The sequence below is a fragment of the Ostrinia furnacalis genome, unplaced genomic scaffold (assembly GCF_004193835.3).
Source record: "Ostrinia furnacalis isolate ACB-3 unplaced genomic scaffold, ASM419383v2 OfSCF4045, whole genome shotgun sequence".
NCBI classification, from domain to species: domain Eukaryota; kingdom Metazoa; phylum Arthropoda; class Insecta; order Lepidoptera; family Crambidae; genus Ostrinia; species Ostrinia furnacalis.
Window position 1 is genome coordinate 88,414 of NW_021134284.1, and position 144,179 is coordinate 232,592.

Genomic DNA, 144,179 nt, shown 5'->3' on the forward strand with positions numbered 1-144,179 from the left:
ATTTATTTATTTATTTATTTATTTATTTATTTATTTATTTATTTATTTATTTATTTATTTATTTATTTATTTATTTATTTATTTATTTATTTATTTATTTATTTATTTATTTATTTATTTATTTATTTATTTATTTATTTATTTATTTATTTATTTATTTATTTATTTATTTATTTATTTATTTATTTATTTATTTAATTAGGACAACCAACAAGACAGACACAAATTCAAGCAAAGGGGTTTACATACATAATTTTGTCTTAGGTTAGGAAAATTCCAATAGCATTAAGTCCACCTTTTGTACTCTGTTATATAAGTGCAATAAAGTTTTACATAAATGGCTCAAAATAATCAAGTCTTTCTAAATTCACAGTGCAAAGAATAAAGAAAGCAAAGAAAGAGTTTTTAACACAAACTGAAAGAAACTTCACGGCACCAGACGGAAAGCTTCTCATAATTGTCAACTCCCAGAAACTAGCAAAAAACTTCGCGACCAACTATATTATGAAGGAATGTTAACGGACAAACTTAAGTGGTCCCAAAAGTTAGGAGATGGATATCGCGCAACTTTGTCAGGGAGTAGGTATGTGCTAACGAGCGCAGTTTGCTCTCAGTTACGTCTTCAGAGATGTTGCCATTGGCTCCTGCCTCCTGCGAGTAGGGTTGTCAGGTGTCCGATCTTAGCCGGACTTGTCCGGCCAAATATTCCCTTGTCCGGGCTGTCCGGCTTTTGTTAGGCTTTTTAAGTTGCTGCCGCACCAGTCGAATTTCGAGTCAGAGAATAATATCGAGCGCACACATGCGCGTAGATACGAAGATAACAGTCCAGCTTTTAGGGTAAAATGACAGGCCAAATTAAGCATCGAGTCCGGCTTTTGTGTTTTTAGACCTGGCAACCCTACCTGCGAGTCCTGTGTTTGCTTATGGATACGTGAGAGAGACGAATTTAAAATAGTTTTAGCGAAGACTTGCCGCGAGGATATGTGCTCGTATGTATGTACGGAGAGAAAGCCAGTGTATGGTATGTTACCCTTAAAAAGTTTATTACGTTATTTTAATCCTTCAAGCTCCGCGAATCTAGACACAATAGATAATCAATTGTTATGACATTAATTAATGCCGTCTGTGACTCAATCGGATCGCTGAATGTTTAAAGCAAATTAAACTTCTATTTGATTAAATTAAATGTCCAAGGATATTTATTATTATTTGTTAATTTTAGTAATAAAAACAAAGGAACTCTACATTCATCACATACCATACAATTTTATTTTTTATAATTTTATTTACTGTAGGCTGTATTTTACTTACAAAAAAGTAAGCAACACTAACAAGGAATGTAAACTAACAAACTCAAATCCAAAACTCACCAAACATTTTTTTTAACTTTTTTACTTTAAAAGTCTGGGTTTGCTACATGTTTGTTACTCTTTCACACAAAAACTACAGAACGGATTTTGATGAGACTTTACAGTACTATTGTTTATAACCAAAAATAACATACAGACTATAATTTATGACGATCTGTGACAAGCTAAATTTCACGCGGGTGAAGCCGCGTTCAAAAGCTAGTATGGAATATGTAGAGTTTCGGATAGTGTCGTGGTATTGGAAATGAATGAACAAAAGTTACAGACTATGTAAAAGAATTACACAACAGAATACGGATAAAATGTAACGAAATTGAGTTTGTCCTTGTTTTATCACTTCGGTCAGGTATAAATATTTTAATGAGACATCTTTACGATCGCAATTCTGTTCGTGTTTATGAGCATTTCATGAATAACACAAGTACCAAAGTAAATCAATAATTTGTTTATTTTATAATGTATATATTGTCTTGATTATCAAAAATACCTACCACAAATGTATAATGTAATAAAGTGAGGCATTTTTTAATGAACTCGTGTTCGATTAAAGTTGTTGTCACAAACGATTATGGAGCTAATGATATTGCATAGTAAGTAGCACGTAGGTAGGTATTAGTTTCCCGTTCGATATACCTCTGGGAAATAAGATTGCAACACTAAAGAACGCTTTGTCGTCGTGGATAAAGAAGCTAGCTAGGGTAACTAAATTAAGTTTAAACAAATACAATACTTTATACCTAAATATATTACCTAAGTAAGAGTGATCACTCTCTAAACGTTCTTCTTTTACAGCATTTAACATACTTTTTTGAATCCTTCAATTTAAACAGATTACGATTGGGACTCTTTTGGAGCCCTGATTACAATCAATCAAACGCAAATAAACCAATCTAATTCGATACGAATACTAAAACAGCTCGAGATTTCTAAACGACATCAATCATTCCCTATATATAGAATGGAAAAGCTTTTTGCGACGCAAATGATATTAGACGACAGCAAGAGAACGCTAAAAGAAAACTCATTAGTGAGAACGTTCAGAATAGGGTGCTTGAGTGATGTTATTAAGAAAGACAATAACAGTTGCAAGGCTTACTATGAAAATAAAGTTTTCAGCGTCGCCGTTGAGACGTCCCGGTTTATTCCTCGGAAATGCGGGGACGAGCGTGCCTACTTTACACTAAGGCTCCTAGCCCACGGTGACTTTTTGTAGCGATGCAGTAGCGATTCTATCGCGCGTTCGCATCGATACAGTCGCAATGCGGTCGCTAGCTTGTGCCCTTGCCCACACATAAACGCGCTTCTGTCGCAATGCAAACGCAATACTGTTGTCGCGATGCAAACGCGATTCAGTAACCCTCCCTCCGTCCTTTCACGATGTCGTCCGACACGGTCGCGCGTTTGCATCGATACAGTCGCGCTGCTGTAGCGCGTTAGTAGCGCGTTGGTGCTTCTGTAGTGCAAATGCTACTAACGCGCGTTAGTAACGATGCTGTCGATCGTTTACGAAACGCGCGACAGTATCACTACATAAAGTCGCCGTGGGCGAGGGCCCTAAGACGTTTCATCAAGATTATTGCCGATGGGGCAGCTTCGACGGACGCTATCAAGGAGCGAGAGACATGGTTGCTACAAATGCTGGAGCAGTTTGTTTGTAAAACAAGATTTTTACGGTAAAGAATGTTTAGTAATTAAGATTTTTTATTGCAATTTAACTGATTGGTGAAACTTTTGTCTTCAGAAGTCACAATTAGGTGTTGTGTTTAGATATTGAGATACTAAAATGAAGCTGAGATATTTTATGTATTCCTGTAAGATATTGCATTAATAGAAAAAACTTTTGGATGTAGAAATAAAACCGATTGCTTTTCATGCAATTTTAGCACAAAACCATAAGATTGACCCACTTTATGTTGCATACAAAGTCACGTTATCGTAAAGCTAATGCAAAACCACACTTCATCCATCACTATCCATCAATCCACTTACCGTGCTTGCTACAGAAAGGAGTATAGAATAATGTGAGAACCGGAGGCCTTTATTTTATGAGCTCTCGGGGTAATATTGCATTTTCTCAGTCAGGGTTAAAGGCTAAACGATATAAAAAATATAAGTTAAAGACAGAGTAAGAAATAGCTTAGAATAGATGTCTAAGCCTCTAAAATACAATTCAAAATCATACATCTTGAAATAAGTTATTTTATAATGTTTACTAAGTACCTACTCAGTTGATTCTAATAAAATAAACACATACTCACATACTTGCATTTATCGGTTACTCACCGCTGACTCATTGCAAATAATGTCATAACTGGTTTTTAATTAATGGATTGGCCTTTTTGATAAATGACGGCGAAACTCAAAACATTATTCACATCCATTAGGCTAACTAGTGCCTAATTGAATTAAAAGGGGTGTTAGAGTCCCCCACTTAACAATCGCGGAGGCTATAAACAATGCAAACTTTAGACAAGTTTGAATGTATTGTGGCCGCGATTTTGTCAACAGGAAAATGGCGGACCCCGAACGTCGCTTTCGGATATTTATGACCGCGAGTCGACAAATTTTTGCATCCTTTTATCGCCAGTGCCGTACCTAGCCGAACGCAAAGGTAAGTAGAAAATAAAAAATAAAATATTGTGTACATGGTAGATGTGGGCCAAGTTTTCATTGATTAATTTATTGTTTACCAAAGTTAATTAGTATTTTAAGCTAGATTTTCTAGATACTTCACGTTACATTACGAGAGTATTATTTACAGAATAGCTGTCGTTTAATACCGTTAAAAATATAACGTCCAAATAAATAATATGGTATTCTTCCCTCAATCATCTTTCTTATTGAAAATAAAACTGTATAAAGCTGTGAAATTCCATCCAAACATAAACAAACATTTAAAACGTTAATTAGCACTCCTAAACATGTGACTACATGTAAAAGAAGAAATCTTCTAAATGTGGGGTCACTCGTTTTTAGGGTTCCGTACCTCAAAAGGAACAAACGGACGAACGCGTGAACGTATCTAGCTGAAATTCACATGAAATACTCAGGTCTATTGTCCCTTTAAGCTGTGAAAATATCAAACTTCTAAGCCAAGCCAATCAAAAGATACAGCCGATTATGTCGATATTTTCAACAAATTTTCGACACTCGCAAAGGAATCAAAACCTACAGGATACTTCCCGTAAACTCAGAATCTTGAAATTTGGCATAAAGCATTGTCATATAATGCAAATATAGGAAAAATTGCGAAAATTACATTTTTTTTAGTTATATAATATAATAAAAATATTTTAATAAAATGAAACTTACTACCTTATTTCTCACGAACGAATAAAGGTATCAAATTGAAATTTATACCAAATACCTAGATCTATTGGCCCTTTAAGAAGTAAAAAAATCAAACTTCTAAGTTAACGCGATCAAAAGATACAGCAGTTTATACCGACACCTTAGACGAATTTCCGTCACACGCTAGGGAATCAAAACCTACAAGGTACTTCCTGTGAACTCAGAATCTTGAAATTCGGCACGAAGCAACGTTATATAGTACAGATAAAGGAAAAATTGCGAAAATGATAAATTTGAAGTTATATAAAATTTAAAATATTATTTTTGCTTACATGACATAAAATATTTTTTTAATAATTATAAACTTACTACCTACCCTTTTTCACATGAACGCGTAGAGATATTAAAGTTGAAATTCATATCAAACACTTCTTAAATCTAATTGCCTCTAAACTGTGAGAAATTCTAAATCAACGCAAAAATTCAAAACGCTGAGGTAGGTACCTACCTATAATGCAAATATAGGAAAAATAAATAAATAAAAAATAATCATACCGCATATTTTGAAATTCGCCACTACTAGCAACGGAATCAAGTAAGTAATTTGATTTAATACGTCATAAATTGTAAACAGCTACGTTTGTACGGCGGAACCCTCGGTGTGCGAGCCCGACTCGCACTTGGCCGGTTTTTTTTAGTTCTCTTGACTTAGTACACCCCAACCTGAAACTGGAACGAACATAAAATACAGGTGGTACCCAAGCCAAACTCAGGAACTTGGCTCAAGCTCTGCCGTGCGATACCTATCCCAAATGAACGCGACACACCGCGCCATAATTCATTGGATAGTAGTTTTAACCGGATAGGTACCGTTCGCGTTCCAGCCGGGTAACCGTGCAATATCTTTTCGATTTGAATTACCACCCTTATGCGCATGCTTTCAATGCTTTAATGAAGTATTCATGCCTACAGCTCGCTCATTCGTGAGCAAATTAAGTAGATTGTATAAGTGGCGCCTTTAGCGTGATTTACTGTTAGGACTCGTACTTAATTCATGACAAAAATTAAAGCTCTTACGGTTAGAGTTTAGTTCAATAATTCCAAATAAGAGTCGAGTCACAGAGTACTTGATTATATTTTTGCAGGTAACATCTGTGGTCAAAACCCTGGTACCAAACCGTAAAACATAAATATTTTATTGATTCAAACATAATGTAAAGAACAATTACCTACTCATTTTTTCAGGCACTTGTCAAAGATCTCGTTGTAAAATTCGTTCTTAAGAGTAGAACCCTTCCTGAAAATTTGGATCCTGGTCAAAAGTTGTTTCTAATCGTTGATAACCTTAAGTTGAGTGAGCACCAAATCCGTGCCTGTGGTAGGTGCTCGCGGTGACCTGCCCGAGCGCGCCATTAGGCGGGCAATTGCCAGGAATAGCTCCTTTATTTCGTATCGCCCGCTAAAGTGTGCTAAACCTTTTATTTACTAAGCTACGTGCAAAATTATTTCATAATCGGATAAAAAATAATAAAAATATTTTACAAATAAATGGAGCGGCTGTCATTGTTTTTATTTTCTCTACATGTTTTTTATTATTATTTATTTATTATGTATAACATCTAATCGTTGATAACCTTACGTCAAGTCCGTATCTGTGGTAGGTGCTCGGGGTGACCTGCCCGAGCGCGCCATTAGGCGGGCAATTGCCAGGAATAGCTCCTTTATTTCGTATCGCCCGCTAAACTGTGCTAAACCTTTGATTTACTAAGCTACGGGCAAAATGATTTCATAAATATCGGAAAAAATATACATATTTTATAAATAAATGGCTGTCATCGATTTTTTATTTCCTCCACATGTATAACATCTATATAATCGTTGATAACCTTACGTCAAGTCCGTATCTGTGGTAGGTGCTCGGGGTGACCTGCCCGAGCGCGCCATTAGGCGGGCAATTGCCAGGAATAGCTCCTTTATTTCGTATCGCCCGCTAAACTGTGCTAAACCTTTGATTTACTAAGCTACGGGCAAAATGATTTTATAAATATCGGAAAAAATATACATATTTTATAAATAAATGGCTGTCATTGATTTTTTATTTCCTACAACCAATCCTAATACATGTGTAATATCTATTTCGTTGATACCTTAGGTCAAGTCCGTATCTGTGGTAGGTGCTTGAGAGGACCTGCCTGAGCGCGCCATTAGGCAATGCTAAACTGTGCTAAACATTTGATTTACTAAGCTACAGGCAAAATGATTTCATAAATATTTTATAAATAAATAGCTGTCATTGATTTTTTATTTCCTCGTAATAATCGTTGATAACCTTACGTCAAGTCCATATCTGTGGGGTAACCTGCCCGAGCGTGCCATTAGGCGTGCAATTGCCAGGAATAGCTCCTTTATTTCGTATCGCCCGCTAAACTATGCTAAACCTTTGATTTACTATCCCGGCTGAAATCTAGATTGTGCTTTGTCTCAAACTGAACTTAGTTGTTTCATGAAGTAATAAATTCTATGTAGTACAGTAAGGACAATCAAGACAATGGAACTAACTTACATAGTTTATTATTGACTTTATTCCCTCACTTCAGTCACTTCAACTTAGTAACTGAGAGATAAAAGGAATGAGAGCAACAACATAAATACATCATTACAACGATATATTTATGCATATAACATCAGAGCACGTCCCGATTGCCTTCATTTAGGCGCCGAACGAGTAAACTAGTCAGGGAGAAGTGCTCTGAACTGCATAAAACTACAAAGACAAGGCAAACGTTCTAGTGCAGGGGTCGCATTATCAATGCTTATGGCACGTAGGTTGGGTCTAGGATTTCACTTAGAGGAGATAAAAGATACGTCGCGTTTGTCATATAAAATGGGAAGAGGCTAGAGATGGGTTATACTAGGTAAATTTGATACTAGGTGCACCTATTCCAAGTTTTATTAATACGTGATCCAAATACCTGTTCCACTTAGTAGTAGTAATTTACCATACTTGACGCGACTAGTGCGGAGTGCGGACTAATCCACGTATTATGACTTTAAAATACAATTTTCTTTGAAAAGATACAACCGTAGTATTAATAATGCAATTTGAAATTGAATAACTTGTAGAATGTTTCTTCTATAAAAAATAAACACTTCAAAAATCGGACGTGTGACGGCTCATGTCAAACTGAGAGTGTTCCATTTCAACATTTTTTCACATCGCTCACAAAACGCTTACAGATTAAAAAAATATCACAGATATCGCTAAATTTATCAACGTTGATGTCAAAAATAGCAAATCTCCATACATGTAAAGGAACACGCCCAAATTGACAAAGAAACACAGACAAAAAATCTTGGTGACAAAACTCCCCATGGGTCATCTACTATAGTTCCAAAATACTGGACTGTCCTGTCGATGACATTGACAGTGGGGCGCCACCGTCAATACCGGATCGCTGGTTCAGATTTTTGCCATGTTGGAAACCATATAGTTGAACGATGGTAGCGCCCCCCTGTCATTGAGTTTGGCGGGACAGTTCAGCGTGGGTCATCTATACCAAAAATTTCTGGGAACTTTTGTCACCACCGGTATTTTAGCGGGTAACTTCTCAGAAACAGGAGTTAAATTCTATCTAATCAACACTCGAAAACTATTCCAATTTAATCTAATTATCAAATTACTATTTCAATACAAATTATGCAATTATCACGGACGCGTGACAACAAACCAAAACAAACCTGTCGGAAGAATAAAAACTGGTTTTTTACCGGCTAGTCAACAAGGAGTGAGCTGGATGAGAGAGAACAAAAATTAAAATATTCAAAACCTTACCTGTGTACAAATAGAGTTTAAATTACGTAATACATCAAACACCTATTCCTATCTCACACCTGCCTGCGCTCAAATTTGTTTGTCAGACAGAGACGGAGTGAATCTCTACGTTCGCACATAAGCTTAGCGAGAAATACGCGGTGCACGTAATACACGACTACGGATTATGCAATAATAACCTCTATTACTTTGATGGTAGGGTCGGAAATCGTGTAATTTAAAAAATACTTAGCGAGAAATACGCGGTGCGTGTAATACACGACTACGTATTATGCAATAATAACCTCTATTACTTTGATGGTAGGGTCGGAAATCGTGTAATTTAAAAAATACTAGGTGGATCAAGTATTTTAAAAATTGGAATAGGTGCCACTTAGTACTGTAAAATACCTAGTGTGTGGATCTGTTCTAGTAAATACGTCTCATCTCTAGAAGAGGCGTCTCGCTCTACGTCTACAGTGAGGGAGAAGTTGAGTTGAACAATAAGTTGCATATTATCCTAGGCTCCGAACTTTTCTTATTTGTTTTCCTTTTCTCTCAATGTACAGAGACATCGCATCAACCAACCTCTAAATGACTTTCCCAATTCATTTTTAACTTATAAATTAATTAAGGTAAATACAATGTTGTAGGTTAATGAGCGATTGATGACAGTTTAGCAGTGCGACTTACAGTTAGTTAAGTAAAATCATATTAATTTTTGGGTAGTAGTACCTACCTGATAAAATATTAACAACCTGTATATTGTAAAGTACGATATCCGTTGCTAGGTTTCCTAGTGAGTATTTCCTACTTGGTGCCTGAATTATTTACTGAAATTCGAAGCTAATTGAACGTCTACATCTCTTCTTCACTACATAAAGCCATTTGCCTTGATCTTACTCTTTAAAATATGTTCCAGAAGGCTCTATTAGTTCACCTATTTCCCATTACGCAGAACTGACAAGATCTGTCACTTTGAGTGCTATTAGAGTTGGAAATTCAACCCTAGGTGCTTCTAGTTGGGGCTATATTTGGGAATTGGACCGTGTCTCGGCTCGATTATCAAAGTCTACTGAACCGTGGGATTGTTTTCGAATGCCCGTCTTCTGTGGAATGCTAAATTGTGTTCTACTTGATGACTAATTTGGAAAAGTTTATTTATTAGGTATTCTTTATTTCTTACTGACTAAATGCAACGTACACTTGCAAAATACAGTCATGACTCTTAATACACAAGCGTGTTCATCAGTTCTATCAATGTTCTGAATAATCTGAAAAGAAAACGGTTGAATAAAATGGAAAAGCAAAAATCTGATAGCCAACCTAAAGTCTAGATTAGTATGATAAAGCCCTATTGTATAAATGTATTTCAAATTTCCTTTTACACCTACAAAAAATCCCCCGGGCTGCCTTAGAAAAACCAATTAAGTACAAGTAGTTAAAAGTTACAAAACTCTATTAAAGAATGAAGTAAAAACTATAATAATGTTTTAAAACTGAAGCTTACTTAATTAATATTTTTAAGGTTGGGTTGCACCATCTTATTTTAACTTTAACAGACATCAAATATCTGTCAAACTCTATCTATACAAAAAACATCGGTTATCGTCAAAGCTACGGTCAAATTAGGTGGTGCAACTCGGCTTAAATAATCTATACTTATAATAAATCTGTAGAGAGGTCAATTCTGTACATGAAATATATTTTCAAAATAACTATCAGGGGGTGATTAGTGATCGATACTGATGCCAAAAATGCAATTAGTAAAATTTTTGTCTGTCTGTCTTTCTGTCTGTCTGTCTGTCTGTCTGTCTGTCTGTATGTTCCTTATAGAAACAGAAACTACTCGACGGATTTTAACGAAACTTGGTACAATTATTCTTCATACTCCTGGGCAGGTTATAGGATACTTAAGAATTCCCACGGGAACGGGAATTAGCGGGAAAATCCTTTTGTATGAAAAATCTAAACCGCTTAAGTTAGACGCTTGAAATTTGGCATGCAGGTACCTTAGTAAGCTTAGAGCTTAGTTACAACAGGATATTGCTAAATTCCCACGGGAACGGAAGTTAGCAGGAAAAAACATTTGTATGAAAAATCTAAACCGCTTAAGTTAGACGCTTGAAATTTGGCATGCAGGTACCTTAGTAAACTTAAAGCTTAGTTACAACAGGATATTGCAAAATTCCCACGGGAACGGGAGTTAGTGGGAAAAAATATTTGAATGAAAAAATCTAAACCGCGTAAGATAGATGAAGGGGGTAAAACGGGATCCACGCGTACGAAGTCGCGGGCGGCCGCTAGTGTTAAATATAGAAACTTTCCAAAGCTCACAAACATAATTAGGCCGTTAAAACAACATTGTTGTATGAACAAAGTTCTAATCGATAGGCTATTGGATTATAGACGACCCGAACTAATAAGTAAACTAACTTTTCCATTTAAAATATTAGTAGGCATTACAAAGCTTTTAGTCCTTACAAATGAATATTAGATGGAAATTCGCAGATGACTGAAGTTTGTCACTTTCCCACCGTGGGGAAATAGGGACGTATGAATTTGTGTAACGGACTAGCGGCCGAATACTGAAACGCCATTTAAATATTTGACGGCTTCTCAAATAGTTAAGCAGCTCCTAAACTTACATTTCGCATACTCAAAACAATATCTGAGCAGTTCTCAATTTTTAAGCACCTCTCAAATTAAGTTGCACTCAAACGCCACTTAAATGAATTTTCGCATACTGAAACGCCATTCAACGCTAAGCATTACTCAAACAACTGTCAAATCGTCTTAAGCAGCTGTTAAATTTGAGAGTGCTTGCGCGGTATCTTAAATCCTATTCTTATACCTAAATCGACCTAAATAGTGGTAAATAATGTGTGTCATCGTTATCATTTCTTTCGAGCCTCGAGGAAATACCTAGATCTAATCGCAGGAACGCAATAAGGCTGAACGCTATTGAAAAATATTATTATAATGACATGCAATTCCGAGCGAGGTTCCGCGTCTCTAAAGAAACGGTGTTGTTTCTGGATTCATAATTTGGAAGCTCTTTGAAACCCCTCACCAAATGCCATACAACCAGTGGACCAAATACTTATTATAACCCTACTGTTCTACGCAACGGGAAGTTATGAACGTGTACTAGGTGATATCTTCCACATCTAACAGCCAACTGTGCATCGTATAGTGCACGAAGTAACAACCAAAATAGCTGCTATGAAATCGCTTTACATAAACATGCCTATTTCTGAGGATTAAGGGGACATCGCATAGCAGCATTTCCAAGAGTTGTTGATTTGTCAATTTGATGCTCTGTCAGTCAACAATGATAAATGTCAATTGTGGTTACGTTTCGGTCCACGATCGCCACTTAATAGATTTCAACAATAAAAAGTATCATATTTAAAATTATTTTTTTAATTAAATAAAAATGCAAGCATTATTATTTTTATATGATAAAACGAGATTTATATATAATAGAAATTAAAAATAAACTGTTCTATGTTAAGTTGATTGAGTATATTTCCATAAAAGACAATACATAACCAAACGATGCTGCGTGTAATGGATAAAAGACGTAAATTTATCATTTGTGTAAATGAAAACATACTTTTTTTGGTAAATGTTGCCATTAAGTAAACATTTGAGAGCTGCTTAGCTGATCACGGCTTCAAATCCGTTGAGTAGCGTTTGAGAATACCATTTAAAATTGAAGGATACTTAAATTTAGGAGCCCGTCAGCTGAGTGACAGATTTGAGTAGTGTTTCAGTATTCGGCCGTTAGTCACGGGTTTCCCAATCTTTTTCATCCTGCGGTGCAGTTGTTATTTTGTCACGGCACTCTACCCTTTGAAAAAGATACAATGGAAAGAAATAGGCACCTCTAATTAATTATGGTTGATAGTAGTTGGGTTGGAAGTCACTCGGGCGATGATGGAACGCTGCGAAGGTTTTAATGGGTATACCCCGTCCTTTTCAGGACGGAACAGCGCCCTTCTCAGGGCGTCGGGAGGCCCACACATCACCTTGTCCCCCGGCAGTGGTGACGGTGCGCAAAACATTTCCTCAGCGACAAAAAAAAAGTAGATAGGTTCGGCGAGTGCGAGAAAGGTACGTAACGTAGGTATATACTTTATCGATGCGAGCCCTCAAATAAGGTACCCAAAAATATTAGTGGTTTCAAATATGATTAGAGGATTGACTCACTGCCGTAGAAAGTAAAGAGGGGTCTTTCTCGGCGCACCAGGGCGCACACTTTGGGAACCACTGGACTAGGTTTTGAGAAGGGGATAATCGGGAATACGGGGGAGCAAAATGTGATTTATTACGCTCATATGAATAATACATTACCTATGAGGTCTGGATATATCCATCACGCAATGCTTTTGTTGCGTGAAAGTAAATTAGGCCTCCTCCGCGCGGTATAATTTGGGCTTGCGAAATCATTATTTTTCAACGGCAGCGATGTATTTCAAGTTCAACACGGTCTACAAAATCTTTTTACATTGATTTTTCGCATGAATTTCAGTGATCTTAGTTTATTGGCCTTTCGTTTAAAGCAAATGTTTGGCTGTCTGTATTTATCTAAAAGACTCTGGTATGTAAGGTTTATTGGAATATCTAATGGGGCACACTGAAAACCAGCGCCGCCGTGGCCTTCGTCACTCAGTTTACAGTTTACTCTTGTATTTTGTGCCACTAGTGTATATGTAATTGCCTGTATTTGTGTGATGTCCATTGTATTAAATGTATCTTTATTTCTTTTATAATGAGCCAATAGACATAGAATAAAAAATTGTCTATCCACGAACCTAGAGCAGTTTACTAAAGAAGGTACGTTGTTTGAACCACAGGTTGAACTTAACAACGACCGGCCTTTTGGGTTAATTAATTGTCTTGAAAACCACAACGACTTTAATCAGGAGAAAATGGGGCGAAAACATCTCCCAAGGGCTCCGACGCTTATGTAGAGGCAGTCAGGCACAGCTTAGGATACGGTTTACGACTCATTGAGCAAAAAAAGGATACCATTTGGTTGAAAGTTTTTGATACTCTTGCGTTTCAGCTAAGTAGGTAGTCACTTTACTTTTAAAATATTCTGTTTTGGATATTTTTTGAATTAGTTGATAAATCGTTGTACCATCGGCAACAGTGTTAACTATCCATTGCCTGTCATGTCGTCTCGTTCTATCGCAAAGAATCATTACATGAGAGCGAGAGCAAAAACGGAAATGGAAAGTGTGGCCGTGTGTACTCTTGATACAAATTAATAAAAGGTGCGTACTTACTTACCTACTACTTAGATGAATTAAAAAAAATTGTTATTTCTAGCATCATCTAATCTTTTAACGTGTAAAATAAAAACTCAATCCATAATTTTATTTCATCAATCTCGACATAGTAATGCACGTGAGTAGGAGTATCCTATCTAATAACCTTCAATCTTAAAAAATTGCCGCTTTCGGTTACGGACTACGGACTACAAAGTACCTACCTTTAGGTATCCTTTTTTAGTCCACAAAAAAATGAACTAACTGAAAAAACGGTAATCGTTCCAAAGTCCAAGAGACTCGCAAAATTAGAAGTGCAGCTGTAATGAATGGGCGCGCACGTGCGCCCGGAGCCGGACCATTGGTTCCCGTATCGCCGCCGGTGTAAATCTACCGCGGGCCGCGCCCTAAATCTAACCCGTAATTGGCCTTTGTACAAAACACTGCAATTATTGTGAAATGCGATTTCGCTACACCTACGCGAGCTTAGACGTGGCTCGTATTTCCACTGCCTTTGCAATAACATAAACAATTTGTTCGCGGTAACGCACGCGGGTGTGCGAGGGAGTGAGAAATGTATTCTCTAGATATGTACCTACTTTATTGAGAAATCGATTCTCGTACTCATTAGCATTACGGCTGAACCATTTAAGAACCTAGTAAGGGACACTTCTGCAGATTTTCGTTTTTTGTCATAAATCACCTTAGAATTAAGGTCTCCACAGGATGTGAAGACAGAAATCGCTCTATTACACTTAACACCGGAGAAACGCGTTGCTAAAAACCTAGTAAGTCCAATTCAAATCTGCAAAAACCATTATCAAAACCTAGCAAGTTACAATGACCATTTAAAACCTAGTAAGTGCATGGACTTACTAGGTTTCAAAATGGTCAATGTGACTTACTAGTAGGGTTTCTGATTTCTCGACATATTTTTTTTCTCGAGTTTCGGGAATTCTCGAGGCCAAAGTCTCGAGTTTTCTCGGGTCTCGAGTCTTTTAATTAAAACTGTTGAAATCGGTTGAAATTTAATAAAAACACAGGTTTTTTAATCTAATATACCTACTTTTATATCAACAATCAATATTAGAATTTAGTACCACTTATTTTGGTAAGAAAAGAATCAAAAAATAAAATCTTTCATAATTAATATTAACTAAAAATCATAACTTAGTTATTAGCTAAAGGAGCAAAAGTCATAAAGTCGCGTGTATTTTAAGGATATTATCAATAAAAATTATTTTGCTATTTGGACTTGTTTTCCAAAGAACACACAATTGCGATAAATAGTTTTTTTTATATAAACAAAACAATTTTTTTTAATAAATTTTTAATGACAACGACTTAAATAAACGTATTTACGAGGAGGCACGAGTATCTAACCTAACAGACAGTTAACAAATTTTTCAGTTTTTTTTTAATTTCAAAAAATCAGTCCGCGTTAAACATACAGCGTTAAACATATAGCATACTCGTAGGTGAACATTATTACTTAGTTTCGATTGAGATTATTACTTGCAAATTAAATAAGTTAAAAAAGGGAAGACTAGGCCAGTCTAAAAGCAACGTTAACCTATTAAATAAGTTATTAAAACTTACTTTTGTCTAAGAAAAATAGTCTTTCAAGAATATTAAAGCTTCAAAATCGAAACTCGAGAATTCTCGAGCTCCGGTAATTTTTTTCTCGTCTCGAATGAAGCCAAATTTCTCGAGTTTTCTCGAGTTCGAGAAAGCTCGAGCAGAAACCCTACTTACTAGAGGTAAAATGCTACTGTAATTTAAATATTATTTCGAGTTCTGTTGGCTGACACTCGATAACCATATCAAAATCTGGGCTCTACATGAGTACTGATTCATATTCGATTTTGATTTTGATTTTTAGGAGGCACTTTTGTCAAAAAAATAATTTTTAGTGTTAGTAAAGAGCATAAAACTTGCAATTTTTAACTAAATATATTCTTTTATTCCATAAAGTATACTTTAGTAACTAATCTTTAAGGCGATTACATGGCCNTATAAACATCGGAAGTTATCCAAATCTTTAAGCATCTTAGCAGGGCAAATGAAAATGCGTTTTTTCGCTCTCCTGTAAAATTTGCTCCGCTGCACTTACTAGGTTCTTAAATGGTTCAGCCGATTAAGTCGAGCGTATGCAAGTGTTATTAAAATTTTGCAATGCTAGTTAGATTAAACGAAGCTGAAAATTATTCTTTTAGGCTGAGGTGCACCATCTTATTTTGACTTTAACAAAAGTCAAAAATTTGACAAATTCCATACAAAAAGCACCGGTTATTATTAAAGTTACGGTCAAAGTAAGTTGGTGCAACTCAGCCTGAGTTTAGAAAAAATATTTTAGTGAAGATTCCAGAATTGGATTTAAAATATGGCTGATTGCTCTAATTAATATCCCTAAATAGAGTTGTAGTAACTGAAAACTACAACTTATTTTCTAAAGAGCCAAGTAAGTAATTGTGCCAAATTATGCAGGTAGTTCGCAAACAGTCAAATTCGTGAATATCTGCGGTTCCACACAGTCGACTTGTCTCAAAGCCGAGCAATTGTCACCGTCTCAAAGGGTATGAATACTAGACAACTATTTGACTAGGGCACTCAAACTGACGTTAATGGAAGTGTCTCCTCACCTGCTTGTATGCTTCAGACAATCTTACATAGTTACATATATTGTCTCTATTAGGAAAAAATCTAGCGACATGGTCACGACGAAATCTAATCTATGTACATATATGTATAGCGACTGTAGCTTTGTCTAAGCCTAGGCGCAGACCACCGACTTTTAGTTGGCCGATAATTGGATCGGGCTGAAATGAAAGTGCTCACATTATACACCGATTTGATATCAGCCGATTTTTAATACAATTAAAATCGGGTCCAACTATCGGCCGACTAGTCGGTGGTCTGCGCCTAGGCTAAATGCTCTGGTAATACTTAAATGTGTAGTTATTATGTAGCACACAGCTTAGGTTAGACAGAAATATGTAAAATTATTTGTAACATGTACGGATGATGACACATCAAGTGAAATACGTGCGTGAAATAGCAATTTAAGTAATTAATTGAGTAATAGTTACAATTTGCAACAAAATTGTGTAATCTCTTGAGTATGGTCGACTCTACATAAGAATTACTGATTGTTTCTACTTAGTTCAGAATCTTTCAGTTTGGAACTCAAAGATTAATATCGGTTAGGAAGTTGGGTTGTACGAGTGAACACGTAACTTGGCGGAACCTCGCGGGGAACAATAAAATCACGGCTCGCGGCGCGGGCGCGACAATAAATCTCATCGGGTCTCTTTGATATCCCACACGATTTAACATTTTCCATAAGTACAAAAGTATCTGTGGGAAAGACTGTCTACACTAAGCACTTTTCAAAACTTCAAAGAAAAATAAAATGGATAAAGAATAGAGATAGGGTATCTCTACCAAAGAAAAAATAAATTCAGTATAAAGTAGTGATAAAGCTAGAGATGTTCGTATCCAAAAAATATCGTTACATTTTATTTGCGATCTAAGAGAATGACAGTGCCATCTTTTGGAATTACGGCGATATTCTCTCACATTTTATTAGCATGTCAATATAGACGCTCGTCAAACTTAAAGCTCTATGTCTAAGCACTAAGCTCGGAAATCAATCGTTAGACCGAAGAGTGGACAATAATGCAATAACAATATCGTTCTGCATAAGGAAAAGTTCAGCCATAAACGAACGAACAACAAAGCTATTTACGACTAACTCAGGAATAAGCATTCGTACGTGTAAACAGTGTAAAGTTTGTGCGAAATCACAGTGGAAACAATAAAATTCACGGTTGAACACCGCAAAAGACGCGCTTGCTTCGGCCAATAAATCTGATCGGAACTCGAACGCGACGATACTCGAGCTTTGGTAAACCTTTGCTCTTAGCTTTACTATTATTAGTATTATTTGTGTCTATCAACCCAACAGCAAAGTTAATTTGCAACATTGAAGCCGGATTTCTAAACTTGCATTCATTCTGGTAATTTTATTGGGAGCATAAAGAGTTACAAAAATTATTTCGAAAGAAAAGCTTGGGAAACGAAATACGTGGTAATAATATCGCCAAAAATCGAACAGTTTCCCCATCAAGCTATGGGAAATATATCAAATATACATCTACATCTGAGCGCGTGCTTAAACAATGGTCCATGATATATCGACACATTGCAACGGTCGTCATTTCGCGTTCGCACAAATGAATGAATTCTACGGCGTCGCGGCACAATGAACAATGGAGCGTGCCGAGGAGAGCTATGGAGATGGTCGTTAAAAGAGTGATTGTTCTCTTCGAACACTATTGCGGCTATTTATTTATCAAACCAAGGATATATCGCGCGGTCTTTCGACTGGGATTAAAAAAGGTCGCTCTGTTGTTGTTTGTAGGTACTCAGCTGTTTGAAATAGGATTGTTTTGATGCAGCAAAAGGTCATTGTAACATTTTTTTATCATCTAGAAGCAGTTAGTATTCAGTGAATGTCAAAAGAACTTACAAATGGCACAATCGCGTACTTAAATTTTCAAACTGCTCTTCTGTTTAGCATACAAGCCAAACTTTAGTAAAAAAAACATGAACAATAGTTCCTCTTTTGTATTTGAAATGAGTATCTGCCCTAAAAGCTTTACCCCAATAAAGGCCTTTCAAACTTCAAATTAACGGATTCCCAACATAAATCTGTTAAGTTAAAACATAGGCTTCCATCGCATGGGTAGCAAGTGGAGCGCTCATCGTAAATTGACCTTGTAGCTCGCGCCATCCCAGTAATTGGTCCTTTGTAGCCGAATCAATCCAATAACAAGACAGAGCTAACCATTTTACGTTCGTCCCCATTCGAACCGAACACCTATTCACCAATATGCTAATGTTTGGAGAACTTTAGCGTAGGAACAACAATGACATTTTAAATGTTTCGGTTCCGTAGAATTGAAACAGCGGTAACTTTTATCACTTATGCTAATCTCAATTTAGGCTTAAAGCAACATAAATAAAAATATAATATTATCACTTTATGTACTCTAAAGTGCAACAATTTAACAATTAATGTTAAGCGACTAATTAGAAACATTATAACGATGATAATGAATTGTTTATTATCCAATAATTTGTACTTGTAATGATCATAAAACAGCATAGACTTAGACATGTTCGCGTATTTTATTACAGTCATAAAAGTCACATAGAGAACTCTAGACCATACCATATCTTACGGGCTCAAAAAATCGTAAACATTCAAATTGTTTTCCCGATATTTACGTATCAATTTCCAGTTTCCATTACGCAGTTCCGCGGTATCTCTAGATATGATGCCGAAACATCTCGTGATTTATGCGAAGTTAGGAAGTCATTAATCATGCGTTGTCAATTGGAAAGCGACCCATTTTAGCGGTGGGGGCATTTGTTTGGTTTTCTTCTCACAATTTACTGAGAGCCGATGACTGCACAGTTTTTTGGGTAATATTTCACAACGGTGAAATCGCTCTTATTTATTCAACTAGGCTGATATTTATTTATGGACCGGGCATGGAGTGGACCGTGTATTTTGTTTCAATTTCGGGATATTAAACGGCTTGTGTCAGCTATTGGAATATATACTCATACGGGCCTTTTACATATTGAATGAATTAGGTACTAACTATTGACTATTTTGTGGTGATTCGAAGTTTCATAAAGGTTCAAGTCGCCATAAAAATTTCGGTAAAATCTACAATCTACATACAAGAATGATATACGCTTACAGTGTATTCCTACTAGTAAATAGGGATCAAAGTTGCTGTCGTTGTTGCGTGTGGCAAATAGATTTTGTACGGAATTTGGTTTTAGCAAAATGAAGCTGGGATTGAAATACATTACTGAGGGAATTTGGTCCACCGCAGAGCGTCCATAGTTTGCGTACAAATGGAGCCAATTTCGGAATGCTAATGCAGCCATAATGAACTATAGCTATGTCGTATTGCTGATACGATATCGATTCATTGGTATGAATCGATAATAATTGCATAAGAATAAGATAATGAATATAGAGTTGGTAACTAATTAGGTATGTATTCAGGTAGCTAGATAATGGATAGTTTAAGGCAGGCCTTTTTAAATCCAGAGTGAATATGCACTGACAGGGCAGATAATGTACCATCCTAGACTGCATCTCACTTAACACCAGGTGCGATTGCGATCAAATACCTGCCTTGTCATGAATAAAAAAGTAGAGTGATGATACTTGGTGAAATCAAAGAAGTCTTCAATTCGATTCCTGGTTATTAAACTGACTTAAAAGCTCTAATTGGGTGTGTAGAAAAAACCCACGCTAAATACAGTATGTAGGACGTCGTTACACAAGAACGTAGTTCCTTTTAAAACCGTGACTATCTGACGCATTTATTTTAATACAATTTTGAATTTACCAAGATGTTGATTTTATCGCAAACTTGCTTTTCAAGACTCCGCACGCGTTGATTTAGATTCGACACAGCCAGACTTTACTTAGTTGTTTAATATAATTTAAGCAGACTATGTATTTTAAAATAGCGAAATTTCATAACATTATCCTAAACATCAGTCCGTATTCGACAATATTTTTATGAGAAAGTAAATGCAATAGAGTTCAATCACAATAGGTAATTTGTTAACTATACTTACCTGATTCTTAAAATAATTTAAGTACCTACCAATTTCATTACAGTAACGTCTCTATTAACTATAACGACTGATAACAAGTTATTTAAAGTTAATAAGTATAATGAACTATTCAAATCAATTTGCGGCAGTTATGCGAACAAACGTCAATATACCTAGTTGTTCGAACGTGATCGGTCGCCGCCGCGGCCTCTTTCAATTATTCACCGGCTACGTGATTAATCCCTTAATTAGAACCGCAGTAATGACCAGACGACTGCATTGTCAATTAGCGAACAACATTATTTTTACATCCACAAAGCTGGTGTTAATAAAAAATATATTAAGATATATGTAACATCATGATAGTGCGTGTGTAACATAATTATGTATAGCAAATGTGCAAGTTGACGTGCGTGTCTTCTTTACACGCACTTATAACATGTTCTTAAGCGATAGCTTCTAGCTTTGAATTGCCAATTTATAGGAAGTAAGTAAGCGACGGATATCCCGACGGAATAGCAAGCTGAAGTGGCAATGGGCAGGTCACATAGTACGCAGAACTGACGGCCGATGGGGTAGCAAGGTTTTGGAGTGGAGGCCGCGTATCGGAACACGCAGCGTGTGAGGTCCACCCACAAGGTGGACCGACGACATCATGAAGGTAACAGGAAGGCGCTGGACGCAGGCCCCTACCAGCAACATAGAAATCATTGGGGGAGGCCTATGTTCAGCAGTGGACGTCCTATGGTTGAGATGATGATGATGTAGTAAGCGACGATCTTTATGCACTTATTTAAGTAAGCAATAACTATGTTTGATTTCAGGATATGACGGTATCGAACTAATCTTTGCTGAATACCAGCTTCATGAAATACACGACACCAACTTCCACATAAGAAATGATACAGAAGTTGGATTTTGTGTTTGCAAGTGGTTCCTACAAAATACAACAGTTCCGTAAGTCCTATACATACTTCAGTCTACACTCAAAGCATGTACATAGTTGGCATTGAGATGATATCGCTACACTACGTTTCGTGACTAAGATTAATCACTAAAATTCCGTCTTAACCGAGCACATAACTGTTCCGTGGTATTGCACAGGTATTTAAATCTTTAAGCTCACATTCCATGGTGTTTACATTATTGGCATATTCATGTTGCAAATATCCAGTGGGGTCGCGATGTATCACGATGTCATCACTTTTCATAATTGAAGGATTTATAACATATGCGAAATTTTAATGACGACAGGAGCGCACTGCAATTAACAAGGGATTATTTCGTTCATTTACATCACTGTAGCCACAATGTCTGTTTACGCCAGGATTTATCGGAAAACGCTGTGTATAACATTTATTTATTGACTCAATAAAGTAAGACATCATAAAAAAGTATGGTATTATAGAAAATACATACATATATTGAAAATTTGACATGTAATGAACATTATGAATTCTTATTCTTATTCTTATTCAGTTAAGCCTCTACACCACTAAATTTTTATCACCGAAAAAATTTTAACAGGTTATGTAGAAACGTGTGGAATATTGAAAGCAAAAGAAAAAGAAATGGTTTTCATGAAGTTAATTTTTTTATTAAATTTTCGTTAGTCCGTATTTTACGCGTCACAGCTGGGTCACTCCGCTGCTCGCTAGAGTAGTCGTACGCGCTCGCACGTTGCATCGATCTGTCTGTCTCGCTCACGCCTCGACCACGCTTCCAGTGTTATTATTACATACTTAGCTAACTTAGACCATTTTTAATTCTAAAAAGTGTTACATTATCGTACTTAAATAGTGCTAGCGACGCGTGTGTCAATAAATTACCAATTTTAGGAGGATATTTTGAGTCACTTTATTTTACTCTTTTTTTTGCACAAATGGGATCAGTATCAATAACTCATTACCCAGAATTTTTTTTTTTCGGTGATTAATATTTAGTGGTGTATAACTGTCTCAAATCAATCAATTATTGCATTATGCTTTGCAATTTAACTAACTGCAGTGCATTTATGTAGATTAATATTGGAATAGTATTTATTACATTTTATATGCATGTTAAAAATTACTTAATCACATTAAGCCGGATATAAGCACTTTGACTTTGTATAGAATAAATTAAAACTGGTCCGACTTTAAATACTTAAACTCAAACTAGTATTTATACGAACTCTAGTTTATAACTGTGACAAACCCAGTCGTATAATACGACAATAGCATTTGCGGAAAAATTCTCGAGAAGGAAAAATGAAAAGTAGCGGCATTACACCGAAAATATTGTACGTCTGAATCAGTTAGCCCAGAGCCAAAACTTGGTAAAATATTTCAAGCATTCTCCATTTTAAATCAGGTCAAAAGGCAGAGGCGGTCTGACCCAAATTTTATGTAGGCAACTGTTACATAAAGTTATGTGTGTGTAGTAGTTTTTCTGCAACCTGACGTAACATGATGTGCACAGCAGATACCGATGCTGCGGGCCACGAGGTCGCGACAGGTCAATTACTAATCAAGCCATGGAATGATCTTTTCAACCGAGTAATTACCAATTGTACCGTTTAACTCTTGACCACGAATTTTCTAACCCTTTTGTGCGGTGTAATTAAAACACACAATTATACAGAGAGAGCGCCTCGCGAGACTGCGAGTGCTTTAATCAAACAAGCGCAATAAAAGTCTGATGAGAAACATAATTCAATAGAACCAAATTCTATTATCTAGCGCCAATTAACCACAAGCAAGCCAGATAGCGAAATAGAAGAAGGTTTTTATCGACTCTACCGAGTATAACTTCCAATGTAATGAAAGTATTTAGATAATAATTAATTAAGTCATAAGTTTGATAATTACTTATAAAACGTATTAACCTCTAAACTACAAATCCTTTTCCCAGCAGTGGGAGATTTAAATGTTATTTCCTTCCACTTAATCTCTGAATTACTATGTGAAATTGCAAATGTTGCTTGAGTGTCTAGTATGATTGCAAGTTAACAACTCCCTGATGAGCGCGGGCTTCATTGAGAATTCAGAGTGGGAGCATTATTCGCAGCAAACGCAATAAGAGCGTAACTGTTTTCACTATCAAATTAAAGGCGTTGCCGACTCTAACTACATTTGAAATGCTTTGCTTAAATTAAAAAGTAATTTAGAGTGTCATCAGCGTCGACGTAAACACAGCGACGCGAAATTGTGCAAAAGACTTACCTTTCCATGTTTAGAGAGCTTTTTATTAAGAGACAAGGGTAGACATAATCTAATTATTTTCGCCGGAAAATTCTATTGAACGACTTGGCTCTTTATTGAGCACTAATTAGTCGGACGAAATCTGCTTTATTAAGGTCTGAGACAAAAGATATCGGCTGGCCTAGACTCTCATAGACAATGTTGTCTCCGCCGCTGAGACTTGACACCATCGTGACATCGTGGCTCGGCCATTACCGTGGCCCACATCGCTAAGTACACTTTTCCCTTAACACAACAACACACTAACTACATTGCAGATTTTTAACGGCGTCCGTCTTCCTTGTGACTCTAGGAATGTTTAGCCGAGTATTCATAATATAGGCTAATTACCCGGCGGCATCTAGGTTGAATAGGTTTCTCTAACTATCTACCTAGTTTTAAACTAATCTTTTGGATTTATGAATACGTAAACTTAAAGCTCACACAGTGAAAAATATTTTGACTTTATGTTTGAAGAAACTTGTTTGCCTTTCAATTGAAAAGTTCTCTAAATGAAACGTCAAATCAACATTCCGGACAGACCCTAAGAAAACATTCCAAAGATTTTTAACCTCAGTGAGTCATACAATTAACATAAACTCGTTTTTTGGTTTCTGCTTTGAAAGGTAGAGTGGAATCAATGAATTTATCTTACGCTTCTTACACTTACGCACTGCACCACCCAAGGCGCAGTTTGAATGGCTTCGTGTGCAATTTAGATAGAAGGTTGACAATAGCACCCACTATAATCATCATTCACCACAACGTGGAGGAACTCGCAAAGCAAACCAGTCGTAAACCTGAGAGTCGCTCTCCAGTCACGCGCCGGGCATTGAGTGAGGTGCGCGTGCGACGCCGCGCCGCACACTTTCAATTCGACATTTTCTAAAGTGAAACAAAAGTGTTGTGCTTCAGTGATACTCGTATCGATACATTATCGTTACCCATCAGTACACAATACGTGAAGTGATGTGCGGTGACATGTGAATACCGTGCGTTACCTTTGCCAAATAGAGATTGCATTTTTATGGTGAGAATGTTTTTATTATTTTCTAACTTAACCAAGCTGTTATTTTAGCTGTACTTTCTTGACACGAATAAGTGTGTTATTTGTACTTACGTATATAAATAATATTTTGTTTATAACACAAACTTTTAATCTTTCACTTATAAAAGTAGACACCGTAATTCTTACACAAAGCAAAAATAACACGTGTTACGCAGTTGTTCATGTTTTGTAGCAGTTTTTCTATTACAATTATAAAAATAACTAAGTAATCCATTATAAGCTTTTCAAATTTAACATCTAAAGCAGAAACTAGAACCAAAAGTTTAAGATGCCGGAAAAAAACATTAAACGAACAAGTTTCTATAAGTTGGTCCAAAGAGTTTGTCTCGGCGCTGAGTCGTTTCACCTCTAACATAATAACGCTGTTCTCAATGCATATTAATGCAAACCGCATAACAACTCCTTACGAAGCAAGGAATGTAACAATGTGGTTGCGACACTTCCTGGTACGAGAAACAACATCACTAGCTTCGCCATACTGAAACTAAAACATTGTGAAATACTCAACAAATCGTCTATGTCAAATCGATTTCACAAATAAACAAATTAATGTAGATAACCCGGAATCGATCATATTATGAAAACAATATTTGCTAAGTCGATTATACAGTTCAATTAATGATTAATATGGCTAGATAACGATATTAATTTACGCTTTTATTACATAAGATATCAATATCGAGCAACCTGTGCACTACAAGGGCACATATGTTTCCAGACATCACGTTGGCTGCGTCATACCTACTTCACGTTATAATTCCATTAATATTCAACTTGCGGCATGGCCATGCTAATCTAATATTTACATTTGACACAGTAATATCAATTCATTAAAAGTTTATCTTTAAAATACACAATAATGTCTAAATATATGAAATCAACTTATGAATACACCAAAAAACGAAAGAACTTTGGAAGGCAACCATTATTTCAATCAGTGCCAGCGCAAATGCTGGATTCAATATTCCCAGATATTAAGGAGCAAAAGCTTTACACGCTTCGAAATCCAGTAAACCGTCACGTTCAAGCCACTTTGCCTCAGTCGGAAAACGATGCAAATACAAAGCAACTGGTGACTCACGAGCAAGGCATAAATCATACGGAAGGTGGTTGGCCCCGCGAAGTCCATGTGTATAACGAGGACCATGTTGCACGCCACCGCCGGCGCATAATGCATGACGAGAACTACGTGCACACAGTTATGAACCTGGCCCCCGTAATACAACACTACGTTGATCAAAACAATGCTATCGATATGTACCAAACGTACTTCGCTGAAATGAATAATCAAGAACCAGTAGAAAAATATAACGTCCGGGTCGCTAACGTATTTCGCGATCCTTTCCATCGACCGGTCTCAAGCATTGTTTGGACAAATGAAAAGAAATCTAAACTGGCTGTCGCCTACTGTGACAGATCTTGCGCGCCAGAGTTGATGATAAACAAAATCAACACGTGCTACTTATGGGATATTTGCGTGCAGAATGAACCAGCTCACACTTTGGAACCTGATTGTCCTTGTTGGCAAATGGCTTGCTCCCCTAAAGATCCCGAAATCCTTATTGGCGGTCTTGAGAATGGTACAGTATGTGTTTTTGATATAAGGGAGGGATCTAAAGCCATATCTTATAGTTCAGTTTACAATTCACATCGTAATCCTATTACTTCGCTACTTTATATTCATTCAAGAAGCCAAACTGAATTTTTCACTGGCTCTCCCGATGGGCAATGTCTTTGGTGGGACTTGCGAAAACTTTCCGAACCGATAGATCAATTGTCCATGTCTATAAAAATAGGGCCCGGACAAAAACCCGATCTAAGTAACGCTGAGGGTGTAAGTACCTTGCAATTTGATCATGGACTGCCCACGAAATTTTTGTGTGGAACAGAATCAGGATACGTAATCAATGTCAACCGTATGGGAAGAGAACATTCAGAGGTATTAGCTTCTTATTGGGATGCTCATGTAGGACCAGTAAGATCAGTACACCGGAGTCCATGCACATTGAGAATGTTCTTAACTTGTGGTGATTATTCTGTTCGTATCTGGAGCGAAGAAGTTCGTACTGCGCCTATTATAGTTACGAAACCGTATCATCATGAAGTCGCCGATGCAGAGTGGGCCCCATTGAGATATTCTTGTTACATGTCTATTTGTGCCGGAGGAATATTCTACTACTGGGATTTGCTCCGAAAATATAAAGAGCCTGTAGCGACTCTGAAAGTGTCTAAGCATGAATTAACAAAATTAGCAGCACACGTGGATGGTCATTTTGTTGCAATTGGGGACAATAAGGGTACTACGTTCTTAGTCAGCCTGTCTGAAAATATGGCCCTACCTGGAAGTCGTGACAAGCAACTGGTACACCAAGTATACGATAGAGAAACTAAACGTGAGCATATTTTGGATAATCGCGTCAAAGAGATTCACTTAAAGCAACGTGCAGAAGAAGAAGCGGCTAAAGCTAAAGAAGCAGTTGCTGATGATAGCCCTGATGAAGATGAAATGGTTCAAGCGGCAGAAGATGAATACTTTAAAGTAGTACAAGAAGAATTGCGAAATATAGAAGGAAGTCTAGCTAGTATTCATTTCTCAAAGTAGGTAGCTTAAATTAGCATTTATGAATTTAATTTACTTATTATACATTTATTCATATAAAATCTCTATCCCAAACAATATTTTATTTACCAATGCTCTAAAAAAGATTGATAAAATCCTTCGTAAGTAGTACGAGTGTTTTAGCCATGATATTTCCATAGTCTGTGACCTAGGATAGTGAAAGGCGTTATCGATATAGCTGAGTATAGGTACCATGAGAATAACGCAGACGCTAACTCACATTTATACGTAAATATAACCAATCAATCCTTTGCAAGTATAAGTATAACATAACATTTTCATTTCGCATAACTCGTGCCGTTATTATTAATTTCAATTAACGTGAAATTATATCGTCGAACGTACTAATTAGTGAAGCTGTCAATTTACTGATATCCAGTTTAACATTATGAAAACCTTAGAAGGGTTATTGAACTAGTTATTTGAAACTATATTGAATAAAACTGGCTATAACTTAGGTATTCATTTGAAATTAGCTCTATAAACACGTTTCTAGGCGTTTTACTTTGAGTAAACAAAGAAAAGTCATTAGTTGAATTCCAAACTTTACTTTTCGGAACTGGTGTTTGCTTATAATAGGGTTCCATAAAGTCAAACAGACCCGTCCCGGATGTTTCGTGCGGCCGAGCAGCCCGCATGTTACCCCAGGCAGATCCGGCAACGGGGGCCATGACCGACGATTTATCTCACAACAGCAACCAAAACATGACCTCTAACGTTTCATTAAAATTCCCCTCTCCCCCACACGGTGCAAATGAACGGGAAGAGCGAAGGGGCTCTCATTAGAGTGGTAGCGTAAATTACTCGTACCCGTGAGTTGCGTGAATACAATAGTGCGTCACCGGCAACTTTCACCGCAACTCGATCCAGGCACCGTCGCATGCGCATGGACTATGAGATAGCTAACAACGAGGTTTCAAGTATCTACCGGCTTACTTAACATTAACTGTTATTAGGTACTTATTTTCGGTTACGACGCAACTAGGAAAACGTCCAAGCATTCGTTTTCAATTTTAGCTACCTACTAGCCTAATCGTAACCAAGCGAGAACTAATGAGTGGCTATTTTCTTTTAAATGGAACACAATTTAGCAATTGTATTTTTAATTACAACTCTTAATATAAATTAATAAACAAATTTTATTTCTCATTAAATTATAACTACATAGTAACTTTATTAGTATTATATTAAATTACGTCTACAATACCTAGCTTATTTATTACTTACTGCGAATTCAGTAAGCAATGTATCGTAACCGGTGAATACATATTTTTGTATAAAATTATATTATTTAACAAAATAAGTAGAGCACAGCTTATTTACCTACGTTATTAATGTTTTTCCTATTTTAAAAGTACTTTAATATCATGAGTTAAAAGATGTAAGGGAGTAACGAAATCGTCAGAACATTAGGACTTTCCAATTATCCAAGAACTCAATTTTATTATTCTACGTCCAGTAGAAAGAAGGGTTAAAAACACATCGCAGGATCTCCATCATTTATCAAAAAAATCTACTGTACAAACAGTAAAAATATAAAAAGATTTTCAATAACTCTATGGACTTCTACAAAATCAAGGTGGCTCTACCAACCCCGTTACCTATTGAGAGATCAAACCGAAAAACCCCCTAATCGCCATGATCTTAAATATATTAATTTGTTTGTTTTTAAGTAGTAATAAATAAATACAAACACCACCTAGTACGGTAAATAAACGCTACGATCACCCACGATGTAGGTTAAGTTGAACTGCATAGTAAAGCACTTACGCAGCATAAAGTACCACATAACACTTGCGTTGTAAAAACAATTAAACCGGAACATAGTGCAATAATAGAATCGTGGGAAAATAATACATTCACACATACCTGTACATGTATTTCTCGCCAAAAATAATACTATTATAGTGTCTGAGATTTTCATGAGAATGTACCGATACCCAAATATTTACAGTACTTTTTAGTATGTGACCTGTGATCTTTGGAATTAATGTAAGTTTAAGTATTGTATGTCATACTAAATGAAATTTAAAAAATAAATTATTTAACCCTACAGTGGTCGCGTGGATTACACCCGTAATCCACTCGTGCAAATTGTCGAATATTTTGAAATCGGTCAACGCGATCGTTTTGATACTTCGTGTACTTTAAGTTGCATAGTCGAAGATCACACTTAATGACATGTGAGCGCCAGGTCGCTTGTGGATGTGTCGCAGGAGTCCCGTAAATGCCGATGGTCTACACGTGTAATCCGCGCGACCAATTACGTAAGTATTTTTTAAGTTACCTTTTTTACTTAATGTGTTTGTTTTTGCATTATTAGAGTAAATTAATGCTTTATAATAAATAATTACGGCATATGTATGTATTTACATTTGTGTTTTCAATAAAATCATTGTATTTCAGATAAAAATCATGAACAATATACAAAAAGCACAAATTGCAGAATGGCTAGATGTAATTGACAATCAAAGCGTATCTTCTGGCGAGACTTCGGTTTCTGATGAAGAAGTGCACATTCTTCCACAAGAGAACAAGTTTCTCAGACCAGTGATTAGCTATCTAATTCAGAACCATCACAGCGGAGTTTTTTAGGTCGCTACTTTTACTGCGGAAGAAAGCGAAATCAAAGTACTGGAAATACTTGTAATTCGTGCAACAAATTTATTTGTCCTTATCATTCCATGATGGCCTGTATCTCCTGTTCAAAATATAAATAATAAATAAGTGCAATTAGTACTGGATGATTTCTAAACTNTATAAATAAAATTTTAACTTATTACTTTATTACTAAAGAACCTCGTTCAAAAGTCTGTTTAAACTTTCGAGACGGCGCTTCCTACCGCCCGCACCACCCCCGCGTACCCCGCTACACCATCGAGCACATGCGGCCGCCACCCCGAGAGAGCGGGGGGACTGACCGATAGCTCGTCCGCAAAATAATATCTACCATTTTCCTGGTTTGATTTTTTCATGATTTTTTTTGGCATCAGTGTCGTGTATACTACCACCTCTGAGATGAGCGTTGTTTTACAAAACCACACCCTGAAGAATGGAAAAAGGGGTTAAAGTAACTGCTTTATTTTTAAAATTGGTAATTCATTATTATTACGTACTTGCTTTTTCTCNTGTTTCTTTGTTTGATTATTTCATTAACTAATACATAACAATAAATATAAAAAATAAAGAAACATGTTTTTATAAAGATATGTCTTCTTTTTTTACTCCATAAAATGGCTTACGCATGTAATCCACGCGACCATTAACGTAATATTTTAGAGCGCGACCACCGTAGGGTTAATCAACCCGCTTTATCCTGTTTACTAATTGCTGTCCTAAGATGATAATTGAACACAAAGAAGATAGGCAATTCGTGGTTAATTTTATACATACTGTAATAATATTATTAAAGTAAAGTTTAGGTTTGTCCAAAAATAGAAGTAGGTACTAAATTACTAAATTATTAGTAGAGTCAAGAAGAGTGTAGTTGATTTTGCTTAGGCACTTATATTTCATTATGTTAGCTTCTTTGCTTAAATCAAGAATATTAATACAGCGTTGGGACTTAGGATACCTTATGAAGGCAATTTATTGGCAATTTAATGTGACCCAGATAGACTCGCTAACTGAGATTCGTTACGAATCATTAGTGTCCTTTGAACGGCAACTCAATAAGTACCAACTCCATAAATTACTTAGTTAAAATTTGTACAACATGACTTGCCTAAATACGTACTTATTTTAGCGTTAATTTATCTTCAAGAAAACAGGATAAAAGGAGGATGATCCAATTTGAAGTCATAATAGGTAGTAAGTAGCACCTATGTGTCCAAACACCAAAATAATAGCCAAACCATACTTTCAAAGTACCTAAATGCGATAATATACCCAGTAGCGGCGTAAGGGTGGGGCGGTGGGGGCGGTCCGCCCCGGGTGCCAAGCATCAGGGGGTGACACAAGTCGCGCAGATGCACTCACTTGCCATGCAGACTCACTGGCGCATCTGCATGGCAAGTTTGCGGTCTATATCATGATACGGGGGGAAAGGGGTGCGATTGTCTTGGGGTTCCTTTCGTTACGCTGGCCGCAAGGTTATAAGATAAATATAAAAAGCGTAACGCTTTGACACGGATCAAACGCATCGACACTTAGGTAGGGGTCATTATAACTTTTTTACTTGCTAGAAACGTGTGCGACCACAACTAAATAGATAAGTGGTACCTGCTCTATCAACATTTGTCTTTAAAGATTTGTTTTATATGTGAACTGTAACAGAGATTTTCGACATTATTGGTTCTTGGTTATGCATTTTAGAAGAACGTTAATATAATATAGTATCAATAACAAAAAGAAGAGTCAAGTGACCAAGAAAAGGTTAAGTAAAATCAGTTTTATAGTTAACCTATCACTTCAGGTCAAGCTGATACTAAAATATTATCGTAGTGTAGGTACGAGTACTAGAATTTCTGGAATTTAGAGCTGCAGATAGCAGGTTCGCTACGCACAAATAAAATCAACAATGTATTTCGCACCGATAAAGTCCATGTTTACAACTGCAACGTAGGTCGCCTGTGTGGGTGCGAAAACCTCGGTGGCTCGCTCATCGAATGCCAATGTCAACTAATTTGCAAACCCGTCGTACTGTTATGTTGGGCTGGAGACCGCTGGACGCGCTGATCTGACCCACATCGGCGCGAATGTGATAATTGCGACGTGAAAACTCTGAGCGATGTCGACGTTAGCTGACCGGGTCGGACGCTCAGACGTTATTAACTTTTTTATTTTGCAAGTCTTATTAACGGCGCAGGTAACGTTATTTTTAGCACTGATATAATCAGGCACACGACATCATTAAACTTAAAGGTCAGTTCCAACTTGTTAGCTGCCTCACTAAAATCTCAAGATAAACAAACAGAATGGTAAACATTTTCGATTACATGGGTACCCGGCCTAGTGACTCGTTTACCGGAGTACATTATACCTTGACCTGCTTGGAAGCAGAAGAAACACCGCAGCACGTACTGCTCATGGAGTGCAGAAGCGTAGCAGAACAACGGGCTCAAATTCTCCAATCACCAGCGTCGCTGCAGGAGGCATGTAGCGGCCTAAACAGAATGCTTGCCTGAGGAAGCTGGGGTGGTTGGAGTAGGAACATAGACCACATATCGCACACAATGGCCCAATCATGAGGCTAAGTGCGGCATTCGATTGCCCTGAAAACTAACTAACTAACTATACCTTGACCTTCATCTAGGTGATCATCCAATCATCAAGAATTTTAATGTAGCCAGAAAAAAGTTATTTTTTTTTTATCCACAACGAGGAAGCTATTGGCCTGTATCTCACCTGATATCATCATCATCAACAGCCGTTTACAGTCCACTGCTGGGCTATGAGCCTCCTCCACTATAGTGGAGGGTTTTGCCATAATCCCCTCGTTTGGCAGGCGGGTTGGAGATCGCAGTTTAAAAGATTGATGTTTTTCAGAGAGGGCTGTTGCCCGTTCTCTGTTAGGTGTGTAGTCCCTAAGTTCCCTCTTACGACACCAATGTATTCTACTCTGCCGTCACCACACGGCCTATTACACATTATTAATTTAAAATCTTTTTCTTTGGTTGCAGTAGCGTCACGATGGGCAGCGCGGTGCGATGACACGCGCGGCGCTGGTGGCTCTCGTGCTGGTGGTGACGGCGTGCGGTGCGCGCGCGCAGCTGAGGCCGGCCGACGCGCCGCCCGCTGTCAACGACACACGTGAGTGAGTCACAGATACTGTTCGCTTGCGGGGCTCCAATAGGTTAGGGATGTTTCCTGGGTAAAAAGCAAGAGTTCGAATTAGTCCGTCAGTTATCATCATCATCATCCAGCCACTGCTGAACAAAGGCCTCCCCCAATGCTTTCCATGTTGCCCGGTTGGTAGCGGCCTGCGTCCAGCGCCAGTTAACCTATCAAAAACTACATACACTTTTTCAAACGAATGATTTAAAGAGATAATTACTTATATGATTTAAGAGTGACATCAACAATTGCTTAGAAGTGTAGCACTTAGTAGCGTCACGCTGAACTTCAACGCATCATAACTTCGTATTTACTTGTTTGATTGACAAATATTAAAATACGTGTCCAATATTTTTTGATAATAGAATTGAAAAATGCCTATAAAGCATGGTGCTCGTAGCTCAAGTAGGGCCAGCTTGGTGGAAAGGCGATCCTCCGTCATCCTACCAACAGCTGCCTGAAGGAGCCCGCGAAGGTTAGTACGTCAAGTTGGCGCTAGCGGCTAATTCCCATTCGTCAAGGAGTCCCACAATAGCTGCAGCCCCTCGATACAAGTAATGCTTAAGTAATGCTGTTCCTAATCTACACTAAAAAGTTCCGGTGCATGGTAGTCGCAGCATGTTAGTCCTCCTTGCATCTATCAGGAAACATGTGTAGCAGTGGCGTAATCATAGGGTATTTTGCCAGGGCTGGCAAAATGCCATGGGCCCCCGACCTGAGGGGGCACAAGGCCCTAATCGCACGCGATGGTGCCGGGCCCCCTCTGGAAAATAACCCTAAATACGCCAAGGGCCCCATGCACAGAATTTGCCACGGGCCTCGGATGGTATAGTTACGTAGTTACGCTTCATGGTGGCTAGCTTCGATCATGGTGGTTCCTTATGTCGATTAGTCATAATAAACGTTAAAATGCAGCAGCGGCTGACCAGTGGCACTAAGCTACAACTACGGATGCGTGTCGTACGCAACCTGCTGAAATAAGTGAGAGGCAAGGTCTAAATTACAATGATTAAATTCTTGTCAAATTATATCCTTCTGCTACTGGTTATTTGCATGTTACACAATGCTAGTTAAGTACGAATATTAGGTATGCAAAGTAATAACTACTCGTAAAACGTGGTTAACACAGTGGTTTTACTTTTATAACTTTATTAAATATTATTGTTCTGGATCGTAATGTTTTCGATTGTATAAATGAAACACTTGTTTAAACATTTTCTTATTGTTCCCACAAAAATGTTAAGCCAATCATCATACGTAGTGACTTTTCAATGTCCTTGCTTTAAAAACATTTCAAAAGAATAATTACTTACACAATAAACACTTTCAAGGACTACGAAATGTTCCATATCACCTACTTACATAAAGAACAGATACAGACTCTATCAAAAAGTCTCTATGTTCTCTACATCTGTATAAGATAAGAAAAGGCAGAGATATACGAGTAAAAAGAAAAATTATACCTATGGTCACAAAGCATTGACTCTACGAGATGTCAGCTGAATGCTAAATAAATTCTTGAATAATATTGGGTCAGTGACTCAATAACTGCCAATGGCTCCAACGGCAAATGTAAACTGACTGCAATATAGGAAAATGAGCATAGAGCAGTCGTTGGCATCGATTTGTCTCTTTCCGGAGTTTCATTTCTACATCCAACAAAACATTGTATCATTCACCACATTCACTTACGTAATAAAATCGATGCGAACTTTTTATACGGTCTACTTTGAGTGCTCATGCGTGCGCGCTAAACGTCTCTCTAATTCGTAATTCGTAACCTCTTTTTGTATAGTTCGAAAAACCTGCTCGATACGACAGTTAGGCTTGTTTTGTTGGTGCACGTTAAATAAGACGCTCGAATTTGTAATCGTCAATGTGATCATCTATTCAATAAAACAATCATATTGTTATAAGCTGCAACATATCCGCTCCATGATGAATAATTTACTAACCAGTGTTTCAAAGTGTAAGTAAATGTATTTTCTGTTTTGAGGAATAATAAATGTCTTAAACCGTAAAACAAATAAAATACCCTTTTAAGACCGAATGTTTGATTAACATCAAACTTTACAGTTTACGTCAGTAAGTCCAATTTCATTATCTTCAACTTTCATTTTCACACGTGCTTAAAGTATTTCGCCAAACACACAGCATTACCGTTGAACATTTTCAAATGTTGAAAGTACATACATTATCTCCTTAAATGCTCTGTGGAAATCTCTCAAAGAATATAAAGCGTCCACTTACGTAAGGTAAAATTAGGTAGGCCATTCAATTGGTCAGTCCCGTTAATTGAGTGGCGGCTCTGTAATCGCATATTGCTCGCGCTTTCCCTTTGGAAAGTAACGAAGCATTGCAGTAAATCAACAGTAAATAATAATAATAATAATAATAATAATAATACGTTTATTATCAGACCATTATGATCCATACATTGTGTTAGTAACAATCTTATACTTAAAAACTAGGTTAGTAGTAACATAAATCAGTCAAAAAACCGGTTCCTGGATCAAGCATATTACACTTCAATTTCAAAGCAATGACGACCGTAAATCAATTTCTATTAACTTCAATGGAAAATAAAAATAATTCCCATCATTCTTTAAAATTTCCAATAACATCGAAGTTTAATATCTTTTATGTGCGCATCTACAAGCATAATGTGAACTTTTACAACAATAAACATTCATTTTCACTTGTCCAATCCAATCCGACACAAATTATAGGAATGCTTAATCAACTGACAGTGAACCATTAAATTAAAAGAAATGAAAGTCGTCTCTAACATCTGGTTGAACAGTAATAAGTTGTAATAGTAATAATTTGTAGGATAACTCAAACGAATAAACTGCCTGTATGTCTACCCAGGGAAAGCGCAGCTTGCGGTAGTAGTAGAAATTTATAGTGATTGCTAAGCAATTAAGAAGTTTCTATAAGTGCTGCGCTGAGCAGTTCGACTCCTCTAGTTGGCTGATTTTATTACCTTTTTACGATAACGTTGAGCTCAGCTCTTCGAAATGTCTATTTCGATAGTTTCGCATGACAGACACGTCGTGTCTATTGTCCTAATTCCCATATCATGGATATATCGTATTTAATAGTCACCGAACGGAATATCGATGTAAATCACTCACATAATGGCTTTGTATGTCACGAGTGCGTGGGTGTGGTGAAATTTTACATTTACCATACCACTGGCAACATTATTTGTCGCCAGGTGTAATCGAATGAACTCACGCCGATGTGTGCATGCATTACGCCTAAACAGTACATTAGCATAGAAATTCCTATGTGGGTATCGAATTACCAACGTAACTGGTACTTGATTGAAGGCGTGTATCAATTTAAAATAATGTCCACGCACGCACGTGAAGTGATTATTAATAATATTACCTCCTTAATTACGCGTTTACAGGCATTCCTGGCATAATAATTTTGCCTTTCTGACTGAATTCCAAGCAGCTATTATAATAATTTACGTCTTGCAAGGAGACGATATTCGTCATTTTAAGGTGTCTTGTAAAATTTTTGAAATTATCGAAATTCTAGTAAAATAACTTATTATTACTGGTGTTGTCATGATGAAATGATGGAAAATGATGATCGCTGAATATAGTCATCATAACCTTCTATTAATACTATAATTCTGTGGGGTTTGACTCTCTCTAATTTACCAGGGGCACATGTAGGATTTGACCTACACGCCAGCTGGGTCTTTTACGAGATTCGCGGGAATTGTGGGAGTGGTCTTATTCCACTCCGTCGAAACCACACGTCTTCTGGTAGGTACAGTAAATTTCATTTATTCTTATAGTAAAACCTCAATTTTCTCTTAGGATGTGGTGCGGAATGCGTGCGATGCGCGGCAGACGGCTGCGTGAAGTGCGCTCGCCTGCTCGTCTGGCCCGGAGGCACCTGCGCCCAAGACTGCCCTTCTGGGACCCGGGAGTCCTGGGCCCATGACGACCATCTCATGGGCCGGGTCTGCTATCCCGCTCACACTTATAATGAGGTAAGCGAGACAGCTACACGACGAATGCTTTCATTTCGGTATGATTCCATTGTGGACTTAAAAAAAACCTTGGTATAGACACAGATACAATGACTTCGAAGACCAATTTAATACGCCATTTAATAGGCGTGAAACTAACTCTACACGATAAGGTTGTTGCTGCTCTTAAAAGTACCTCTAGAGTGTAAGTAATTTTATTTGCTACGCTACGCTTTACATCTGACAGAACCCCATCTTAATGAGCCCTTCAAAGCACAAAATGATGTTTCTTATCGAACAATCAAATCAATTCAAAACTACAATGTCGTAACCAAACTGCGGGATGCACGATTAAAAGTGATTTCTTCACAACCTTGTGTAATAATATTATATGGATCAAAATATTGTAAATAACATTCACTATGCATATTTCACTCTAGATAAGTTTATAAACACAGATGCATAATTAGTGATCGTTAATGACGTGATTGCTTTAATTAGTAAAATGTTTTTATAATAAATTAATCATAATGTAGAGATTGTTGTGGTACAAATTAACAGCACAGAAGACTTAATTTTTTTGTTGCAAACCCGCACCTAATACAACTAAGTTTTAAGGTGCCACAGTGTTTATTGTTGTGCTGTCGTTTTACATAAATCCTACTTAACGTAAACAGCGTCTACAAGATAACAAAACCGATTGAAGTATAGTTACGTGTTAGTTAAATGGGTCAGGACATCAATCGGTAAACAAACCACGGCGTTTAAATTAAGTGTGAATAGGGCTTCCAAATATCCGGCCAAGTCGGGATGTCCTTTTTATTCACACACGAGACCACAAAGCAGCCAAATCCTACGTCTATTGTCATATAAGTGAGATGAGTCATTTGATTGTAGACTAGCGGCCGCCGGAGACTGACAGCTTTTTATTGGATTCCGCAAAATCTTACCATCTTTGTTAAACCCACTAGATTATCAAATCAGGATTCACCATTTTCAATTATTTTCATAAACAGTAGGTAGATTATTAAAAAAAAAGCCGATTACTTCAATTTAATAAAGCAGTTTACTTTTTCTGATTTTTTATCATCTTTAACTACTTACTGCATACATTCAATATCCCACTGCCGATTTTTCATGACGTTATCTAAACAAATATCGAAATTATTACCATGTGTGACAACATTACCTGTTTTTCACTTGAAATTTAAGTTTTCCGATGGTCCTAATGTTTCAAAAAGTATCAGACAAGAATAAGTTTGGTAGCCCTAAACGTGATGCAACACTTGATGCGCGCTACAACCCAGATGAGGCAACCGTTGAGTCATTAAAAATCGTTAATCTAAAGAATGTGCATAGAAAGATTACATAAAGCTTTGTAATCAGATGATATGAAATATTTTTACAAATCATGTTTTTCTTTTCTTACATCACAGACTGTTTATGTTGTAGCAATAACACGTCAGCGCACAGATGCTATTAATGATAATGACCGCATGATGCATATTCGTAACTCACGCCCGTATTCACAAACGATGCTCGCTTAAGTGAAGCAGCAAATCGAACGCACAGCGTTGAATAGAGCTCTGTGATTGGTTCGTCTGTCACCCCTGTGATCATAGTAATGTTTGTGAATACGGGCGTCAATGTAGCATGGACCCACTACTGGCCATCAGTGTTTAATACATAAATTCAATCTCGCTTAACAACGGTTAATGAAAGAACTAGGGCTGTTCAGGCCAAAGTTGTTTTAAGGAACTATCCGAGGACTCATCCATCAGGAAACTTTGTTCGTGTAGCTATTTATAATGGACTAGAAACAAATGAATACACGCCCAGTAAATGAAGACCTTTAGAAATATAAATGGTCAATATTTTTCATGTATAATGTATTAAATCTTTATATTAAAGTTGGGCCTAGCCGCCAGCTAGTAAGTTAGTAGTACATCTGCATAAAATTTCATTTTTAACATGAAGCACAAGTTAAAACTGTATAATCTAAGCGCGTAGGGCCTTTTAAATAATAATTTATTCCACACTAATATTAGAGGTCTACAGATAAAAATGTATTTTTCATTATTATATTCAAGGCAGTTTTGTGTTTTACGTGCTACTTTTTCAAATCAAAATCCTTTGATGTTTAAAATTTGTTCAGCAGATGAGAGAATTCTCTGACTGGTGGTCATTGTGAGTAGAAAATAAAAACGTGACGTGCAGAGGCGAAGTATGCACTTGATTAAACAATGTGTTACGTAGGTACGTTTGATGCGCCTATACAATATCAATTCAGCAAAGTGAGTTAAAAAGCAACGCCTAAGCTGTCGTAGCAATTATCGCTTTCGTAGCAGTCAACCGTAGCAGCACTAGAGGGTGTCTTTAGACCTCAATTTCTGCAATGACTTCGAATATAATTTGCGTGTATGATGCAGCACACTGCATCGCTGCAACGCAGTGTGCTTACTCATATACACGCAATGCATTCACACGCGATCAACATTGTTAGTTCGTTCGTCATCTTTTCAGCCAAATGACGCCCACTGCTGGACAAAGGCCTCCCCCAAGGATTTCCATAACGACCGGTCCTGCATTGCCTGCACCCAGGCTCTTCCCGCGACCTTCACCAGATCGTCGGTCCACCTGGGAGGCCTGCTATGGCTTCCCATGGCCACTTTTTCTGCCCCAACGGCCATCGTCTCTACGAGCTATGTGCCCCGACCACTGATTTTAGCAATTCTGCGGGATATGCTCGGAGTTTCACTGCATGATCGAATCAGAAATGAGGAGATATGCAGGAGAACCAAAGTGACCAACATCACTACAGGAGAAATTCATTTAGGCTTGGTTATTTTCAGGTATTAGTAGGCAGCGCGTGCGGTGCTGTGGCGTGTATCGCGCTCGTAGCAGCCGGCGCTGCGTATGCTCGGTGCCGGACGAATGCTCGCGCGCGCGCGCAGCCGCTGCCGCAGCGGCCGGGGCAAGACGACGACACGCGGCTCAGGGAGTTCCATAAACAATTGGATTGTTTGCGAGTAAGTAAATTAATTTTGAAGTTTAATACACACAAAATAACTAAAATGTAAGCTGGAATTAAGTAACATTTCTAATGTAGTAGAGCAATACATAATTATACATAATACATACTCGTTTAGGTACCCCCTTATTAATAATAAGTTACACCCTGTTGAACACTGTTTTAAAGAGACATTTCCATACAAACATCAATTTAAAACAGTGTTCAACTATGGTGTAACTTTTCATTAATAAGGGTCTATCCGAGTATGCTTCAAGATGTTATAAAGTTATTAGGCACTCCCAATTTTGTTTCATTACATCTTTTACTCTTTTTACATTATTCTTCGTGCCCAGGCCGTATTTTACTTATTAAATAAACATTTCAGCCTCACGCATACACTTTATTGGCGATCCTGAACCACACTCGTAATCAAGTCCGAGAGCTCTACCAACTGGGGAACAACGATGCTGCAATGGCTTACAGGTATGATTAAGTAAAAACTTATATTCGCTATGAATCTTTCATGAATTGCTAGAGACTGTTTGAAAACCGTAACTGCAAAATGCTTTATACATTTTGCATTTACATTAAAAATACGAGTTTTATACTTACCTACCTATAGTGGAAAATTTACATTATCAAGCGAGCAAGAAAGTTAGTCACTTTCTGCTACTGTCCTAATTTAAATAAGAGTTAAATTCTCTGAAACAAATGCCTATTTCAGAACGTGACAGGCGTTTGTTTCAAAGAGTTATATACGAGCAAGCAACCTACTTTAAAGAGCACATGACAAAGAAATCTGGCTTGACAAAGAATGACGTATTTATCAATACATTCACATCTCGACGTGAATTCGCTTCGCTTCATTCCGCGTTCGGCGTAATCACACCAGGCCGGCTCCGAATGCTTTTCAATTTGCAATCAATAAATTAGCCATCAGACAGAGATCTCCATTTTAATCTCTGTGCTTGCAATGGCATAATGCGGCAGAAACACTTTCAATACATTTGCATTTATGAAACTGTGAAAACATTTGTAGCGGGAATGGGGATGTTGCCTGGGTCAAAAATCAAGAGTTTTAATTAGTCCGTCAGTTAACTTATCAAAAAATACTCTACTCGTATTTTTCACTTTTTCAAACTAATTAAAATTTAAAGAGATAAAGCGCCCCAAAGTTCATAAGAAGAGGCCCGTGACGTCAACGCTTGCTTAAAAATGCCGCACGTTGTGACGTCGTGCGCAACTTCAACGCACCATAACTATGTAATTATTTGTTAGATTGACAAATAAAATTATACGTGTCCAATATTTTTTGATATTATTAAACATTATAAATTTTTTTAGGCAACTAGCCTATTGTTGATACAATTTCAAAGCTCAACCTTGTTCACTGTAGAGTTTCAGTAGCAGTTTGAGACATTATTGAATATCGCGCATACTTTGAGCACTTGAGAAGTGTACCAAGAGGTATGCATAATTGCATAGCCAATATCGTGATGTAGACTATTGTGGACGTGAAATTTAATATAATTATCGATGGTATCAACTGAATTTGTATTTGTATACGAAAAAACATTCACTGACTAAAGTAGTATTTTCAGGTTCGGCTATGAAATTAAAGAAGGCATTCGATTGAAGACAGAAATAGTAGGTACAGTCGGAATAAAAACAAGCTATAAGCACCCTTAGTAGTACATCAACATGAAAGTTAACAAAAGCCGTTAAACCCATTAAACATTTCATCGCATCCGTCTATTAACAAAGGCACTGCATGTGCACATTGTTTATTGACTTTGACTCTACTTTTATAGCCTCTGTTCTAATTTTAGACGTGTTGCAGCATTTGCTGTGCAAGATTTTGTTAACTCTATTAGGATGAAGGAACACCATACTTTGTAATTACAATTTTTCTATAGTTGTCGTCGCGGTTTTGAACTACATAATGTAGGTACATGACTCCGACAAAAACTGCAAAAGCTCTTCAAACTGTCGAAAGTTTATTACAAAAATAAAACCAAATTCCAACGTCCTACTTTTTATCATTTCAGTTGCGTACTCAGTGATCTGGCGAAGCTGCTCATACTCCTAAATAAGCAACATGTACCAGTGGTCCCGGAGGAGTGGCCGCGACTGGCCAGTTGGGCAGAGAGGTAATTTTGAAAAGTCTTTTTTTTGTATTCAACTCTGTGCTTATAATAAAATCGAAACGTGTAGTTAGGTAGGTCTTCCCTAAACCTATTATTCAAACTTTTTACCTATGACTCACTGAAATAAAACTCGCTATTAGTTGGGTACCTATTTTTTCGCATTTACCTAATGTGCTTATGTTTGATTCGAGTTTCTGAAGCAACATATTGAAAACGGCAAAATTAATGAGCATTGGTACATAAAATACGGACCAGTTTTGCTTATCAAGAATTTAAATATGCTTTTTGCATAAGGCTTATCGACCTCGTTATTTAATTTCGTAAATAACTTAATCTCAACAAACTTAAAGCTTTTTAAAATCACGTTTCCTCTGGCTTTTTACTGCTTTCTTAATTCCTAAATGGCTGATTTTTATCTCAAACTCGTGCTTACTTAATGAAATTAGTTCGAAGATTTTTGTTTAAAAGTAGTAACTTTCTACGTGCGACTCATAAATTAATCCCAAATCAGGTAACCTACCTTCCTACCTAGAGAGCGCACATGCCGCCGGGACTGCGAGATACGAAGCCGCGGGCGGAAAGCTAGTAGAAAATAATTTTAAACTTTTATTTTTTAGACTTGAACCTGTAACCATTCACTTGTTAGATGATTGCACCTATAGTACAAAGAGAGCTAACCTTTTTAGGGATTATCCTTATCTTCAACACTGGATTGCATTTGTTATCTTTGCTAAGACTAAAGTATTAACGACTTTTTGTTTTTCTTGTTGCAGGATTCTAAAGCGGTACAACAGATCAGGTGTGAGTCAACCGCCACAGGAGGAGCAGCTCGTTAACATCCAGCCTGCATCACCAAGCCAAGGTTCCGACTCGGAAACCACTCAGCAGTCTTTCTCCACGTTCAAGCCGCCTTCATATTCCCCTACGTCATATGACAGCAACATTGAGAAAGAGCTAGAGAGCCAGTGCGAGTGGAGTGACGTTGGTCGACCTCCCAGTTATACCCAAATCGAGAGAGAACGGGAGAGAAACAGAGAAACCATCGTTCTCTCCGATCCTTGGGAGAGAAGGCCTATCGTGAGGCGAGAGAGTGTCTGGCTTGAAGACGAACTCTTCGAAATGACGAGACGACCGCAAGACGAACTTACTACCGAACTATAAATGCAATATTCTGATAGTAAAACCCACCACACTTAATACCCCATAAAATGAGCTGAACACGAACTTTAATAGCTTTTTACGATGTTCCGCAATGTACAGTCGCGGAATGAAAAGGTTCGTCACCTTAGTGTCGGTTTTCGCTTGCACTAGGTACTTATAGTTCCAAAATACTGGACTGTCCTGTCGATGACATTGACAGTGGGGCGCCACCGTCAATACCGGATCGCTGGTTCAGATTTTTGCCATGTTGGAAACCATATAGTTGAGCGATGGTAGCGCCCCCCTGTCATTGAGTTTGGTGGGACAGTTCAGCGTGGGTCAGCTATACTGTAAGAGTCAAACCTGCCAACATAACAGTGCAAGAAAACAGTGCTGCTAACATTTAAATAAATATGACGTTTGCTAACGAATAAGGTTTTGCTTGTTTATTTTTCTATCCCATCAGTGCAATGCAATGATGACATTGACCAATTGACAATAGATTTTTATTTAATAGAAATAATAATGGCAGGTTGAACCAACAAGAAGGTTTTAGTTTATCAATCATAATAATCTTCTTGACAAGTTAAATCGTCAAACAACTTTGATCTGAATAATTTTGAACTTTACTGACGAACAGTTAAGGATTATTTTTTCTAACTCGAGATTATTCTGTAACATAGTTTCAAAAGGTAATATGTGCTCGCGATTCGTTGAAGGAATCAATTTGAAAACTGACGAACCTTTTCATTCCGTGACTGTACATTAATAAGTTTGCTTAGATGCTATTTCTTAGTTCTTGATACCATCAATTTAATATATTGCAAATCTGAGGAGTACAAAATACGATAATTCAAATAAAGTATCTTATTTTAATAAATGAATGTAAGTATTTGCAATGGTGCTTAACTAACAGAGAAATGGTTGATTGATAGTGTTAATTCTATTGTAATGTAATTAGATAAATAATGAATTTGAATACCATTCAGTACCTGTAGCAGTAGATGAAATAAGTTCGTAGGTATTTGTTTGACCTACCCCTTAAAATCTACAAACTCTACCTGTGAGTTTTCGCATCTGAAAACAATAATTTTACAATTTATTTTTGGCCCAAGTTGAGAAAAAATAACAACTGATATTTGGAGCCATGCTCTGCAATATAACATGTTAAGTTATTGTAAAAAAAAACTATAGATACTGTAGGTTGTTAAGTAATTTAAACCAAAGTAGGTAGTTAATAAATTTAGACATCTAGTCTCACCCTGTTAAAACGAAGTTATACCTTCTTATAAGTGGGTAAAATATTTTTATTTTTAGACGGTATTTTGTCGTAACTTTTTCTTAACTTACGATATCTCACTTTTACGTATAAAAAAGATTGCTACTTTTAGTATGTGTAATATTAAAAAAAAAACTAAGGAGCAACTGTCGTATTTATTTCTGTTAACGTTACCACAATAAAAGTTGTTTACATTGAAAGACCAACGTTAAATCAATACTACTTTTATTCTTACTTAGATTTTGTAACTTTTATGTGAAGTGCACTCAACTTTATATTTTATGTGTTTGGTTCCCTTTACCTTTACAACGATGTTTAAATACATTTTTTTTTATGTGTATGTGTGTGTTGTAATGTATCAATGCAGTTGACTACTAGTTCTCTTTGTAATTTTATACCTTCTAGTTAAATAAATAATAAATTAATTTAAGAACTTAATATTAATTAAGTTTATTCCAATCTAGCTTAGCGTTGCACATGTTAATTCCCTTACAACGAATTGATAATAAATTACTTATCTACTGAAAATTAAAGAGATTGTTAATAAAAGATGTTATTAAGTACCAATTTGTTTCGTTCGTCGTACCTATCCTTTGTTTATCCCATAAGTAAGTAACTGATTGCATTAGAAAATTCTAGCGGTAGGTACACCACACCTTTCCATCTCTTGCTCGAAAGCGACAGTCTAGTCATAGTAGTGCGGTATAGCAATAGTTCTGGACCCAAGAATTCCTAAAGTAAAAAAAGATGTTTATAGAACACGATAATTTTCATCACTATTGAAAAAAAATACCGTAAGCCAAGGTTGATATTCTTAAAGTTCGTTGATTGATTTTTTGTTCTGGGTCTTATTCCGGGGTAATGTTTCTTTCGTTCGTTTCAACCAATTGACGTCCATTGCTGGACAAAGACTTCCTCTAAGGATTTCCACAACGATCGGCCCAGCACTACGCTGTCCACGTGCAGATAAACCTACCTACTTTCCGCGACCTTCACCAGATCGTCACGTAGGTCTACCTAGTGGGCTAGGCAGACCTACACTACGTCTTCCGGCCTGTGGTCGCCAGTAGAGAACTTTTTTGCCCCAACTGCCATCAGCTCTACGAGCCCATTACCACGTTTGGCTATTTATTCTGTAAGCTAAGTATGTCAGTTTGGTTTTCCTGCTGATCTCCTCGTTTCTGATTCGATCACATAGGTCGTAGAGTATTAGCTCCATCGCGCATCGCCCTTTGGGTAATTACAAATTGGTACCTTTGAAACTAGCCATAAGTAAGTAACGAAGACAGGTAAATGAGTAGGTAAGTACACACTGGGGTAACTATAAAGATTGTGGCTGTGATATTTTCGTAAATACAAGTGAAATCACCCTTTTCTGTAAAGCTATCGTATTCGATAAAAGTTTCATATTTTATTTACTTTTGTACAACTTACAAAAAAAATTAAAAAGCTGTATATTATATTATATCATTGCTTGCTTCGTGACTTTTAAAATCCTAAAATTGTCATTATCAGCTGTCAATGTCACTAGTGTCATTCGGAAGAAGTCGAGGAATTTTGCTAAAGTTCATCTCAATTTAAAAATAAATTAATATTTATTTTAGCAAGTGGCGAAATCGTCAGTGATATAAATAAAGCGATACCAAAAACAAATGTAGATCTCTCTCTGTTTAAGTTATTGTCAAAATAATTGTGTAAAAGTTATGCGCTGAAAAACCACAATATGTATTTGATATACATTCTAACGGTACATTCTTCATAATATCTTCTTGCAATGCATTGTTGTGATGTACTAAGAATATGACCTTTAGAATTTTCACAATATCCATGTAGCTGCTACTGACACATGCGAAAGAATCGATCGTAAATTGAGCTTTCAAAACAGTGTTCATGTTGATTGAACCCAGATCAAACAGGCTTTGTTCTGCATGCGGCGGTGCTTATCAGTTATGGAAATAATCATCCATTTTTAGTGATACTACCGATCGGCACAGTGTCTTAATTTGGCGAAATTTCCCGTTAACAGTAACTGATACTAAACCAAATGGTAAGCACATTCAAAAGTTATGTTTTATGTTAACTAGTACAGTGATAAGGTACGTTTTTGTCTTAAGGCTTTAAAATGGCACTATTACTATGTAGAATTAATCCTTAATTTTTATTTTTTAAATAATAATTGAATAAATAAATAGAAAAGTTAGTTACTATAACAAAATATCTTATTTCCAGCTTTCAAGTACAATTGAAGGAGGCATATCAATTAAAAGTACTATAATAAATACTGATCATCATGAAGCACCTTGCAGCATGGTAAGTTATTTCCTGTTTCATTTTTTCTTATAAGACAAGTATCATACATTACCACCTCTGTAACATTATGGATGCATTAAATAATTGAGTATTGAAGTCCTGTTTCAATGTTACTGAAAAAACCTATTAGTAATTTGTTTGTCAGATAACTTCGATTTCAGTGTCATGTAACTGTCTAAAACTTGGCCGGGAACCCGTGAAAATGACCATAAAATTTACAAGCCATGGCATGCTTCTACTAATATTATTAAGTTGTCCATCTAGTAAATAAAGTAATTTGTATAGAGACTTTAGTGGAAATATGATTAAAATAGAAACTAAGAAAATTTATAAAATCAGTCCTATTGTACAGTTTTGAAATGACAAATTAATTATGTTGATATACTTGTCATACTGAGAATTTTTGAAATATCTTATCACAGTAAATCTGCAAATGTGATTCATAACAATGATATAGTCTCTCAAAATATTAAATATTTTTAAATAGGTACCAAAAGAAAATCAGCTCTTACGACAAGGAGGAATGGGAGACGATGGTAGAACAACTGTTGATGCGCGGCACCTACCGGCGGCGCATCGTCGACTTCTCAAGCCACGCACGTTCTTACCTGATAGACGTCGATTTAGTTAGAGGTACGAACTTAATAACCTTTATCTTAACAAATCTACTATACTTAATCTCAATTACAGGCTTATCAAGTGTATGATTCAACAAGCTGGTTTGCTTTCAACAATATCAAATTAATTAGAAATACAATTAGGTAATACAGGTGTCTGATTGCTACATTTAGTTTTGTAAAGGCATTATTTATTGTCATAAAATGTAAGGCTGGACTGAACATTGATGTCAGTTAGTTATGGCCCAACTTATGCTATTTTGTTTCACTCTGTACTTTTACTAGTCCTTGAAAATTTTAAATGAGTATTTCGATTTCACATATTTATTGTATGTAGGTATAATTAAAATTAAACAGTTGATAAATTTAATTTACGCCTTGTAAACCAAACCATCATTAAATCATTGATGTAATTACTAAATCTTAATTAACCTTTTTTAAATTTCTCCTTTCACAGGCTCGTCATTTCCTAAAGCGAAGCCTACTCTGGGCATGCGCAGAGTAGTATGGTTCGCTCTAGTAAGGCTGGTATTCTTCCCTGCTCTATACCAATGGTGGGCTCAGCAAACGTCATCGGCTTGCGCGAAGTTCCTACTCGGTTTGTGGCTGATGCAAGTGCTTAATATGTCGCTGTATTTCATGACACCAGCTACATTGGATATAGATGTGAGTTTACTAAAAGATCTGTTATTACCAATAATACTGTGTAAATGTTCTGACTCTAGTGACTGAGAAATACAGTTAGGTACGAGTACACTAATGATCATCTTTGAAGTAGAAGTGTGTTTTAGTAATAAGGAAAATATATGCCTTTGCATGGTCTGCCACTATCTGTTATAATTATTTGTGTTAATGAAAGCATACTAATTATTTCATTTATTTATTGTTATGAAAATTTATTGCACACAATATCAAGCTATTTGTTATTAAAACAATAATGTTTAAAGTCTTCCAAACAAATTGCGTTCTTTACTTATGTTTTCATTTAAGCTAATAGCTAGTGTTATGTTATCTGTGCTAATCCTACTTCCTATTAGTATTATAAATGCGAAAGTTTGCATAGATGTTTAGATGTCTGTTAACAAGTTTGTTAATATTTCACGTAAAAACTACTGGACGGATTTTGATGAAACTATACAGTATTATTCTTTGTAACCCAGAATAAAATATAGGCTATCATTTATGACGATCTGCGACAAACTAAATTACACGCGGTCACGCGGGTGAAACCGCGGGCCAAAGCTAGTAATAACATACCTAATTGTTTCGTTTAACCATGTTTCAGGCGGACTGCTGGCTAGTGCCCCTCGGCCTGATGTTGGTGCTAAGTGTGGTCCATTCACAGATTGTTAGCACCACCGAAATGGAGCTCGCGAGAGTGCGGCCTCGATCCACTTACAGACGAAAACTGCCGCGATATTTTCGGTAAGATACAGTGATAAAACATGCGCCAATGAGTCATCAATTCACATCATCATCATCATCATCATCATTTCAGCCACAGGACGTCCACTGCTGAACATAGGCCTCCCCCAATGACTTCCACAATTCACATCGCCGCGAAAATATTAAAGTTTTTATAAGAATTTCAAACGAGATAACTAGGTATTCCTTTTCTTAAACTATACAATAACATTATAGTAATGGTTTACACAGTTTGTCCACATCTGGCATCAAACCCGAAACCATTGCGCTCAATATTTTTTTGTTACATTGGTCTATTAACCTTTCTCCCTTTGAAGTATGTAAAGAATAACGTTCACCTTTGCCATAAGATCACAACGTAATTTATTAGTAGTTTCTATCATAAAAGCTATGGTTTACATAGCTCAGGATTTATAATCTTTCATAGCACGTCCTTGCAAAACGATCAAAGTGTGCTAATGTCATATTTTACACGCAAATAAACGTGACACGTCACTTCAACATCCAGTGCATGATTTTTAGTATACGCACTTTAGGTTTAAAGGACATTTATTTCTCATTAAAAACCTTACAGTCACTTACATGAGAAATTAATTAGGTAGGTAATTTACAAGTTGTCCAATAGCCAGTACAAGCAGATGTACTTCTGGGGGAACCGTCCTAACAAACACATAGTACTTACGGGAACTTTGTTGTACATACGTATAAAAACTTAGTTTTCTAGGTTGACATTTCATCGGTATCTTATGTACTTGGTTGAAATAGGTGTTAGTAATTATAAAAAGATGAATTAATTTCTTCTTAGACGGTCCCGTTCCGAATGTGACGGTGGTAGCGCCGGTGGCTCCGGCGAGAGTGGCGCCACCTCTAGCCAGAGCAAGGGCCCCTCCACCAAGCCGGCCAAGTTCAGACACAGACCGACCCGCACCGAGGTGACAGAAACCGGACTGAGGTTAGCATCCACCAAGCGACGTGAAGGTTGGAACTAGTTTCGTTCTTAATCACTTACTTCAGACCAAACACCTTTGTATCTTTGTTCCATTTACAGAAAACGCAAGAAGGAAACATTAACGAAAGACAATATAATCAAAAGTTTGGAACCGCAAATTAAAAATAAAGCACTATTCAAAGTGAATAAAGCTAAAGACTCTGATGATGAAGACTATATGGCTTGGAAAAAGCCTCATGTGGTAGCTCCTATAGTTACATTCACTCCACCGTCTGATAACGCTACGCCCGGCTCGTCTATTAATTTCAAATCTAATATACTCACAAAGAAACATCTAGAAACATTTAACGTGAGGCAACACCAACAAATTAACGTCGCGAGAGCGATATTTGCCGACGGCGATGACGGTTTTGAAAGTCTCAACGGGTACAATTCGAATGGAAGCGATGGAGACAATCGCATCAAAGAAAATGACGCCAAAACTGCACCCAAAATTGTCGAAGGGGAAATTAAACGAGAATCATCAGACCCTATACCAATACCAGAAGTTATTAAAGTAGTTGATAATGAAAGTACACCAAATGAAAAAGTTCCTAAAGAAATTAAGAATGAAGACGATGAAAAGTCTTTAGATGCTGAGTCCGATGGTGGTGCGCCTACTAGCAGCCCTAGTGCTCCTAAACGAGTAGGTGTCAGATTTAGAAGTTCTTGGGTAAAAGAAACCATACCTAGAGAATCTAGTGACGACGATTTTGCGTCACTTAAAAAGAAACAAAAGGTAAATATATGTATATTTATTCAAATACCTATTTTTTATGTCTACATATTATTACTATTATAAAATATGCACTTGAAATACATTCTCGATACACAACTAACTTATTAATTTTTATAATATTAGGTGATAGACGGAACGAAATTTCAGCACAGCAAGACAGGTAGATATAGGCCATATCGTTTGAAATGACAAATCATATGCTATACTTAACACAGACATTGCTTGATACTCTTTGATTATTCGAATATTTTGTTACATTTGTCAACAAATGTTTCATTTCAAAATTGTGACGCAACCAAGTCAATAAACTTACATTTTATTCGTAAAGGAGTTGCAAAAAAGAACATACAACTCATTTTAGCATGAAAGGGTAAAAACTGAAATTTTTTTTCAAATGGAGCCATTCAGGATTACTGCTCAGAATGAAGATTTGTATGGTTAACAATCACATAAAGTTGGGAGGTTAATTTAATATGTTAGGTAAACATATCGCCATAAGGTTTTTATTCATTAGACACTATCAAAGAACTAGATACATTTGTGACTGAAGACCAAAGAACTAGAATACCAACTTGAGCCCTTAAAAAGTTGCTAATTTTATATAAGTGTTCATCGAATCAGTATACTGTACTAGCTAATGTATTCAATTTGTGTAGAAATTAGACAATTACCAGTCGTCGTCATCCGACGGTGAGTGCTCGGCTTCGGCGCCATCTATCGCTCTCCCATCGCACCATACCATGTCTGACTGGGTTGGGCAAACCACTAACAGTAAGAACATTTTTGTATTAACACTATCATTGCGGTACGCGGCTATTTGTTAGGCATATTTCTAAGAAATAAAAACCGTTTCCTTATCAAATTATTTTACGCCCGTATTCACAAACGATGCTTGTTTAAGTGAAGCAGCAAATCGACCGCACAGCGTTAAATAGACCTCTGTGATTGGTCCATGTGTCACCCTGTGCGTCCACCCACACGGACTGTGAGACCACATAGTAATATTTGTGAATACCGGCGTTCGCGTGCATGTCTTGTATTCCATGCTTTCTAGAGCAGACATTTTGCTTACAGCCATAAGAAATAAAAGCTGTAATTTTGCAATGTCAACTCGAGCTTATTTCAGATTATTTTTTCATACACCATCTTAAAATGGCTTTTCTAGTTATGCCAAAACAAATGCTGCGTACTGCCAGCCATAAGATTTTGTCACAAATGTGTTCCATAGCTTGAGTATCAGTTGATTCATCCCACCTGGTTGTTCGCTCATCAGAACATGTCTTGACAGGCGAAGAGAGCAGTTACTGCTCCCAGTCAGAAGGAGGCCATTCGGACGTGGAATTCCATTACACAGCTGATAGTTCTTGGGACCCGTTCGCGCTTCTGGACCCTACTAGTGATACAGGTAAGATGTGTTAAAATTACCTATGTATTAGGCCAGGAACGCACTATGCCGCAGTCAAAAATGTGTATTGAAAATTAGTTTTAATGCGCACTACCATGCGGCTGTTTCAATACATATTTTTAACCGGACGGTTGACCGCATTCCGGCTGGCCGCATAGTGCGTTCCAGGCCTTACCGTTTACCAGATGTTTTGATATAATAAACTGGTAGAATTGAGTATTCAAGGTGAAGTATATTCAAAGCTGCATTGTGTTCGACACGTGTTTCTCTTTGTGGGTTAACCTCATTATTATCTGGTCGTTGAATATTAATGACAGATACTGTAGAAATAAAGGTCAAAACATTTCCTTTGTACGCATGTACGCAAGACTTCACAAATAAATATTTCGATTTTTATGCACAACTAGCTGACCCGGCGGACTTTGTTCCGCCTTAATGGCAATAAATATGCAGACTTTTTTTTTAATTTCGAACGGGATAAAAAGTATCCTATGTCCTTCTCCTGGCTCTAAACTACCTCCCTGACAATTTTCAGCTAAATCGGTTCAGCCGTTCTTGAGTTATAAGTGGAGTAACTAACACGACTTTCTTTTATATATATAGATGTGTGTTAATATCAAGTTCATAGCCTCTCTAATTTATCAGAGGCCTACAATTCCCACGCTGACTCGACGGGTTGGGGAGGATACGGAATCTACATTTATCTTATCTCTCTATTATACAGGGTGTTACTTTGCATTCTTGCCATATTTACAGAGGTTACTATATTACTGATACTGAACACAAATCCGTAAAAAAATAATGCCCGAATTTTTTTTTTTTAATCTTGAGTATTTTATTTTATCGACAATCTGTTAAACACATCACTAATTATCGCAACGCATGCACATCACTTGTTGGCGATGGCGATGAAGACTTTTTTACTTTTTATTGTATTTTTATAAATATCTATTGTCTTTAAAATGTCTTTTTGACACTTGTAAAAAACTGAGAAATCCATCAATCAAGTGTATTCAAACAACGAATAATTTAATCAAAATGGTGCTTGGAGTGTCTGCAAGACGTCTTAGACGAAATGCTTGATGACGTACCCTTAGCGTTACACCAAATGCTCTACTACCAGCAAGATGGTGCTCCCCCACAATAAGGACGTCAAGTGCGCGAATAATTACGTTTGGTGAACAGTGGATTGGACGAGTGGTCCAGTAGCTTGGCCACCACGATCCTCGGACCTGACACCAATGGATTTTTGGAGTGACTTGAAACGACTGGTATGCGCAGAAGAGATAAACAGTGTAAACGCTACATTATTACATGAAAGGATTGTTTTAGTGAAACTGTGAGACAAAACGTTTATGTGTTGCGAAAACTAAAGCGAAAAACCTACGCTTCGCCGTGCTAGACTGTGCCTTCATCAGAAAGGAGGACACTTTGAACACTTGCTTCGCAGTACGTAAACTTTGTAAGTAGGAACTTATAAATAAATAATTAATTGTGAATAAGGTGATTTCATTTCATACTTAATTTATTAATTTGTAAAAATAGGGTACAATGTTAAAATTAATTAAAACCCTAATAATTATTACGTATTTTTGATGGTCCTATGCCCGTAAAGTAGAAAGGAAAATCTGAAATCAACTGAAGAGTATTTTAAAATAATTAAGTATTATGACTGGATAAAAAGGCTGGTACCCAGAGCCATAAAATTAAGAACTAGGCCACGCCCACTAGGTTTATTCCACTTGCACCTGTAGAACGTGCGAGACAAAATGGGTTTATTCCAATTTGTACTGAAAAACCAAATTTACTAAAATCTTAGTGTACTTTCTTTATGGGAGTCTCTTGTTTATCTTAAATAATAGGTATTGTTCCCTACTTTTATCTCTGTGAATATGGCAAGAATGCAAAGTAACACGGTGTATAAAAGAAAGTCGTGTTAGTTACTCCACTTATAACTCAAGAACGGCTGAATCGATTTAGCTGAAAATTGTCAGGGAGGTAGTTTAGAGCCAGGAGAAGGACATACTAGGATACTTTTTATCCCGTTCGAAATATTTATTGCCATTAAGGCGGAACAAAGTTCGCCGGGTCAGCTAGTAAAAGCTAAAGGTCACTGATTGCCTGACTCACTCATCACGAAATCTCAGAAACTGCAAGTGCTACGAGTCTCAAATTTTACATGGGGGTTCCTTTTAGAACGTAGGTGCTCACTAAGAACGGATTGTACGAAACTCCACCCCTACGAGGGTAAAACGGGATCCACGCATACTAAGTCGCGGGCGGCCGCTAATTACTGAACATATTTTGTACCTGAGTTGCCTTTTGTTTTACGACCTCAGGAGGTTCCATTGTAATCTGTCTGAACTTCGTCTTAATAACAATAAAATTAAATATACTTTTATAGTAAAATGCACGATGTGGGAGCGCGGCTCGACGCTTCGCGCAGAACTATCAGCGGTGGACATCAGCTGGTACGTGGTGGCGCGCGCCGAGCGGGCCATGGCGGCCGACGGCGGGCTGTGGGCCGGCCTGGCCATGGCTGCGGTGGTCGGGCTCTTGACGCCCATCACTAGGCTTGTGCAGGTAACTAGGGCAGTAGACACTACTTAGTAAAGTGAAGGTGGGAGCTATCTGCGGTGGACAGTAGCTGGTACGTGGTGGCGCGCGCCGAGCGAGCCATGGCGGCCGACGTCGGACTGTGGGCCGGCCTGGCCATGGCCGCGGTGGTCGGGCTCTTGACGCCCATCACCAGGCTTGTGCAGGTAATTAGGACAGTACACGCTACTTAGTAAAGTGTAGGTGGGAGCTATCTACAGTAGACACCAGCTGGTACGTGGTGGCGCGCGCCGAGCGGGCCATGGCGGCCGACGGCGGGCTGTGGGCCGGCCTGGCCATGGCTGCGGTGGTCGGACTGTTGACGCCCATCACCAGGCTTGTGCAGGTAACGAAGACAGTAGACGCTACTTAGTAAAGTGTAGGTGGGAGCTATCTACAGTAGACTTCAGCTGGTACATGGTGGCGCGCCGAGGGGCCATGGCGGCCGACGCCGGGCTGTGGGCCGGCCTGGCCATGGCCGCGGTGGTCGGACTCTTGACGCCCATTACCAGGCTTGTGCAGGTAACTAGGACAGTAGACGCTACTTAGGAATGTGTAGGTGGGAGCTATCTGCGGTGGACAGTAGCTGGTACGTCGTGGCGCGCGCCGAGCGGGCCATGGCGGCCGACGGCGGACTGTTTGCCGGCCTGGCCATGGCCGCGGTGGTCGGGCTCTTGACTCCCATCACTAGACTTGTGCAGGTAACTAGGACAGTAATCGCTACTTAGTAAAGTGTAGGTGAGAGCTATCCACAGTAGACATCAGCTGGTACGTGGTGGCGCGCTCCGAACGGGCCATAGTGACCGACGGCGGACTGTTTGCCGGCCTGGTCATGGCCGCGGTGGTCGGGCTCTTGACTCCCATCACTAGACTTGTGCAGGTAACTAGGACAGTAATCGCTACTTAGTAAAGTGTAGGTGAGAGCTATCCACAGTAGACATCAGCTGGTACGTGGTGGCGCGCTCCGAACGGGCCATAGTGACCGACGGCGGACTGTGGGCCGGCCTGGCCATGGCCGCGGTGGTCGGACTCTTGACGCCCATCACTAGGCTTGTGCAGGTAACTAGGGCAGTACGGGACAATACCCAACTCTCGTTCCCACTGCTGCAACTCCTGTATAGCCAGGATCTACAGCTTGACCGCCAATAAAAGCCCAACCAGTGATGGTCAAGTTTGTCCCGGGAAAAATTTAAACTGTCATTAGACCCGCAACGAAATTAATCAGAAGAACATAGGAGGAGTTCGAAGTTAAGGTTCGACTTCCTTTACTGAGGTAGTAGACACTACTTAATAAAGTACACGATGTAGGAGTTAATCGCAGTAGATATCAGCTGGTACGTGGTGGATCGCGCCGAGCAGGCCTAAAAAATACTTAGTAAAAATTACCACTCACTATTATTTTTGTTTTAGGTGGCAATAGATCAAGACACGAGGACAGAAGAAGAACTACAGGCGGTGTCAATAATAACTTACATTCCTTCTCTTGTGATCAGCTATACTCAAGGCTCTTTGTTATGCATGCTAAGTGGGGCTTTTGGTGATAATATTTGGTAAGTCTAACTGATTTAACTAAATTATTATTATTTCAGTTTTCAAAGGGAAAACACTTCTAAGCTAGACTAGTATTTCACCTGTGAATAAAAAAGCTAGTCCGCTTCTAAAAGTGGCCCAGTATCTTCACTCGGGATTTTCAGTAGTGGCTTATATTTCGGTCTGCAACTAGTGTAGTTTTTTGCGAAAGAGATTTAATAACCTAATTTAAGGCTTTTTCATTCAATGTCTCGTACTTAATGCTACCATTTATGTAACTGTAATATGTATGTTACAGGGAAATATCAACAAATATCCTGTCGTGCGTTCTTCGTTTCGCAATGAGTGCGCTAGTATTTTTCCTGCTAGCGGTGGCGGAGCGAGCGTTCAAACAGCGTTTTTTGTACGCGAAGCTTTTCACGCATCTGACGTCAGCGCGACGCGCGAGAAAGTCCGAACTGCCGCACTTTAGGCTCAACACTGTAAGGAATATCAAGACATGGCTCTCTACGCGCTCTTACTTACGGGTAAGTTTTTTGTTTTTTATTGTATTTATTTTAAAAGCATTTTGTTGTCATAATAATAAAACATTTTAGGGTCCTCGCCCACGGCGACTCTTTGTCGCGCGTTTCGTAAACGAGTGACAGCATCGCTACTAACGCGCGTTAGGCCCAGAACAGACGGTGAAACGCAACTGCAACGAAACTGCCACTGCTAGTTACTTTTGAGTTGCATCTAAGTTTCTGCCATAGCATCCGTTGAGAGACCACACATGACGCGACCAGTTTGAAACTTTCAGTTTCAGTTTCATTCATCAGAATCATCACAAAGTTGCAGTTTCGTTGCAGTTGCGTTTCACCGTCTGTTCTGGGCCTTAGTCGCATTTGCAACGCACTACAGATTAGTGATGCCAACGCGCTACAGCAGCGCGACTGCATCGCTACAAAAAGTCGCCGTGTGCGAGGGCCCTTAGTCATTTGCATTCACTATAGGGCTGATTTTTCAATTATCGGATAACTTTTAACTGAAGAATAAGTTTGGCACATTGACAGTTTCAGTATGGGAAATATGTCAACATGTCAATTTTATTCTTCAGATAAAAGTGATTCGACGGTTAAAAATCAGCCCTTAAACCAACATTTATTTTCTAAAGACTAATATGAATCTACTTTCATTTTTCTTCTATTCTCGCTAGATTCTAGCCAATTTCTTTTAAATATTTAAGTTCAACTAATTACAGTTTTGAAACTGTCTGAAAGATGGCAAATAAAATTTGTCTAAATTAATATTGAACTCTTTGCAGCGTCGCGGGCCGCAGCGTTCGGTCGACGTGATCGTTTCGTCCGCCTTTATGCTGACGCTCATTCTCCTGGCGTGCGTCAGCGCACAGCTGCTTAGGGTATGTTGTTACGTAGTGTAGATACTTCAAAGTTATGCACTATCACTATCGGGGTCACCAATTTGTGCCAACTTCGTCGGGTTCACCAATTTGTGTCATCTTCGTTTGGTTCATCTTTCTTCGTCGGGGTCACCAATTTGTGCCATGTTGGGGGACCGTATAAATGAGACACGGGTTGTAGTTAGTCTCTGCTATATGTCTGTTTATTAACGCGGACTACACGTGTATTTATACGATATAGATTATAGATAAATGACGTCACAGCATCAGCACTATACGTGATAAATGTGCTGACACTGTGAACGTGATCAAGATAAGATATGCAGAGATTAAGTATTGTGCATACCGGCACACATGGCTTACATTTAGACATGGATCTGGTTCTGAGGACTTAAGTTTTTTTTTTTTTTTTTTTTTTTTTTTTTTTTTTTTTTTTCTTTCTTGTTTTGTTTTAGGTAATTAAATTTTTTTTTTTTTTTTTTTTTTTTTTTTTTTTTTTTTTTTTCCTGTGGCAACACTACCGCTAACAGCTGATTTGAACTTGTCCCAATTTATTTACTAATTTTTATTTAATTTAATATCATAAAAGGTCTCTAAACTCATCACTGTTACTGTTTTATGTAATTATAAGTGAAATAACGTTTAAATCTGTGTATTGCATTGTGTTTATGGTGCAAATTGTGGAAATACTTAGGACCGATTTGACAGTGCAATTACGAAAATATTACGTTGGATTTTGTTAACATTGTTCTATCTTTCGAAACAGGTACCTATTTGTTTTATATTTACAACAGTAGTGCATATTTTAGAAACGAAATACTATTATTGTGACCTTATACTGTCACCCGCGTAAGAGGTTATATTTACCTACATTTTTGTTAACCTCCAATTATTGATCAATTGATCCTTTGGCATTTACATTTTAATACTTTTTTATTTACCAAAAGAAACAATGCTTACACGTAAAGCCTTCGCTCGCCGGGAGGAGTCCCAACTCCAACTGGCTTTGAGAGATTTGAAGGCAGCCAAAGACTTGATTGAGCAATTAAATAGGGAAAGAGAGGACAATGAGAGGGAGCTGATGGATGTGTGGGATAAAAACAAGCATTTAAAGAAAGAGATGGCTGAGCTGCACACCAACTATGAGACAATTGTAGAGGAACGGAATAGGCTACAATTAATCATTGACGGGTTTGGTGAGTGCAATGAAGAGTACGTACACAACCTCAGACGTATGACCATCATGAAACAAGACCTTTATGATGCTCACAGCCATATCGAATTAATGGAAGCTGAAAGAGAAGCCTGCACAGCCACCAAAACCCAAATCATGTTTGACGAGTTAGTCGGTAGTGCGCCCAGCCTGACCCAAACTGCATCTGACAAACAATTAATTACCATAGACCTAACTTGTGATAATACTTTAAACAATACTCCTGTATGTGGTAAGATTGTCAGATGCAGTAAAAATAAATTTAAAAAGTATGTAAAAATTAGTAATTAGTATGTCCGTAAACATATACATTTATTTACTAAGAAAAGTGACGTCCACTCATTTAACACGAGACATAAGAATAAACTTGCTGTTCCATCATTTAGGTTGCATAAGATAGGTAATTCATTCTTGGGGAAATGTATTACCATATTTAACAAAATACCACACAACCTTGTCGAATTGCCAATAAACAAATTTAAGATACATATAAAAAATACCCTTATGTCCAAAGGGTACTACAAGGTTCGAGACTATATTGATGACAAGGATGCGTGGTCAGTTCAGTCTGCACATATTTGATGTACTTAAATTTGACTATTCTTACCGTTAGATAATTCCTGGCAATAAGTGGTGACTGAGTTTGTTCCGGCGTTTCTTCTCAGCACTTGCCATATGTTTGTCTCGAAGCGCTGGTAGGGCCCAAAAGATAAGGAGACATGTAAAGTGCCCCATAAGGGCTACCTTTTTCTTTTTTTATTATTTTCTATTGACGTTCATAAGTGCCACTTGTGGTCTAAACTGAATAAATATTTTTTGATTTTGATTTTTTTGATTTTAAGACTAGGCGCAGACCATCGATTTTTAGTTGGCCGATAGTTGTGTCCGATTTTAAATTGTATGAAGAATCGGCCAAATCAAATCGGTGTAATGTGCGCACTTCCATATGATACATGCCCATACTGATCAACTGCCCGACTAAACTATCGGCCGACGACAAATCGATGGTCTGCGCCTAGGCTTAGTGTGAGTTTATATCAAACGTCGTCACTAGCGAGCGCGTAATAAAATATACGAAGATTTTACATAGTTTTTGAAAGTATCCGCTAGAGGCGCTGTAAAACCCGTCATACATTGAATGTCACTTTTTTACGCAGTCGACATCGTATGCGTTTGACGTAAACTCACACTACGCCCCTTTGATATTATTTTGAACTGTATTCCCTTGTCTTAAGGTCCAAAAATAATGAAAGATTTATACCCGTTTTCACCATCAATCCCTAATTTTTAAGTGACCCCTATGCAAAAAAAATCTGTTATTTTTCACCATAGGGGTCACTTAAAAATTAGGGATTGATGGTGAAAGCGGGCATTAGACTCGTGTCGACTACTTACTAAAGCCGTTAAAACTGGTTTTCACAGGACTCAATAACCCTCGAGCGCGGCTGGCTACTCGAAGCAGTCGTCTGGTGCTGCTGTCTTGGCATATACCTGCTGCGTCTGCTGACCCTCGGCAGCGACGTGAACCGCAAGTACCGCGGCTGCCTGTCCTCCATCCTGACAGAGCAGATCAACCTTCACCTTGCGATGGAACAGCGGCCCGAGAGCAAGGAGCAGCTCACTGTGGCCAACAACGTGCTAAAACTTGCTGCGGATTTGCTAAAGGTATTTTTGAACCGCCTTCTTTTTATATAGAATGGGCCTGTGGCCTAATTCACGTAACAAAACTTCAACGACATGCAAGCGATTTGATCGCTGGTGTCACTTTTCGTATTCACGTCCGTCCAATTTTGATTCGATTCGTATTCGATCGTTACCTCCGCGGTATTCACATTTACCTATTTTGAAGTTTGGTTTTGGATGACAGTGGGTTAAACGTCAAATGATAAATCGCTAAGTTGCGATCCTATTGAGTAATCCTTCTATCGAAATAACACGTGAATACGAATTTAGTGGGTCTAGACAAAGTGTAAAATAAAATCGCAAACCAGTCGATAAGTGGTCGAAAAGCCCCTTTTTTGTATGGAGTTTTGACGGATTCGATTTTCGATTCGATCAAAAAGTGCGTTTTGTCTAGGCGGGTAGGACTGTTTTTCAGTAGGATGAGTTCTAAACGTCAACGACATTTTGATTACAAAATACGTGAATTAGGCCACTGTTTTGCCAGTTCCTGAGCAAGAGCTCTGTTCAGTCTGACTTATAAAGTTGTTTTTAAAAAAGTTTTTGGTGGCTCTTGACTTTATCTACGAGATATTTCTATCCGTTACCCGTAACCAAACCCGTAGTTTGGCTAACAGGTAAATTGTCACAATATGTAACGGTAATAGCTCTAATAAATCTAACGTTCTTTCCAGGAACTGGACGCGCCATTCAAGATATCAGGAATATGCGCCAATCACTACTTATACACGATCACTAAAGTAGTGATCCTCTCGGCCTTATCTGGGGTGCTCTCAGAGATGTTAGGTTTTAAATTAAAACTTCATAAAATCAAAATCAAATAAAATTGATCTGTCGTCACACTATCGAATGTAATACCTCCAGTTTATTGGAGAAGCTGTATTAGCACGTTTTGAAACAACCCCATCTTCAGTAGAAGCAAAATTTATTAGATGTAAGTTAAAACTTAGGGCAACTGTTGCGTTGAGTTTGTAAAAAAAAACTTTTGTTCTAAATATCTTATAACATACTTACATAGTTTTGAACGTCATCATTTCATACACGTGCCACTTATGCTAGGTTTATATGGCATTAGTTCGCCACGGACATAACAAAATCAAATGAAAATTGTCGTGTGAAAACCTAGTTTCACGCATAAGAACGTGAAAAGAGCGAACTGTATCGCCGTCTGAACGCGACTTATGTAATAGTAAAGCGTGTCGAATTCGAATGCTTTATTTCAATGGAATTAAATATTTTTTTTACTATGGAAACTCGCTCAACGCAACAAGCCTAAAAACCTTCGTCCTTTTCAAATCTACTTAATTAAGTCACAAAACAATAATATACATAATATAAATTATGATATAAAATAATAATTAATATGATTCTATATTAATTATCATCATAAAGAATTATTAGGCAAATTATATTGAAAAAATATGTTTAATTCTCCAACAGTTTCAGCTCCATAATTAATCCATATTAAGTTCGGTATTGCGTCGAAGTTGCAATGTTTCATTTCAAAAATAATTAATATAATTTAAAAATCTTATTTGTAGTTGAAATAAGACATGAAGGTGAAGTAACAACTACTTACAAAAATAAAGACTATTTTTTTTTATTTTAGCATTATATTTTTTATATTTAGATAAGTAGGTGTATTTATTAGGAATCGAATTTATAGTGTTATGATGATCTGATGTATTAGTTATGTACAACTGTAGATACAAATTTTATATCAAAGTGAGTTATTCTGACTTTCAAATCAATCTAAATTCTATCTTGAATAGGTACTTAAAATAAACGAATACGACATAGTTTCAATAGTTTTTTGCACTATTTACTTTATGTACATAATATTTTAGTTAACATGTCTTTTCTACGAAAAAGGTCCCTCATACTGTATTTTTAGAGTATTAAGTAGATATTTCACTGACAATCAATACATTAACACTTAGTTCCTTATGTAGCTAAGGGACTTATTTCTTGAAAGGAACTACTATTTTTCTGATCTCATTTTTTCATAAGAAATCAAATAAACAAAATACCTACTTACTCTGGACATTCAACATTAAGCCTAGGCGCAGACCACCGATTTTTCGTCGGCCGATAGTTTAGTCGGGCAGTTGATCAGTATGGACATGTTGGAAGTGCGCACATGACACCGATTGATTTTTCATACAAATTAGAATCGGGCCCAACTATCGGCCGACTAAAAATCGGTGGTCTGCGCCTAGGCTAATAATATACGTATTGAATACTTTATGTAGGTACGTACTTTGTACTAATATCATAATAGTAATCGGAAATCAGAGCCACTTGCTCTTTATTATAAAATATATACGTTTCTATATTTGTGCCAAATATGAACAAACGCAATATTCATTTTGAAATGTAAAATCGAAAAATAAATATTTTTTTATTTGGATAAATTATAAAATATTAACGATATTTTAATTGATAGTAAATTCGTTCATGCCACGAAATTACTATATGTGCAATAAATGTTATTGTTTATGTATTTTATACAGTGTGGAATCAGTCTCGTGAAACAAACAATTTTTGAGCATCTTGAACGTAATGATAATGTGAAGTATCCATATTATGTACTTCAATGCATTGCCATTCGTTGTTTATAATGTTTGTTACATTGTGATAATAATTATGTTACATAAATTATCCTGGTAGCCAGTATACCGTCGGGTATAGAAAACACTTTATGTAGGATGTATTAGAAGTTAGGACAGAAGTCGATATTTACCATATTAGATCCTTCACATAATGCCATATTATCAGTTAGATTTTTTTACTGTTAATAGAAAATGTTCCTATTTTCTCATTTTTTCTTCTATGCTTGGTTTTGTTAAAGGACAATGGGCAAAATGGTACCCGGCTCCAATAGATATGTGTCTAGTATCGTTTGAAAGGTCTTACCAAGATGAACAACTTTTACTATGACCACCAGCCTCAGATCTGAGGTGGAATTGTGTAAAGCAATCGTAATCATTTGACTGTTCATAACGTACGATAAAGTCAGTTATACAAAGCGTTTGACAGAATAATCGTACGTTATGAACTGTCAAATTATAACGATTGCTTTACACAATTCCACCTCTGGTTGTGTACGAAGAAATACATACTTTTTTGCAGAATGGTACCCGGCTCCAATAGTTATGTTTGTAGTGTCATTTGAAAGGTCTTACCAAGACGAACAACATTTACTATGGCCACCATCCTCAGATCTGGTTGCGTTCGAAGATAAAGATACTTTTTGTGTAACCTAAGTATCATACAGTATGAAGGGGGACGCGCTAGGGGCAGGGCACCGACGAGATGGTCGGACGCAGTGAGGAAGACGGTGGGCGGGAGTTTGCATCGTGCGGTCCACACAGCTTATGACCGCAGTCTTTGGAGGAACACTATCTGTGGTCGCGATCCTCATCAGTGAGGGACCGAGGATAAAGAAGAAGAAGTATCATACGTGTCCATCGTATGGTACTTAGGTTATGCGAGGCGGGAAGGGTTTACTGCTCCAGCATCCTTCCTTAACTCTATAATTATTGATGGGGACAATTGTGAAATAAATATTTTTATTCAAAGAAGTTACTCCCTTATTAATAAAAAGTTACACCTAGGAAGAACCTTGGATTAAAATGACATTTCCATACCAAATGACAATTTAAGCCAGAGTTCAACTAGGGTGTAACTTTTATTAATAAAGGGGTTAAAGTTTTATTTCTTCTTAAGGGTTTTATTATGGGTTGCTAAAGCGAATAAATCCACAAGACCCAATAAGTCCACCTACAAGATGGACCGACGACCTCATAAAGGTAGCGGGAAGGCGCTGGATGCAGGCCGCCACCAACCGGCCATTGTGGAAATCATTGGGGGAGGCCTATATTCAACTGGACGTCCTATGGCTAAAATGATGAAAGCGAATAAAGGGCTAATAGCTAGGGTAGTTCATCGTAGGTATAATCCTTTCCTTTTCAATGCTTCTTTTAGTTATATTAATAGATTGTAGTCATAATACATACTCGTATACATGGATGATTGTGTTATACATTCAATATAATACTTAGTGGAATTACTGCTTTCAAAACGTGAATTAGAACTGGCCCCATAGCAGACATTTTCCTACATCTAAAGGCCTTTTAAAATATATATTGGTTATGGCTATTGGAGCGGGTACCACTTTCCATACATTTTTGCCCATCATCCTTTAAAAAGTGTACCTATAATGTAGATAAGGTGAATAAAGAGATTAATATGGTTTTACACATTTACTAGTAATTCGTGGATTTTTTATAGGATGAGGAAGCGTCTTTAGCTAATATTGGTCAGTGACAAAATAAGTTTTAGGAATACCTACTTCGGTATGTTGTATTTTTGTCCCATGCACAGTGTGTTATGGGACTGTATAAACGGACATTCTCATTGATTTGATGAAACGTATAGAGCTCAGTTATACAAACATGATAGTAAAACTCCCGTTTGAAAAATCCACGTAGTTTTCGCGGTATCAAAATTCAAAGTTACCTATTTTTTTACTTCAAAATTATGCAAAAATATTCTCACTCGTTAACTAATAACATTTAATTCAGAATTGTTATAATACTTCATAGAGCTCTTAAAACTACACGTAATAAGCGTATTAAGTGCTTCGTAAACGCATTCAGTTAATTAGGAAAAATGATTATAGTGATTTTGGTTTTTATTTTTTTTCTCAATTATACCTTAATATATGCAAACATTTTTAATTGCAAGATATAGTCTGATATTTAATCTAATTGTATTAATAAAATCAGCTTTAAACTCCGTGATATATTTGAGAAAAAACATAAAACGTCTTAATAAAATTTTTACGAGTCTAGGGTCGACAATTTTGGAAGGAATAATTCATGTCTAAAAAGTTTCAAATCCCGCCTGTTATGTGCATAGTGTTGAAGGTTCTAAAAAGTCACATTCACATTGTTTTTAACCGACTTCAAAAAAAGGAGGAGGTTCTCAAGTCGAGTCTTTTTTCTTTTTTAACACTCTTATATTAACTTAAGTTGTATGTAAGTAACTAACTAAAAAAGTATGTAAACAAATCTAGGAAGTCGAATTTATCCTACCTTTAATAATTTTCTCATCGATTTGAAACCTATGTAAATCGAATGTCAATACAATAATTTGGTACAATCGAGCTGATGATATTTAAACATCCAAAAGAAATATTGCTATTAAAAAGTGATGGGAAATTTACAATTCTATATGGCGCATATTTTCAATTTGATTTTCCTCAAATATATCACGGAATTTAAAGCTGATTTTTTTTATTCAATTAGATTAAATATCAGACTATATCTTGCAATTAAAAATGTTTGCATATATTAAGGTATAATTGAGAAAAAAAATAAAAACAAAAATCACTAAAATCATTTTTCCTAATTAACTGAATGCGTTTACGAAGCACTTAATACGCTTATTACGTGTAGTTTTAAGAGCTCTATGAAGTATTATAACAATTCTGAATTAAATGTTATTAGTTAACGAGTGAGAATATTTTTGCATAATTTTGAAGTAAAAAAATAGGTAACTTTGAATTTTGATACCGCGAAAACTACGTGGAATTTTCAAACGGGAGTTTTACTATCATGTTTGTATAACTGAGCTCTATACGTTTCATCAAATCAATGAGAATGTCCGTTTATACAGTCCCATAACACACTGTGCCATGGTATAAATATCGCCACTACCTATTAATTATATTCAGATAAAAACTACTTTACCCGTCTTTCATATCTCAACAAGCTTTTATGGTTTAGCTGGTGTTTATTATGGTGTATTAATTCCATTATTTCTCTTGCACATTTCACACTACTATTGGTGCTTAGATTAAGATGAAAAAAGACAACTTACTGTTACTGAATATGTGAACAGTTTGATAGAAAATGTGTACAGATAAAGCATGAAATGCAAAATAAATGAAATTAGTAACATAATCATCTGTTTTGTTTTAAAATAATTATATTTCCCCTTAATAATCTAAGATTCAAATTACATAGTTTTAAAATAGATACTGATACAAAAGAATTCTATACAGTGTGTTTGGGATAGGGCTAGCGATAATTAATTTAAGGCGATGTTATTATGTCTATTTTATCGACAAAAATGCCCCCATATGTGGGCTATATAAAAATAAATTTAAAAAATTAACCCCCCCCCCCATTTCAAGAGGGGGGGGGGGTTAATTTTTTAAATTTATTTTTATATAGCCTATGTTATTCTGGGTTATAAATAATAATACTGTACTTTCATCAAAATCCGTTCAGTACTTTTTGCGTGAAAGAGTAACAAACATCCATCCAGACATCCAAACTTTCGCATTTATAAGTTTCGTTAGTAGGCAGTAGGATAATTTAAAATACTAATTATTTATGTACGAATTTTATTTACGAAATTATTGCGATTTGAGGTTACTGAAAGCTTTCCTCTGAAAGTCAAATTTATCTAACGCCGTTGACTCCGGGATTGGGACCGCTGACTCCAGGACCGGGGCCACTGGCTTGATGGCTGCGAAGCCGGCTTGACGGAGGGGGTGAAGAGTGGAGGAGGCCATGAAAAATCAAGGGCCGCTGGTGCAGCCCCCTCTTCCTCGAGAAACGCCCGTACCGCGCGGGATCGGCAGCGCGTCCTCGTCCCCCTCCTCCGAAGAATCTTCTTCGCTTCCTAATAAAATTAAAATAACGAAATTAGCGATACTTAGATGGAAGGTGGCGAGCTGTTAGATTTGGTGAAAACTGTATGATTAACTTACCATAGAACAGGTGTTCCATGATTTCGTGGTCATGTAGCGGTCGGTGGAGTGAGCCTCGCCCGTGGCGTCGTCGGCCCACGAGGAGTGGTTGCGCCGCTTCCACCGCACTCCAAATATCTATTAAAGAAATTATAGATTTTATTACTACAATCAAATAAAAAAAAAAGTTTGGTTGGTTAAAAAACTCTATAAGGTCACCTCCAAAAGACAGACGAGATTTATGGGACAAATAAATAAAACATCATAAATTCTTTTGTTTTAGATAATACAACCATATTTTTAGAATGCTAGTTTTCGAGATTTTTTGATGTTATGTCGAGTGAACTCAAAGTGCCAAGTGCGGTCCGGAGGCATGGCATCGATTGTGCCAGTGTATCCGTGTACAAGTACGTCACGTATGTAAATAATGTGAAAATGACAGAGGGCCGATAAACAGGATGCTCTTGAAAATATTACATTTAGTTTGTTAGGAAAAGTAAAAACAGAAACTTTTTTTTTGGTTTTAATGCCAGGATCCAATTTTTCTAATATAATTAGATGCCCTATTAAAATTTCGTCTGTCTTTTGGAGGTGACCTTATACTTACAACGCCGGTGACAGGGCCTGGTATTCGTCGAGCTCGGGTTAGGGTGTGGGGTCCGCGTTAAATAAACATTGTTGCCGATGGCAAGATTCTTTGTTTTTTAGGAGCGTGGAGCGAACTGTTAAATTTACGAGTATTTCATGACTAAAGTCTGTTCGCCGAGAGTTGATAAATATTATGAAATGTCTTGCAATAGCGACTGTCGCTTAATTATCGCATTCTGTATGGCGGGCGTCGTTTGTCACAACGCGCACTGAGTACCATGGTACGAGCCACGCAGCTGTCGTCAAGCGCCCCGGCCGGCGGGCGGCGGCGGCCACAGCGTGACCACTTTTAGTAGATTTCTACTTTTTTGGTAGATTTGAGGCAAAGAGAACGATGATTTAGTAGTGCGAAATCGTTTAGTAGATTTTGGTATTTTTAGAACATTCTTATAAATGGTAGTCCAAAATTAAATTGTAACCGAGCCGAGAATCCAGGCCAAAAAAAAAGGCCAGGCCAAATAATCTACCAACTTTTTAATTATATCGACAAAAATAATTAGCGGGCCGTAATTTATAATGAGTTTAGAACCTCTGATATTTATTTTTTTTATCAACTCTCGGCGAACAGACTATATGTAGAGATATTCGTATTCGCCGAACCTATATATATTTAATATTCGTATATTCGTAAAAGTAGTATTAATTTGTTGCATCACTTACCATTATTAGTGGGTCAAACTCGCCAGGTAATCCGATTAGTATGATTTCTGCTATCTCTTCATCATCTATCACACAAACAATTTCAGCAAGTTGTTGTGATGCATCAATTAATTTTGTAATGTATTTCTCCAATGAAGGAAATGTCTCACATTGAATCTTGTATAGACCCTTTTTAGGGCCAGTCGACGACTTATGCCTTTGTTTTCATACGCCCTCTCTAAACTTTTCCATACATCTTTGGCGGTTTTAGCGTTCTTAACATATGGATAAACACTGCTTTGCAGGTTAAGGCAAATTTTGGCGATAGCTCGTTCGTCATCCCCAAACAGCACAGATTCTCCTGGCTCTATACAGTGCCACAACCCGGCGTCTATCAGCACCATTTTCATTTGTAACTTCCAATTACAGTAGTTTTTGGTGCCTTCTAATTTCTCAATAGAAATGGTATTGGTACCTTGGTTGCCCCTTTGTGATGCAGCAGGATGTGCAGGAACACAGTTGCCGACATTACCACGTGCATCATCCTCGATGCAAGTTTCATTATCTTTGTGATTTTTCGACATGATGATTCAAAATATTATGCAGAATATTATAGGCCAAATATTAGTAAAACATACGGAAAGAGCACAGGCCAGAGAGAAAAAGCATAGACATCAGTGGTGCCAGTCGGGTCTTGTCAGAAATTACCAGAAATCAGTGTTGCCAGTCGGGTCTAGTCAGAAGTTACCAGAAATATAAAAAAAAGTAATCTTTTTGAATAAAAAGTAACCTTCATACGGGGGGGGGGGGTGCGGAGCGATGATTGTGTAAGGTTGTTCATGGATGGAAAATGAATACAATAATTGTAAGTTTTCGCGAATGTTTTTCGATAATAAATTTTTATACGAAAAACGTTTCATGGATTTGCGTTTTATTATCGAAAAACATTCGCGAAAACTCATTTTTTTTAACAAAAATAAATCAAATTCAAGTTTGAATGCACTTTATGACATCATTTTTAAACTGTCACTATTAATATTTTTTACTGAATAACCTGTAAAAGTCAATTCTACAATTTCTGAAAAATCACCTAAAAGTAACCTTTTCATTAGTGTAACCTAAAAGTAACCACTGCAGTTCAAAAGTAACCTAAAAGGTTACAAAAGTAACCTTCTGGCAACACTGCCAGAAATATAAAAAAATGTAACCTTTTTGAATAAAAAGTAACCTTCATAAAAGTAACCTTCATACGGGGGGGGGGTGCGGAGCGATTGTGTAAGGTTGTTCATGTTTATAGTTCCAAAATACTGAACTGTCCTATGCATGACATTGACAGTGGGGCGCCACCGTCAATACCGGATCGCTAGTTCCGATTTTTGCCATGTTGGAAACCATATAGTTGAACGATGGTAGCGCCCCCCTGTCATTGAGTTTCGCGGGACAGTTCAGCGTGGGTCATCTATACCTAAATTCGAAATTTTGACCATTCCATTCCGAAAAGTGACCGGTCGTATAAAACCGTTTCATGGATTTGCGTTTTATTATCAAAAAAACATGCAAAAACTCATTGTCTTTAACAAATAATAAATCAAATTCATGTTTAAATGCAGTTTATGACATAATTTTTAAATTGTCACTATTAATATTTTTACTGAATAACATGTAAAAGTTAATTCTACAATTTCTGAAAAATCACCTAAAAGTAACCTTTTCATTAGTGTAACCTAAAAGTAACCAATGCAGTTCAAAAGTAACCTTCTGGCAACACTGATAGACATCTTTTTAATCTTTTTTACATTGACAATAAACGTTCAGAATATAACAAAAATAATTTTATAATATCGTTTATGGTATTCGTTCAAATACTGTGTTTGAGCATTATTTAAATAAATCTCTAAAAAAAGTATTTTTTTTAATTCACGTTACTAAAAATTAAAAGTCGATGTAAATTTTCCTTGAAAATTGCTAACAAACCTTACAAAGTAGTGAAATAATTGCAGGTTACTTACCGTTTAATGATTTCTTAAAATTGTGGAATTTTGCGCCGACACTCTGCTGAACTCTGCTCGGTATTCGCAAAGAAGAAAGGGCAAGAAGAAGAGAAACTGTGAAGCAGTGAAGAGAAACAATAAAATAAATAGACTAATTTTATTTAAAAAAAATACTTTGATGACAGATTACTTTTTATTTTCCAGCTGCTTTTACATTGCGCGGAAATTAGCCAAGTCAAGTCAAAAAAACAGTGGGGTGGGGATGAAAAATTAATGAATTTCATCCCCACTCCTCTGTTTTTTTTACTTGACTCGGCTAATTTCCGCATAGTGTAAATCCAGCATAGCCTAAATAGTTCGTTGATGCAGTGTAGAATAACTGTAAGCTTGATGCCATCGAAAACTAACTGATCGAGCTGTGCCGCGAAATTTAAACCCATGTTTTGTTATGATTAGCGGCCGGCCGCCCGCGACTTCGTATGCGTGGATTCAGTCACCTTTGAGTTAACTACATAATATTTATATTTTAGATGGAGCATGCTCCAGCCCACAGATGAGAAATACGAAATTTTTGGACAAACAGATGGTTTTCACAGTTTTATTATTAATATAGATTGTCCACAGAATAAACAAGTTATGCTACCTACTTTATTTTATTCAACAGGAAAACTTAAAAATCTATTCATTATTCTACGACGAACACTTTCTGGTAACGGTAATTTTAATATATTGTAATAAAACATGTATCTCCATGATTCTACTTTGTATAACTCCTTAGGGTGCTCATCAGTTAACGCTTTTACAAAGGTTTCTATAATAATTTCATCTTTCAATGAATCGAAACTTGTTTCGCATGAAACTGCTGCTAAATAGTTATTGAGGGCTGTGATTCGTTTGCCGTAGAATGCCTTTTGTTCTTCGTCTAAGTTTTCTAGCATGCTGCTTCCATAATCTGCTTGTTTCGATAACAGGCTGCTGGCACCAACGAAGCCTCCTGAAACAAAAAGAATATAAGTAAGTAAACAACGAATTAATCAGAAGAACATAAGTAGGAGGAGTTTGAAGTTAATGTAGGTAGGTACAATAGGGAACGCTAGGTAGGTATTTATAGGGTTTGTTGAGGTCCAGTGGTTGGACCAAAGCGCTCAGGATCAGCGTCCTGCACCGAAAGAGGTAGAGTAGAGGGAGCGAGCGAAGAGAGTTAGCCATTTTTTTTCGACCGGAAAATGGATGAATCTGAGCCGATGGGTTATGTGGGGCTCTCCTTGCCAGAAGGGCGAGGCCTACCCACTAAAAACCAGTCGGGTCCCTCAGGTCGCGCTTAGTGAGCAGCATACGAGTCGGTGAATCGTTCGCATGCCTGCGCCACGCAACGGCCGCAGCCTCGCTCTTCAGGGGTCCCCTCTCCAAAGCACGTGGGGAATCCGCGTGTTAAGGAGGCGGATGCCCTTGCGTCCACCATCTCGATCCATCTACAGGTAATCTATTAGGTATAATGTATTACGTAGGTTAGTCATCATCATCATCATCATCTCAGCCATAGGACGTCCACTGCTAAACATAGGGCTCCCACAATGCTTTCCATGTTGCCCGGTTGGTAGCGGCCTGCGTCCAGCGCCTTCCTGCTACCTTTATGATGTCGTCGGTCCACCTTGTGGGTGGAGGTCCCACGCTGCGTTTTCCGATACGCGGCCTCCACTCTAGAACCTTGCTGCCTCATCGACCGTCAGTTCTGCGTACTATGTGCCCTGCCCATTACCACTTCAGCTTGCAATCCGTCGGGCTTTAGTCAGCGTCAGCGACTTTAGTTCGTTTACGGATCTCATCATTTCTGATTCGATCTCGTAGCTTAGTACCGGGTATGAAAGCGACTGCAGTCAAGTCATGAGGCGCGTGTTCCAGTCGCAACGATTGCGTCCACGCCAACAGTCCGGCCTTACTGGCGCTATATGCCCCGAAGCCCGCTAGTGGTTGTAATCCGCAGTGGCTGGCTACGTTGATAACGCGCGGCTGTGCCCCCTGAAACTGCAAAACCTGCATTTAATTCACAAATTTTAACTAAGTCTTACTTAATGTCTATAGTCCACAACTAGAGATGGGTAGTGGGTAAAAACCCATTTCACCCGATTGGGTTTAAACTGGGTGATTTGGGTAAAAACCCGGTTTTTACCCATTATCACCCATTCTGGTGGGTGAAAACAAAAATAGCGTTTTTTTAAAGTGAGAAGTGGTATTTGTTGCTAAGGGGGCGTTCTAGTGTTACGTAATGCAATCTGGGGGGAGAGGAGGTCTTGAAAAACGTTACAATGCGTTACAGTGGCGGAAGGGCGGTCGATTTCAAGTTTTCAAGCAGAAGTACTTTGTAGTTGGTGTTGTTATTTGTAACGTTATACCGTAATGTCATCAAAGAGAGAGTTTGGCATCTTTGGCATCCCCCCCTCCATGTCCTTGCCATGATCACAAATTATTGTGTTCCTACTAAATTTCTTTTAAATCGGTTCAACGATTCTTGAAATAACACCATTTTATAAAATAATTGGTCACAACATCATAACGTGATCAATTTTACGATTTGGCCACGATATAAATGCATATTAGTGTTAAATTTGACTTATTACTTATTAATCAATAAACTTAAATGAGAAAAATTCAATAAAAATAAAGAAAAGATACCAATTGAAATAATTATAAAATTATTTGTTTTCACCCGGTGTAAACACCCACGGGTGGAATGAAACGGGTTTTTATTGGGTTTTTACCCTCATGTGGGTTTTTACCCGGGTGGAAACCCATCTCTATCCACAACTGCGTAAGTGCGTACGCGTAGTAATCAATAACAACAACAAGGTAGAGCGTTAATATGCAAAAGCGAACATTCTACGGAGACTTCTCTTCTGACTTAAGACTTCTTATCGAAATTGTGTTATTAAGAATAACGTGAAAATTCTTTGTAAGTAGAGGTTCCCACTTTACCTACTTACTCATTTCCTTAAATTGTCCTCCGACACAAAAGCAGGTTCTATTACAAAAATAAAACTTTTCAATCAGTCAAGCTCACTGATTTAGGTACTTACTTATTTCGTGTTTTTCTCATTTTACCAGAAGTTTGTTTTCCTGTTATTAGCTGATGTTATTGCTATGTAAAGCATGCAACTTGAAACGAGAAATTCCGCCAATTACATTATTTAGGTAAGGAAGCTACCAGAATAGAATTCTGTGGATTATAAGTTACCTAGCTAGGTACTTAATTATGAACTAATGTATTATTAAGACTTCGTAACACGCAAGGGCTTTGCTTTAGTATACAGGGTGGAATTTTATAATGTAATCAATGTTTTCTCAAAGAAAACATTCCTTTATTTTTGAAAAGAAAGAGACCTGCATTAAGAGTACGTAAGTACTTTCCCTTCAGGTCGCATTATGAAATGCCACCCATTAAGTCGTGAAATTGTGACACCCATTTAGAACTGATATGAAAATGGAGTGCATGTTACGCACAAAAAAAAAACCAGATCAATATTCAATAATAAAGGTAGGTCCGTAGTTAAGCCATATTTACTACTACTTTTTACCTAAGATAAAATAAGAGGAATCGTAATAATTTAATTTGTTTTTGTAAGTTACCTTTTTAACGATTTTTCCTGCTCTGCCGACTAAATTTAAGTTAAGGAAATGGGAATCCTAATTCGGCAAGAATTAGTTTAATTACATTTTTACCACTTCGAAAAAACCTTCTGGCTCGAAGTATCGGCGGAGTTAATTTTCTTTATCCTCTTGCTTCGTGTTTTCTACAGAATTTCTTTATCAAAAAGGCAGTACCTACCTATAAGTATTATATTAAATTAATTTCGTTATAAGCAGTGTGCACTTAGCGTAGATAAGTATCGGTTTTTCCTAATAGAAAGGGTTTTTTTTCCAGAATTGGATTAACCAACTTTAAACTAGATAATTATGACATACCTACTTAAAAGTAGATTTTTGCCATTGTGTAGGTACTCAGGCTGAGTTGCACCACCTAACTTTAACGGTAACTAGGACGATAACTATTGACAGATTTTTGACGTTAGCCAAAGTTAAAGTAAGATGGTACAACCCAACCTTAGATTGTGAAAGCTCTACCTGTAGCGCTGTTCTCCTAAGGTCTGGTAGAAACGCTGACACCACTCTCATGGCCCCTAATAAGTTTACATTTATGGTAGCCTCTATCATACTCGGCCTCTGCCACTCGTAGTCGCCGATCGTCATCACTCCAGCATTGTTCACAATCGCATATAGCTCTATAAAAGATGAGAAAATTCAAAATTGTTAATTTATTTTAAAGTAATTTATTTCTCAAAATTCGTCAAAAATGGCGCCTCACGCTTTTAAAATGTAACAATTGTAGGTGTTGATCATGTCCGAAATAATAGTAAAGAGATTGGAAATCAATCAAATGATGAAAATTAAAACCTATCATTAGATTTTCTTAATATTATTATAAATAAAAATGCGATCCTTCGTCTTATGTTCCATAAGATTGTCTTGTACTTAATTTAATTTAGAAAGAAGCTCTTAGGACTCAATAAATTTACTACTGTAGGAGAATATGTAAGGCGGAGAATCAATTGAATTTAATACTGGAGTAGGGAAGTACCCATGTCATCCTGATAGAAAATTAAATAAAACAATAATTAAAGAAGGAAGTGTTATCACGTGACATAAAAAACAATTGAATTACTTCATACCTAATGATACTTACTATAGTTTGGGTTATCTTTTAGCAGCTTGTCGACGTATTCTTTGAAATCTGACACGCTATTATTATCAGTGACGTCTAATTGGCACGGGTGAGCGCTGAGTTTCTTCAGCGCTTGGCCGGCTGGAGTATCAGCACCTTGAAAAAAAAACAAGAATATTGAAAATTATCCACTAAACCCTTGAGGTAAGATAAGTAATAGGTAAGTTACCAGCCCTCCTAGACAAAGTTACTATACCTACCTGGTTACCTACAAACGTGACCGTCGTAATTCTGAAATGTAATTAAGTAGATAAGTTACTGCACTCCGTAAGCGATTTAGAAATTAAAACTGTCACGAATATTAGTTTGTCTACCATCAAAGGTTGAATGTTTCTCATAGTATGGGATAATTATTTGTTTATTTAATTTTTAGTTCATTGAACATTGGTAGGTACACGAATAACGCTCTAGAAACTAAAAGAAATAGAAACTAAACTAGAAATTATGCCTAATTATCTACCTTTCAGCATCCCTGCAACAGTGACCAGGCCTTCCCGGGCAGCCCGGGCTGCGATGGCCCATCCGAGCCCGCTGTCACAGCCCGTGATGGCCACTACTCGTGTGGATGACATGATGTGCTGCCGAGTTATTATCAATTTATTTAACATTTATGTCTCTATTAGGTACGAATTAACATTATTTAAATACAAAACAACAAGATGTTTATAATATTGTTTGTTATTAACAGATAAATAGAACAACTGATTGATAATTAATATTTACGTACCTGTGTTTCCAACTCGTGAAAAGACCACAGCAACACCAAAGTTTCTGAAGACTTTTAACTTTAAAAACGGTCAGCCCGTGCAAATATCAGCAAAGTCGGCAAGAAACTGACCGCTGTAAATAAGATCCTCGGCGGACTTGTTGCATATGAAACGGGTTTCGGATTTCGTTGCATATTTACAACGAATTTCATGTTTCTTTTTAACACGGTTTACGGTCATGAACGGTTGTTCTAATGTTATTCCCCTCCCGATACTAAAACAACTTTGAAGCGATAACTACCTGGATTTGGGAAGAGCCGAGGGTGCGCCATAAAAATTGAGAGTGCTCGCCGAATAAGCTGTTACGTATTTATTGTATGAGCAGGTAATATCTCCCTACTTTGTTGTCTGGAATGAATGAAACACCGCTAAAAAGTTGTTTCAGATTCATCATATTTTACTATGACAGTTGTCCCAGTTTCGTGAGGTTAAAAGAACAAAGGGCTATTGTATGATCCGAGTATTGTTTTCGCCACAGTCAACTTTGTCTTATCCACGAAGTTTCGTCAAACATTAAAATTGGCGGGCTGGGGCCACGATGAAAATGTCGAATACTTCGACAAAGAGACGCCAATAAAAGAGGATCGTTTCAGCACGAATACCCATCTGAGAGATTAGACCTATTGGACGGAAACAATCTTGTATTTCTGGTTGACTTAATTCAGGATCCGATCTGCGGGGCTAAAAGTGTTTTGGGAGATACAACCACAAATAACATGAGGCCCTTTCCCGACGCCTGTTCCGTACCCATAGAAAGCGTGATTAAAATATGTAATTTAAATTCCGACCGATACACCACCGCAAATTGGGCAAATATTTTCATAACACGAAAAGGGGTCGCCGACACTCATAATGGAACAAATTTTATCAAAATAATGGTCTCTGATTCCGTGTTTACCGGCTAAATATGGATAAATTTGAATAAAATCATGTTACCAGTCCAAGCTGAACGCGAAATCCTTTCATTAAAATGGGACTCCAATTATTGGCATGAAAAAGTTTTCCAATTACGTATAAATTGCTCGCTGAATATGGCGGTGACTTGTGAAGGTGTTACAAACAAAATTGACAATCCCTGGCTTTGGTGGACATTAGTTTTATTTCGAGGTAGATATAGTTTTGTCTACCCTTTTGATATAAGTCTACTACCTACTACTAAACTGTGAAATAATTTATTTTAGTGGTTTATTCGAGAGTTAAATTCGAACTCTTGATCGGCAGTCCTGGGTTCGATCTCCTGTTATTCGTATTACACACTTACAGTTTGCTTAGGAATAGGATGTGTATGGCACACGTTAGAAGACGATGTTTCTTATCAATTTTATATTTATCTGCTTTTCTTTTTCAGTCATATTCCTAATTAAAATTCAATCCTTTAAGTGAGAATAGTTTCTCCCGTTTACTTTCATTTAAAAATGATATTTTTTCAACTTCGTACACTCGTATCAAAATATGTCAAGTTTTTAAGCGGCCGGGGACGCAAAAAGATTGGCAAATAACAAAATTGTGTCGCTTCCCAACGGGGCCGGCGCTAATTGTGACGTCGCGTGGATATTTACCGTCGCATCGTTCTTTATTTGTTGCATTGATTTTACATTTTCCGACCCGGTGGGAGCGCAGATTGTGAATGGCGCGATATTGGGTTTCAGGGATCAGTGACGAAGCGCTGACAAATTATATTCCTTTCTGGAGCACCGGGACTCGGTCCCCAGCGCCTCGTGTACCGCCGATAATGTAATTATGTCTAAAATATCTTTTTGATTACGCACTCTTCCCTTATTTGCCGATCCAATATTTTTTTTGCTTCACTCATTTTGCAGGCGGATTCGACGCCTTTTTGCGAGTTCTCTCATGTGGTGATTATTTCTTCTGATTTCAAGAACAGACATATTGGATTTTGTGATTCGGGGTAAAATAAATCGAAGTCATATTTGCTTTTATTTATTTAAATCTGAAAGGAAATTTTCGCGAGTGAAGGCGATGGTTTTATGATTGAAGTGTTTGAAAGCAAAAGACATACTTACTACCTTGTAAAATATTCATTGGTTTCAATGAGCAAATTAAGAAAAGTTGTAAGTAAAGTCTAGTAGCTAATTTCAATGTAAAGTTGAATAAAAATCTTAGTTTCTACTTATTTTACGGCCTTTTCACAAAAGCTACGACAGCAGACGCAGACTGTTTTGTAGTTTCGTAGCATATTGCAGAAGATAAGATGATTTACAGACTCTATTCGCTGGGTGCGAAGTACTAGGTGGGGGGACATAATCTATCGCAGCGCTCATGGTGGTCAAAAGTAGAAATAATGTAAGCTCTGTCATCAGATGTATCTGTCAATGGCAAAGCGATTCTACATAATACATTTTAATATCATTAATTAATCGCATGAAAAGGGTCCTACTGGGAACTTAAATAAAAGAGTGGACTGTATTTCGATAGGGCTGTTTTAATAGCCGTTTACAATTTGGAAATAACTAAACTATACAACGTGGTAGTACAAAAATGAGTCACAGTAGTTGTTGTGCACAGATGTTTGCCTTATGATGAGAGCGTGAATTATTGAACTCTGCCCTTGTTTTGTTCTTAATTCTTCTACATCTCGGACTTGTCCAGCCAATACCAACAACTTTCCTTTAAATACGGTTTGTGGTTGGAATTTGATATTGTAACTCTCACAAACCCGGTCTTCAAAACGATACTCATTTCGATCTGAAAACGATATTTAATTTATTACTAGCGATACAGAAACATTTAAATATATTTACTGTTATATAATGAAACCGTTAAAGTAGCTTTTTCTTTTTGTTTTACTGTAAAACTACAACTATAAATGAAGTAAACAAACCCTGACACAATCAAAATTAAACACACTTTTTGGACTTACCTCATTTGATTTGAATGACCAAAATGATTTCAAAACCTTTTTTCCACCCAAATCGTGGTATCACAACAATTTATTAGTTGAAAATATTTGTTATTTTTTCATTTCGATATTTTTTCACAAATATACGACCTAAATGTCAATGTGACAGAACCCACAAAGTTGTGGAATCTATAGATGACCCACGCTGAACTGTCCCACCAAACTCAATGACAGGGGGGCGCTACCATCGTTCAACTATATGGTTTCCAACATGGCAAAAATCTGAACCAGCGATCCGGTATTGACGGTGGCGCCCCACTGTCAATGACATCGACAGGACAGTCCAGTATTTTGGAACTATAGTTGGCGCTGTAATCGTGCACGGAGCCAATACCGTAAGAATTCATATTGCGTTGGCCGTCACCCGCACGTTTTGTCTTTCCTGTCACATCTTTTTAAGGAAAAATCCGTTCACAGTTCGTGCTGGGAATAGCGGTCATTCGGCCGACACTTTTAAGGAGAAGGGCACTCTGGGGAAATCTGCACACCCTCTCTGATAATAGTGTTTGCTCATTTGAGTGTTCTCCTGCCGGATTGTGTTCCGTGGTTAATGGTGCGGGGGAGAACTTACTCTTAAGACGAGTGCAGGAGAACGCTTTTCTGGCTGAGATTTTGTGTCAATCTTTAATGCCTGAAATTTTTTTCTGATAAATCTGTTTCTCTCGTTCATGATTTCTTTCGAGGAGATCAAGAGAAACAGTACCTAATTTAAAGAAATTTGCAGTACGTTCTGCAGAGTCATAAGAAATTTTTTTAGTAAACTTTGAAAGAATTTCTGAAGCAGATGTGGCATTCATCGGTCGCCTTCAGGTTTAACTAAACTGCTCTACGGGCCAACATTGCGGACATAATCGTCCTAGGGGCTCAGCGCTCGAAAACGTTGATGATGGAAGTTCAACTTATTTAACTTACAAGTGCTAAGCTTTAGAATAGAGTTCAATTATCTTGTGTGTGATTATTAAAATAAAATTATTTTATATGAACGTATTTATTTGTCTTTTAGCGAAGGTAGAGTTAAAGGGTTTCTTCCCAACAAACGATAATCCTGATTAATGGATGAAGTATTTTGAATTTATTAATTAAATAGAACACTTGAATTAATTCATTAAATATAACAGTTTACTATATCGAGTTAAAGACATAAAACCCGAGCGTACCGCTCGTGTAGAAGCCCCCTTATTAATGTTACCCTGTTGCCGGGTGCCGGTCTATCGTTTTAGCCTATCAATAACACATTTGTGATTGGTTGTTGGTAATTGATACAGTAATTATTACTAAAACAATTTGTTGGTGGATTTCTTGGTATAGAAACGAGTTACTTATCCAATTTAGTCGATGTTATATTTAGCGTTAACTGCTTGTTTGTGCCTGGAAACAATTCAGTTTGCTTATTCAAAGCAATGTTTGATACTCTAACAGAATCTTTATTTAGGATAACTACAATTAATATGATCCGGGGGATAGAGAGCGACGTTTTTTAAAACCATAATAAACTGAATAAGAAAATCAAATCAAACATTGATCATTTTTCTTTAGCTAACGAATGAGTTTCAACGATTAGCTAATTGGTAGGTACTTTAGTTTTTATACTTAGTCTATTTTATATGTAAAAGCAGCACAACAATTAAGTAAACAATTGGAGAGTTAGCTCAATTTCCAAACACTGAAAATGTAAAAAATCTTTGTCAATGTGCATACGATTGGTTTAATACAGTTTAAACGCTGCAGTCGTCGGCTGCGTCAATGATACCGCAACATCGCTGCGGCGCGCGATAGGGCCACAATAAAACACCTTATTTTTGCTCCAATAAGTTTCGCCTTATTGAAATTCCAACATTGATCTGAAAAAGTAATTAGTGTGACTTGACGTTTAAGGTTTGAAATTCCTCACGATTCTCCAAAATCGTGTTTAAGTATGTAAGTTACAGGAAATGTAGAGACGAATAATTTAACGGCTGCTTTTCTCAGATTTGTTTTCAGACGAGAAAACCGAACATTCGTTTATTTTATTGTAGTTAGAAAATAAGAATTAAATAAATTAATGTATGTGGAATTGGGATAGTTTAAAAGTAACAGAATTGTTTGGTAAAATAGTCATTTATTCATAAGACTAGATTTATATCATTAAATGAATTTTCATCTAATTAAGTAGATTAGCAGTAAGAAATATCTTAATTAAAATTCAAACGAGCAAAATGAAACTTATAGGATTGTCTTCATTAAGCTTCAATATCAATAGTTTATTTACCTACAAACGTTGCGTCGTTATTAATAAAATATTTATAACTAATTACATTAATTCAATACACTTTGAAATTTTACAACTAGTGATTAGAAATAGGCAAAGTTTACAAACTTGAGAAAAAAGTTAATGTTAAGATTTACATTACAAGTCAGTAATAGAAAAGAGGATACGCGACAGGATGAACTTAGTGCGTATTATTAATAGTAAGTCTACTATCGGCAACAGTGTTAACTGCCCATTGCCGGTCATGTCGTCTCGTTCTATCGCAAAGAATCACCATTTGATGAGAGCGAGAGCAAAAATGGAAATGGATAGTTAACACTGTGGACGTGTGTACATAACCTTCGAAAAAGTTGTAGAGTTATATAACGTACTTAATATCCTTACCGTAAGGACCTTACGTTATTATAGGAGTATTAATTATTAATGCAATTATTTGGTATTTGCAAAAGCTCGTCCAATCACATGATCAAACTTAGAAAGCTTAATTATGTCCAAATAACTAACTAGATTGCTTTTAGCACGATGAATTTATTAATTGACTCACTTGACTTCATACTCATTTGTTGTGGGCTAGAATATTCTAAATTCATTTGTTTTTGCCTAACTTCAATTAAATTATTCAGTACATCACTTCTGCATCATACTTCTAATCCAGGGCAGATACTGGTAGACATTGGTATACAAAGAAGGTACGGAGGTCCCGCAAGGCGCGTCTGCCCTCTTCCCGCTGACCACCCCTGATACGAAATACCTCCCTGCGTACATCATCATTAGCGGCCCTCCGGAGTCGCCTTTGCATGTGTCCTCCCCGGTGTACCCGGCTGCGCAGACCTGCATCCTCGTTAGGCCCGGGTAAGCGCTCCTGGAATAAGGATGGGTAGATGTCGATTTATCGATAAACGTATTACCTACCTACAATTGGACCCATTTATGCAAACGGGAACCAACCCACAGTTTGAGTGAAATTGAGTTAAGTACATAGATGGCGCTCAAATAACGCATTCTATCTTGTAAAAAAATTTGGTTCATTTACAACGACTAACAACAGAGATACAGCACTGTCACTTGCGGAACCAACCCGCTTTGGCCAACTTTTAAAAAACTATAAAGAACTAAACAGCATGGTCCCTAAACACTTAATTAAACTAATTATGCAAACCAGAACCAATGTTGGTTGGTTCCATTTAGCAAAAATAGTTACAATTTTTTTATAAATAAACAGAACCAAAGAGTTTTGTTCTTGTTTGAATAATGCAAATTAGGTTAGTCTTGAAGGAACCATATAGCATAGTTCTTATTCTCGCAAAGGATGATGGGCATATTGGGCGTTGAACCAACAGAAACAAAAAGTATACTAAATTAAAGCTTAATACTAGTACTTCATTTCATAGTATGACAACAATCCTGAAATACGCGGGGATACGGCGATAGAGGTCGTTGAATATGCAAAGTTTCCATAGTATTTCACATCACATTAGGGTAATAAAAATAGTATTAGGTCAATTAGATTGCTTTTATCGATCATATTGAGAGTATTGTATCATATCTTACTATCGATTCTATCGATTTAGTAAGTATGTATACCGAATAAATCATAATCGATTATTCGATTGCAATAATCGATTATATTGCTGAAAATAAGGAATTGAATTAACAATCAAATGATAGTAATGATGGTAATCAATAAAATCGATTAATCGAATTGTTAATCGATAAATCGTTATTTGGCAATATCGATTAGTAATCGATCCGTGATCGATTATGCGACAACTTTACAACTTAACTGGTAGAAATCCCATTGAAACATGACTGTGTTCATGTCATTCCTCTAAATGGTACCTAGGTATGGTCCTACGCTTATAATGTAGAGCATGGTTTAAATATACCATTTGTTGGCCCCACTCCTGAACTGTTGGACATGATAATAGATAAATAACTTAATGTATTTAAAATGTAAGTAGATAAAGTATATTAATTAATAATATTTTTTGTTTGAGCAATAAAGCACCTATTACTATTACACATTATGTCAATTTCCAAGCAAACCCGGGAGTTTTTGGTAGTTATTTATATGAAAATATATTTCTGATATTAAGTCCTAACAAATAATAGTAGTTACATTTCTGTTGGTTTTACGCCCAGATTCCATAGAAAAGTGCCCATCATCCTTTCCGCAGTATTTACACGAAAATAAAAGATCCATGTAGCATAGTTCTTAATAGTGTTAAAATTAAGCTTTATTTAAAAATAAAAAATCCGTTCTTATCGTTGCGTTGGTACCTTTAACATAAATGATTTGAATAATAAATTTATGCATTTTAAAACTCTACTCAAGAAAAAATAAAGAGATGAGACGAGGCAGTATGATCGACGACGACTAATAACGACGTTGACAGATCATGAATGAGACGATTCGTGATGACTCTCGAAAAAAGCTTGTAGACATGGCTTAGAAGTGAGATGGGTCTATAATCCTTCAAAAAAGTTTTTTCGCCTTTTTTGAAGATGAGTATCACCATACTTCTGTGCCATGCCGTAGGCGTTTTTCCCTCGAGGATGACGGAATAAAACAGCTTCTGAAGAGCCTTTAGTACCGGCGTTCCTTTCAGAAGCTCAGCCGTGATTCCATCATCAGTCATCACCCTGTGCCTTGTTGTTTTTCAGCTGTTTGAGAGCCATTCTAATCTCGTACAGCCGGGATATCTTCGGTATAGTGTCGGGTCAATCTAGCTCTTGGGTCTTCGGCTAGATTTGTGACAGGTGTACGTACAACTTCCGTACGTTCCGTATAACTTCTCAACCTCTTCCAATAACTCAGATCCCAACGAGATGTCTCTGCCATCCTCGGTCTTCACCTTGGTTTGTAGGCTTTGGCCAACAGGCAGATCTCTTGCGAATACTTTAGAGCTCTTGTTACGCTCAATCGCTTCTTTTATACGGTCTGTATTAAATTGGCGTCGGTCGCGAGTCAAAGATTTGGAAATCTGTCTGTTAAGACGCCGATACTGAGCAGCATCTTCAGAGGACTGCAGAACCAAGTTTCGTCTCTCTTCCATAAGTTTATTGGTGAGGTCAGAGATCTTTTTGGTTCCTTTTTAACGACGGGTTTCAAAGAACTTAGACCAAATAATTGTCCACACTACTGGTCGTTTGGACAATTTCTACAAACCTGTCATTGAATTCGTCCACATTTTCGCAGTCTCCTAGGCATTCAAAACGATTTTGCAACTCGAGCTGAAAGCTTTCGGGTTTTAGTTGGAAGGGCGCTGGGCGGAGCGTAGACTTCATCAGTCTTGGGTCTGATATTCAATGTGCCTCTTACCATTCGGTGATCACTTCCTGTTTTGACCGAGTTGATCACAGAGACATTATTGAATATATGCTTCTTCGTCAACAAGATGAAGTCGATCTCATTTTTTATAGCGCCATTAGGATGCAGCCATGTCAACTTTGTCTGCTTTGGCTTCCTGAGAAAGGAGTTCATCATAAAGAGGCTCTCCCACTCCATAAAGCCAGCCAGCAGTCGGCCACCTGCGTTTCTCTCTCCGTACCCAAATAGCTCCACTTTCAGCTCATTATCGGTTCGTTTACCCAGCTTCGCGTTGAAGTCCCCCACCATAACGGTAAAATGGGACCGGGAGTATGTATGGCTCTGAAAAGATCCTCATATGTACATATTCTTCTCCACTTCGTTGTCGGGCTGTTCCGTGGTCGGTGCGTATACCTGTATGACCTTCAGCCAATACCGTTTGGTGATTCTGAGTATAAGGTACGCTATCCTCGCCGAAACACTTTCGATCAGGACCACGTTGTTGACAAGGGACTTGTGGACGATAAACCCGACACCACCCTAGGACTGCTGGTCGCCCTCCCGGAAATAGAGCAGATTTGAGGATTATGGTGTCCTCCCCCTCTCTTCGGACTTCACATAATCCTACGATATCCCACCGCAACCTGCTCAGTTCTCCCTTGAGTTGGGCGAGCCTCATGTCAGTCCACAGTGTGCTAGTGTTAAAGATTGGCCAGAGGTCGTCGGATTTGGTAGCCTGGCATTATCCGGTGTTTTTAGCACCCGGGGACTAGGGGCCGTGTCTGTTCCCAACCATATAGGGGGGGGGGTTTGCCTTAATAGCCACGCTTGGCAGGCGGGTTGGCGATCGCAGTGTTTTTGTAAGGTTTCGCACGCAGACGCTGCTGCCCGTCTGGCGCTGCAGGGCTTTTTGTCACGACTCCTGTTGGCTGACTTACTTTAGCCTACAGGAAAAGCTATATCTGAGGCTAAACTAACCGAATGTTAAAATTATTCTGCATTTTATACCAAAACGACACACACGATTTCCACAAAACCATGAAAAGTAGCAACATAGAAGACGAAGTCGACGGTTTTACCGGGCCTATCGATTTTGAGGTAGAAGGCGATAATAATAGTGATTTTAGTTTTAAGGGTTCGTGATTCCATCGTATAATTTTCGTATTAAATGAAAGATAATGATTCACTATTCTAATAAATGGCATTAAAAGCTATATTTTATATAGAATGACTTTAATTTTTAGAAATATCACAACAAGAAATCTTACATCCGTTTTGCAAGAAGGAACTAAGCAACAAAATATGTTTTTGCAAGAAAGAACCAACCGGTTTTTAACGATTTACTTTATATTATAACTTTATAAAATTTATAAATCTGATATTCCTAGATAGGCTGCAGTATCCCACATAAGACTAACAAGTAATCATTCATTAATATATTATGTACGCATTTTGCAACATTTGTTTACAAAAGTCTCGTTTTCTCGAAACCACCCTGCTGTGGGTTGGTTCTTGTTTGCATAAATGGGTCCAATTATATAAAAATGAGCGATATCAAACGCGAAGCTCAAGACCGAACGCGATGGAGGACTGTTGTGGACGCTCTCTGCCCCATCTAGGGGACATAGGACCTTAAGTCAAAGTAAGTAATTACATAAAAATTAAAAAAATATGTGCAGAAAGAAATAAGAGTAGAGTCAACAGCACATCATATTGCATTTTTGTTGCACCTTTTCCAATTAGGTACATAATATGAGTAAGATAAAGTAACTTAATAACATAAGTAACACTGTGGTGTTACATTTGATGTGCTGTTGTCTGTACTTTTTCTTATCAAACATTTTTTAGCCTGTTTTAATTGATTCTGTAATCTGTACTAAATTAATTGTTATGTTAAGAATATTAAATATGACATGAAAATAAGAATAAGTAACAAAAGACTTTAACGACTTTTCCCCCAGAGAAATTAGTGAGAGCAGAAAAGTAATTTTACTGACACAAATTAAAAACGATTTGAATTAAAAATTAAAATTAAAGAAGTTTATGTTAATAAGAATTCCACTATGAAAATCTATATAAAGTCGAATAGATATTTCATCAATTATATCGAACTAATCGATATCGATGTTTCCACCGGCATCCATACCTGCAGTCGCTTTGAGGCACCAAGTTGACGACGGTGGATTGTTTGATGTTCGACTTGTACTGCCCGTTGCGTCCCCAGCCGGCGACCGCGAGACGCAAGTTGGACAGCTCTGGGCTGTCTACGTTGATGGGCGGCAGGCAGATTGGGCGGATGTAGTCTGAAAATAAATAATAATACAATAATAATCGTTAATTATATCTAATTACACTGCGTAATGAAGAAGAATGCTGCTGGATGCAGGTCGTTCCCAATCGGCTAAAAGGATCATTAGAGGGACCTATGATCATCGATGGCCGTCCTATGGTTGAATACTTAAGCATCGTGCACGATAAAGACTTTCTGTTACGAAACGAAAATCACACAGGTGAAGCCACAGGCATGTAAAAACTATCAACAAACACTTTTCTTTCATGTGATATTTTTAAGTTCAGGTATAAATGCGTTTAACTATGTAACATATTATGTACAAGTATGTTTTCTTTTTCGATCTATCGAATTTCGTTTGCTAGTATACCTTGGAAAGCTTGAAGCATTCCATAAAGCTGCCACAACCTTAAACCGTATTTCAATTATTGCCTAACATATCAGGAAATCTCAAGAGGTAAATGGAGCATTACAAAGTTGTGTAACGTAGGTACATACTGTTCTAAATTTTACATTACGATTATCGGGATAATCCCGGGAATGCTATTGGCTCGGGGATGCTTAGCAAAAGCCGCGGAACAGGCCACAAATCCAGTTAAACACACGCTTTGAGTAAGCCACTTAGCGTTGCACTAATTGGCTTTCTTCTGCTAACTTTGGAACGCTCTCAAGTTCCCGCTGGTATGCTAATTTTAACAACAATGCTTAGAACGTGAGGTAAAACAATTAGAAAAGCAATTGAATCAATGGTAACTTTACGGTAGCAGGGTGTGTTGGTATTTTAGTACTTAATGTACCTATCCAAATTTTATTGTCTGTGAAACTTTTTTGTCATAAGAAAGATTTGGTTGGTATATACAGGGTGGAAACGATAAGTGATCTCACTCGATTATTTCTAAACTATTCAATAATGACATATAATAAATATTCAATGTTACTCATTCTTATTAAATTATTAACACTATAGTAGTTGACCCGTAACATGTATCATTGAAGTTCAAAATCGGGCCCAAAAAGCTCTTTATTTTTACGTTATTATACCAATCTCTACATAGTTATAAACTACGCGGGACTTTTTTACAGCTGCTAGAAAATCATACTTAATTAGATAATATTATAAAATAGGTTCATGCTAACATTTGTCTATATCGGGATTCGAATCCACACAACCGTAGCTGTCATAGAAGTCATAAGTAGGTAGAGCTACTACTTAGATCAGGGATAGTCATTGTGATAATGCACCATTGATAAACAATTTAGGTACGCTAGTAACATCTCAGTTGCAAAACCGGACATATCAACACAAAGCTCTACATTTTCAGTGATTAGTAAAGAAATCATAGAAAACACGGACTTACCGGTATAAGGCGCATTGCCACGAAGTCTTATCAATGCGATGTCATTGTGAAGCCTGTTGTCGTCATACTCAGGGTGTAAGTGGAGATTTTCCGCGTGCATCACTATGTTTTCCACACACACTTGTCCTTTCCCCAGTACATTCTTACAGTCCTTAGGGAAGGTCCGCTTGTCGTACTCCGCTAGGTATATCTCGACGCTGAAACATCATATTAATTTGATAATACTAATAAGTCGCCAGTAACTACGATATGTCATCATAAGCTATGCATTGCATTAAGCTTGGCCCAGCTGGGGCTGTAAAGTTTTGACTTTGAATAATTATTATAGTACGTAAATATGTAGACGGACTGCCCATAAATTACGCAAAGCATTACCCTTGGTAAAAAAATCTAGATTGATCTTGAATGTAAATTTTTACCGAGAAAATATTTTAGCATATTTTTTCGGCACCAAGAATAGGCTCCGACTAAAGTGTGACCTAAAAACGTTATCATGTAAATTCCACTTTTCCCTAAAGTTGAAAGATTTGGAATTTTGGATTAAGCTTCGGCCCCGGGAGAAATTCCTGGAGCATTAGGGCTAGAACAAGAAAATAGAGTCAGTCGTTTGGGACGCCCTGTTGTCAAGCCCCAGATAATAATGTTTGTCGAGAGATGGAAGGAATTTGAGTATCTTTAGGCAACGTTTTAGTTCTGTGTTTGAGACCTTTTGAAGTAAGTAGGTACCTATGTATTTTTTATACAATCTAGCTCTACATAATATTATGCGGAGTGCTATTTAGGAGTATTGAATCACTTTTTTTTTATATTAAAAAGAAGTATAAGGATATTTTGTGAGCTGGTATTTACAATATTTAAATTTTTAAGTTCGTTTTATTCGGTTTTGTCCGAGTTTTGATACACGGAAAATTCCATAACTTGAAGGTATTAAGTGTAACATAGATTTATGCTTATTTATTGTATTATGGTCTTGATTTTTTTTACATTTTAAACTATGATTGATAGCATTAGGCCTAGTTCAGACACAGTGATAATCGCGGGTTTGCTGGGCGGTTTTCGTATATTTGCATCAAACCGTAACTGCATGGTGACCACCTCAGTACCTCGCCAAGAAACCTCCCAGAAACCGCGCGGTTATCGCGCGTGTCTTACCAGTCTTAAAGGTTTTATAAACTTGTAAATAAAGGTGTAGGATTGGACTTAACGGAATTGTAGGAAAAAATTACTTACTCTTTAACGGTGCCCTTGCTATCAACAATACAGTGTCCAGCTGTGAGCACGTAGCGAGAGCTGATGAGGGAGCCGCCACAGGAGAAAGCAACCTCCTTGTCGGGGTACACGAATATGGTCTTCAGCAGAACGGTCCATGGAAACTGTTCGAGCTCTGTTTCTTTGCCACCTTTAAACAAAAATAGTAGGATTTAGTTCTAACAAAATGCAAAGGTTTTATTACAAAAACCTACATTATTAGTCCCTTTTTAAGTCAAATAAGCTGTAGAACTTATAACATATCAAGCAGTTTAATTGTGGGTAGGAATAACAAAGTAATGTAAATTAATGAAGCCTCCTTAACCATTCTGGCCACCGTGGGGAGTGTAAGCCAAGACCTCCATTTGCCTTGGTAAAATAAAAAGGGTTGTGCTCCTATAGTGGAGATAAAAAAGTAAGTTTTTTCTTGTGTGAGAAGTTGATATCTACAGATAACTTTGGACATGATTCCAACGAGGAAATGAAAAAGCAGTCTAAGTATTTTTGCAAGTTGTTTACTGGTAATTTCATTAGAATAAAAATAAACAAGCAACATCAAAGTGTCAACCGAAAGCCGAAAATTCTGCCGAATCCAAAGCGAATCTTATTACAAGTCCCGACTTAGAAGTAATATGTTAATATCGGGGCCCTTTTCTGTCGTTTAGTGTTCGAGAAATTGGAACGAACATTTTCTATATTTTTATTGGGATAAGTTCAAACAGATTATAGCCGAAGATATTTGAAACATTTCAGTTAAATCCACACGAAAATATAGTCCTATTTTTGGAGATACTCATCTTAATCCACTTTATAAGATACTTACGTTAATATACTTAATGTAAAATGACCTAAGGACTGAGCATATTACAGGCAATAAGGCAAAAAGTATCTTATTTTGATGAAAGTCAGTAGGTAATTTATGATGCAAAGAAAAAAACCTACCTAAAAACTATATTATTATCTAAATGTAATTCATGCCAGACTTATTTTGTAGTCAATCTTCAATTCAAATATTGAACTAATTAGTAATTAAGTCAATCAATTACCAATTTATTTCATTACCTATGTACAACCTATACTCATTGTACAATTTTCTCTTTGACAAATTAATTTAGTTAGAGATTTTCAAACACAAACCTTGGCCATGAAAGCGTACAATTATGGAACCACTCGTAATTTACCTGCAATACGATTGTCCAATGTAATGTTGACATCTTCCCTTTTGACTCTATCAGACTGCGGCCAGAGAGGCCGAGACCCCCGGCTTGGCTGGTTCCTGTGAGGCGCCCAGTTTGATTGTGGGTACCCATTTGCCGAAGCTGTAGAAAATAATAGAATTAGAAAACTCTACTAATAATATCAACATTAGGTAAGACGGTAAGACTAATATCATACCAATAAGCCCTATAAGAAAATTTTATATAAAAGCTTCATGATTTATTGACTTGAGCTTAAAAATGATGAAGCCAGGTTTTATGATCGTAACTTACTACTTATAAAAGGAGTAAGTATTGCTAATTTGAAGAGTAAGTAACTAAATACCCAGCTTCGAATTTAATTTCTACTTAAAAGGATGGCTGCCTCTAAGTGAGTTAGTAAATTATTGTGCATCAACTTAAGAGCGTTGTAGCAAAAAGTTGGCGTTCGAATTTTAGGTTTTTATTGCTTGACGTCGCGTAGTGAGTGCGCAAACTGCATTTATCTGTACAATTTCAACGCTGCGTCGACTAAACGATCTTAATCCGTAGTTGTATCGTACCTAAGACAGTACATCATACATAATAATAAAGGAATAATGTATAATTTACCTATTTGATTTTTTCTCAGATCAGACTTTTAGCAAAATTAAGTTACGTAATTAATGTATTTTTTACACTAGTAAATCCCGCGACAAGTTTTTAATCTTTAAATTGAGTAAAGTAATAAGTTGATGGGTTTGAAAGAATTTATGTTTTATTTTATTCTTTTTACAGCATCAAAAGCTTGTTTATGAAAAATATTTACTATTTAAATTTTACTTTTGACTTTAGCTTTTATGATGCGGGATGGAAAAATTAAACTTTTTCTGATTTTGTGACGTTTCCGCACATAAATATGGATAGGTTAAATAAACAGAATGAAATGTATGAAAACGAGCGTGCCATTTTTTAAACGTTATCTATAATATCTGTGTCGATCAAAGAGCTCGTAACTAAACATCGTAAGCACCATTCACATTATTATCTAAAAGTTAATAATAAATATTTAGTTTTTGTAAATCTAAACAAGTCAGGAAATCAAAGAGGTAAATACTGATATCATTGTGATTTTATAGAATTTATTATTATAAACCACGGTCGTATAATGCTAAAAAATCAGAGGTAACTTTAAGATTTTTATCCATAGAGCAAAATTTATCTAATCGTGTTTTTAAACAGTTATCCCATTAGGTACACATGCGTTCTGTAATACAAACCCATCAAAAACAATACTTGTCAAAAAACCAAGTCTCACTACTCAGTTGTTCTACGGTAACTTCGCGTCCACGTATATCGAGTACGAACGTTTTGTTTGTCCTGCTTATTACCTTATATGGCCCTTCGTAGGGCTGTTGCAGAGGAGCTTTAACAGCGTCATTCCTTACAAATACATGACTGGACGACAGCAAATCTTTGAAACAGAAAGTACTCTTAATGCCATGGCGCGTGCCGTCGATTGGCGATCCATGTAATACCAAGTCCAGTCCAGGAAATCATTAACGTTTTACATAAATATATTGACTTGGCCATCGCATGAAAACACGTGTAAATTAAATTATTTAGTGCGAAATGAAACGAAATTTTGCATGCCTGTGTAGACATGCAAAATTTCAGCTCAATGGGAAAACGGGAAGTAAGTAAATTTTAAGTTGCAAGATTTTACAACTCCAGATGTCAAAGAAAATAAAAGCTTGTAGATAGCTTTACAAAGAAAAGAAAGATTTATGAAGAAAATAAAAAGTACTGTCTACGATACATTTGTTAGGCCGTGTTGCACCGTCTTACTTTAACATTGACATCAAAATTTTGGATGTCAAAAATCTGTCTAACATAAAACACCGGTTATTGTCAGTTAGGGTCAAAGTTAGGTGGTGCATCTCAGCCTTAGTGTATTTTAATTAAATTTAATACAAATAAGGATGACGAAAATAATCGATAAGTGATCTCACTCGAATATTTCTTATAGTAGGTATACAAGATGTCGAACAAATGGTTACTTACTGAAAAAGTGCTTCATGAGACCTAGCAAACGGCATCAATAATATGTTTAAGAACGAACTGAATCTATTCAAAAAACCTATATTTCCAGCTTTCATACATTTAATACAGTTACAAACAAACACGAAATCAATGGTTTCTGAGAATTCTGAGTGCCTTAATGCCGTCCCCTTTATCTGTTTATTTAGTATTTATTAATTAGTATCTCTTGATGATATTGTAGCAAGTTAAACCTAAAATCATGTTTTCCGTAAATAATTTAAATAAGAATGCAATTTACGAGTTTGTTGTTTGATTATTATATATTACTCAATTAAAAATTTAAATTTAAAAAATTAACACTTCTAATATGGTAGGTATGGCTGGCGGCATACATTTAGTATGAAATTCGGAAACATTGAATTTTCGCATAGATCCAGTTTATTCTTTGACCTATTTATTGTTATTGTTTTAAAGAGCTCATGAAGCACTTACAGGAACAGTAAACAGTTTCTCGATATCTTGTATAATTAAAAATCAAGTGAAATCACTTATCGTTTCCACCCTGTACCTATACTTTTAAAAATAAACTCATTTTATACGTTCATTTGTATAAGTATCTACAATACAAATACCTAACCAACTTAGTTGACGTTTTATAAAACTATTTGTCTAAGTGTCATCGAGCGACCGCTGGTGGATTTGCCATTTACCTGACCTACCCCTTTATTACTAAACGTTTAATATCAGATGAATAGTTACGCACCAATTTCTTTCATTCAGTCGTCAGTAATTGAACTTTCGGAAAAACATGACGAAGCGTTGTGTGACCATACAGACGCTATTCAACTTTTATTAGTAAGGAAGAGTATATTTTATGTTGGTAGAAACACAATAGCATAGACTAATGTTTTGACACCCTGTTAAAATTTTTATTAGTCATTTATTTTTTCCTGACCAAACAGATACCATAATAATATCTTTTATCTATTCTACCCATATTCTGTAAGTAAAATAATAAAAAGTTTGAAAAGAAAGAAATTACAAGTCCGATTTACCTAAACAAATAAATTAAAAATACTTGCGGATCAAAAGTACTCAATCATACTACAATTTACGAAAAAATCACGCGTGACGCATATACGTCAGTGGGCAGTCAACTGACATAGACCCGGCGTCTACGAGTGCCAAAGCACGACTGATTTATGCCATTTGATGCACCCGATTTTATAGTATTTTCAAATTAATTTTTCATTTGAAGATTGAAGATAGATATTTTTTCTTTTTCACACAATAATAGTACTATGTTTCTTCTTAAGTATAAAGTAGTTTATGTTGCCAAATGACTTTTAGATTATGAGATGTGACCTGTTTTCTTGCAGTAATTTTCTCGAATTTTGACTATCTTAGACATGATAAAAATGCATTTTAATGAATTAAACATCAAAATTTTCTCAATACACTTTCTTCTTCAGGGTATGCTTATTTTAATGAATACATTCTATCTTCTTACTTAGAAATAAATTTGTTGTAATATTAGTTCAAAGTTGTGCCTTCGCGAGTTACCTGGAAATCGGGCTTTCGAAATTCGCTGTTTTCGTAGGCAAAAATCCAATTTGAACGACATTTTGTCAATAGACATTCCGTAAAAACGTATGATAATTACGATGATATAAGTCAAGAGAAGCTATAACAATAAATTATATGACTAAAATCATTTCGAAATCTGCCAAATTCTCGATTTCTGCATGAAAAATGTGACAACGCTCTTAAAACACTTATTTAAATTAATTGAGGGGAGCGCAGAGATCCCTTTGATGCGTAAGCAGAGCGGCACAAATAAAGTCCCGACGAATGAGTTATTTAAATTCCAAAATTAGGACTATATGGGGTGACATCCGGTTATATTAAATTTAAGAGTGAGGTATCGGTACGGCTAGCACGAAAAACTTTCGAGTTCGAATCGTTTTGGTATTCGAATCGCCATCAAAAGATTTAGTACCCACGAAAACTGCAACAGCGCCCTTGTGAACGTGTCGTAAAGTGAACTTAGTATGAGAAATGGTTGTACGAAACTTATTTTGAGAACCAAAATTGTCACGTTATCGTTTAATTCAAAGGCCGAGTATCGAATTTTGTCGAATACGCAAACGATTTGAAGACGAAAGTTGTTCATGCTAGAGGTACGGGACTCACCGGCGTCGCTGTCAGGGTCCGTCGCCTCCCGCCCGCAACATCCCGAGTCGGGATCCGGCGGGAAGCTCGTTACGGGACACTGTCCACCTAAGTTTGTTCCCGTAAGAGAATTATCCTTCCTGTTCGCCGGCAGAAAGTACGGATTCTGCGCGTTCGCGTTATTGTCAGGACCCTTCCCGCGGCGCATTTCGAATCCGTTATCGTAAGGGTTACCGTTTTGGTTACCTAACTGATTACCAGCACTGTTCCCATTGCCAAAACCTTGCTGGCCGCCCAAATTGCCAGCGTTCAAACCACCATGCTCATTGTCATTCTCATAAACTTGGTAGCCGTTTCCATTAGGCCCTGGATTGTCGAACTGGTTGCCAGTCAATCTTTGGTTACCAAATTGGGGTAATGGGGTATTGGTGTACTGGCCACCAGTATTTGGGTACTGGCCACCAGTATTTGGGTACTGGGCACCAGAATTTGGGTACTGGGCGCCAGAATTTGGGTACTGGGCACCAGTATTTGGGTACTGGGCACCAGTATTGGGGTACTGGCCACCAGTATTGGGGTACTGGCCACCAGTATTGGGGTAGCCTTGGAAACCAGGATTAAACTGGTTACCAGTAAAACCGTTTGGATAACCAGGATAAATCGGTGAATTGAAGTTCGGTTGGTTAAGGAAACTATTTTTTTCCATTTTCACTGGCTGTTCTGTTGTACTTGTACTGGAGATTTGTTTGGGTCGCTCGGTAGAAGAAGGCTGTGGTGATGGGTTCTCCACTTGCCACACATTTTCGGGACAGCATACCTGTAATAAATTAAATGTTTGGTTGTATTGATAAATCTGAATTTGTTATCTAAAGGTTGTCTAATATACATTTTGTGTACCTACGTATATTATACAGGCGGAAAACGAAACCAGTTTACAAATAAAATATTGATAAAGTTGAAGTAATTTTAGATTTTTCAACCTAACATCTATTCGGTACAATTTGTTAGCGATTGCAGTGTAATATTTAATTTTATAAATACCGGATCATTCAGATATAAACCTGTAAGTTTGACCTTTATTTTACGACGGATTACATCTGAGCATAAATAATTATAATTTTTTAACGACGACTTATTAAAAGTAAGGAATTTGAAATTGTATGTATAGAATGGGGAAACCTTGAAAAACACGACTACGATGCACTCCGCACCCGCAGTTTTTAACATTACTATTTGTATGTTGCCTGAAAACAATTTCAGTTTGTTAAATTAATAATATTTCGTACTTAACGCGATTATTAAGTGGCGAGTCCCGTTCGTACGAAATGTTTATTTATTAAACCCGTTTATCATTTGGTATTTCGGCAGAACGATGTATAAATGACACGTTCATTTTGTGATAAATCGCGGGAATGGTACGAAATTGCAGTTTTAATACAAAAGTGAACAAATTTAAACAGTGTTTAAAAGCAATTTACATTGCAAACAGGAATTAATGAAACGGCGAAGTTGGGTAGTGTTTTAGTGCGGTTTCACCTCAAAGTGTTTCGCTGAAAGCGATACGCTTTAGGAATTTGGACAGAATTAGATACTAAAGGTCATAAAACTCATTTATTTTATAAAAATAGGCTTTTAAAAAATTTAACTCTTCGATTGCTTCGAGACAATTAATCGGCCAGTGCTGAAACTCAGTCATTTTACTTTAGGCAGTCACTTTTGTCAGCCGCTGTTTGAGTGTCTAACAATAAAATTATAACTTTGAATGATATTGTAGTATCGCTAGCGTTTAATTGAATAAAGGTATCATATTTAGAATTCTAACACCCGGCTGGAGCGAGCGGCAAACAAAAGCTTGATAATGTTGACAACTCATTCACTTCTGCGGCGCGGGACCATTCAATATTACAGCGCTTTTGGTGGGTTTAGTTGTCATTTAATTTTGAAACTAATAGCCTGAAATTTAGGGCTATGAAGTGTTAATTCAGTAATTTGTATTTATAATTTTATATGAATTTTTTGTCTATTTACTGTAAACATCCACTACTAGCTACTTAGATAAGAATCTACTGAAAAATTACACAAATCATTCATGTGTTAACATTAACATTTGCGCCTAGCGGGATTCGAACCGGCAACTGAACTGGTATCGTTAACCACTAATGCAGATGACAGTCACAACTATCATAATTTTTAAATTAATTACTCAGGCATTTAAAATAAAATTATACAAACCAGATCTCCTTTAGCTGATGAGGAAAATCCATAGATAGGTTTGGTATTACTAGAAGCGTCTTCACAGTCATATCTCTCCCGCCAGTTGGCTTGGTCCGCCTCAGAAAGGTTCTTGAAGAACGGACAGTTGTCCATTGGTTCACACGTTTCACATGATTCTGAAACAAAAGTTTAGGCTTGGTACAGCAAAACATAGAACATTTTGTTGAAGTCAAATTACGATTCAGAACAAGTCTGGATTATTATTTACAGGAATTGACATATTATTATAGTAATTTGTGCGATTTCGTATTATGCATTTAATAAAGTATGAATCTTAAACTAAAATGTTCGAATCGACTCGTACATTAGTACCGACTGCATTTAAGTGCCTTTAAAAAAAAACTAACCAAACTTATAATTTTTTAATAAATATTTTTTCATACACAATCACGTAGTAGGTAGAGATTTAAGTATTTATTTCAGTACCTACTACGATTTCTTTTGAAAATAAGTACATATATTTAGCATTTACAGCTAAACTGAAAGGATCATTACAAGCGAATAGCAACTAGCAGGGTTGTTTTGACATTGAAAATTTCAAATATCACAAACATTTTCAAAGCTTCTCATTCTGAAAATTATGCAAATAGCGTGTTTTCATTAGTATTCGTAAGCAGTTTCCAATTAATTTGTATTATTCGATAGTGCCTATCTATACAAACAGACAGGCTTCTAATTTTGAACGTGACCTACTAAGGTTAGGCTGTTTGCCAATTAAGTTTATTAATTAATATTTTGTTTATAGCTAAAACACCGAAGTTTGAATTAAATTACTATTTTCGTATGGTTTCAATATCGAAAATCATTCTAAAATATTTGGGTATCAGTTATTAATTGTAAATGTTTGATTATAAGTTCTAAAAGGGTAAAGGCTCAGTTTCAGTTCTAAAAAGGTAACAAACTGAAATTGAAACACTTGAAATTGTCGACACTATCACAAAATGGACAAAAAATATCAACAAGCTACTCCAGTGCTTTTGTGCCAGTTGAAGTTTATGCTTTTTTGTGTCCAATAAAAAAACTGAATCATTTATTTTATTATAGGCAGACAGTAAATGTACAGTTTTTTAAACTTAACAGATGTTTAATGTGTTTAATCTTTAACTAAGGTTACTTTAATCAAATTAAAGACTTTTAAATGACTTTATCGTTTGTAATTAAGATTTACTTGCCGCATTTCAAAATTATATTGGACATTAATAAATGGTTTCTAATATCACGTGCCAGATTGAGGTAGGTAAGTTTAAGAAAGTCTTTCTAAGCGAGATTTGGATATTTTGATTTTTGATCCAGTTTTGCGAAATTTTTGAAAAAATACCTAGAAGGAGAATAAAAAGATATGAATAAAAATCAATAGGAGTCTGATAGATAAGTAACATATCAAAATACATATAATTTCAGGCTAAAATTATCCAATATTATAAAAATAAAAATGTGTAATAATAGATTCCTATCTATTATAAAATACCTTTATTAGCTGCCTGTGTACCCCACGAAAACAAAAGAACACAAATAAACACACAACACTTCATACTGATTGTCGACCCGATTGAGCCGTCACGGACCACTGCGCTGTCATCGGCCGAGACAAACATTAATGACTACGCAGTCATTATTATAATACCTACCTACCTAATTGTCAAGATGGAGGAAATCTGGTTGTGGGTATTTGCCACTAATTACCTGTTGATTGGACTACCCGTTTAGATGGGGTAATTAGAAATTGAACGTTCGTAGAACAGAAGAAAAGCATGAGTCAATGAAACTTTGCTTGAGGAAACGTTACTGAAAATGTTACGTAATAATTTTCAGCGTTATGTCATAGAATAGATAAATTTTTTTTTTTTGTCGTTTACAAATTATTATTGTCGGCACAAATCACATTTACTTACTACTCGTATAAGTATAATGTCATGATGTGAAACAGGTTTTCACTTTTGTGGTACATAAATTAATAAATTGACAATTAACATAATCAGTTGATAAATAACTGTTTTAAACATAATACCTATAATTTGATTCATTGTCTAGTAATTTTCTGCACCCAGTGTCGTCATAATCTCAGATTGGTTGTGTTTACATTTGAATTTTATATTTTAGATTGTTTTAAGTTCCCCGGGGGGATTTTAGGATTAAGACACCCTGAGGTCTTCTATAAATTTAATCCAAAATGGACAGTTTTGGTCAGGGTCAATAATTATTTTATAAGTGCCATTGACACGAAAAGAGATGTGGAATGGAAAGCTATTCCATGAAATATTTTTACACTAGAATGTATGATCTTTGGTTACTGCACCAAATTAGAAAAACACAAGATAGGTACCTACCTACTAGTGTTATAGAATGATTTATTTATAATATGCTATCGTAGTTATGACGTTAGGTATTAGGTAATTACTTAGGTATTTTGTTATTAGAAGAAGTTTCCTGGAAAAGAATTTAATTTTATATTTAACAAGGATGAGTAGATGGTGAAAGTGATTTGCATCTTTATGCCTGTTCGCAAGTTAAATGAGTTTTCCTGTCTATTTTCCAAACTTCGTAAGAGGGTAACTCACCTGGTTCATATTTATGTGTGTTGTCAAGCGATTTTCTGAACGTATTTTAGTAAGCAGATTATGTTTGAGATTTTAATTTAAGTTGTACTTTACATTTATTATAACGCTCGAGTTTGTTTTGCCCTTTAGAACTGAAAATTGCGTAGGGAATATGAAAACAACGATGTTTTTATTTACGACTCTGTCTGACATTTTAACTTTTTTTTTGGGATAGAAATAAATTCAGTTAGGAATATGAAAGTTTAATCGTAACATTATTGGCGACTAATAGTCTACTTAAAGTAAAGTAATGTTACCGTAATGCTCGTAACAGTTGATTTAAGGGACGTCATCGCATAACAGTAGTACACAAAGATCATTTAGAGAGTAATGATATTTATACCAATTACTTAAATAATCTCGCTTGATAACGAGCAAATACGTTTCAAAATGCGAAATGACCATCATAGGTCCGGATGCAGTAGTTGGGCTAAACAAGGTCCGTGTTTTCGGCTCTAATTTGTCTCTCTCTCTCTCTCTAACCATGATGCTGCCATAAGCGAAAGTGACAGATAGTGCTGAAATACAGAAATCGGGTGACAGACCAGGCCCACTGTCTCGCACTTAATTATGTAGTCACAAAAACGAGCCCCAAACACGGACCTGTGGGGGGCTACTCCGATAAACGTTATCGGAAGTTTCCAATGTTTCCATCTCTCTTACACTAAGCGACATGCCAGCACTAGCGGCGGAGACAGCTGATATACTCGAAATTACGTAAACAGCGTTTTGGTGTAGCCCTGCTGGACGGACGTTTGAACGATGGAATTTTGGAAATTCGCAAAGTGAATTGAATAGCGGCGGTAATTGGCCAGTCGGACGCGAAAACGAAAACGGTTGCGCGAGCCGTGACGATTCTGAAATTCAATTAGCGCCCCGCATTCATGTATTAGTGGAATTACATTTACAAAACTAACCCGCGTGAAGCTTTGATTGCATTTAGTCTACGCGTTTGAACGCTCACACACGTTTCAATGAAATGCAATTTCAGCTTATTTGTTAATTAGAACTAATTCTCTAATAAGGGTATACCTACATTTTCCTGTAGTGTTTGCTAGGATAACGTAAACGGAGGAAGTTAATATCTACCCTAGCTGTTCTGAAACTGCCAGAAGATTTTTGGCCGCAATTTCACGAGTAAATGTCAAAAAGTAAAGCCCACGTACGTGCATACGGGCATTTGAGCTAATTTGCACGTTTCTTCAAGTCAGACAATGCAATACTTAGCACTTTTTAATTAGTTCACGTTTCATAATACGGGTGTATCTGGAAGCGCGCCAGGCGTTTTAAAAGTAAATTAAATTGGCTCCAGGTCCTGCGGGAACAATAGGGAGGGTGGCCAGGGCCCTGCACTCCGAATTTATAAGTCTCACTGCAGTGTTATGCAATGCTGCAAGCTCCCTTACTGATTGATGTTCATGGCGATCCAAAGGGAATTCAATTTTTTATCACACTTGCTATAATGGTAGGTAATCTATCTATGTCTATAAAAGCGAAAGGTCACTGACTCAATCACTCACTCATCACGAAATCTTTGAAACTACAAGTGCTAGGAGTCTCAAATTTTGCATGGGGGTTCCTTTTGGAACGTAGGTGCTTACTAAGACAGGATTTTGCAAAATTCAACCCCTAAGGGGGTGAAACGGGATCCACGCATACAAAGTCGCGGGCGGCCGTTAGTCATGCATAAAAGCAACGTAGCATTAAATATTCTGCAGTTATCATTAAGTACTTTCCATCAGCTGAAATGCAGACCAAGAGCATTGTGGATATTAGGTTTGGCAAAGCAATCTAAACATACAAGAGCGATTTAGATTTCATCTAAGCTGAAGTAAAGCCTGAAAAAGGTTCCTAAGCACAGAGGCTGGTAGGAACATTAACTCCTTGATAAAAGCAAAGTGCTAACAAGATATCCCAAATAATGCTCGTCGTTCGAAGGTGAAAAGGTGATGGCGGAATAAGAGCTTTATAGCATTACTGTTCGTGTGAACGGATATAATCAGCGAAATTAGATTTGCTGTCTGCAGAGATGTAGTAGATAATTCAATTGTATGACTGAATGACTATGCAATTCATTATTGATTTATTAAATTGTGATTTTATTGTTAGGGTCCACACAATATTGACGTAAAAAGATTTAAGGTGAATTAACTTGTAGTCACCGAATTTAATTAGGTAAGTGCCAACGTCAATTTTTGAAAGACCTAAAATCGATGGGGATTTTGAGGTCATTAACTGCATAATGTGATTACTTTTATAAAATACCTCATTTGATGAGATATTGGGTAAGTCTAATGTACCTACTCACGGCCACACTGTTAACTATCAATTTCCGTTTTTACTCTCGCTCTCATCAAATGGCGATTCTTTGCGACATAACAAGACGATATGACATGGATAGTTAACACTGTTGCCGATGGTAGGTACGTCGATTAAACCTATATCACAGTAAAAAAGAAATGATGTAGGTAACTTATCTGTGTTGACGCAAGGTAACTTTATCAGCAATTGGACAACCTCTGACTTCATTATTTCTAAAATTTACCCAGCACCCCGCAAATTATTACATAATAAACCAGTCTCCTCTTAATTTTGCTGACTGGCAACATTCGCTGCGTAGTGCGAACCCATAACATAAAGTCGGCGGCGCAACGATAAAACGAATTCATGTGGACGGACGAGTGACACCGCGACTAGGGTTACCAGATGAAAAAACCAAAAGTCCGGAGAAAAGGCCTAATTTTTATTGAAAAATCCTGAGATTTTGTTGCAGTTTGAGAAGTTTCTATAAAACGTACTGAACTTTTTTTAAAAGTCGCATTAGTATTGTTTTTATACTGAGGATTTCAGGGGACCATGCTCACGCGTAGCCACTTGGATAAATGTGTTAATTTTAATTATGCAATTTTATTACTCAAGTTACGAAGACATTTTTTTATTTAACTTTATATTAAAGAAATCTTTAAAATTTACTGTAACCTATTTCATTAAAAATTCTAAAAATCCTGTCGCAATCCTAAGAACAGTCCAAAAATCCTGAAACCTCAGGACATTTCCCGAAGACTACAATCCGGGCCTTTTCAAGGCAAGAGTGAATAGGCACTTACAGGGCAGATACCATCCTAGACTGCATCCCACTCAACACCAGGTGCGATTGTGGTCAAATACCTGCCTTGTTATGCATAAAAAAAATCCTGAGATATGGTAACCCTAACCGCGACTATCAGCCATCTCGATTCATGCTGGGAGATTTACGGCCAATACCGTGTCACCGTGCCTTTGGGATGTTTTGCATAGATCTGGGGCAGCCATCCTTGCCCGAGTGAAATTCCAGTTATGGGTTCACCCTAAAAACGTTGTGACGTTTTTTATATGGTGTGCGTTTTTCATGGCTTATCTGTTTAGCCTTTTCCTTGAAAAAGTAAAAAATGTGCCTATGTCATGAAAATACGCTCAAAACTTGAGTCAAACTCAAGCGTAGATTTGATCCTGAGATTGCTTGAAATTCTATTCAGACATTCTGATCCTACTTATCTAGTCAAGTCAATATCTAAGTATTCACTCTTGAATATCCCAAATAACAAATTGTTATTGGGATAGACATCAGCATTAACAAAACTGGAAATAGGTACCTACTAGAAATTCATGACATAGTAGGTGAGGTACTTTTACTTGTTACAAATTACAGCATTTTCATGACTAACACTATCAAAACATAATATTATTGAACACCTAATTGGGTTTGTGTGTTTACATCATCGATGAATTTTTAACCTGTTTTGCAAGTGATAAAATTATACCTAATGAATAAATTAAAACGAATGACACATTTTTGTTTGGGAATTTTGGATCAACAACACAAGTTTTTAAAAATAAATAACAAAAACATTAGGTTGTTAAACCTGATGTGCAATCAAACCGGAATCTAAAGTTCACTGTAATCGATTTCTCGTACGATTCCGATTATCACAAATCGGAATAGGATCTCGATTCAAAGCGAGAGATGCTTTTTAAATGCACTAATGGCGCATCCCAGAGCTAGAAATCTGTTTTGTAACTGAATCAAACCCAATGCGCTTAAAGTCGTTTCAAAAAGGATTTCTCGCAACTTTTGCTGAAAACACAAAGCCATTTGGAAATTAAAGTCTTGTGTACCTACCTAACTACTTTATGGTCAAATATACAGGGTGACTTTGTTATCCGTATCCAAATTTATTAAATAACCTCTTTAGAACAATTTAACAATACAATTTTATCGTAATTATTTTTAATCGTGGTATTTTTCGCAAAAAAAAATATTGAAAGTCTAATTCGCGGGTGCCCATATCTTAAGTTTTAAAGGTTATTGCTTATTTTCGCTCACCATTATGTCTATTAAGCTTTGCAATTAAATGTGTGTACGTATTTTTCCATGAACGAAGCAAATTTTCCACGTGAGTCAATTTGGAAACCGCGCGCAGCGGATGAAGATAATTAAATATAGAGAAAAAAGTTTTGTTTTCTTTACGTAAATCAATTAAGTTACTGATTCTGAGTCGAACCTGAAAATTTGGATACTGATACAAAAACCACCCTGTATTTTGAAGGTAACTAAATTGAATAAAAATCGTTTAATAATGTTTGGCTAAAAAGGCCTTCTGAAGATGAAAAAGAAATTATCGAATAAAGATAAAATAAGAAAAAGGTTGACATTATTTACCTGATATAAATGCTTCCTTATTTTTCGATCTTTCTTCATACTTTAGTTTTACTTTGGCTTCTGATTCTCCCTTTGCTGCCAATGGATGTCGTCGTGATGTCGTGTTGAAACTCTAGAGATTATTTTTTACTGCATTTCACTGAAAACTTTCCATAACGTATGAATTCTTGCTTAGAAGCCAATAAAATTGATATTTGCGGTGTGAACATAATAACTTGTGAAAGCGGAAAAATCTATGTTAATTAAGTACCTATACTCGTATGTATAAAACTCCATAGGTACTGATTTTTTTTCCTCTAAGAGTCCCTAAACCTTCAATACAACGTTTGAATTCTCACTTTTGCAGGAAGCAATCGATAAAGTTTGTAGTGTGTTCATAAGAACAGATAGAAGCGGACGACTGACTGAATAATTTTATTAGGCAGAAACATCAATAGCGAAATGAGGAGGCATACCTATGTGATACATATAGTGACCGATTGAAATAATATTAATTATATCTTTTATGATTAAGTATCATAAAAGATAGAATTTAGACTGTCATTGATAGGTACTTAATTAGCGTGCTCGTAAGGCGTCGTATGGACTTTAACATTTATTCACACACCTGTCTGTATCTGATAAACTACTATTTATTTTCTACTTTCTTACTAGACCTCTATACAGCTACTATGTATTTACAACTAGACATACTGTTTATTATCAACAATAGGTTCACCGCGTGACACTCATGCCATACTATGCTGGTGGATCTGAACAGTTTTCCAGAAGTTTTTGGCTTAAAATTAGTTACAGAAGCACGTTCCGTGTTTTCCGCTAGGTAGTAGAATTTCAAAAAATCGCTTTCCGCTCCCGCTTCCGCTTGCTTCTGTCTACAAAACAGTGCATCCAGCGTCCGCGTCCCCTAGTAATCAAGCTTCTGTATGATAGATGTTTCGACATGTGCACTGGGGTTTGTTCGCATCGTTTATTAACTTTTGCCCGTCGAGAAATCGTATTTTTGTGTAGACACATCTCATACGACCATTAATAACTTTATTAAGTAATCAATCGTATACGACGTTGTTATTTACCGATGTTATGTCAATAAATTCTTCACGGGCAATTAAATTGTAACTTTTTTACATTAAAAGGTCTACATTTATATGCCAATCATCATCATTTATGTAATAACCATGTTCATGAATATCTTCCCCCTGGCAGTAGGTATCTTACTTAAATATACAGCGAGGTGCGGTAATTAGTACAGATGTGCAAATATGGTGTTTTATAGACGCGTTTGTTTTAATTTTGTAGAGTCCGCCTAACTTGAAATAAAACTATTCCCGCCACTGGCACTGGTATTAAGCTAAGGTTGGGTTGCACATCTTACTTTAACTTTAATAAACGTCAAAAGTCCGTCAAAGTCCACCCAAAAACACCGGTTATGGTTAAAGTTACGGTTAAAATGAGATGGTGCAACACAGCCTAAGGGTTGCATCTTAAATCAGTTTCAACAACTCAACCGCTCGTCAATGGTCAAACAAAGGTTTAGTCTATTGATAACTTCGATTGGTTTTGAGGAATCTGGGGTAACTCAAGTGCGTCAAGTGCGTGAGACAACTTATCTGGATTGTTATCTTTAATCGAATTTACTGTAAAACAAACACCTATCCAAGTACTCTACCCTACCTTTACAAACAATCTTAAAGCTGAGGTGACACTGGTGAATAAATAGTTTAATAACTAGTCACAACGCCAACTTGCGAATCTTGGGAAGGAAAAATAATAATTTTATACTATATCTAAGTATAATGTATAACTCAAAGGTGACTGACTGACTGACTGACATAGTGATCTATCAACGCACAGCCCAAACCACTGGACAGATCGGGCTGAAATTTGGCATGCAGGTAGATGTTAAGATGTAGGCATGCACTAGGAAAGGATTTTACGAAACTCCACCCCTAAGGGGGTAAAACGGGATCTACGCGTACGAAGTCGCGGGCGGTCGCTAGTGTAATAATATTATTATTCGTTATCCCGTCGTCACATTCAAGCTCTGCACAAAGCTTGTGCTCTGTTTTTCTTTTATCGTAATATCCCTTGATGGCTTTAATACTCTGTGGCATCACCTGGCGAGTTTCGTAGCTGATTTGCAGCGGGGATTCCCCCTTAACCGTCTCCCCATCCGTCGAAACACACCCTTAGGAGCCCATTACACCTAAGTGGCACTTGTCGATTGGACGCAACCTGAACTTAATTGAGACAAAATTGAAACCAGATATCGCAGGAAGCTGTCAAAGTTCGCTAAAAAGGAGAGCTACAAAGCTGCAGCTGAAAGCCGTTTCAATATCAATTGTCTCTGAACTTCTGTAGTTGCTTCAATATTGTTTTGTAACAGGAAATGGACTGAAAATAGCCTGTTTGAAACCGTATTTATTTTACGAATCTCTACTTGTTAGGACGAAGATATTATTTGGTAATCTTAGTAGGGCGAATCTTAATGAATATTATTGTTAGGAAGAAAATTTGAAGATTGTTGTTACGAGAAACATTGATGTAAACGGGAATCGTCTCTCCAAACACTTCAAGTAAGATATTGTTTTAAACTTCGTCAAATTAATAGGCAATGAAGAACGATGTTACTCAAAGGAGAGTCGTGTAGAAAATATGACGAAGAAAATTAAGGGAATTCTCAAGAATTCGCGAAGTCAAGGCGAAGAGCATCCAACCGCAAAATTTAGTTCATGATGGAAACATTTTTTTCATAAGGTGCGCGTACACGGGCATTGATGGTTTGGCAATAAACTAATAATATAAAATTGCTTTATTCAGAGCTTTATTTTATTACGATGAATTTAGAATTTATTACTGCAGGCCACCTCTTCTTGCGAAAGAAAGTAAGGTAGGTATAGGTAATTTCAAGAAAGAATACAATATACTAGAAAGAATTGAGCCTACTTCCAGCTATTGACTATTGAAAATCAGTAATTGCAGAAATAATGGTATCTATAAATACATTTTTGGCTTTGGTATTAATGACCAGGTAGATTAAGTACTTAATAATTGTTACTAAGCAAATATTGTGGGCCCAAAAACTGTCTGTGTAAGAACACCTTTAGGTTTGAGCAGACAATTTTTCCGCTTCTTAGAACATTTAGATACGAATATTTGGCAAAGTGAATGTACGCGACCTTTGGGCGGTCTTCTTTAATACCTATCTCTTAGTACGTTAAAAAGTGAACTTATTTAGACTTGTGTTTTACTAATATTCTCCCTCCCTATCTAATAGACTGCTACGTAGTTTGTACTTGGAAAACGTCTAGAGGTCTTCTAAAAGCATTTATAAGTTAGTATCTTGAAATCAAAAAGAAAAAATAAGCATGAAAGATTTCATTATTAATATTGAATTGGACATCGCAACAAATAAATTACAAACAAATTCAATTTGTTGATTCAATACATAAAGATTGACTAAGTAAAATGCTACAATGTTTAGTAGTAGGTAGTAGCTTAACATACCATCAGGTAAATTATATGTGCTATGGTGCTCTTTGTACTAAGAGTGACGTCAAAACTCACAAATAAGCTACTTCTTCTTGATGCTAGTTTTCCATCACAAGATATATTTCAGAAAATTATGTTAGTTCTTCAATATGGTTATTACTACAGTAAATTGAAACTAACAAGTTGTTTGTGAGCACAGGTATAGCAAACACACTTAGGAAGTTTCTGTGATTAAAAACGTCGTTTGAAACGCTGAACGTGCGTTTCAAACGTCGTTTCTGACGAGCATTGCTTATAAAAAGCATACAGGAGGTCTCACAGCGCGTTTCAAAGGCACCCCTCGGCAGGGTCGGACTGGGCCGGAAGGGCCCGGGTGGCTGATCGCAATCCCGAGGCCCGAGACTAGATCATGGTGATGGGATACTATCGAAAAATACTGAGATACACAAATTGAGATGAACAAACTATAAAAAAAATATTACAATACTAAAATATAGTAAAATAATAAGTAGGTATTTACTAATAACAAATAATAATATAAAGCTAGCCAATCAACATTTTTTTTAAAAGAGGAGAACTTTCAGCTGAGCAGTTAATGACTCGATCGTAAAAGCTGCTGTTTTCGTCATCCTTGATTAGATCCGATTCTGTATTTAATACGTGTGAGTCACGTTAAAGTGTACACATGAAAATATATGAAACTAGACACCTATTTTTATCGACAAAAAAGAGGACAAAAAATTTCAAACGATCATTGCAAACGTTGTGATAGGGATAGAGACATGCGATTTTTGGTTTTACGAAGGTAATACGATAGAGAATAATACAAAGTAATAAAAACATACGGTTATAGGGGCATTTTTTGGAGAAATTTATCAAATAACCAAAAAAACACGAATTTAAAAGCTGTTTTTTTTTCAAAAAGTATAATTTTTTATTATTTGTTGGCCTTTTTTGTATTTTTAATGTATTTTTTTAGTATCACCTGTTATTTAGCATTATTATTCTTTTTATTTTATCAGGATATACCGCTTAGTTTAAAAGTTATTACGTTATCTTTACAATAAGTAATTGGAAAAAAAAATTTATATAATATTTTTTTAAAAAATCTCAAAAATTTTTTGACCTTTTTTTTGCCGATAAAAATAGGTCTAATTTCATCTATTTTCATATGTACACTTTAACGTGACTCACACTGTATAATTAACGAATTTTTTGACCTTTTTTTTGTCGATAAAAATAGGTCTAATTTCATCTATTTTCATATGTACACTTTAACTTGACACACACTGTATAATTAACGAATCTAACAGTTCTTGCCCCAGTCACAACCCCAGTAAAGAACGAAGTCTCGTTTTAATGCGCTTTAATGCTGAAAATCGTCTCTCACAAGTCACTTGCGTGAATGAAATTGTAGTGTACGTACGTGCTGATATGCATGTTATCTATACTTATAATAAATCTTACATGAAATATATTTTCAAAATAACTATCAGGGGGTGATTGATTAGTGATCGATACTGATGCCAAAAATGCAATCAGTAAAATTTTTGTCTGTCTGTCTGTATGTTCCTTCCTCATAGAAACAAAAACTACTCGACGGATTTTAACGAAACTTGGTACAATTATTCTTCATACTCATGGACAGGTTATAGTATACTTAGGAATTCCCACGGGAACGGGAATTAGCGGGAAAATCATTTTGTATGAAAAATCTAAACCGCTTAAGTTAGACGCTTGAAATTTGGCATGCAGGTACCTTAGTAAACTTAAAGCTTAGTTACAACAGAATATTGCAAAATTCCCACGTGAACGGGAATTAGCGGGAAAATCCTTTTGTATGAAAAATCTAAACCGCTTAAGTTAGTCGCTTGAAATTTGGCATGCAGGTACCTTAGTAAACTTAAAGCTTAGTTACAACAAAATATTGCAAAATTCCCGCGGGAACAGGAGTTAGCGGGAAAAAACATTTGTATGAAAAAATATAAACCGCGTAATATAGATGAAGCGGGTAAAACGGGATCCACGCGTACGAAGTCGCGGGCGGCCGCTAGTACTGTGATAAAAGTTTACATGCACATGGTATGCAACTTTGACAGACGTCCAAACCAATTCCGGAAAAACACATGGCGTCCTTTGCTGCCTGGTCTAAGTCTAAAACATCTTCGTCGCTTTGTGAATATGAATCTTGCTTATGCTGCCTAGAAGAAATGTGCTCATCCCATAGAGTTTTAGACAGTTCCTTAAAATTATTTGCAAAAGATTCCAGTTCTTTTGACAGCAACTCTCGATCAATATTTGCAATTGATGCGATAGACTTCAGTGCGTCATTAGGAATCCCATTTTCTTTGATTCTATTGAAGTTTTTCGGGTCCAAACAAGCGGCATCTTTCATTAAATCTTCGTTGCAGATGAATTTTTCGTTTATTTTAACTAAAGCTGTATTAATAATGACTTTGTAGACAGAAATAGAATAAAATCTCTTTGGGTCTGTAGCCAATAATGTTACTTCATCTTCACATAACTGGTCATGTTTCTTCGGTTTTTTAGAAATTCTTCGTAACGGTAAGTAACGTGGTTTGTATGTCGAGATCAATGTTTTCAGCGTGCATCAATAATAATAATAAATAATAATAAAAAACGTTTATTTGGCACAACACAATACAAATTAAAACTTAAACTTAAAATAAAATTGTACCAAACAGGTCCTCGCTCAGCATAAGCCGAGGCACGTAGTACCTCGACGCTGATATTCTGCGAGCACCGTTTATAGGTAGAAGTCATCAAGTCTTGAACATCGGATGCAAATAAACTTGCAGCTTTGAAAACATCATCAAAAGTATCTAAATATCTTCGTAAATCCATATCTAAGCATTTGATGAATCCCCAAGCTTTAAGATAATCCAATGTAGGGGTTTGGAGATATTGGCTTACTGGGGTTGATAGGTCAAACATTTTCTTGAACGTGAAGGCTGACAGGATTGTTTCGAATTTCAAAAAAGAATCCATCAAAGCCTTTGCTTGGAACGAAACCTTTGGCTCGAACTCCGTGCTCGATGATTGGCACTTAAAGTTTTTATCAACGCCACATATCGAGTTTTCTCCATAACAGTGGTCAAGGCTTTATCTTTAGCCCACCATCTTGTTTTTCCGATATTCTGTAATCGTCTCAATTTGTCTTGTCCAGCTGTTAATTCTGAAATTTTCTCCACCCATAGAGATGTGCGCTTAAATGTTTCATGAATAAATACACTGGTAGACTCCAAGAGCCCAAACAAATTCTTGGCTTCAGAGCAGCTTAACGTAGCGCCTCCCAGCACTAAGTTTAAAAAAAATAATATTCACGGATCTGACGTGAAGAATGTTTCTTCCAGGAATCAGCCGCGTATGCTTGGTGCCGTGTTAGCTAGATCCAGAAAACCGCGTAAATTGCGAATTTTACGCGTTTTTTCCGCGACCTTACCTCAGCAAAAAAGTCCCAGTCCTTCGAAATCATGACAGATTCCTGTAGGGTTTCTTGCTTTAGTTTATTTAATAAACGGCGGAATAAACACTATTATTATTAATAATAATAATAACCACTGTAATACATAAAAAAGCAAAATAAAACTCCCATCATTTTCCGGCAATTTTCCGAGTATTGCATTTATTAGAGGACGCAATTTTATTTTTGGGACATGTGTGGGTCTATGTGGTCAATAGAAGATTACCCTCAAGTTTTTGGGGTCGCCACCCTTGTCCCCCAACCGCCACCTTGAAAACACTTTTTATTGCGTCTTACAAAAAATTCGTTATGTCATAATTTGTAGAAAATTGTTTTGCCTACAAATATGTTTACATAACTTTTTGTCTTAGAGAAGTTATAAGCAAAAAATGAAAAAGTTTTTTTTATTTTTTGCTTATAACTTCTTTAATCTTTAATTTAGGGCAAAAAGTTATAAATATTTGTAGGCAAAGCAATTTTCTACAAATTATGACTGTACAATTTTTTTGTACGACGCTTAGTTTACGAGACATGCACGCGGGCAACCGTAGCACAGGGGCCACGCTGCGCGGGCCCCCTGTGCTACGGTTGCCGCATGCCCCGCAACCCAGGCCCTTTGGGGGCCCGCGCAGGCTGGGGCCCGGCTGGCAAATGCCACCCCGACTGTATGGCCAGTCCGACGCTGGGGCACCCGCCCGCTGTATTTAGCGACTACTAGTGATGTTATTTATTACCTATTCAAATTGTCAATTTTTCAATAGCTTGTTGCAAACTTGAAAACATCGAACTCTTGTTTTATTTAGTCTAATTTTCAAAATGATTAGAATTTTTAAGCTCGCTGCAATCTTTGTAAGTAATAAAATTAAATAAGTATAACTTATCATACGTTGTAAGGCTCTACTATATTATTTTATACTAAAAATCTTTAGCCCTAAACTCAGCTTTTTATTTATTTCTTTCATGAAAATAACAATAAATGAAGTATTTTATTTTAACCAATTACATTTTCATTTGTAGGTATCACCTGTTAAATGAATTAATGATGAAAAGTTCCAAAATAATTTTAAAAGCACAAGTTTTAGTGAATATTAATAAACAACAACAGAAACATTTATAAGTAGGTACTTAAAAGCAAGAAATAATCTCACCACGATTGAGGAAAGCCGTCTTCAGTCCCTAAAGCCGAAAATTAGCAGTCACTTCTGCACATCACTAGCTCAGACTAAACCAATTTGTCTCAATTCGGAAGCAGCCCAATATTCATTTCCGTGGTTAACTCCGTTTTCTCTCTAAATTTGAGCGATGGCTCGTTTACTTCCAAGTCGTAGGATTACGCTGGTACTCAGACCCATCCAAATGAAAAAATAATCGTAACGACATTAAAATTAAGACCGTTTATCCGACCGTCATGTTTAAAAAATAACACTAACCGAATTGAGAACGCCTCCTTTTTGAGGTCGGTTAAAATTTTAATAAACGTACCTTATGAAAATTTAAGATTTTGATTTTTACGCGTTATGAGGCTACGAGTTGACGTGTGAACTTTCAGTGTTGCCAATTACTTATAATTAGCCAATAGCGACGTAAATATTGTATTACAAGATTGCTAAAGTGTTAACCGTGCGGCCGATATCTATCAATATTAAGCGCTGTTACTTAAACAACCTCGTATAATTTATGAATGGGTCGAAGTGGGATGCGAATTTGAATGTTATAATGAAATCAAATCGGATCCTTTTATGCGCATATTTATGCGTGGAGAATTTAAAACATGCTTGCCAGCTGCGTACGTGTCGGGCGCACGTTGTGTCCAGTGTAAGAGCAAAAAATTGTTGCCCCTGTTTTTTAAATGGCAACTTTTATTCGGAATTTCGCCGTCCCGAAAGCTCGCGGTGTTGACAGCGAAACGGATATAAGCTTATCGTTAGCTTTGTAGGAGGCTTGCACTAATGAAGTGTCGGTGCTAGGAGCTTGCTCGTTTTTGTCATAATATTAATACAGTTTCAGATTTTAGTTTTTTGAGAATTTTGAGTAATACCTTTTAGGTATTAATAATTACAGTTTGTTGAGAATAAACAATTTTGCAGACATTATAAATCTCTTGAAAATGGTTTTGACGAAAGATTTTATGGCAAACATGATAAAACAATAATGAAATATTCAGGTAATGTTAATGACGTGATATTTAGTCAAATTCTCAACCTATGTGCCAAATTAATAGTGTCTCTTGCGCTATGCACATATTTTTATGTCCATTACCTAATAAACTATCTTCAATAGTTCACACCTAAAAATAGATAAATCTTTAAATTACTAGTCAATTTAAACGAACTTTTAGTACACAGATGACACAAAACGCAATAACATCCCTCAGAAAAGCGCACCATTTCACGAGATGAACGTAGTTTCCGAATACCGGGTTATGACGTGCTATGAAATGTGTCCGTGTGTCACATGTACAATTTAATAAGCGAAAGCTCTCAACCGGCTGAACGTGTAATTTGAAACACTGCACTATTCAGCTAGTTTTCAATGGGACCAGCTACGAGTAGACCGTGTATTGCCATTTTTACGCCGTCTCGCACGTTTTAGAGTCCCGTATTCTAACAACACATAACGTGTTTCTCTCAAAGGCTTTTATGATTTTTTAGCACAATTTTTAACAGCGATAGTAGGTAAGGTATACCGTAGTTCGCGAATCTGCTGCGTGGCTTTTGAGATTTGTTGAAAATTTTTAACAAACCTATGCTTATCTGTCATTCAGATACGTATTTATGATATTTAGGTGCTTGCAGTTGGCGCTACAGCACTGAAGGATGCTTTAAATAATACAGGGTGTCTCATGAACAATGGATGATAACCTTGTAACTGTCGGTATGCTATGATCTCTCTAATATTAAATTTTGACCAGGTAAAAATCACGGATTTCGAGATTCTTAAGTTTTTTGTATTTTTAGAAAATTGACATGCGATTGCGACGCGAGATTATGAATTCAATTTTCGTTTTCTTCTTTTTCGTGTTTTTATTTTAATACTGTGGGACTAGTTTTCTAAAAATAAAAATGAAAATCTATAAATCTGTGACATTTTTACTAAGGTCAAAGTTTTGATATTATAGAGATCTTGAGGAGGCTAATCGATAGTTGTAAGGTTATCCATTGTTTTTGGGACACCCTGTATTGGGATAATATGTATAATTCAGTTTTTGTTTTTTCTACAGAACCACTGTCACAAAGTTCAGTTTAGTAGTCACTTTTTTTCATTTCGAGGCTGTTTGCGACAATCGCAGCTCCAACAATGATCTTTTGACTGGCGCCGGTGGGCGACGACTTGAAACTATGCTTTCACGAGGGTCGCTTTACACCCCGCGAAATTACATGTCAAGCTGCGCTAGACTGAATGAAAAGTTGAAAGTGCCGAGTGTGAAATTATGTAGCGGAAAATATGGGTTTTGAAATATTTTTGGGGTTTAGCGGGCTTATTAAATCAAACTGTTGGCGAATGCACTTTTGAATTTTGGGTATTGAAATGCTTTTGATATGAAATAGCGTTGGAAAAATAGGATTTGTGTTACAGCCAACAGGGCATTGTTTTTTAAAACAGAGCGCATTTTATATCCAAAAAGCCAGCCAAAACAAAGATATTATTTTCAACCTTTTTGAAAAAGTCTGCATGTATCGTCTAGCTTGGATTGGATTATCTCTGCCACATATTGCTGAGAATTTGCATTTCGTCATGGTTTTTCGTTATGGTTAGAGTGGACTTCTTTTTTCCTAAGATGAGGAACAAAAAAGGCAATATTTATTGGATACCAGCCTGCAATTTGTTACGAAGCAGGCAGTAAATTATTATTAGATGGATACTTGACGTTTAATTTCACACAGATTTGCATGCGAAAATTGTTAATCCCATATTTTATTATTCAAGGGTATTTTATGCCCAATGAATCAGTCTCGCCAGCAGCACCCTCATTAGATTTACGGCCAAAATCCTGTATTAATATTTTTGTTTTTCCCTCAGCAATCCGTTTTACTTTCGTTCTCTTCAGTAAATAAGGGAGATTACTTTCTTTTCGCGGTTATAAAACGGGTATAATAAAACATTATACGTCCCTACGTTATTTGTGGTTGCACTTCAGATGGGGTGCGGTGAGGCAATAAGGCGGGTGTACACTGGAGGAGTAATAATGTTGCTGGGAGTTACGATGTGGCGGATGCTTTACGCGTGCGGTCGCCAAGTGACGTCACACCTCCGCCGGGTTGCTCGCTAACTCGATGGCCGCGGGCGGTGTGCTCACCTCTTTATAACTCGCGACTCCCTCTTAGCTATGATATTTGCAAATCTTTAATAATAAATGCGCCATGGGCGAGGGATGACGCGCAACTTCGCTATCTGTGTTTCACAGTTTGTTTGCCAAGTACAATATTTGAGGATGTACTTACAGCATGCTTATCGCGGAATTTTGTCCGCACTTTTGTAAGCTGATGCATGTGTGTTGCACTAATGGTGTTTCCGTTCCGTCTGTGTTTACTTGAACAGGATTACGGATGATTTATGTTTAGATGAAAAACCAGATAAACTGCTACATACCTCTAGGCTTTTTTTATATTTTTGCATTAATATTATATCAGTTTTATGATCTCTACAGATTAAATACCACCACTCAAATACTTGCACTTACAAGAGTCATAAAGTGTTAAGCCTATTAACTGCTTGGGGTGCAGTAAAAAGAATCCTCCATAAAAAGTAGAGTAGGAGTGATTGCTTAGACGGCTTTAACAAAACCTTCTGTGACGTCATAATTTCATGGTGTAAACATTATGGTATCTACACTCCCTATACTACGAGTTAACCTTAGAGTTAACATACATTTTCATCTGCATACCTACATATTGCTTTAAAAAATTGCCGCTACATATTTTATGCATCTCAAGCCTCTCAAGACTTGAGACTTCAAGTTGGAAGCAGAAAGTTGGTGTGAGGTCGAGTTAAACCTGAAGAAGTTATCTTTAAACACGCAGCATTGCATGATAAATTATTTTTACATTGATCTTATAGGGAACGTAGAAAAAAGATAGCTTAGTAAGTAGCTAAATTATATTTGGATTAATTGAAAACTGAGGGTATTCTCAAGGCATCTAACCTCAGATCATAGCATCTAGCAGTAGGTAATCACACAGGCGAAAGCAATACTAAGTAAATAGGTATACTTAAACCTACGAGTATCTTCAGAGTAGCCTACATTCTACATTACCAGTGAAACTGTTTGGACAAGAACGATAAAGGATTATATTAACAACCCTTAGGCTGCCATAAAAAGTAGGCCCATAAAAAGCTGCGCACCATCGCGGAGTGATTGCATTAAGAAGGCTCTAATTACTACGGAACCCTGGAACTGGGGTTACGACGGTCTACCGCAATCAAAATGTTTCCACAGTTGATGACAACGATGTAAAATCTATTAGTATGACTATATAGTTTCACCGTTTGTAAATAAGGCACTTCTCTACAGCAAAATTCTAATTCTAACGCGACGCCCGTATTCACAAACATTACTATGAGGTCTCACAGTACCCGTAGACGCACAGGGTGACGAACCGACCACAAAGCTCTATTCAACGCTGCAGTGCGTTCGATTTGATGCTTCGAGATCACTTCAGCAAGCATCGTTTGTGAATACGAGCGTAAGTCTGATATGTGCTTAAAAATATTTATTTTGGCGTTACCGCATCTATTTATACTAGTAGATGCTTTGTACATAGCTTAAACAAACAATGAAAGAACAGTTGATATCTCAAAATAGTTTTTTCAATGAAAGATTCATGAAAGACTTACACCTTGAATAATGTAAGAAATTCTGATAAGTAGTGGCAATAGGTTAAGATTTTTTTAGAGCATTAGAGGGTGAAAATGATTATTTTGCATTTTCCATGCCTAATCTAATCAAATTAACTGTTCCAAGGAATTAATTCTAGCTGAACAACATCATTAAGTGCATGCTTGTCTTTGTTGGTTTTGCACTTTGACACGACACGTGTTTTGCAGCTTGGTCGTGGCATCCTCAGTGTTTGTTATTTGCTTACATTAGCTTCTAACTTGGCTGTTACATCTGCTTAGTGCGTTTGTGCATTAGTGCACTTAATTTACGTTTGAGTTTTGCCTTTGACCTGAAGTAATACGATTAATGAAATTTCATTAGACCTTTCGTTAATTGGGGCTGCTTTTAGAAGAGGGGAGATGTAATTTCTAAATTTAAGATTTTTTTTCATTTTTTTGCGTATTTATAAGTATGCACGTCAAGGCTTAGAAGAAGAAAATAATTATAATTTAGTAGGTAGTAATAATGTTTTTACTTCTTCTCAGTCGTCATACACTCACTAATTTGGCTTTAGTGGTCGTCATGAGTTGTGATTTGTTGTAGGCGGATGTTTCTCATCTTACGACATCTCACCATCTTTCCCTGTATGTTCCCATAATTTTTTTTTTTACATAGGTACTAAATTATGGTAAGTATGTTTTTAACACTAACAGCATCACTTTTGCAATAAATAAATTTAAACCACGGATGAAGCACAAAATCATTTCGAAAAAGCGTCTGAGTAATCTCAAAAATATATCAGCAAGCATTTTAATATTAATTTTGAACTCTCTATAAAATTAACTGCCGTTTCCAGTCAAAACTTAGATCTGTGCATCGAAAACGATTTCACTAGTAAGTTTACAGAGATGGATGGATCCATTCCCAAGTACACGGCTAATTGCGAGTTTGGGAAGTCATGACAGCCGGAAGGGCCGTGTGTTATTGAAACTTGCAAGAACTAAATTGCATTAATTTGTTTGTGTGCTGGGAAACTAGTGGATCAAATTATCTACCTACTTAGTGGTTTTAGTTAATTAATATACATAACTAAGTAATTGAAACTTATTAGACCACTTATGTGTTTTATGAAAAGTCTTTCTTTATTATACAGGGTGTTGTGGGCATATAAATGGTATGGTGAAGTCAGAAATTTGATATCATCATTTATTTATTTTTTAATTTTCATACAAAATAAATTTTATAAAATCCGATTTGTATGAAAAATAAAATAATTAAAATGAAGATATCAGTTTTCTGACTTCACCATACCATTTATATGACCATGTTAACATGGGTTAGTGTTGGCTCATATACCTATTTACCTAACACCCTGTATACAATACTCGTAAATTAGAATGTGCGAATGCGATGCATTGAAAATTTTATGGAGGCTCCCATGAACCACCATATTCTTATTTTTTTCTTAATATTAGCTGCATACCTATCACATATTTGTAGATACCACAATACAAATCAATTATATCATTACTAAAATTGGTCCCATAAAAAAATTAATTCGCTAGCAATCTCTATAAAAGGCGACTTCAATTGGTCAAACCCGCTCATACTAATGTATATTTTTCCAGCCTCTTCAGAGTTTCGGTTCCCATTAAGCGCCACGGACACTTGCCCCACGCACACAAGCAGACGTGAAGGTGGCCTTTTCACCCACATTTGTCTTCATAGTCGGCTGTTTTGGAAATACGTCTGAGGGCCCTCGCCAGCGTGGTCGTCACGATTTATGTCCTGACCCCGCCATAAACCCACGCCCAAGCGGAATCTTCGTGCTTTACTAAGACGTACCCTTTACGGTCTCGAAGTCAAGTCTGATTGTTGGGAAGTTTGTAATTACGCCGATATAGGGCAGAATTTTGCGGGGTTTCGACAATCGAGGAGCAGGATTCACGGAAACGGAATTCCAAAGTTCCAACTTCCAAGGTTCCAACGTTGTGCCAATCAAATAATGATTATTTTTTGCTTGAGAAAACTTTTGATGGATCCAATTTGGCTCCATCTACATAAGGAATATTTATAGACAGATTTTACCTGTAAGAAAATTATAATTAATTATTTAGCAGCAGGCATTTAAAAGTGAATGGGAAAGATCTTTTCAGCTGTAAATGGCAAAAACAATTGATAAATAGAGTGCTCTATAAAATCAAATTATAGAAAACAAAATAATTTTACGATTTCTTTTTTATTTCACGTAAAAATACTTCAACATTACAAGACTTTTCTGATAGCCTGGAAGACAAATTTTAAATAAACGTTGAAGCCTGCAAAACCGATGGCTGGCGGCTGTTACGCCAGACGCGGGAAACATTTTTCACACATTTTCAAATATCTGAACCAACGTTGGAAGTTACACGTGACAGCCAACTAACATTTGTTTTCAAATCTCGCGAGGGTTCGCCGACTTTTTGCATATTTTGTGAGATAAGTCAACGCTTTTGCATTGAATTTGTTTTACGGTTTGTGAAACTCGAAGGTAAACAATATTACAAATAACCACTACTCAATAATTGAATTACTTTTTATAAGCTGTCTTCATAACTAATAATAAGTAAACATTATAATACGTTGTGATAGTGCGTAGCGCCTGTTACACGCTCAAGATACGGCAACACAACATTAACATGTTGGTGATTAACAACAATGCTGTTATTAATTTTGTTGCAAATTTTCAATACATGAATATGAATTTACATCGTGGAAATCATTTTCCAGATCATCACGTCACAACCTTATTTTAAATGGATTTATTTATTTATCAATGAAACCCATTTCCAATATCAAAATCCAAAATATTAATTCCTTAACCAAAATCCAATCGATCTTTAATTTGCATACTCAACCGAGCAATCTAAACACGCTGTAAGCCATCGGCAAAGTTGTCTTTGACTGAAGTTAGCTCCATCTGTTCCGATCAGTTTGATGCTATCCAAAGCTGTATACAGCTGGGAATACTGGGATTTATCCCAATATTATACAGGGTGTTGATTTCAATCCTCGCCATATTTAGGGAGTTCATTACGTAGCTTATTCTAATAAAGAATCAGTAAATCGAAAAAAATATAATAATTTACACTAGGTAGGTACCTACTTTACGTAGCTTTCTTCAGTAGACTATTCGACATGATAAGCGAGCGATCCGCGTAGCTCGATGGTGCCGCAGTGTAAACGTATTGCAGTATTGCGAGCCACAGTACAGTGATGTCGTACGGAAAATATTCGCTAAGAATTCCACTTTCATTTGTTAATTTTTTTTTGGTGGAAAATGCGTTTTTGTATGTCATAGATCACCTAAATAAATATGGCGAGGATTGAAATCAACACCTGTATTTTTGTCTCAATGAAATACTTGGGAATAAAGGTACCTACTTGGAAATTGTTATAGCAGTCTAGCCGAGACAGACGGTTCGAATTTCACATTAATTTTGTCTCTGTAGTAATTAACAGATTGAAACTCAATAGTTGCCGTAGTCAAAGCAAGAATTTCAATAATATCAATCTTTCGCGTGAAAACACTGTTCTCTACTCCACTGTTTTTTTACACCCGTTTGACTAATTTTATTAGCAATGATTTAGTTGCTTTAACAATTAATAAAATTCGCTTCGATGTCTCTTAAATTTCTATATTAAGAACTAAACTGATTAAGTTTACTCTCGATATGTACAGCCTAACAGATGAGAATTGGACTTTTTCAAACAGGAAAATCTTCCAGACTATGAACCCAGCCAGCATGGCGTGCATTTATCATTACGGGCCATTCGTCGGAGATGTGACGTAACGAAGCTACAACCCCATCTGTTCTCATCACTTACTCCTAACTATTCTGACCAGCACGCAGAATAGTATCAATCGCCTTTACCATCAAGTAGCGCTTCAACCACAGCACGGATAGGACCAGTAAGAGCTACGAGTAAAAATCACTGATGCTAATTAATCACTGCCTAGCTTTTTATCTACTAAATACAATAAATTATAATTTGCCTTACCTAATAAACAATAGTTACATAGAACAAATATTTTTGCATCATTTTACAAGTATTTTTGTACTCATATCGGAGAAGCTCTTGGCCACCATTTCACCTGATGGAAAGTGATGATCAGGCCGAAGGTGGAAGCTACCTTAACTCGGAATCCTCGACCACAGAGGAACAGGCTATATTATCTCTTATCTATACATCCTACATGAATATAATTTGACAGTAAGGCCCAGAACAGACGGTGAAACGCAACTGCAACGAAACTGCAACTTTTTGATGATTCTGATGAATGAAACTGAAACTGAAAGTTTCAAACTGGTCGCGTCATGTGTGGTCTCTCAACGGACGCTATGGCAGAAACCTAGATGCAACTCAAAAGTAACTAGCTGTTGCAGTTTCGTTGCACTTGCTTTTCACCGTCTGTTCTGGGCCTAAGGATAAACATAACGGTTCTTTGGTATTTTTAGAATTTTATAGCGCGAGTACCTATCTACTACATTCATTGTTTAGGAGCGAACATACTGCGCCTTATTACATTGTGACTGCAGTGCGGTATTTGATAAATGGTCACGCTGATTTGAAGCGGTATTAGTTAATGGATAAGTGATTAAAGCTTAACAATACTTCAATTATAGGTACACAATGCACGTATTTATGTTTCTTTGTCACGGCACTATGTTACAGAATGTTTTGAATAAGACGATGATTTAATTATACAAAATTGACAACAGGGAAACTAATTAAAATTACGTTCTAGGGTAGGTAAAGTCTGTACGGCTTAGAAAATCATCGTCATCATCATCATCAGGTCATTTAATCTTCACAGGACCTTTTTTAGGGTTCCGTAGCCAAATGGCAAAAAACGGAACCCTCATAGATTCGTCATGTCTGTCTGTCCGTCTGTCCGTCTGTCCGTCTGTCCGTCTGTCCGTCCGTATGTCACAGCCATTTTTTTCCGAAACTATAAGAGCTATACTGTTAAAACTTAGTAGGTAAATGTATTCTGTGAACCGAATTAAGATTTTGATGCAAAAATAATAATAAATATTGGGGGCTTCCCATACTTAGAAATGAAACTCAAAATTTTTTTTCATCAAACACATACGTGTTTCGGGGTATCTATGGATAGGTCTTCAAAAATGATATCGATATTTCTAAAATATTTTTTTTCTAAACCGAATAGTTTGCGTGACAGACGCTTCCAAAGTGGAAAAAAGTTGGTCCCCCCCCCCCCCTATAACTTTTAAAATAAGAAAATGAAAAATCTAAAAAAATCATACTATAAAAACTACCAACGAAAATTGTTTTGAACAAGATCTAGTAAGTAGTTATTTTAATACCTCGTAAATCGTAAACCGCTTATTACCGCGTAATCTTTCATACAAATAACATAACTTAAATTTAAAAAAAAAAGTAATTTTATAAATCAATAGTACGGAACCCTTTGTACGTCCGACACGCACTTGGCCGGTTTTTTTTTATTCCTACCAGAGGCTAATGGAATATTTAACCTGTTCCCTCTCCACGTTGGCTTTTGGGGCATCATGTCGCATGTAATTTCTTCCTTTGTCGTCTATTATGATATCTACGCAAAGAGTGGAGTATGAAGGTGGTCCTATTTTACTCTGCCAGAACTACACGGATTATTAAGATACAACCTTGTAAAATTGGATCAGAAACAAAACCCAGGGTTATTACTGCATTGTTGGTACAGACTAGCTCGAGACAAACTATTCGAAGCGAATGCTCCCCTCCAGTTGTATTATTTCGCTCGCTACGTAACAGAACACACTGTTTGTTTCGTATACATTAACGTGGGTCGTACCTAATTATGTGGAATGTTCGTCTGACTAACAATCTAGAAGTGGATCTAGAGTAGGGATCCTTTAGATATAGAGGCTGTAATAGGGTAGGATTTTCTTTTTCTAAAAGATCTGATTCACGACCTTTCTTTATTTCTTACTAGTTGACCCGGCGAACTTTGTTCCGCCTTAATGGAAATAAATAAGCAGACTTTTTTTTCATTTCGAACGGGATAAAAAGTATCCTATGTCCTTCTCCTGGCTCTAAACTACCTCCCTGACAATTTTCAGCTAAATCGGTTCAGCCGTTCTTGAGTTATAAGTGGAGTAACTAACACGACTTTCTTTTATATATATAGATATAGAAGAATAGATATCAACGGGTTTTCTTGTAGTTGTCCATCAGTATTTAGTTCAGAGGTTTTATTCCCGCATGGAATACAATGGAATAATTCCCTTTCTATCAGGTACTGGCTTGGTTCAATCTGACCGATATAACACAAATGATAAAACAAAAATCTGACACCAATTATGTAACCTCAGTTATGATTCACTGTACCTATTCATGGTGATTCTAAAAGATGATTAGGTATATTGATTCTAAGTATAGATTTCGTGGAAAAAAAATCAGAGCGGATTTTCCTGCTTGAATTGAGGAACTTATTTAAAAAGGTATCCGAAGCTAAGAAAGCGAAATGACATCCGGTGACCGATTTGTTGCCCTATTGAAGAGACTTGAATGCATTGTAATTTCTTATGATTGACTCAGGATTCAAGCTTGAAAATTCACTGTAGTAAATTCTTAAAATACTTTTTGTTGTTTTGGTAAAGTACATCACCATTGAAGCCGTTATGCAAAGTATGGATGTGGAATATATCGCCTTGACAATGCGCTATAGTACTTTGACATTTAACTATGCGCTGAACACATAGTTCCATTATTTCGCAGCACCTCCATTACTTTACAGCTGCATAGCACGCCATTAATAAATTTGGCCTGGCTCGAACTTGAATCAATTTCGCCACTAGTCGGCGCCAGTAGAAGCTGACAATTATTCTAGCAAATAGAAACGACACATTCAGATCTACATAGATTTGAGTATTTTTTTTATATTATCCTAATTGCTAAGATGCTTATGTAACAAGTGGATTCTCCATAATAGTCCAGCGGATGCCGAGGTTCGAACCCGTGTTTCTCGGATTTCGAATATCCAACACCTACAACTTAGACTATTGTTGTTTCAGAATCTTTGATGGAAAATTGAAGTAACATTGAAGCATTAAACGCCGTCGGGTTTGGAACTTATCCCACCACACATTCTTGTAACTGCAGCTCCTGTATAGCCAGGATCTACAGCTTGGGCTCCAATGAAACCCAACCTTCACTGGGTTGAGTCGTCCCGGGGATAGTTAATCATCGGGTTCACCAGTAACCCCCTAACAATAGATTTTTTATTGTGTCTGGTTGTCTTCCGGCGCTCAGACAAGAAAAATAGAGACAGTCCGATCTCTCTGCTTAAGACGATTCATATCTATATATATAGGTACTAATATTATAAATGCGAAAGTAACTCTGACTGTCTGTCTTGCTTTCACGCCTAAACTACTGAACCGATTTTGATTAAATTTGGTATCGAGATAGTTTGAATCCCGGGAAAGGACATATGACAGTTTTTATCCCGGTTTTTGAAACAGGGACCCGCGCGATTATGTTTTTCTGTGACAGACAAAGCTAGTATTTATATATTTAGAAAATTGCCAGTTTCTGTTAGCACAGACATTGTTTGCTACTGGTGGCAAGTTCAGAAGTTTCCAGAACATGTGGCAGCGAGATTGATTGAATGGTTTCTTTATAAACTTGCGGTGTAGTTCGGCTATTCAAATGGATAGGCTTGAGATGAGGTGATGCATAATTGATCGATGCCTCAGGAGTTTGTACCCGCATAATAGGCGATGTAATGTAACCCTTTTGCTTATGTAAGTCATATCGTATTATTATGGTGAAACAACAAAAACAAGTGCATGTTCTCCCAATAGATTAGTAGGTAATTCTATGTGTAATAAGATACTTGCTGCTTACTCAAAGTTGAGGATGATCCCTTTTACAACAGTGCAAAGTGAGGTGTTAAATACTAAGTAGTTTTTAAGACTCCTTAGGTACTCTGTCTTTATAGTCCGTCATTAAAGACGTCGTAAACGATCACATAATTAACTGATCACTAACTTGAGAATTAAAGTTTTTGATATCTCGTTGTCGTAGATTTGCACCGAATAACATAGCACTAAATGCCAGGTTCAGTTTGAAGAATTTCTAAAACGATCTTCTAGATTGGTGGTCTTATAGCCATGATGTAATCTCTCCCAGTGCCTGCAAAAAGCAAAAACTGTTTTGCATAAAATATGTACTGTTTTTTTTTATTCTAATAGGTAAGGTACATAATTCTATTGTAGAAATTGAGGTATAGGTTTCGAAAACTATTTTATTACAACAACGAAATTCTGGCTAATATTGTAATTATTATCTGTATTTGCAGTTTGCCAAGTCTTATTAACCTTATTTGGATTAGTGGAATTAGCTTATTAACTAACACAGAATAATGGCTTAGGTAATAAAAGCTATACGAACGAACACCCCACAATTAATTTAAACACTCGAAACTAGTTAATTTTACGCTCGTAGCTCGTTCTAAAGTTATTTGTCCCACGGGGTAATATTTACAGCGGCATCCGTAATACCTACACACAACGCGGTAAAGTTACGGGTGATTTATCTAAAGTGAAACAAAGGTCACATAATAATTAAGCCTAAAAATGGTTCGTTCATTTAGCGAAATGTGGTCGTGGATGTAGCTCGTATTTTCGTAGAGCTATGTATAAATATGATAGGAGGGTTTACATGTGCATTGTTCAAATATATTCCAGTATTTTTATAACTCATTATCGCGATTTACTATGCTTAGGTATGAAACCTTTACATTCATCTGACATTTCGATCAGTTTATTTACACCTATGATGGTCCTACTGAATATGTAAAAAGTAGACAGTTGTTGATAAGTAGGTGTTATACTTGTACAATGTACACCTAGGCTTAAAAGAAAATCTGATTATGCTATTCCTGCATGGAAAAGAAGACACACTCTGTGAACATAGAGTTGATGTAGTGATGGATTGTCCTCGGTCGAGACATTGTTAAACGATCGTTTGTTGTCCACCGACAGCAGTCGTTAAGCTCGGGCTTCGACACCTGGATTGGCTGCCGTCCAAGACTCTTCGCCCGCAGTGGACGATACGGGCAAGCTAAAGCCTATAGTGTAATACCTTGGCCAATGCTGCAATACCTGGTAAGTTACCTGCCGTGACAGCGAACAGGTTTTTGTAATTTATGAGTTTAACGTGGAGTAGGTACATACACATAATAAAAATTACGTTAACCTGTAATGTTAGAACTAAGATTGTTATTAATTAAATAATTAAAAACAATCTTAGTTCTAACATTACAGGTTACCCCAATGCGATAGAGTAGATTAATTAGTACATATTTAACAATTAAAATTGCCGCTATGGCTTTAACATAAAATAAATAATGTTACTTTTGTGAATTCAGTCAAAGAACAGCTGAATAGTCAACGGTTCTAGCTACTACATTAAGGCTGAGTTGCACCAACTAATTTTGACCGTAACTATAACGATAACCGATGTTTTTTGTATGGAGTTTGACAGATTTTTTACTTTGTCAAAGTTAAAGTAAGATGGTGCAACCCAGCCTAAGTGTACGCAACGTACTGGTAATTGATTGGCACCTCTTTTAGCATAATATTGGTTCTTGCATTCGGAATTTTATTACATCATGGTTGTTTTGTTATTTATGGTTGCCAGTTCCGAATTCCTACGGGACTGTCAGCACTAAAATTGTTATGCGGTTCATAAGACAATTTGAATCCAGATTCAAAGATTCTGAAATCTATTCTCAAGCAGAACATTACGTGGCTAAGTATATAACTTCGAGGTGGTTAATATGCTTTTTACCCGACTGCGCCAGAAGGAGGGTATTTCATATACTACAATCTGTTATATTTATTTTTTTAAAGTCAGCTCGGGTCAATAACATTTAACATTTTGAAGGCCACCAGGCTCAGTGGTTCTCGTATCAGACCACAATGCGCTTTTCGAGGTGGAATTCCTCTAGGGGCAATAAATATTTGAGGCCGAGTATTTGTACCCATTGTCATGGACATTTTTAATTATGTGTGTTTATTATGTTTTTAGTTACCACTTGTACTTAGGTACTAATCTCTGCTTAGTTTGAGGTTAATTATGGTAATTAATTGACGTGATAGTTGAAACAAAAGTTTACCATTAGCAAAATACAAAGTATAAACGTAAAGTTTATTACTGTTCATGCCATGTGTCAGAAATACAGCACACTGGTTATGATGACACGAGCTTTTAAAACGACACGAGTGCAAAAAAAGATCACGATTCCCCGGATTTCAGCGAGATACTTATCGTGAGCTCAATGGCTGGAGTTATTACAGCTGCACAGTGGATCGTTCACGGGTCGCCGGCGCAAATGCAGGCGTAACGTAACGAGCAGATTGACTCGCGACTTCCGCCCGCTTAATCTCCTGGGAATAGACTCCCCGACCCTTCCACTTTGCGTCTGCGATACATCGCTTCGGGCTAAAAACCGACGCTATTAGAGTGTGTACTTTCTTTACATTTTTTGCGGTGCTTTTTTACGTCTTACAAAAAATGTTTGTAAGCCAAAACGAAATATCCAGTCTATTTTGTTACCAAAGTCTGGGTTTGTTAGTTTTGAAAATACATCTTCTACAATAATTCCCATAGAAATCAGCGAAGGAAATGAAAATGCTATTTTAAAACGAAATTCTGATAAAAGCACACAATACATCTCTCACTCTAAACGAGTTAACTCACACATTTCACGACTTATTAAAAAGAGTAATGTTTTTATATCATAAATAACAAACAAAAACTTAACTGAGACGTTAAAGCAGTTCACAAACAGATTATCCGCTCACGAAAGACAGGCTCGTTTAGCAGTAACTTCGTTGCGCGTAAACATTTTGCGAATTTTATTAGCCGGCCCACTGTGCACAGATGTATTCAACTAGCTTGTAATTTCCCCAGTGATTCGGACATCGTTAACGTCTATTCATGTAAAGTGGGAGACGATTTAGCTACTTTTTTCAAGTATCATTTTACTTTTCAGTTCATCTCGTCGCTTATGTCGGTCTCGTTAGGCACATTTTCATGTATTTTCCTCAAACATTTATGAGGATGTTAATATTTCGTGTCAATTTATTCGAAATTATTTATTAAATGCTTTTAGGTTACGAGAGGACTGCTTGCTCGAGATATGAAATAGCTGTCTTAAAATGACTGACATTATTTTGCTCGTTAGCTCTCAAGGTAGTTTATAATCTAAAATATCCCCAAGCGAGAATTTCACTATTATTACGGAGCATTAAAGTTCTTAGTAAACTTGCCAACATTTTGGATATTAGTGAAGATTCAATATCAAAGAGTTATTCAGCAATTTCTCCCTGGGGTCGCGAAGGGTTCGAATTTTGCAGTAAGCCTGAGGAATCCCTGTGATGTCACATACCCGCGAACTGTTGCTAAAACTATCACCTAGAATTCTATTACGAAATTCTTAACATCCGAGCTTGCGCGCTCTCTCAACTTGCCAGAAGAAGTATGACAGATATTCGGTAACGGCACGCTTTATGGAATTAAGATAGACTTTGAAGATACTATTATGTTTGATTAACGCTTCGTAATAATATACGTAGGTAAGTCTAGTGTGTATAATAACGTGCATTAAACAAGGAAGGCTTGGAAGCCCATTTTAGCAGTGGACGTCAATATGGCGAAAATGACGATGATGATCATGACTCATATTATTTGATTATTTTATGACACAGTTGTTTAGGCTTTAATTTAGTTGTTTACTTAGCTTTATTACAATTACCTAAACTATGGATCATTATACTAAAGTTGTGTTGTGGAGAAGATGAGACGAAATGCACGTGCTAACGCGGCAACCAATACTTTCAATGTTACCCATGGTTAAACTTTCGAGTTGTAAATAAATTTTCACCTAATATTCATTTTGGCGAGGAAATTGATCGATCCGCTATGCAGGATGGCAGGGAGACGGCAAGTTGTTGTTGAGGGAAATTAACTACATAATCAGTTTAGAATATCATTTCCTCTCGCATCTGCGCGAGCGAGCGATTTCCTTCGGTGGAATGTAAACATCGAGTACCTGCGACAAGCTTTCCCATTTTGATGACAATACGGGCTTATTTCGCTTACACAACCTTAAATATCGCGACAAAGACGCTTAATTTTGCCGATTGTGTAGGATAATCTTCTGTATATTTTATTTAAAAACTGCTACCGGCTGGTCTATCAACAAATAGCTCCAACTACTAAATGCAGTGCCCGATTAACTTGGGGAGTACCAAAAATTGAAAATGAAAAGAGCACCAAAAATAATTTGCTAACACATAAAAACTATTCCACGAACTTACTCGTAAAAGTCGCACGTCACATTTCTAAAGACCAATACAGATTGATTAGTTTTGGGCATCAAGCAGTCTTAATCCGAACTGGCTATGAATGAATTACAGGTAGGTACTTAAGTATTATGACGTAGGCATCTGCTAAGAAAGGAGTTTCTAAAATTTACCCCAAGAGTTTTAATAAAACGGCGATCCAAAATTTAACCAGAGTTAAGCCGCGGGCAAAAGCTAGTATTTTAAATCAAAATTAAAAATATTTTATTCAATTCAGACCACTAGTGGCACTTATGATCGACTTTACTACAATGATTTTGTTCATGCATCGTCTCATGCTCTGAACTTTTATGAAAGTTTTTGCCAACTTGCCACTCACATCCTGTATAATAAAGCTTATTTTGTTCAGCGTAAAAGCCTTCATGAGTGAAGTTTAAATGAGATAAAAAAAATGCTTAATGGAGCCGACATGAATAGATTCAGGCAGACTTCAGTCTCAATACGTTTATCGGGTTAAAACAAGTTTTGTTCGCCATTTCAATAGAGCTTTAGAATTAATTTTTCAAGAATTTTACTCTGAGACACTGAAAGAGATTTAATCCACATTTTTAGGCTAGCCATCATTTTGTGAAATAGGCTTATTGAATATTTTGATACCTATTATTATACCTACATTCGGATCATTGCCATGTGAACCAAATTAGTTAATTTATACGAACTCTCTCCTAATTATAACGATGTTCAACGATTGTATCCATAATTGTAGTTATTATATTATATTGAATGTGGAGTCAAACTGTAGGTATTTATAGCTAAACAGTCATTTTATCAAAATGGAATAATAATTTGATTTCTTTAGTTAAAACTACAAGTGAGCAGAAAGTTTAAGAACTACTAAATCTTTGACAATATTGACAATCCACATATTATGCCCTTCGCTCGTTAGGTACCATACACACATAATTATCAACAATTAAGGTTAGTATGCCCCATTGTAATGCCCTAATGTCTCATTCAGGCGCCTATCGGTTCATTAGTTCAATTTACACCTGCGCTTTCGAGCGCTTCAAGCCGACTAGGGTCCGAGGCAGCCGCTTGCACCGCTGCGCCCCGGTGCAAATCGTTTAATTAGATAACGAATTAACGTCTTGTCAGCGCTGCAGCTGCTTGTTTTCCCGTCCTTTGCGAGCGTATTCGGAGAGCGCAAATTGATCCGGCACGCGATGTTTGCAGCGCTTTAATTGCGATGTAGTTAGAGGTATGTTAATTGTAAAGCAAGATCGTGTCATTTCAGCTCCGCGATTGCGACGTAATACTTAATTAAGTGTTGCTGATTGTACCTACTTTGTTTCATTGAAGCGTAGTACGAGCGATTTCAGTCTTTATAGAAACAACGATATATTTATTAAAAACTTAATTTCTCCTTCAATTTTAATATAAATCTGGCACCGGGTTTTGAATGGAACGTGAGGTTTTGGTTGGCTACTGTTTGACAAAGGCTTAAATCAAATTATAAATTTTCCAAACTTTAATTAAGTAGGTTTTGTCTAAAGCAGGGACTGTGATGAAATGAAGGCTAAATTCTATTCATAAGCTTAGATCCCTTATAATTGGTTGATTTTCAACACCTAGACCAATCACAAATTATACAGGTTACTACTTACCTACTTATTCTACAGATTACCACATTAATAGTGCATAAAAAATATCCACAAGATAGTACCGCTAAGTATTAAAGCTCGGTATGAATTTTGTAATAGAGTTTAATAGTTAAGAGCGTTTACGTCTAGCGTGGCATGTCAAGTTTAGGTAATTTCGATGCTAGTTTTATTCACACTAAAATAATTATGACTGTGTGCGTGTTCTCACGCTCTATAGTCAAACCAAAATACTTTGATCCACCATCGTAAAAGTGTGCCAGGCTGTCAAGTGACAGCTCAAAGAAACTATAAAATCTTCAAATCTTCCAACACCGACTCCATAATTATAAATAATGGTATACATTAGTCCTAATCAATAATAAATACGTAGTTAAATTCTTTATCAAATAGTAAATTATCAAAGGAATAATACTATTTTGAGAATATTTTATACAGCCTATGTTCAGCAGAAAAAAAATTGAATTTTAATGGTGAGAGATTTTTTCAAATCGGTTCTATTCAAAACAAACTTTTCCTGTTTACTATTTTTTTTACTGTAATGAAAAATAACAATAAAATATTTTAATTACCACGTGATCGCAAAATCTACCACCAAGATTTTGCGGATACACTATAAAAGTCCAGCTACCTGTCAAAGATCAACGTACGCGTGACACATGTCAGCAGAGCACCGAGCGACGTGACCTCACTCTGGAACGCCTCGAGGCGGACTGAATTTGAACGATTCGTGCGCGGCGTTTTATAGTACTTTTCAAATACTCATAGAAAAAAAATTACAATGAATTATTTTAAATTTCAAAGTGAATATTTTAGATAAGATATTCTTCTATTATATTAAGCTATTTTTGTGTTGAATAAAGGAAGAATATTGGTGAAAAAATCACTTTGATTTTTGGGTATTTCACGTTTTTTTAATTTGTGATTTCTTATTGTAAAATGCTTAAATCTAAAAATTTTCTCAGATAACTATTTGCCCAAGGATCTATGCTATAGGATATAAATGTTTGTTAAATCGTTTTTACAGTATTTTTATAAAAATTTCAGCTTGTAAACTGACGCTAAAGTGGAAATTTACAAAACCTGTGTGGACTTATCTTGATAGAATTCTTAAATGCTAAACTAATCGCAATATTTTCTCAATTAACTATTTAGACGACGAAATTGCCTAACTATTTATGCCTATAACATATTTGTAGAATTACTGGTTAATGATTGTAACGAGTTGAAAAAGTACTGTTTTTGCGCCAAACGGCGTAAACGCTCTTAACGAAGCCTCAATTGTGGGGTCTGGCGCAGATATAAAAGGCTGTTATGTCTAGACAGCACCGAGACGAAGCTCCTGCCGTGGATTTGTCACGTGAACACGATCTCACACCGCATGGGTAAAGCTGGGTGCATATTGACACTAATCCATGGGTCACCTAACTCAGAATAAATTGTGATAAGAACAAATTGTCTCTGTTCCTGCCTTAGTCTGCATAAAAATGCACCAGGACAGGACCTAAATAATTTCAAATCACGTAAAAAATTCAATGACAATCGGTTTTAGATATGAGTAACTATTTACTTTTCCGAAATATTTCGCGAGGCTTGCGGCATATTTGTTCCTTTCGCTAAATTAGGTCTTGACTTGTGAGTTTATAGCTCAGTTATAAGAATTCAATATTTTGGGTTCAAAACTCTTATTAAACGGTCAACAATTTTAAATCCAACATTTAAACATTTAAAATTAACGTTTAATGAATGTACCTATGTCGGCATAAGTGGCTAGAATATTTTGCTCAGATTTAAAGCGTTTTCAAACTCGTCAATTTTACATTTTATGTGAAAATGCTGATTTAATATTTATTGCATGTCCCGCGGTTCCAACCGACGTTTCAATTTGTTTCAGCACTATCGTTCATACTTTGGAGCTCATAGTTATGGAATGAAACTAATAAATCCTACTATAATTATCATCTTTTTATCGAGCTAGGTAACATTCTAGAATCGTATTTATACTATTTCTGCGCACTTTGATCAATTTCCCACATTACGCAAAATGCGTGTCAAAGACATTTTTATGGCCTAGAGCAGGGGTCTCCAAACATTAAAGCCTTGGGGCCATAATAATTTTTCGGTATGTTGCAAGGGCCAAAACAATTTGAATTTTTCTGCCCACCTATGCAAACATAGGTTTAGTCTTAAGCTGTCGTGGGCCGGATTGATGGCAGTGGCAAGTCAGATCTGGCCCGCCGCGGGCCGTAGTTTGGACACCCCTGGCCCAGAGAGAAAAGTATATCGAACAACTGAATTCCAATGATACCTGTTCACAGTACTTACGTAGTTTTATCGTATTGGTTTTTATTGATTGTGCATGCATAATGAAATTTTGTTTTTGTATGTGTATTTAATAGTAAAATTAATAGCTTATGTGGCTAAAATGCTTTGTTTTATAAAATTATCCCACCGTTTTTACCTAGGCAAGTAGGAAAATTTGTACTTACTTAAAAATACCTCAAATGCTTTGAGCTTGCTTTAAACTTTGCTCGTGTGAACTGCTCCTTACTCTACAAGTAGCGTTAAGCTGCCGCCAATAGTAGCAGCTTGTAGCTACGAGACTACGTCGGGATTACCGTACCCCGTGATTCGTGAATAGTGAACTTAGAACCGGTTATACAGGGAGTCCCAAAAAGTAGTGACAAGCCGAAGCCCAGAGATAGAGCATCATTAGGGCTATCCGAATCAACCCCATGTACCTATGTTCCGCGATTTTTGATAGTTTTTAAGTTAATTGTTTTAAATTTCTGTGCTTAGGCACTTTTTTGGTCACTGTGGCGCGAATAGATAAGGTAGATGCCTGATTTTTTAAATTATTAATAAATGAATACTAGATAGGCCATCTGATTCAGAAGTATATATTTTACATCCATAACACGAATGTAGGTAAACCAAAAAAGTTAAAAAATCCTATATTATGTAGTAAAAAAAATCATAACTCGAAAACTATTAAAAGTCGCGGTTATTCCTAGCCCTAGTGATGCTTTACCTCTGGGCTTGACACTCTTTTTGGGACAACCTGTATACATATTATCTGGATATCAATTCAATGCTCGGTGAATTAGATAGTGTCGACGTCGTGGCAACCGCCGCTAATTGTTTCTTGATTAGTGTTGTGATGTGATTTTGTTAATTGTTTTGATTATTGGATATTGATTGGACGGATCATTATGGTTGGAGATAAATCTTGCTTCGAAGAAAACATCAATACTCTAGCTATTTGTAGACAACATACTTATTTAATTTTATAATTGATAATTCTAAAAGCATTACTATCTTGTAAGTACTTTACTAAATTTACTATCAGATTACGTAGTAACTAATGCAAATGTAAAAAAAAATTGTATGAAAGATTTTCAGCAACGGTGTTCAGGATTTTTCCTTTCCAGGAATCAATGTCGAGAAAATATTTACACACATTTCGTAGCAACTTTTCACAAACAAAATATTAGTTTCTAGCGAAATAGCAAAGGGATTTGACTTGAGTTAAGAGTGGTTTTTAAACTTGTTGATCGCGGATTTGGGCGGCTCGATATTCCGCCCTTCCCGCCCAGGTGTGGCTGACGATGATTTATCACCCACTCAAACGGCACAATTCAATGAGTTCTGCCTTGATTTCGTGAATTTATTTCTTTCCTCCCTGTTAATATACCGTGACATTGATGTTCTTAATTTTTTTTTCTGTCACGATTGTTATAATTTGTTTGCTCTCGATTCTGCGTAAACAATGCTGATAAAAAAAATGGGTGGCTGATATTTTCAAATTATTCACGGAATTTCCTAACACCGCTATATTCTGGTTTCGCGCCTGTATTATCCGTTTAGTTATTACCTTGAATGGAGCCATATCGAAAAATAAACCGCTAAAATATTATCTTCATAAATGCCACATAAAATATCCGATATGAATACTATGTTTTTCGTTATTTTCCTTTATAAAAAATATTTGTTGAACAAAATATTAACAATTAGGCGTCACGAATCATCACAGCGCGTAAATCCGGATTGACAGCGACCGGTCCGCCCTGTTTTTGTATATTACGGACTCTTTATTGAAGGAAAACACTTTCTGTGAACTATGCCACGCCTGCGGTTATGTTCGTTTGATTTTGTATTAACCAAATTGGAGAAAGCCAGTCAATATAAATTAAATCTATAATTTTCTTGATACAGGATCCCATTAGATTTTTCTTTTTGCTTATAATATTTTGGAATATACTACATGTTACAAGTGTCTACCTACGTTAGTGTAAAAATGCATGTTTTTTCAGAAAGTTTGTTGCCAGACAAGGGCTACCAAAGTAAAAGTAATATCTCGCCTTGTACGCGGTCCTTGTATTAATAATTCCTTGAGCTTTCCCTTCCCGGTTTTTATGTTACATTGTTTCCATAAACTAATGGAAAACAATTCTCGGCAGAAGTCGTAAATTGGAGAAAAAAGGTGAGATCAATGCTCGAGCAGTGAACAAACAAGGAAATCGAATACTCTCATCTGATTTGGGATGCTTGTAATAAGCAGAGGGTGCCGACGGTTCATAGATTGATATACAGATATATTGTGTTTCTTGCGCCGGGAAAAACAAAACACTGTGCATGTGACGAAATATCAGCAGTCCAACTAACGTTCTTTTGTTTTCTTTGATTCTCTTTTGTTTTGGTTAATGGTGCGAGATATTGTTACTAAGGCTGAGTTGCACCACCTAACTAACCGTAACTATAACGACAACCGGTGTTTTTTGTATGGAGTTTGACAGATTTTTGACATTTGTTATAGTTAAAGTAAGATGGTGCAACCCAGCCTAAGACATTAAGGTGACAACAAGATTGCAGCGCTATTAAACTAAATCACTTAAACTCGTAAGGTGTTAAAAAGTTTTATCTACAGCAATTTATATCCTTTGAGTTAAGTATAATAAAATAATTGAATATCAAGTTTCCGTGTTGAAACTCTATCTTGCTAAATCATTTAACCCGTACTCGTATATCTCATTAAAACAGCAGCCTGTGAAAGAAACTTAACGAAGCAGCATTGCAAAAGAGCTGCCATCTCGATATACATTAAAACAGATAGAATTTTAAATCGTCGTTTTGTCTCCGGGAGATGAAAAGCGTGTCGTTATAAAGGAGTTAAAATAGCTAATTACTTTGAGAAAAATCCAGCTCGGAACAGCTTTAAAGTTGGCGGCGTGGGTTTTAAGGGAAGGCCCGGTAGGTTCACATAAAACGGATAGTACCGTATTTAGTTCAGTACTGGCCCAAACTTAGTAGTAAATAAAATACGTAATTCTATATGTGTTCTGATTTCAGGTTTTCCGCGGCACAAAAGAAATATCTAATAAGCAAGTAGTTAGCTACAAATTAAAATAGGTAGTAAGTAGGTAGTAAAAGTGATACCATTTTCAAGCCAGCCTTTAGGGCAGTAAAACAGTTTAGAGGATTTTTTTGCCAACGTCTAATAATATTGCAAAGAAAAAGTCACACACACTACTTACTTAAGTCTGAGTTTGTGGATTTCACGACTTATGTATACTTAGCTAGGTAAAAGTATCTTCTTGAAATGCAGGTTTGTATTATTTTCAAGTGAAAATACTGCATCACCTGTCAATTACTGCAGTATCGCCGTGGGTCATTAAAATGGCACTTGTGTGCTGCTAGATGAGCTCAAGAAAGTAATTGGGTAACAACTGAACCCATTAAATCGTCTCGCTGGCAATGTTTGAAACTTTGTTTGCTTGTCTTAAATGATAAAATGTTGGATGCTTAACAGACTTTAAAGTTTTAAGTGCTGTGAGCCACGATAGGTAAGTCTAAGTGCCCGTAATGATCCAGCCCGCTTTCTTTTTTAGCCGTGATTCGTTTCTGTTATTAGACATTAGACATAGATTAAGTATAGTTAGTACCAGTGGCGTTTTTCATTATTTTGTTGACACTCAGTTCGAACAGTAGTTTCGTTAGTACTTAGTCAATAAACTTTCATCAACATAACTCTATTTGCTAGGTTTTGCTTAATGTCGCATTGCCTGTATGCACTGAATGTCCCTGCATACAAACTCCATAATGCAACTTCATTTGTTTAGCTTTGTGCTAGCTTAAGTTAATCTTAGGTATTAATTAATAAATTACATTTTTGTACTTAATTTTATCACAGCCACGAATTACAATGTAAAGTTACTACGCAGGTTCGTAAAGCATTCTGTTACGAGCACGACTACCCCTGAGTTCTTCCCTGAAACTTTTAATATCTGTATTTTATTTTATACCTACCAAATAAACGAACTAACTATATTCTATTGTTTTTTAACCTTTAATATCTGTATTTTATTTTGTACCAAATAAACTATCTATATATTTTAATGTTACACGTTCTTCTATCTACTAAATACCTGCAACTCTATGTCCAGACAGCCGATAGCCGCCCGTTTTCCGCGACATTAGACTTCACGACCAAACTATTAAGAGCCGCGCATTTCTTTCCTCTCGCTAATTAATTAGAGGACAGGTGAGGTCAGGATGGATGGACACTATCAATTAGTAAGACGTCTCATCTGGCTTAATGATGAGAGGGGTTGGAACGTGAGAGGATTCCTTTATTTCTCGCTATAAAAGCAAAGATATAAAAAATACAATGATAAATATTTTTTTTCTTTCTTTCAAATACCTTTTAACTTTTAAGGCTTTGGTTTTGATTTATTTTTTCATACTTTGCGGAAGCTAGTAGAGATTAATAAAGATCATTTGAAAGTAGGTAGGTTCTAAGAAAAAATATGTAAGGTATGCTACCAATACCAAGCCATGTTTTTAAATATTAGTAACTAGCTTTCCGCCCGTGGCTTCGCCCGCATGGAATTTTGTCTGTCACAGAAAAACTTTATCGCGCGCGTCCCTGTTTCAAAAACCGGGATAAAAACTATCCTATGTACTTTCCCGGGACTTAGACAATCTCTATGCCAAATTTCATCAAAATCGGTTCAGTGGTTTAGGCGTGAAAGAGAGACAGACAGACAGACAAACAGAGTTACTTTCGCATTTATAATATTATAGTATAGAAGTATAGATTTGTATAGAATTTAGATTACTATTAGTCCCATTAACTCCTCATACTAAGCTAAATATTATGCTTGTATGAGATGGTTCACCGCAATAGTCGAGCGGGTGGAATTCGAACCAGCGTTCACTTCTTCGGATAACGAGTAGGCCTGTCCGACCCCTTCATCTTTCTTGGATATTGAGGCCATTCTAAGTGGTTAATACGAGTACTTAAATAAATAAAATGAGTATTCACTTACCTTGTTACATAAAAATTGTCCAAGATAGTTGCATAGTTTCAAACAAACTTAACCAGAATTCGAATCCAGGATAACTTGCTGAAAGCAATCCACCGCGTCACTGCACCATACCATTTGTTGATACTACTTCATTAACAGTTATCTCCGTACTTTGCTTCTGTGCCAACAAGTTATTATTGCGATAATCTTCCGCCAGCAGAACTCTATATGGGGACATAAAAATATTCATTAATTAAGCACATTAGCCAGTATGTCCCAATCTCATTTGCCGGCGCAGCTCGGATAGAACAGATTGTCGCTAAGATAGAAATACAACAAAAATATTTCAAATTAGGTAGTAAACATTTTTAACAGTGAAATATAAAAGAGCTATAATTTGATTAGATTAGTTTCCAGGTAACATTTTTTAGAATAAAAACTGCGTTTAAAACTCTGTGCTATGATCTGCTATACTGATTTATAAGTTTCATAAAAATATGTCTCTAGTAATTCTTCACTCGCGTAAAGTTGAGACTAGTAAGTAGATAGGTGGTTTATTTGCGGTTGTAAATGGAGTTTTACGCTACTACTATTAAATTGTATAGTACGGTATTGTTTACCTTTATCCCTGGCTGTGGTCCAGCACACCACATTATTAGCCTGCATAGATTTAGATATAGAAGCAGGAAACTCTCGGTCTTGGCAACTCTTTCCCTTTTGACCCATAATATTTTATTATGTTTTATTTCTTATTTCGCCATCTTTAGGAAACCACTCTATCTTCCACAGAACTTCGATTTCTGGTATTGAAACTTTAAATTCACACTTCTATAGGATATTTTACTCTTTAGGTTCGTTTTCATGGCCTGGCTGTGGTCCAGGACACCATGCAAATTACATTATTAAGTAAGTACACCGCGTTTGTTTCTATTTGCCTTAGGAAATGCGCTAAATACGCGTTTGGACGCCGTTAGTTGAGAGTGCTTGGGCTCGTTATATTTTACAGCTGTCTGGTGAGTGTACTGCGCCCTTTAGTGCGTCTGCCCGCCGTAATGGAAGCCCAAATGGGCTGGATGCCTTAATAATTGCCATCTTCGTGAGAAAACACCAAAAATAGCACGCTCGTTCATGAATACTTTAAAGGAATTTCACTAGATATAGCCTACTCCAGTAAGCCTAAGAAGCTCACACACGTGGCTCATAAGCCACGAGAAACTTTTGTCGACGATTTTGCATGCTAAGCCGATACATTTGTAGTCAAACACCATCGATAAGTTTTTATCAACGAGCGCATCCTAGCCTAGAAGGTTAGCCACGTGATAAAAATCAGCGGATCCCCAAAAACCATTTAACTCCAACTGAAATACAAATCGCTGAAAGTTAAGTCCGTCCCGGGCAAAGCTGTTAGAATATGTATGTATCAGCACTCACCGGATAAAACTAGAAACAACAAACACCTTCGGGCTCCACGGGAATTCCAAATGAGATCCTTTCGATAGATATCCTATTTCTTAACTTACATTATTAGTTTTGGAACAAATATATCTGTAGTGGTATATTTAGATACTTTCGCGAGTAAAAGCTCTTTTATACTTGTGAAAATGGAGGGTAACTGTCTACATACATTTGGTAAACACTCAAACTTCATGCAGCATAGTTGTACTTATGTTAAAGTTGGCTATTTGGCAAGACTCACTAATGTAGGTATGCGGTTGGATAAATAATAATCTTTGATAAAAATACTGGTGAACATAATCCACCCAGATATCCAAATTATCACGTCTTTTTAAAATGCCATTAAACTTTGGCGTTTCAGAACAAAATTCATAAATCTTGAAAAATGGAAGCTAAGAAATCCGCCACAAATAATTTCAAGTTAGAACCTAATTTGAAGAAGAATATTTCATCAACTTGGAAGAAGTGGAAATTTCGATGGAGCGCGCGCCTCCTCCGTAATATTTTTATTGCTCTTAGTTCTTACTTAGCAAAGCGTTGAGTCTTAAATATTTTAAGTAGGTGGTTAAGTCCGCGGTGTATTTTGCATTATGCCGCCCCCTCGCTGAAACAGTGGGTACCGCGTCTTACGGACACTTTTCCCCTAGAGGGCACTCTTGTAGTTTATTGACATTTACTTTCCGAGGGTAAACATAGCGACGGTGACTGTCTGTCGGGCTTGACTGGCATTATACTCGTCTTTGAAGTGCTTCCGCAGTTTTCACTGGGGTAGAGGAGAAAATTGTCTATCGACATAAATCTCAATCTGTAATGAATTCACGAGGCAAATTAGGTTTAGGAGGTATTTTTGCCATATTTTCCTCGTATCACAGACTAGATAGTAGAATTCTATTATCTAGTTCTATGATACTTTTAGGATAGTATGTATACCTACTTCCTTTATAACTGGCATTGAAGACATTGATTGAATGTAACAATTCCTTTGTAACATTTAAACAATATTCATGACATGTGTAACATGATGTCAAAAGTTAGGTAGGTACACGAGAATCTGATCAAGTATATTATTTGTACTCGTGAAATTAAGAAATTCATATGAGACAGCCAATTTTCCTGATAGTGGAGTTCCAATAAACAGCCAATATAGAGTTCCGATATCTGGCCATTTATAAACGAAACTTTTTGAAATGGTAGAGCGGGTATTTATCCATTCAAATTTATTGAGCTCTTCAGAGCTAGAGGATTGGATTACTGACATCGAGACTGCAGTGCATTGAATCCATAAATCGCTTCGTAGTTGACTTCTCGAAAATATTGGGGTTATTTTGCGTTACCAGTGGCTCTTCGGGTTACAAATGCTGACTCACTCCAGTCGATTTAAGCAAATCAGTATCACGGTTGAGAACACAAGTCGGCCAGACTTTAGTACCTACTCAGCGAGTGGGAAACTTGGCGTAGAGGGCTTGGCTCGGGCACAAGTGGAACAATAATAAACGGGGAGACCATAAAGCGAAATGTCAATTCCAAGTCTTAGACGCTTTTTCAGAAGTCTAGACGCATTAAGACCCCATTGTGTTGAATTTTATAATGTATCGCACGGTCCAACGACGGAATTTGCGTGAAGCTGGCAATGGCGTTTTAAGATGCTTATGATAAAGCTATTATACTATTTTGCGACTGATGCGATACGACTTTCTGTTACAGTGATTTTAGTTTCTAAATCTATTGAATGGCTAAACCTATGAAAACAAAATAGCGCACCTAAATAATACTAAAGTTTTTCCATAAAGAATTTCAGTAACATAGTTGATCCAAATTGCGTAATGTACATGCCAAAACTTTTCTTGAACAAGGAATCTGTCGATAGTTTGATATATCATGAAACAAAACCTTTCTTTCGGCACGGCCGAGTCATATCTCCACGGGTCTCGCCGCAAAATTGTGCGGAAACTTTTTGCGGTTGGAAAACATCATTTGACAGATTGAAATCTGTACCGAGATCCCGCTCTATATTGATCTTGGCCTTGTTTGTTCGCTCCATAATCCGATTTGGGATTTACGTCAGAAAATAACTTGGTACATTCGTATTATCTTACATCCTTAACTTTTATCTGTGACATTTCTTTGCCATTGAAAGGTAATCCTTATACGAAAATCTTATGTAAGTAGATTCCCATTGGTTTCTTAGGCAAAACTCTTCTTAAGGCTATCGTTTTATCAACATTTGTGCTCTTTTGAATATTTCTAGTAAGTACTTTGATTCAAGCAGTGAACGATTTGCCGGTTAATAGCTGCGAAAAATGAATGGGTACTTAACACTTAAATCTATAAATCAGGTTTATTGCCAGATTTGTAATTGAATTCGAGTGGCGATAGAAATATTGGCCATAGAGTAATGGGCTCGTTTAACATAAATTAGGACAGGAACTAAAATGGTGTCAGCAGGACCGCGGCTGGCGCGCGGGCGCGCGTTCTCTGCCAAATTGCCCTGTTCGCTTATCATCGGGATTACATACTAGGGCTGTGGCTTTATAAAGCAAAAATGTAAAGAAAAGTCACCTTTATGAAAAGACACATTGACTAAATAAATATGTACAACATTGAGGCGAGGGAATCAATAGATTTAGGCTGAGCTGCACCACCTAACTTTAACGGTAACTATAACGATAACCGGTGCTTTTTGTATAGAGTTTGACAGATTTTTGACGTTTGTCAAAGTTAAATTAGAATGGTGCAACCCAGCCTTAATGTTATACTGAGCACGGATGGAAACTTTCAAGTTTCTACACATTAACGTTTAGCTTAAGCTTCATGACTTCTTTCAGTCATGTTTGAACTACAGCTAAAGTACGTTTTGTAAATGGTGAATACCTACTTAGCCAGCCGTAGAAACAACTGGGAAAATAAGTTGTATCAAAAATATATTTATACTTTGCTGTCAGCCCTGTATCCTGTAATATTACGGGGGAGTACGAATTTTATATAGTCACACCACACACAATAATATGATGCCTCACATAGTGCGTCAGATATACGTCCCGAAAGACTGGCAGGCCAAAGGTCGATTCTTTGATCGCAGTTTACGCGAAAGTAACTGCGATTATACGCGCCCGTGGCCTTAATCCGGATTAGGCTTAGTAAATGGATTGGATACTGGATTATCTTGGATGTTGAGCAAACATTTTGTCAATCGTCATTTGTTTCAAGCGATCACGTCTCAAACTTGGAGGAAATAGAATGTTTAATCAGTATTGATATTTTGACAGTGGGAATCCCTGCTATTTTTTTAAAATAAGGTAATTTTTTTAATGTAAAGGTTATGATGCATTTTTTGTTCATCAACATAAGATTGAAATAATATAAAGTTTCTTAATGTTAAAAGGTAAAGCTAACTTTTCCCGTTTTCCTAAGAAAAAGTATTTGTGATAATTTGTCTGATTCGACTCGTGTCAACTGTGAACAATTACTGAACAAGCTATTTTTAACACCGTACCTACACAGAAGTCCGTGGGTGTTACAGAAATAACTTACGTTTATCTCTATAATTCAGCTTTTTCTTGAGAAAATAGAAAACAACATTTTAAGAAAGTAATAAGATTAATCATTGAATTGTTTCAAACGTCTACTTTAACTTTATCTATTTAAAATCTTTATCTTTCTTCTAATATCTTGTCATTTAAAAATTTTCTCTATGTATTTTCCTATACGAAACTTTCCAGCTCTTTCCTATTACGCTGCCATGTTGCATTTCTATCTGGGATGCATTCAAAACGTTTCCGCCGCATATTTTTTTTATAAAATTGTGGATTTTTCCAGGCCAAAGCGCTTAAGGGAGTTGATGACTTGGAAAGCATTGGTCTGTCCGCTCGATTTGCACTGCAAATTGATTTTTATGTCGATCGGTACCATCCTGGATGCGTGTTTGTCATCTGGGAATCGTTGTGGGAACTGCTTTTGTAATGGCGGATTGGTAATCGGAAATATAGCTTTTTCTAAGAAAAACGTATCTTCCCATTAGGGAAATATGAATTCTAACACTTTAAGGCTGGATTGCACCATCTTACTTTAACAGTAACTATGTACTAGTGCATTTTGTATGGAGTTTGAT

The 144,179-nt window shown here is 36.7% G+C and overlaps 6 protein-coding genes across 11 annotated transcripts; 3 read left to right on the forward strand and 3 right to left on the reverse strand.

Moving 5' to 3' along the window:
* Nucleotides 1–24,417: 24,417 nt before the first annotated feature.
* T48 (FU domain-containing protein T48) lies at nucleotides 24,418–44,744 on the forward strand. Of its 2 annotated transcripts, none has more exons than XM_028312622.1 (8): nucleotides 24,418–24,653; nucleotides 32,934–33,063; nucleotides 36,927–37,102; nucleotides 39,934–40,110; nucleotides 40,480–40,577; nucleotides 42,143–42,244; nucleotides 43,015–43,494; nucleotides 44,141–44,744. In XM_028312622.1, the coding sequence occupies exons 2-7, from the start codon at nucleotides 32,961–32,963 to the stop codon at nucleotides 43,400–43,402; spliced, it is 1,044 nt and encodes a 347-aa protein (XP_028168423.1). In that variant the 5' UTR covers nucleotides 24,418–24,653; nucleotides 32,934–32,960; the 3' UTR covers nucleotides 43,403–43,494; nucleotides 44,141–44,744. The 2 variants fall into 2 exon arrangements, with proteins under 2 accessions (XP_028168423.1, XP_028168422.1); XM_028312621.1 differs by having other exon boundaries at nucleotides 32,937–33,063.
* Nucleotides 25,509–27,351, forward strand: LOC114358600 (dynein intermediate chain 3, ciliary). The gene has a single exon (XM_028312620.1). It carries the CDS (start codon nucleotides 25,552–25,554, stop codon nucleotides 27,292–27,294), a length of 1,743 nt encoding a protein of 580 aa, XP_028168421.1. The 5' UTR covers nucleotides 25,509–25,551; the 3' UTR covers nucleotides 27,295–27,351.
* Nucleotides 44,745–46,204: 1,460 nt separating the features above from the next.
* Nucleotides 46,205–63,246, forward strand: phtf (putative homeodomain transcription factor). Of its 2 annotated transcripts, none has more exons than XM_028312594.1 (15): nucleotides 46,205–46,707; nucleotides 46,890–46,970; nucleotides 47,458–47,603; nucleotides 48,045–48,253; nucleotides 48,873–49,012; nucleotides 49,818–49,964; nucleotides 50,061–50,739; nucleotides 51,396–51,510; nucleotides 52,013–52,144; nucleotides 54,549–54,727; nucleotides 56,150–56,289; nucleotides 56,568–56,796; nucleotides 57,573–57,668; nucleotides 60,304–60,546; nucleotides 61,236–63,246. In XM_028312594.1, exons 2-15 carry the CDS (start codon nucleotides 46,951–46,953, stop codon nucleotides 61,383–61,385), a joined length of 2,625 nt encoding a protein of 874 aa, XP_028168395.1. In that variant the 5' UTR covers nucleotides 46,205–46,707; nucleotides 46,890–46,950; the 3' UTR covers nucleotides 61,386–63,246. The 2 variants fall into 2 exon arrangements, with proteins under 2 accessions (XP_028168395.1, XP_028168397.1); XM_028312596.1 differs by having other exon boundaries at nucleotides 52,028–52,144.
* Nucleotides 63,247–66,959: 3,713 nt separating this feature from the next.
* Nucleotides 66,960–69,273, reverse strand: LOC114358594 (uncharacterized). 3 transcript variants are annotated; one of them, XM_028312599.1, is made up of 4 exons: nucleotides 69,087–69,273; nucleotides 67,346–67,462; nucleotides 67,251–67,256; nucleotides 67,109–67,186 (listed from the first exon to the last, which is right to left on the reverse strand). In XM_028312599.1, exons 1-4 carry the CDS (start codon nucleotides 69,171–69,173, stop codon nucleotides 67,154–67,156), a joined length of 243 nt encoding a protein of 80 aa, XP_028168400.1. In that variant the 5' UTR covers nucleotides 69,174–69,273; the 3' UTR covers nucleotides 67,109–67,153. The 3 variants fall into 3 exon arrangements, with proteins under 3 accessions (XP_028168398.1, XP_028168399.1, XP_028168400.1); XM_028312597.1 differs by having other exon boundaries at nucleotides 66,960–67,257; XM_028312598.1 differs by having other exon boundaries at nucleotides 66,960–67,257; nucleotides 68,633–69,273.
* A 1,619-nt stretch (nucleotides 69,274–70,892) lies between these two features.
* Nucleotides 70,893–76,426, reverse strand: sro (SDR family oxidoreductase shroud). Of its 2 annotated transcripts, none has more exons than XM_028312616.1 (6): nucleotides 76,103–76,426; nucleotides 75,840–75,957; nucleotides 75,341–75,475; nucleotides 74,722–74,879; nucleotides 72,459–72,627; nucleotides 70,893–71,596 (listed from the first exon to the last, which is right to left on the reverse strand). In XM_028312616.1, exons 2-6 carry the CDS (start codon nucleotides 75,949–75,951, stop codon nucleotides 71,256–71,258), a joined length of 915 nt encoding a protein of 304 aa, XP_028168417.1. In that variant the 5' UTR covers nucleotides 75,952–75,957; nucleotides 76,103–76,426; the 3' UTR covers nucleotides 70,893–71,255. The 2 variants fall into 2 exon arrangements, with proteins under 2 accessions (XP_028168417.1, XP_028168416.1); XM_028312615.1 differs by having other exon boundaries at nucleotides 76,107–76,419.
* A 5,496-nt stretch (nucleotides 76,427–81,922) lies between these two features.
* On the reverse strand, nucleotides 81,923–98,784 carry LOC114358598 (uncharacterized). The gene is made up of 8 exons (XM_028312617.1): nucleotides 98,653–98,784; nucleotides 97,143–97,300; nucleotides 94,932–95,727; nucleotides 90,702–90,839; nucleotides 89,503–89,671; nucleotides 88,273–88,469; nucleotides 86,771–86,927; nucleotides 81,923–82,176 (listed from the first exon to the last, which is right to left on the reverse strand). Exons 1-8 carry the CDS (start codon nucleotides 98,777–98,779, stop codon nucleotides 81,942–81,944), a joined length of 1,977 nt encoding a protein of 658 aa, XP_028168418.1. The 5' UTR covers nucleotides 98,780–98,784; the 3' UTR covers nucleotides 81,923–81,941.
* Nucleotides 98,785–144,179: the final 45,395 nt, after the last annotated feature.

Coding starts and splice junctions, on each gene's coding strand:
- T48 (XM_028312621.1), top strand. Junction 40,111..40,479: donor AACAATTGGATTGTTTGCGA/GTAAGTAAATTA, acceptor TAAACATTTCAG/CCTCACGCATACACTTTATT. Junction 40,578..42,142: donor GATGCTGCAATGGCTTACAG/GTATGATTAAGT, acceptor TTATCATTTCAG/TTGCGTACTCAGTGATCTGG.
- LOC114358600 (XM_028312620.1), top strand. CDS start 25,552: ATGTCTAAATATATGAAATCAACTTATGAATACACCAAAAAACGAAAG.
- phtf (XM_028312594.1), top strand. CDS start 46,951: ATGAAGCACCTTGCAGCATG. Junction 52,145..54,548: donor GGACCCTACTAGTGATACAG/GTAAGATGTGTT, acceptor ATACTTTTATAG/TAAAATGCACGATGTGGGAG. Junction 57,669..60,303: donor TCAGCGCACAGCTGCTTAGG/GTATGTTGTTAC, acceptor TGGTTTTCACAG/GACTCAATAACCCTCGAGCG.
- LOC114358594 (XM_028312597.1), bottom strand. CDS start 69,173: ATGAAACTTGCATCGAGGATGATGCACGTGGTAATGTCGGCAACTGTG. Junction 67,463..69,086: donor ATCACAAAGGGGCAACCAAG/GTACCAATACCA, acceptor TTTCTTTAATAG/ATATTTGGAGTGCGGTGGAA. Junction 67,258..67,345: donor CATGGAACACCTGTTCTATG/GTAAGTTAATCA, acceptor TAATTTTATTAG/GAAGCGAAGAAGATTCTTCG.
- sro (XM_028312616.1), bottom strand. CDS start 75,951: ATGTCATCCACACGAGTAGTGGCCATCACGGGCTGTGACAGCGGGCTC. Junction 75,476..75,839: donor TGTTGCAGGGATGCTGAAAG/GTAGATAATTAG, acceptor TTTTTTTTCAAG/GTGCTGATACTCCAGCCGGC. Junction 72,628..74,721: donor TTAGGAGAACAGCGCTACAG/GTAGAGCTTTCA, acceptor CAGGTTTTGCAG/TTTCAGGGGGCACAGCCGCG.
- LOC114358598 (XM_028312617.1), bottom strand. CDS start 98,779: ATGTTTGTCTCGGCCGATGACAGCGCAGTGGTCCGTGACGGCTCAATC. Junction 88,470..89,502: donor AGCAAGGGCACCGTTAAAGA/GTAAGTAATTTT, acceptor ATGATGTTTCAG/CGTCGAGATATACCTAGCGG. Junction 82,177..86,770: donor GTGCCTCAAAGCGACTGCAG/GTATGGATGCCG, acceptor TCCTTATTCCAG/GAGCGCTTACCCGGGCCTAA.